The sequence below is a fragment of a genome, unplaced genomic scaffold (genome assembly GCF_019419815.1).
Source record: "Pyrus x bretschneideri cultivar Hongxiangsu unplaced genomic scaffold, Pyrus_bretschneideri_v1 Contig33, whole genome shotgun sequence".
In the NCBI taxonomy this organism is placed as follows: Eukaryota; Viridiplantae; Streptophyta; class Magnoliopsida; order Rosales; family Rosaceae; genus Pyrus; species Pyrus x bretschneideri.
This window is the reverse complement of record NW_025999646.1, coordinates 1,035,321-1,151,449: the sequence shown is the minus strand read 5'-3', so window position 1 is coordinate 1,151,449 and position 116,129 is coordinate 1,035,321. Positions and strand designations below refer to the sequence as shown.

The 116,129-nt window shown below is 36.5% G+C and overlaps 12 protein-coding genes, 1 long non-coding RNA gene and 2 pseudogenes across 34 annotated transcripts; 8 read left to right on the top strand and 7 right to left on the bottom strand.

Moving 5' to 3' along the window:
- The first annotated feature begins 6,016 nt into the window (after nt 1-6,016).
- Nucleotides 6,017-9,984, top strand: LOC103944079 (nucleobase-ascorbate transporter 2). Its single transcript, XM_048591178.1, has 13 exons — nt 6,017-6,464; nt 6,566-6,663; nt 6,906-7,082; nt 7,459-7,559; nt 7,649-7,724; nt 7,849-7,908; nt 8,080-8,264; nt 8,520-8,616; nt 8,691-8,836; nt 8,906-8,997; nt 9,090-9,167; nt 9,271-9,431; nt 9,582-9,984. Exons 1-13 carry the CDS (start codon nt 6,374-6,376, stop codon nt 9,792-9,794), a joined length of 1,575 nt encoding a protein of 524 aa, XP_048447135.1. The 5' UTR covers nt 6,017-6,373; the 3' UTR covers nt 9,795-9,984.
- A 156-nt stretch (nt 9,985-10,140) lies between these two features.
- On the bottom strand, nt 10,141-21,361 carry LOC103944076 (O-fucosyltransferase 8). Of its 5 annotated transcripts, none has more exons than XM_048591174.1 (17): nt 21,035-21,361; nt 20,857-20,928; nt 20,687-20,758; nt 20,231-20,590; nt 17,419-19,169; nt 16,968-17,327; nt 16,798-16,853; nt 12,577-13,220; nt 12,393-12,482; nt 12,199-12,298; nt 12,039-12,109; nt 11,845-11,933; nt 11,587-11,707; nt 11,369-11,512; nt 10,954-11,288; nt 10,611-10,851; nt 10,141-10,539 (listed from the first exon to the last, which is right to left on the bottom strand). In XM_048591174.1, the coding sequence occupies exons 8-17, from the start codon at nt 12,964-12,966 to the stop codon at nt 10,234-10,236; spliced, it is 1,887 nt and encodes a 628-aa protein (XP_048447131.1). In that variant the 5' UTR covers nt 12,967-13,220; nt 16,798-16,853; nt 16,968-17,327; nt 17,419-19,169; nt 20,231-20,590; nt 20,687-20,758; nt 20,857-20,928; nt 21,035-21,361; the 3' UTR covers nt 10,141-10,233. The 5 variants fall into 5 exon arrangements, with proteins under 5 accessions (XP_048447131.1, XP_048447132.1, XP_048447133.1 ...); XM_048591175.1 differs by having other exon boundaries at nt 17,419-19,025; XM_048591176.1 differs by having other exon boundaries at nt 17,419-20,437; nt 20,538-20,590.
- On the bottom strand, nt 16,969-23,349 carry LOC103944078 (leucine-rich repeat receptor-like serine/threonine-protein kinase BAM2). Its single transcript, XM_048591321.1, has 9 exons — nt 23,280-23,349; nt 21,035-21,178; nt 20,857-20,928; nt 20,687-20,758; nt 20,231-20,590; nt 18,187-18,823; nt 17,984-18,077; nt 17,419-17,545; nt 16,969-17,327 (listed from the first exon to the last, which is right to left on the bottom strand). The coding sequence occupies exons 1-9, from the start codon at nt 23,347-23,349 to the stop codon at nt 16,969-16,971; spliced, it is 1,935 nt and encodes a 644-aa protein (XP_048447278.1).
- Nucleotides 23,350-29,540: 6,191 nt separating this feature from the next.
- Nucleotides 29,541-33,130, top strand: LOC103944075 (shaggy-related protein kinase eta). 2 transcript variants are annotated; one of them, XM_009354466.3, is made up of 11 exons: nt 29,541-29,730; nt 30,207-30,296; nt 30,482-30,541; nt 30,628-30,900; nt 30,977-31,108; nt 31,198-31,338; nt 31,445-31,495; nt 31,572-31,667; nt 31,893-31,976; nt 32,264-32,365; nt 32,514-33,130. In XM_009354466.3, the coding sequence occupies exons 1-11, from the start codon at nt 29,716-29,718 to the stop codon at nt 32,607-32,609; spliced, it is 1,140 nt and encodes a 379-aa protein (XP_009352741.2). In that variant the 5' UTR covers nt 29,541-29,715; the 3' UTR covers nt 32,610-33,130. The 2 variants fall into 2 exon arrangements, with proteins under 2 accessions (XP_009352741.2, XP_048447183.1); XM_048591226.1 differs by lacking the exon at nt 29,541-29,730 and adding an exon at nt 29,848-29,869.
- Nucleotides 33,131-34,086: 956 nt separating this feature from the next.
- On the top strand, nt 34,087-38,804 carry LOC103944074 (probable LRR receptor-like serine/threonine-protein kinase At5g45780). Its single transcript, XM_018646700.2, is given in 13 exon segments — nt 34,087-34,472; nt 34,586-34,624; nt 34,627-34,717; nt 35,235-35,306; nt 35,868-36,011; nt 36,139-36,210; nt 36,299-36,358; nt 36,514-36,596; nt 36,677-36,823; nt 36,909-37,178; nt 37,181-37,246; nt 37,607-37,998; nt 38,230-38,804. Coding segments are annotated over 13 exon segments (1,872 nt in total). The 5' UTR covers nt 34,087-34,357; the 3' UTR covers nt 38,551-38,804.
- Nucleotides 38,805-42,121: 3,317 nt separating this feature from the next.
- LOC103944072 lies at nt 42,122-44,832 on the top strand. Its single transcript, XM_048591170.1, has 2 exons — nt 42,122-43,637; nt 44,279-44,832. Exons 1-2 carry the CDS (start codon nt 42,925-42,927, stop codon nt 44,496-44,498), a joined length of 933 nt encoding a protein of 310 aa, XP_048447127.1. The 5' UTR covers nt 42,122-42,924; the 3' UTR covers nt 44,499-44,832.
- An 840-nt stretch (nt 44,833-45,672) lies between these two features.
- On the top strand, nt 45,673-47,528 carry LOC103944071 (60S ribosomal protein L11-1). Its single transcript, XM_009354463.3, has 5 exons — nt 45,673-45,829; nt 45,940-46,047; nt 46,156-46,198; nt 46,280-46,475; nt 47,138-47,528. The coding sequence occupies exons 1-5, from the start codon at nt 45,722-45,724 to the stop codon at nt 47,334-47,336; spliced, it is 654 nt and encodes a 217-aa protein (XP_009352738.2). The 5' UTR covers nt 45,673-45,721; the 3' UTR covers nt 47,337-47,528.
- A 113-nt stretch (nt 47,529-47,641) lies between these two features.
- LOC103944234 lies at nt 47,642-48,536 on the bottom strand. The gene is made up of 4 exons (XM_048591320.1): nt 48,518-48,536; nt 48,087-48,458; nt 47,987-48,050; nt 47,642-47,885 (listed from the first exon to the last, which is right to left on the bottom strand). Exons 1-4 carry the CDS (start codon nt 48,534-48,536, stop codon nt 47,642-47,644), a joined length of 699 nt encoding a protein of 232 aa, XP_048447277.1.
- Nucleotides 48,537-48,827: 291 nt separating this feature from the next.
- On the top strand, nt 48,828-51,901 carry LOC103944070 (pentatricopeptide repeat-containing protein DOT4, chloroplastic). The gene has a single exon (XM_009354462.3). The coding sequence runs from the start codon at nt 48,899-48,901 to the stop codon at nt 51,536-51,538; it is 2,640 nt and encodes an 879-aa protein (XP_009352737.2). The 5' UTR covers nt 48,828-48,898; the 3' UTR covers nt 51,539-51,901.
- A 1,427-nt stretch (nt 51,902-53,328) lies between these two features.
- LOC103944069 (receptor-like protein 51) lies at nt 53,329-55,039 on the bottom strand. Its single transcript, XM_009354461.3, is given in 3 exon segments — nt 53,329-54,277; nt 54,279-54,547; nt 54,550-55,039. Coding segments are annotated over 3 exon segments (1,305 nt in total). The 5' UTR covers nt 54,803-55,039; the 3' UTR covers nt 53,329-53,494.
- A 912-nt stretch (nt 55,040-55,951) lies between these two features.
- LOC103944068 (cellulose synthase A catalytic subunit 8 [UDP-forming]) lies at nt 55,952-61,746 on the bottom strand. The gene is given in 15 exon segments (XM_009354460.3): nt 55,952-56,793; nt 56,974-57,327; nt 57,465-57,479; nt 57,481-57,665; nt 57,759-58,023; nt 58,136-58,348; nt 58,439-58,564; nt 58,820-58,957; nt 59,104-59,449; nt 59,561-59,633; nt 59,636-59,826; nt 60,454-60,613; nt 60,702-60,756; nt 60,838-60,914; nt 61,434-61,746. Coding segments are annotated over 15 exon segments (2,964 nt in total). The 5' UTR covers nt 61,612-61,746; the 3' UTR covers nt 55,952-56,205.
- A 1,782-nt stretch (nt 61,747-63,528) lies between these two features.
- Nucleotides 63,529-64,038, bottom strand: LOC103944233 (annotated as a pseudogene).
- A 13,178-nt stretch (nt 64,039-77,216) lies between these two features.
- Nucleotides 77,217-78,116, bottom strand: LOC103944066. Its single transcript, XM_009354458.3, has one exon. The coding sequence runs from the start codon at nt 78,050-78,052 to the stop codon at nt 77,375-77,377; it is 678 nt and encodes a 225-aa protein (XP_009352733.2). The 5' UTR covers nt 78,053-78,116; the 3' UTR covers nt 77,217-77,374.
- An 11,558-nt stretch (nt 78,117-89,674) lies between these two features.
- LOC103941167 lies at nt 89,675-100,883 on the top strand. Of its 17 annotated transcripts, XR_007260763.1 has the most exons (14): nt 89,675-90,043; nt 90,146-90,786; nt 90,908-91,012; nt 91,408-92,037; nt 93,069-93,135; nt 93,278-93,346; nt 94,554-94,599; nt 94,782-94,879; nt 95,431-95,499; nt 97,174-97,219; nt 98,900-99,151; nt 99,373-99,442; nt 99,703-99,767; nt 100,443-100,883. It is a non-coding gene; the product is annotated as an uncharacterized LOC103941167 (long non-coding RNA). The 17 variants fall into 17 exon arrangements; XR_007260776.1 differs by lacking the exons at nt 89,675-90,043; nt 90,146-90,786; nt 90,908-91,012; nt 91,408-92,037 and adding an exon at nt 95,733-95,793 and having other exon boundaries at nt 92,451-93,135; nt 99,017-99,151; XR_007260764.1 differs by lacking the exons at nt 89,675-90,043; nt 90,146-90,786; nt 90,908-91,012; nt 91,408-92,037 and adding an exon at nt 93,924-94,029 and having other exon boundaries at nt 92,451-93,135.
- Nucleotides 100,884-103,374: 2,491 nt separating this feature from the next.
- On the top strand, nt 103,375-106,421 carry LOC103944064 (annotated as a pseudogene).
- The last annotated feature ends 9,708 nt before the right edge of the window (nt 106,422-116,129 follow it).

The window sequence follows — 116,129 nt, the reverse complement described above, 5'->3', positions numbered from 1 at the left end:
TAATTTGGTCAATAAATGCTATTACTCATCCTAATTATGATGAGCAATTAAATCCATATGGATATTTTACCTTTCTTGTATCATAAATATTAGCAACATATATAAATTAATTTACCAAATTTAAAAGAGAAAGACAATCTTGTACCGAAAAAATAATATTGTTTGAATTATGTAATTACTTACATACAAATTAATTTACCTACTTATAAAATATTATACTAATAAACCTGCATTTTGAATCATGTAATTACTTACATATAAATATTATACTAATTTACCAACATTTAAATTAATTTACCTACTTATAAAATATTATACCAATTTACCTACATTTAAATTAATTTACCTACTTATTAATATTATACTAATTTACCTACATTTAAATTAATTTACCTATTCCAAAAAAAAAAATAAAAAATTAGTGATATTAGATAATGTTCGAATGTTGTGGGTTTGTGCTTGTAGCAATTAAATAAACTTTTAATCTAATGCACATAAATCATGTAGGTAAATTAGACCATTTTGAAAGTAAACTAGACCCTTTAAATTTTGGTTTGATGTAATAGGTAAATTAGACTATTTTGTAGGTAAGAATTGTGCGGAACATATAGCTTTTGTTTTGTGTATTAGGGAATGGAATATTAATTATTTTGTAAAATATATAAAATTAATTAAATGGATATAACAAGTAACTGATTCAAAAACCCCATCTAAGTATTAATAGGGGTAGTTTAGGCATTCGAAAAATACACAATTTGAAAAGTCAAACTTAATTAAAGAATTTGTTTAATTGAAGGTTAGTCAATGGGCTTTATTCAAGAAAATAAAAGGAGATAGGTTTTAGTAGAGGAAAATATAGTTTCAAGGGGTAATATCAAATTTTCAGTAAATAGTTTATCTTTGTAGCTTATAATGTTGTTTGTACAAAATTATGATGAAATGTTGATAGTTTACTGTTTAAATTTTCAATATTATTTTCATAAGAGCTTTATATTGGGATCACTCAATAGTAGAATCCTGAATTCGTCAACGCGTTTAAAGTGAAACACTTATGTACGTACTTAACACATTGGAAGCATATGCATGGATGTTAAATCAAACCGATAATGTTACAGTTTGTCCTCGTGCATTAAAGTGAAATACGCATGTACGTACTTAATACATTGGAATCATATGCATGGACGTTATGTAGAAGCATGCATTTTAATTGCAGAGTGAAGAGTATCTATCTTTATAATTAAATGTAACATCTAACATGAAGTGCAGTGCATGCATTAAGACTAATAAGTTAATGGTTTGAACCTTATGATCCCCAAAAGAAAAAGAAAGTAGATTAAAGTTAGCTTTCTGGTGATATGCAACTTGAATGGATATATATGTCCAGGCGCCCAGCTATGAGGCCAATCGCATGGAGAGGAAGAATATCTTAATGGAAATTCTGTTTTTCTTTTCGGCCACCGCCTGGCCTTTATCCTGGTATTTGGTTACTATCCTGAGCTAATGGAGAGGATCATCCTGATTTATTATCGTAGATCGTTGATTTTTTATCCAACGATTACAATTATTATAAATTTAAAGGACCTCCCTGTTTGTAGCCGTTAGATAAAAATTTAATAATCCACGATGATAGATCAAAAGGATCATCTCTATTAGCTCAAGAGGATCCAAATCCCTTATCCTGCAGCAATGGTAGTGGGATGGACTTGGGGTAGATTCTAGTTTTCACTTTTTATATATATTTACATGATTTACGTCATGGTCTCTGGATTCATGTTCCCTATACATATATATATATATATATATATATAATATAGTGGGATGGGTTTGGGTAGATTCTAGTTTTCACTTTATATATATATATATATATGTATGTATGTATAGTGGGATGGGTTTGGGTAGATTCTAGTTTTCACTTTTTATATATATTTATTTACATGATTTATGTCATAGTCTCTGGATTCATGTTTCCTATGTGTATATATAAGAGTTAGTACATCCATGACGAAGGTAATATAATTATATATCCTTTAGATAATTCCTCGGAAGTGATGATTAAACATAAAGCTTTTGCTCTCCGTTTTGCTTTTGGAACAAATGGTTTTAACACAAAGTAATACATTACGTTGTGTAAATTATAAGATATGTATGCCAAAAAGTTAATAATTTAAAAAATATAATTTTTTACCATTTATATAAAACATATTATGTACTATTCATATTCCGGTTATAATGAAAAACTCCTCGTTTTACTGTTGGATTACTAGGCACGTGTTTGCAAATTACAATCTGCGCAAAGAAATTAGAGCAATTATTTTGACATTTGGATTGTAAAAATTGTAAAAAGAGAGTTTTAACGAAACACTTGCGGTACTGTTCACTTTTAATGAAAAACCAATTTTTTACCTTTTCCTGGTACTATTTATTACACTTTTATTTGTTATTTTTCATTAAAACTAAAGTTTTTTTTTTTTTTACTTTTCGTTAGTTTTTCTTTGTAAAAATTCGCTAGTAACTGCCATATGTTGATTTTATATCCACGATACGGTATAATGACGACTGATCATTTCCACAACAAAATTTCAAAATATATTTTTTAATTGTTGCTAGTTTCCCAAGAAAATATGTTCTACAATCTTCACCCTTAACCATAAGGTTTTTATGGGGCGTTTGTTTGTCCTCACTAAAGAGTACTGGACTAGACTGGACCAGTCCCATATTTGTTCCTAATAGGGACTAAGTTTAATGAGATTAAGTCTCACTCGCTTCGACAAAAACGCTAGCTAGGGGGTCTCGCTAAGACCCCCCAAAAAGGAGCAAACCGCTAGTCCCTACTTCGCCCCATCTCTGCTTCGCTTCACCCTCCCCGCTTCCCCCCATCTGTGCTTCGCTTCACCCCTCCCTGCTTCGTCGTCCTTCCCTTCCCAGAAATCCCAATTGAGCTTCGCCGTATTTCCTCTCCCAGAAAAGTTAGAAACGTCTATCAGAGAGATAAAAAGAGAGAACAATGGAGTCGCCATGGCTTTGCAACGAGAGGAGCATCAAAAATCGGGTACGAGATTTCGGTTCTGTCTCTGTCCCACGAATCTAACCCCAATTAAAGGCTGTTCTTATCCAGAAATTTGTAGGAAAAACAAAATCAAAATCAGTGATAAACCCAGAAAATATCAAAATTTGTGATAAACCCAAATATATATTACTTTGGGTTGCAATGCTCTTCTCCAAAAATTTGTAGGAAAAAACGAAATCAAATTTGGAGTTGTAAAACATAAATTATAGTAGAAATTTGATATGTGATTTCGAATTTACAGTGCTCTCTCTCCTTTGAGGAACAAAATGCACAAATCCTCCTTTGAGGAAGAAAACTAGGAGAAATGGGGGAGAAAAAGAGAGAGAGAAGGGAGATGGTCGGCCGGAGAAAAAAAGGAAGAAAATGAAGGAGAGGGGAGTGAGAGAGTGGGAAGAAAGAAGAAAACGATGGGCTGGAGAAAAAAAAAGGAAGAAAATGAGGGAGAGGGGAGTGAGAGAGTGGGAAGGAAGAAGAAAAAAATGGTAGAAGTTTAGGAAGAGATTTCCAAAAAGAAAAAGATAAATTAATAATATAATATAAATTTTATGAATTAAACAAATATAATATTAAAATTTATTAATTATTTTTCTTCTTAATCCGACAATGCACCAAACGCTTCACTAAATTAGTCTAACTTAGTTTAGTGTCAGCCAGTCCAGCTTAGTCCCTAAAGCTAGTTCAGTCTGAGATAGTCCAATGCAACAAACGCATCATTATATTATTGAACAAAAAAGGTAAAACGGTGCTTGTGCTTGCAGTTATCCATGACGCCCATACCATAAAGTGTAAAACTTATGAGAAAACTCAGTGTTTTGTTGTACAGTCCATGCTAATTTTTTAGAGATGCATGCTATTGCTTATGACAATCGTTCACGTATGTAGATAATTGTCATTAATTTATATGTTGTGGGATTCAAGTAAATATTCTTATAACACTATGAAGTGAAGAATGTCACACGTCAGAAATCTTATAAAGAGTTGAACTTTTCTCTTTTTTTTATCAAATCTTTTTTGGTGACGTCTCAAATTTTTTCATGATATAAGACTAAATTTGCTCAACTTCACACGTGAGGAGGTGAAACCGTGTAAGTATGTCTTATATTTTCATGTATTTTATAGGGTCCTTTCCTTTTCCTTCTGAAAGTTCATTAATGGTTGGTAGGGTTTTGGTCTGTGGAGGTGGGGAGAGATTGGTATAAACAATGAAACTTTGCTGTGCGCTACAGCAGGATAAAAGGGAAAACTCGAGCAATTCGTACAGGATATGTCGTACGTGCATCATGCACACACTGTATTATCAACACGAGATCGAGAGAGAGAGAGATGACAGATTAATCAAATGGGGCTCCTATTTCCAAGCTGCTTGTCTTTCTTGTTACTTAGCGTGGTGAAATATAGACGTTGGAGATTCGAACGGAGTACTGCTCTTCGCACGTTGAGGTCTAGTCAGATTACTTATTTTTCTTTTAACACAAAAAACTAGCCAACTGCATCTTTTTTTTTTTCTTTTTTTTTTCTTTCAATAAGGATAGCTGTTGTATAGTAGGTTAAGTTGTTAGTTGTTAAGAAGAGATGAGTTGGTGGAAATTAAATCTATACCAAAGTGTATAAACATAATTATTTTTCGTACTAAAGTAAAGCGTCATTTGCTGCCAACTGCATCTTCACGTACAATCGTTTTGTAACCGACTATTTCTAAAAGCACCCCAAAAGGATTCAATAAAACAAAAATGCTTTTAAGGGATTTGTTTACAGTTAACAAGAATATTCATATGAACTTTTATTATTACTTAGATATGTGTAGCACTTATTTCCCCTATTGTTTGGAATAATAATATATATCAACAACGATTTCTTATTTAATTAGATTCTACAATCTATTGAAAACTTTACTTCTTTAAATATTTCCAAGGCCTTCACTACACGAGACTTAAATATAATTGTTGTTCATGTATGTGTCATCACGTACTTATAACATAAATAATGAGAAATGTAGATACAATGAAATATTTTTTGGTTACATGTTTGGTTAAATATTCTAAGAACATGCAATCCTATACATATAGAAAATTTCTACAACTATATGCGTGATAATCCGATAAGTCATGTGTCTTACGCTTACTATTAAGTATCACACATTATACACCATATATCTACACAAAATGAGTGAGGAAAATATGTTATAACTTACCTAACAAATAAAATTGACAACATTGATAAGGAATTAACTAGAGAAACACTAAGAGTACTTGTACATGTACTCATGTACGAATTGACAACTCTTAACAATTGAGCTAAACATTATATATAGACGATTGACTGAACTCAAAAAGTCATAGTGTGACTTCTATAGTCCATAGTGTGCACTCAAAAGAAAAAGTTATCTGTTTCGCACTTGTAGGTTAATTTATGACACCATTCCCTGAGATTGAGTTCAGAACTCCTAAGCTTATCTACACTTTTTCTCCTTTTAAGGATAAAAATTAGATTTGCAAGGATAGGATTAAGAAATTTCATTTATTAAAATAATTTAATTCTTTACCTTTTTAGGTTCAATAGGATTCTCTATAGATTCTTTTGGTGAGGATCCAAGAGATTCGTGAAATCGTGTCCGTCCATCGTATATTATGTGGTTAATTTTTGTCAAGTAATGTTTATGTTTATTTTTAAATAAAAATATTTAAAATAATTTTTGACCATATAATGTACAATAAACAGACACGATTCACAGATTTCGGCAGACTCTTTTTAGGTAATTTAGAATTCAGAGCAATTAATAAATTAGGTTGTAAATTGTAGTGGTAACTTGGAACAGTGTGGCAGGCAACGGTAACATCCAGTTTTGGAAGTTCGCTAAAGGGTAATCTCGGAATATGAAAACTTTAACGGAAACTTGTTAAAGACCTACCAAAGAGAGGAGTAATATGAACTCAAAAGGCCAAGGCGAACTCACTAGTGGGCGCCAAGTGCACAATTTTTCCTCTTCACTGCTTTCCAAATCTCACACCTCAGCAAGTGAACTGAACTCTCTATCTCCTCTCTCTCTCTCTCTCTCTCTCTCTCTCTCTAGCCTTTTGCCCTCAGTCCTCCTTTGCCTCCATCATCCACTAGCTCTGTGCTTTTTTCATTGTCATTGACTCTAATCTCTCTCTCTCTCTCTAAACTGGTACAAGTGAAATCCATTTCTGCATTCATTGAACAAAACCCAGAGAGGATTTCTCTCTCAAATCAGTGTTCTTTGATTCATTTGGTGAAAACCCTTTTGGGTTTAGAGGCAAATTAAGGGTCTTGAACTGGGCAGAAGCCATGGAAGCTCCAAAACCAGAAGAGATAAGCCATCCAGCAATGGACCAACTCCAAGGCTTAGAGTACTGCATTGACTCAAATCCCTCTTGGGGTATGTTTATTTTTCATCTTTTCTCAAACCCAAGTCTCGACTTTTTTGTTGGGTTTTAAAATTTTCCCAACTTTGGTTCTCATTTTTTGTCTTGAAAACAGCGGAAGCAATTGCTTTGGGTTTTCAGCACTACATTTTGGCCTTGGGAACTGCTGTGATGATCCCCACATTCCTTGTTCCTTTCATGGGTGGTGATGATGTGAGTTGATTTGTACACCACTTTCATTCAGTTCTTATATCTTTGTGGCCTTTGTTTTAATTGGAGATTAAATTCAACTAGATTTTGTGTATTTTTAAATCTTGCTAATTTCGTAAGAAATAATTAATTGTCAATTTCACATAGCAAAAATGGTCAAGATCGAATTTTTTTTCAATGTTCGTGTACTTTATATGGACTGATATGGGTGATGAATGTGCTCCTTACTTGACTTAATTGACCAGAGTGACAAAGTGAGAGTAGTGCAGACTCTCCTTTTTATTCAAGGAATCAACACACTTCTACAAACATTGTTTGGAACCCGATTGCCAACCGTGATTGGAGGGTCTTACGCATTCATGGTCCCGATAATATCCATAATTCATGATTCACGCTTGATGAAGATTGAGGACAATCATGCGGTAAGTTCAATTTTTATCTCATTTTATGCATTTAATTTGGTTTTTTGCAACTTGAAATGTGTTCTTTTGTTGACACTTGATAGAAACCAAGCTGAGTCTATTCTTTCCCCTGCACGAATGCGGAATAAAATGTTTTAGATTTGAATCATCGTGACTGCGAGCGAGCTTCTGCATAGATGATTTACTTATGAATTTCTTATAGTTACTATGTAAATCCTTGCCCAAATTTCATTTAGATGCCAATTACTTAGCTTGAATTCCTTCATGATATTGTAGAAGAAAATTTCTCAAACCACTTTAACAATCTACCATACTACTAATCTGGTGGTTTATGAAACCTTTGGAAAAAAACTAATGGCATTTCAAGCATCTCTAGAGATTCCTTGACACCATGAGAGCAGTCCAAGGGGCTCTGATAGTAGCTTCAAGCATACAAATTATTCTGGGATATAGTCAAATTTGGGCCATCTGTTCCAGGTACAAATTTTATGACCAAATCAACAAGCAAGTTTCGATAATCTTCTTTATTTCATATTTAATGAGGAAATCTACATTTCTCCGTATAGGTTCTTCAGCCCTCTCGGAATGGTTCCAGTTATTTCCTTGGTGGGTTTTGGTCTGTTTGATAGAGGCTTCCCCCTGGTATAGTAAAAACTATCATTGCCATACTTCTCAATTATTAATTTTCTCGAGTTTTGAAAGATGAAAGCAATTCTCTTCCCGTCTCACTTATTTCAGTTCCCTGACTTCACTCAATGCCTTTCAGGTTGGAAAGTGTGTGGAAATTGGCATTCCTATGCTTATTCTTTTTGTAGCTTTCTCTCAGGTATTACTTATGTTCCTTATGTACTAACATATGATATACTATGTTTAGCGTTTACGGAGAAAGGAAGGGCAGATGTTAGGAAAGTATCTTTGTGTAAAATCTTATAGTATGCTGGTTGAAATTAATACGATCTTCTTATCTGTGTTGTGTTTGTCCTGTTGGTGTAAACAGTACCTAAAGAACTTCCATGCAAGGCAGCTACCAGTATTGGAACGATTTGCTTTTCTTATATCAGTCACAGTGATATGGGCATATGCACACCTCTTGACCGCCAGTGGTGCATACAGACACCGCCCCGACATAACCCAAGTCAATTGCCGAACTGATAGGGCCCACCTCATTTCTTCTGCTCCATGGTTGGTACCAAAACTAGCTTTTAATTGGTTGCACAGTCTGCATTAACTTGAAAAGAAATGGTTGAGATATATTCACCCCACCCAAATGTTTCTGTAAAGTGCACTTGAAAAACTAAAAATAACGGCACCAGCGTGGCTCAACTTTTAAAAGCGTCTTTGTTTTACCTTCATTGTTCAAATTTCTTGTGCATTGAAATGTAGCATTGTCATTAAGGCACATTCAATTTGCGAATATTTACAACTCCTTCTAAACAGGATAAAAATACCTTATCCTCTTCAATGGGGTGCCCCAACCTTTGATGTTGGTCATGCTTTTGGAATGATGGCTGCCGTTTTTGTTTCATTGATCGAGGTATAACCCATACGGACTATACCACTCAAGAATAGATGATATAAGTGAACGTAAACTAATGCTTACTTTGACAGTCAACTGGAGCATACAAGGCTGCATCGCGTCTAGCAAGTGCCACAATACCTCCAGCTCATGTTCTCAGCCGTGGAATTGGCTGGCAGGGAATAGGAATCCTACTAAGTGGACTCTTTGGGACGTTATCAGGCTCAACAGTCTCTATGTAAGTATTTACGAGTCTTGCTCTTGAATACTTCGTGGAACTGGACTAATTTTTTCGGAAACAATACAGAGAAAATGTGGGGCTTCTTGGGAGCACTCGTGTTGGAAGCCGTAGGGTCATTCAAATCTCAGCCGGTTTTATGATATTCTTCTCCATGTTAGGTTAGTTCTGGAAAAACATATGATTTTTTTGTTGCCTAATCCCGCACTTCCAACCCGTCTTCCACTTTTTAACTCAAATCATAGCCTTGCAGGTAAATTTGGAGCTCTGTTCGCATCAATACCCTTCACCATATTTGCTGCTGCATATTGTGTATTATTTGGTCTTGTTGGTAAGGATCCAATTTTACTTTCACATTAATTTATAGATTTTATTGAGCAACTCATCTCGACCGTTTATCTGCATCTAATTGCCAATCTATTATGTGCTCTCAGCTTCGGTGGGGTTATCCTTTTTGCAATTCACGAACATGAACTCAACGAGGAACCTCTTTATTGTTGGTGTAGCTTTCTTCTTGGGTTTGTCTGTTCCCGAGTACTTCAGGGGTTACACTTTGAAGGCTTTCCATGGTCCTGCTCATACCAATGCCGGATGGGTGAGTTACCCTTCTTTAACCTCAAGAGTCTTTCTTATACGATGAAAATTTATGATATACCATGTCAAAAAGAGAAGAATAATTCAAAATCGTTATTCAGTTTTGAGCCATATTTAAGGGTGGCTAACATTCTATTTCTTTGATGTGCAGTTCAATGATTTTCTGAATACCATCTTCTCCTCATCTCCAACTGTGGCATTGATTGTCGCCGTTTTCCTGGATAACACACTTGAGTACAAGGACAGTGCAAGAGACAGAGGAATGCCGTGGTGGGTCAAATTTCGGCAATTCAAAGGGGACAGCCGCAACGAGGAGTTTTACACTCTCCCTTTCAACCTGAACCGATTCTTCCCTCCATCTTAAAGTAGCACAGTGATCAGTCCATGGTCCAAAAAGATGTTTAGAGGAAAAAGATCATTTCCAGATAGGGATTAGAACATACATGTTCTCTTAAATGCAGGGAAATGATGACAGTGCTTCTGCTGCCCTATGTTTTCGTATTATACTTTGACTCGGATTATACGGGTTTAATCCAATAAGTTTAATTAGTCCAGTTTTGTTCATCCTTTCTCGGTGTAATTTTTGAAAGTCGTTAGTTTAACTTGCAGCTATGAAAACATATGGTTAATGTTTGCAGAAGCATGTTATTTAAGGAGAACCCTTAGAACTAATGCATGCAGCTGCCACACTTTATATACCATCGCCGGGAAGAAGATAAAATATAAAATGTTATATATGACACCAAAAAATACAGTTATCACTGACTGATAAACATCGAACGGGGTTGTCAGATCGAGCGCAGTTAGTGAGATTTGCACATGCACTCCGGGCATCTTGGCTGCCGATAGATACTTCGACCGGACCTCCTCACATGCACCCTTTGACCTTCGTCAATCATCTTTTTTACTCTATCTTCAAAGCTGTTCCACCCTATACTATTCTCAGACAAAATTGCTGCTAGCCTCTTCTTGTTTGGCCGCAAAGTAGGAGCACGGCCAGCACCGTAGTAGGTCCGAAATCCAGACACTAGGGAGGATAGTTGGCTCCCAGAGTCAGTCATAGCAAACACATCGGCGGTTGCACAGGCAATGAAGTCTAATGCTGCTAACTGCACCCGAAATCACATTGTTATAATATGAAGGGTTTATTACAATTTACTAGTGAAAGTAACTCATTTACCTTAGAAGAGAAATTTTGAAAAGGTGCAAGTTCGCTCGGCGTGAGGAGAGTTTCCTTGGTGACCAAGTTAGGGTAGAGGCTGGTGAAGGAATTCATCTGGGAGCTTCCACCGTATATTTGAGAACCAGCTAGATAAATGTAGGTTCCATGCTTGAAACCTAAACCAGCAAGAACTAGTCCTGCTTCTTCTGGTGTCAATGGGCACCTCCCCAACTTTCTCAACTGTCTTGGAGAAACTGCCCTGCAAGTTTGGGCCGCACACAGAAAAAACATTGTTTAAACAAAAAATTGTCCATCAAACAAATTAGAAAAGTTGATCAAAAAGGCAATTGAAGAGAAATACTTTGAGTTCTTCAAGCGCTTAATGAGCAGCGGAAAATGGATTTCCCTGTAGGCTTGGAGTTCCTTTCTCTCACTTTCTCCACCTCCGAATTCACACAGGGAGTAGGCCACCATGTCAATCTCAAATCTCAAGTGTAGAGCGAGATATTTAGATGGGCCTCTTGCAGAACCATGTACTCTTGAGGGAGCTTTTTGCATGAAATTTCCAAGCAATTGTTTGTCCAACACACTCAAAGCAGCATCATATTTTCTTATCCTTCTAACCAACAGAGAACCGACTTGTTGGATTTCGGGCAAAAATTTCAAAGCATGAAAGTTACATTTGCATCTTAATCTCTGCAACAGATTGGAAAATATGTTATCGTTAGCCAACAATAATATCTATTTGGATCTATTTACTAGAAGTCAAGTATAACCTGAAGTTCAGAAGGCAACGGATCAAAGCCTAGTCGATTTCCATATCCGAGGAAGTGAACAACTTGATTTCTCAAGAGAAGAGGAAGTACAGTTCTGATATAATCAACTGGTTTTGCCTCCTTCACAAGATCTGCATCCGTAATCTGCAAGGAGAAATAGGAAATTGGTTACCAGATCGTTTTGGAAATGAATGTAATCATATAGGAGAACGACGTACAAGGCTACCGATTGCTTCAAGGTCCAGTGTTTTCAAATGAGGAGGAAGTTCTTTGATAATGTTAACTTCATCCTTCAGTACATCTATAAAATAATTTTCTTGGTAAATATCGCCGAATTGACTGCAGTGACAAGGAACAAAACGAACTCAATACTCCAAACAAATCAACAAATCTACGCATCAATAACCATTTTAAATTGCACCATCAAATATAAGTTTTTAATCATATTTAAAGATGACCAGATAATTATCTCAAACCTCGGATCGTTCCATACATTGCTGTAAAGAAATCTTGGAAGAACAAGAGTAGCATTAAGAAGAGATGCCACAGCAACAGCATTGCAAATCTGTAATCATCATAAGAAGAATTCGTACCGATAAGTTCGACAGAAGCACTCATCTGATGAATGAACAACCACCTTATTAATTTTATACACGCATAGAAGACTTACAGCAACTCGTTGTTGATTGAGACCTCCATTTGCACTGACTATTATGTAGCCATTACTTTTGTTGTATTTCCCTGAGAGGGAAGATCACAAACTAATGACTAACAGGAAAAGGGTTTTTATCATAGAAAACGAACTTGCAATAAATAAAATAAAAAAATACCTAGGCTCGTCAAAACTTTCCTGTCTGCACAAGGCTTCCATGCAGCAGCCTGCTTATATGGTTCTTCCCATAAAGTCGACGACTCTGGCTTTAACTCTTTCTAAAGCAAAAGATTTACGTGAGTAAAAAGAAAGGTTCGGTAAGAAAATCTAACAAGCTTATCCGAGTCAAACATCGCAAGTTATGAAGAAAACCTCAGCAATGGCACCTTTCGCCAACTTTAGAAGCCGGTCATACATGTGTGCTGGTGATTTTTCTTTCATAACGTAGGGGACCCTGTCCTCCTTTGGAAAAGAATTGAGTATATATTACAGACGTTATGAACAATAATAAGGGAAGACTTAGAAAATTATGGCAAGAATTATGTAAGATCTTTACCTTAAACCCCGGTGGATTACTTACATAAGTTGAACTATTCTGAAGAACCATTGAATCGAAAATAGACACTATAAAAGAATCAAGCAGGAGAAGGAAACCCATTAACGCAAACACAATGACGATTGATCGCACATCTTTTCGAAGCCACAAATGCTTTTTCCCCACGAAGCTCCCTTTACAAGTACTATATTTTACAGAATCACTTCTCACAACATGAAGATGGTCATTTTTCAGACCATGAAGGAACAACATTTTGGAATTCAAATGGTTATCTCCTCCTGGCATTCTCCTCCCAATATTAGAAGGATCATAGTCTTTCGTCCCTGACGATAAGTCATCGTCAACCTGCGGCTCGGGGCGTGGACTTCTTGGAGACCCTTGTTTTCCCATTAGACTCTGATCTTTCAGCAATGCTTCAACATATGTAGTACATAATTTTCTTCACCATCTCTAGTTTCCGAAACGGACAAGAAGTTTTGGCAAATAAAACCAAGAGGGAAAAACACTCGTAGCAACCCACACAGGAAACAACTGTATAAACTTGCATTTGCACCAGCACCCTCTAAATCTATGATATTTTTGTTCTCCAAAATGGATCCACCAACCAATTAGACCATGTAACGAAAATACAGGTTTGGTGGCACCTATTGACATCAAAGGATGAGAAAAATATATAGTCGGAGCACCATTGAAGGTATGAATTCCAAGTGAAGCTAAGAAGTAGTTGAAAGTGGAACACATAAGCAAGAGTGAAATGCAAGCGAAAAATGAAAACTCAGCAACACCATATTTAACAAACCAAACCTGAAGGCCAAGAATTTTGTAGTTATATACATATTTTGCATACATATAAATTATAAATATTATGTCGTATATTAGCAGGGGCCTTTCTGTTGAGAGTTGTCCCACATCGGTGAGGGACAAGGTTGGTTATGTGCTTATATGGTATTGAACTGCTCTCCATATTACCAATTGATTTTATGGTGGAACCCCAATTTCATTATGGTATCAGAGCGGGTTGTCCTCGTGTGAAGTCAAACGGCCACACGTGCTCCACGTCTTCTAGTTATTGTCCACGTGTAGGCTTGAAAATTCGCCACACGTGCAGGGGCGTGCTTATATGGTCTTGAACTACTCTCCATATTACCAATTGGTTTTATAATGGAACCCCAATTTCATCATTTTCAACCAACAAAGCTCAAATTACAGTTTGGAGTATGATCCTCCACTAGAATATAATTTGCTGATTTGGGCTTATTTATGATTGTGATTAGAGTGGTCCTTTATAAACTTTATTGTTTTTGGGTAATATTAAGGGAACTAAATTTGTAGAAAAATTTACAAGAATGAACACGTTTATGTTAGGGAGAACAAATTTTTAAACAAAAATTTGCAAACCAAATGATGTAGTTGTAGATGATTGAGTTATAATTTAAGCGTTGATTAACGTGCTTATTTTCTATTGGTGACATATAATTCAATTTGCAAATTTGGTTTAAAATTTTAGTCTCTCTAACATTACATTTTTTTTTTACATCCACAATTAAATTTGCATAAACCTCTAGACACCTATATTTATAATATTCCTAAACTGCTTAAAAATAGAGAGAGAAAAAAAATTGGCACAACCATCTCAATCGTGAATCCAACTCACCCCCTGCAAACCCTTTCTTCTTCTTCTTCCCCACCATTCCTCATTCGTCTCCAAAAACAACAAATCTTAGTCCCCATCCAATCCAGTGACTTCTTCTTCTTCTTCTTCCCCACCATTCCTCGTTCTTCTCCAAAAACAACAAATCTTAGTCCCCATCCAATCCAGAGCCCATCACTCTCATCTGTACTGTCAAAATTGATGGCGAAAGCTATGGACACCCGTTGCACAGAGAAATTAGGGAAACAATGGCTTTTCTTCTTTTATTGTAAGCTACAGCACCACTCAAGGTGGCTAGAAAATGGTTGTTCGCGTATCCACTAATTTGTAGGTGGGAGGAGGAGGATCAGTCACCATTAGTTTGGTGAGGATTTAAACAAGTGAGAAGAGAGCGGATACAGGGTATGGGTGGTTGGGGAAATTTGAAAAAATAATAAAAATTTAGACCTTATAACCACAACTTTAATTTTATAATAATTATATGAAATTCCTGATATACCCTTAATAACTACATACTTCCTCTTTTTTCCTAAACCCACCTGAATAGTCGTTGTACCGGATCTCCATCCGATTTAGCTCTGAAAGGAAGTTGTGATTGAAAAGATGAGCATTTGATCATTCACTTCACATGGGTGTTTTTACCTTTTTCTCTCCTTTCTAAATTCAATGATTGTTGAGTTATATTGGGTTTTCTTCCAAGTTTTTCAAATTTTTCCATCTGGGTTTTATCTCTAATTATCACTTCTGGTATTGGATAGCTGTTGTACTTACATGTTCATCATCATTTTCTTCCTTTTGTCTTCAAGATTTTCAATCTTTTATTAATATATAATTTTGGGGGGAGGCAGCTAATCTGTGTTGGAGAAAAAATAGATGAAGGTGGGGAGACAGAATGATCGAGCTTGCAGAACCTACATGGTGGTCATGCCAGGTAGAAAGCTTAACGTCGGCGAGGTAGCAGGGAGGAAGAACTGCGAGATTTAGGTAGACGGAGGCTTGCGGGTGGACGTCGCCGACGAGTTTTTTCACGGTTAAAGAGGAAAAGAGGAAATTTCTTTAGTCATTAAGGGTAAATTAGTAATTGTGCACCAATTTTTAGTTATAATTATCATGAATTTAGAAAAATGACTATTATGGTTGTGCACAACCATCCAAAACCTAACCATTTGAATTATCTCTAAAATTTAGTTCGGTGGTTTAGTAACTTTAACAATGGGATACAATGGTCACTAAAATTTTTAAAAAAAAAATTTGATTTTTTGATATAGGCGCCTCAGTTTTGAATTTTCTAGATCAAACATTCAAGTCTTTTAGTGATTTGATTAAGTTTTTTGTCATAATTTTGGTGCTACATGCACATTATATTGTAACAAATTTCCTATAATCTAACCTTTTGATTACACTCTCCTCCGTTAGAGATAATTGTTAAAAAAAAGTTGGTTAGATTCAATTTATTTTCACAATAATGCTACAATTTAGCAATAATTATCTACGATTTAAGATATTTTCTTTCCAAAATAGTTTAAAATATTTTTAAATCCCCCCAAATCAAACGTACCGAAATAAGTTTTTCTTTTAGTACGTTAAGAGAAAATAGGATTGAGAATAATATAAACGTACCAATACACAATGTGTACAAAATGAAACATACCAAAATAAAAATAATGTACCAATATTAACAATATGTATCAAAATAGGATTGAAAATAATATAAACGTACCAATACACAATGTGTACAAAATAAAACATACCAAAATAAAAATAATATACCAATATTAACAATATGTATCAGATCAATCATACCAAAATTGTAAATAAACATATCAATTAATGATTTTCATAAATTCAAAAGTATCTGTAGATAATATATACGTAATGTATTGTACCTAATAATAATTCATCAACAACTATACCTAAAAAAACAGCAGAAAAAAAAAATTTCACAAAAAAATTGAAAAAATTACACGGAGCTTTTATGTTGATCACCAACTATTTGAAAAAGAAAAAACCATTTGGAAAAAGAAATAATATTAAATGTTTGCATAACACCAAAAAAAAAAAAACAAAAAAAAAACTGTGATCGAAAAAACATATCTAGAAGAAGAGAAAATATAGTTTAATTACTAATATCTCCACTAAATAAGGAAAAGTGCATCATGCATATAAAAGGATAAATTCAAAATTTATTTTAATTTTAAAAAATAGAGGTGACTATGGGTCAAAGCACTTTAATCAAATTTTAAAAAGGCACATATGTTTAATCGAAATGATATAGAAAAACTGTAGGAAATTCTAATTTTCCCAAAAAAAATATTTGTGACTGTCCAAAGATAAAAAAATGGGTGAATAATGAACCACTCTTACCAAAAAAATTTAAGAGAAAATAAAATATAATTAAGAAGTAAATTCTTTTCGAACATTTTTTTAATTTATTATTATTAAGGGAAGGGAGGAATGTTCGAAATTATTATAATAATTTAGAAAATGACGAGTTTCGAACCTGAAACCCATGAGTCCATCAAAACTATACTAGCAGCCTCAATAAAAATAAAAATAAAAATAGATCATACATATACACAACTGCATTTTACTTCAATCGGTTGAAAAGTTTGGCTTCCCTGTCCCCCTACACAACAACATTAGTAACAGTCAGTAATTTAATGATGATAGTAATGTAAAACAAGATAATCTTCATATATAAGAATAGACACCTCCAACAGTATGCAATACTGCAAACTACCTCATGCAACAGCCTTCAAAAGCTTTATCTTGATTTTTTTGAGGGTGACAACAACATCTTGCATGTTTATCCTCCCTTGCGGTGACTCCGCAGAACATGCTAAGGCCAATCTCGTAAGGGATGACAAACAATGTCTCTTGACCACAAATTTATCATCATCATCCTCTATACCAAGTAAAGTGGCATCCAGAACTTCTATTATTCCATCTTCTAGTAATGAATTTGCAATCCATTCCTTTAAATTAATTTCCCCAGCAAACATTTCATCCGTCGGCTTCCTTTTCGTGAATGTTTCCATCATTACAATACCAAAACCGTACACATCCCCTCTTGTCGAAACAATTCCTTCCATTCCGTACTCTGGAAGCAAAATTACAAGTTAAACTTCATCATACACATACATGCAACAAATATAAAATTGAAAGATAAATTATGTAGTTAGCAAGATCACCTGGAGCCATATACCCAATTGTGGCTAGGGTCAACGTCTGAGGCACAGAATCTCCTCCCAAAAGTTTTGCGATTCCAAAATCAGCAACATGTGCAACCATGTCATCATCTAGGAGTATGTTGCTTGGCTTCAAATCACAATGAACAATAGGTAATTGATAGCCATGGTGAAGGTATTCCAATGCCGATGCAACATGTATCATTATATTCAACCTCTCAAGGACATTCAAAGAACATGTTGAAGAGAACAACCACTTCTCTAAGCTCCCATTAGGCATGTATTCCAGTACCACGGCTTTGAAATCAATTTGGGAGCAACAACTAATGATTTTGAGAAGATTTCGATGACGTGTATTGCTTAGCATTTCACATTCCTTGTCAAAACTCTTGAAACCCCCTTCTACTTGTAAATTGAAGACCTTTACAGCAACACCTATCCCATCTGAAAGTGCCCCTCTATATAATGTGCTAAAACCCCCTGTACCAAGTAAGTTGTTTGCACTAAATCCATTTGTCGCCCTTAGAAGTTCTAGGTATGAAACTCTTCTGCAGAGAAGTAGAGTTACCAACGCAGTATTTGTTGCAACTACAGCATTCCCCTTTTCCTCCGTAGTATCAACATCGATATAAAGGCCACTAGGAGTATTGCTGATATGATCCCTGGAATTATATATTTCAGGGTGGATATTCTAGCTTTCCTTGAATGTGGTTGAGACGCTGTACTATTTTTGCAGGGCCTTGGAGTGTGTTGAAAGACAAATTCAGATACTTGAGATGAATGAGTGCTTCAAGAGACTTTGGAACTACTCCGGAAAGATTGTTTTTGGATAGATCCAAGAGTTCCAGGCTTAGCAAGTTTCCAAATGAACTGGGGATATGACCTTCTAAATTATTATTTTCCAAGGACAGACTAACCAAATCCTGGAGTCCACTCATACTGCTTGGTATAGCACCATATAAATGGTTATTTGATAAATTCACTTCTATCACAACTTTCAGTTTTCCAACATCTTCTGAGAGAGGACCAACGAGTAAATTGGATGACAAGTCTAGGATCAATATATATGTAACCTTCCATAAGGTAGATGGTATTGTGGAAGTTAACAAATTGGACTCTAATGATATCTTTCTAAGTTTTGCAGTTAAATTACCTAGGCAGGAAGGTACGGAACCAGAGAGTTGATTACCCCTGATATTCAATTCAACTAGGTTGTCCAGTAGACAAAGTTCATCTGGGATGTATCCTTGCAACTTGTTATCATACAAATAGAGACCCTGGAGATTCCTTAGTCTTCCCACAGAAGTTGGAATTGACCCACTCAATAGATTGGATACAATCCCTAAGGATATCAAGCTAGTGAAGTTTCCAATATCATTGGGAATGCTACCCCTCAAATTGCAAAAGACTAAATGACGATATTCAAGCGACGTAGACAAATGAGATAAAGTTGGGAATAAACCCAGAAAATGAGTTTGAAGACACGTCTAGCCTCGTGAGCTTAGAGCCATTGGAGATAAAGTTGGGGATTAGTCCACTGAGATTATTCATTGCAACAGACATGAATTCTAGGTTTGGAACTCCAATGCCTATGTCTGTTGGAAGACTTCCTGAGAGTTGATTATCAACTAGTGAAATTTGTCTCAACATGGACATATTGAAGATTTTGCATGGAATGGGACCATTAAAATTATTAAAATCGAGTGTTAAAATCTGTAAATTTTGAAGATCACGAGTCTCATCTGGTATCGTATCTGCCATAATTAACGTACCACCCAAGTTAGTTTAATGGCCTTAGCATTCTTAAATACTTCATATTATTCAATAGTTTCACTGAATTGTTAAAGAGAAAATAAAAATTAAAAGAGGATTGAAAACTTTTTGAGGAAATGGGCTGCAAAGATGGAAGGATACGGCCAGTAAGCTAAGCAAAACATTTCGTTTGTATTATTTAGTTGCTGTGAGAATATCTTTTAATTTTCTAACTAAGATATCAATTTGTTCTTTAGACTATAGCCCATTTGATAATCATTTCATATTTTTTTGTTTTATTTTTATATGTGTCAGAGTCTAGAAAAATATATATACATGTGAGAAATGAGATATAAAGAAGAGTGGATGGTATGAGAGGTGCACAAGACTATTCAAGATTTTCTTTTCATTTATTCTTTTATTATATTTCTACTCTCCCACCAACCTTCATTTGTCATCTCCCTCATATTTTTCTCTTATCTCAAGCACAAAAAATAAAAAACAAAAAGCGAACGATTATAGAACGGATCCTTATTGAACATGTTGACTTCAATATATAGAAAGCTTTACAATAATCTCCTCAAGTTATGTCAGCAATTTCTATTTTTAACAAGAATTGGTGAGACTTCAAAATTAAGTACTTAGTTTTATCTGTTAATTATAGCATGTTAATATTTTGAACGATTCATTTACCTATCAAGCCACATTTAAATTAAGAAATAATCATGACAGGAACAACATAATACATAAGAAATGTTATTAGCACTCTAAAAATCTCATTTTACACTTCTCACAAGTGTATTTTTTTTTTCTAATTATAAGAAGTTTTGAGCGTAAAATGAGATATTTGGAGTGCTAATAGCAATCCTCAACTCAATAAAAAGGGGTCGAGTTTTGATAAAAGTGAGTCAAAAAACAAGGCTCGCTCTCTACTTCTGTCATTGGCAACAACTGAGGCTAAGCCTGAAGCCAAACTAGAACTAAAATAAATTGAAAAGAGTTATGAACCTCTTCTCAAATACAAGGTAATATATAAGTAGAGTTGGAATGAGTTGGCAGGTACCTGTCAAGTTGTTGCCGCTTATACTGATCTCTATTAACTGGGTCGAGTTCCCGATACTTTTCGGTATGTTTCCACCGAAGTTGTTATAGCCTAATAAGAACTCAAGAAGCTCCTTGCATTGCCATAATTTGGATGGAAGTGGACCATCAAATTTTTTGCTTATCAAACTCAAGATCTGAATACTTGGAAGATGTTGACATAAATTGTCTGGAATACTACCAGTCATGTTGTTAGCTGTTAGAGCCAAAATTTTCAAAGACGACATATTGAAGACAGACAACGGAAGAGGCCCTTTTAGGGCATTAACCTGCACATACAACTTCTCCACCTGATCTTTAGTGCCAATCAAGTTTGGGATTTCTGAAAAATCAACAAATACGTGTTAAAATCATCATCTGGCCACTCTGATAGGGATTTTGTTAACGTAGAGGAAGGATAAACCCGAGCTTGTCCTACCTTCGAACATGTTATAGTCAAGATATAGCGTCTTGAGCATAGTTAGGTTCCCGATTTCTCTTGGTATGATACCTGTTAATTAGATAAATATGTGCATCCCCGTAGTTAGGAACCAATAGAGTAATTAAGATAAATATTCAGTGCAACGAGTTCAGCGGATTGAATCATACCTTTGAAATTGTTTTGTCCAAGTAATATCTCTTTCAGCATTGTTAACTTCTCGATATCTTTTGGTATGCTACCTATAAAAATTTTGGAATTGTATAAAATTAAAAGACCAGATAGATAACATGGTACTAAAAATTAAGTAATGATCACCAGTTTGGTAATTGGTAAGTATGTACGTACCGGATAGCTGGTTGTTTCTTAGATCAAGTACTTGCAGTGCAGATAAGTTGAATATATCATTGGGTATGGAACCTGAAAATTGATTACCATACAAATCGAAGGTTTGAAGTTCAGATAAGGACCCGAACCATGATGGAATGGTTCCTGCAAAGTTGTTAAAGTTGAAGCTAATCAACTTCAACCTGCGAAGATGAGACAATTCCGAGGGCAACGTACCACCAAAACTGTTGTTTCTGAATTCCAGCTAAACAAATTACAAAGATTCCGCAGGTGAAAGCAAGAAATAAAAACAGCCCCAAAAAAAAAGGTCAGTACAGACAAGACGCCACATATGCACATAATGCATGAATAAAGGTTCATATCCATACCTAAAGCAAAAATTACATAGGAGTCCAAAAACTAAGCCCAATTGTAGAGGCCCGAAAGTGACCACACCAAAAACCTAATAACCCTAAACAGAGCTTCACCAACCGTGTACGCAGCCGAATCGGTGAAGACGACCAGTGGACAAAAATCCAAGAAAAACCATTGCATGGAGCACAGCTCAAACCCATCATAGTCACAATGTCGGGGAAAAAGTGCCAAATATGCATATCCAATGAAACCACACCAATATCGATCGCCACGTTTCTGGTCCTCAGCCGATACCAAGCATACAATGGGCAACTAAATGCCCAAATGCAAGTAGTAACAAAAAAGGTCAGGTGGTGTAAACACCATTCTGAAGAGATACCGGACCTTTATAGGGGTGACAACATATAGTTGTCTTTGACCGGAGAGAAGCACAAAAGAAGCTCTTGAGAACCAAACCCCTAACTTTCCCTAAGAACCAAAACCCTATCCTTCCCTATTAACCCAAAACCCTAACATTATTGAGTAATAAATTATGTTTTTTTGGAGGATAGATCACAAGGAAATCGATAATTGTAAAAAGTTGAAAGAGGCTTTTGAAAATTGTGTTGTTTAAAAGAAAAATCGAAAGTATATAATGATAGAGAATAAGGCAAGTCAGACTATTCCAATTGATAATAGTAATAATTAATTGTTACTGCTTGTTCTTATGATTTGAGCATGGTATGAAGAAATTGGAAGAAATAGTTTAAAATAAGTAAACCACAACTTAAGGAATATTATTTTAATTTGTTGGAAGAAATCGTTTAAAAAAGTAAACAACGACTTAAGGAATATTAATTTAAAGGTAATGCTAAGAAACTATAAGACATTGCCGTAAACTTTAAAAACCTAACCTTTGTTTTGTTGAGTGTGACGACAACATCCTGCATGTTAATCCTCGACCTCTGGTGATTATGCAGAACAGTTATAGAGCTAATTTCATAATGGATATAAGCAATCTATCATGCACAAATAAAAAGAGAGTACTGAGGTCATTTTAAAAGCACTTTGAATCCTTTTAAATACACATTCAGACGAGCCAATATTCTATGAATTCATAGACTGAGTACAAATTTCTAGAAGCTCGATGCGTGAATAATAAACTTCAATATTGAGGTCATCAATCGGAATGAAGTTAAAACTGTTGAATATATGTAGGAAAGTTGAACTTGGAGGAGAAGCCAGCGTAAAAACAAAAGTTCTGAAGTGTAATAGTTTAATTTCCAGGGAAACTTCAAGTAAATTTTTCTTTTTAATGAAAAGTTTTGAGAACACCAGTATTTCTCAAGGCTCCCATTAGGCATGTAGTTCAATACCAATGCTTTGAAATCAATTTGGCTACTTAGCTAATGACCTTGATAAAAATTTGGTGTCGAATATTGCTTAGTATTTCAATTTTCCGACAAAAGTTCTTCAAAGTTATTCCACCCTCGCACTATTAGAGCCAGTCCACCCATATTATCTTGGCAAAGCGGATAAGAAGGCTTGGGCAATTACTGTTCATATTAATTAACAATTTTTTATACCTCTTCTTATCCATTTCCAAGGGAATTTACTATTCACAATTCATTTTTTAAGCAAATAAAGATATGAAAGAAATAAATTGTATAGAGTTTTAGCGCAAAGAGTGAACACGATGATTAGGTATTTATAGGAAAAATAAATAAATATTTTCAAGATTTTAGCTTTCATTTTTTTAATTTAGATCTTTTATTATCATTTTAATGGTAGTCACGACCATTGGATTGGAGTAGCGAAATGACCAGATCCGACATGGGGCCGGTAGCCCTAAGGTTTTGCTCACGTGACAATGGTGTTGCCCTTAGAAATCTTAAGAGCTACTCAGACTTACCTTCTCGAGCTGTTGTCGTTCTTAAATTGGCCCACCACTTGCCTAGCAAGCTTACACCAGTGGAGGCCATTTTCTCATCAAGGAGGAGAGAATTTTTGCCCTTTGCCTGGGCAAAACAAGCCTCAAGAAAATACTGTAATCCCTACACCAAATCAACACTTCTTCCTACAAGTTAACAACCTCAGACACAAAAGCCCACGTTGGTCCAATCAATGTTTTATCCTCGACAAGCCTTCCAACCCATCATTTTTACATAGAGCCCAAAAAATGCTGCCACCCTTAAGGGGATAAGTGTTTCTCACATTTCTTTGAGTATTAACAAAGCCCAACGTCCAGCCATCTCCCTATCGCAAGACGTGGTGCTGTCTAGACCGTGAGATGAGTCCACCTTACGGGCACTGCAGTGGGTTCCCCAGTAGCAATAGCATTAGCAGCAGCGGAGGCTCAAGAATTCAGACCACGACGACGAACCAGGCTTCGACCACCACATCTATGAACTCGTTTAAATGTGTTTTTAAAATAACTGAAAGTGTTTTTAGATAAAATATTTTTAGGTTCCAAAAACACTTTAAGTGCTTTTTACAAAAAGCACCTTAAGTACTTTTTCAGAATTTATTAACATTTTTACTAAAAATTGTTTTTAAAAATATTTTCATCAAAAACACTTTTATTTTAAAATCACATTCAAACGAGTTCTATCTTATTCAAGTTTGACCAAAATCAATTAATGGTCCTCCACTAACCACCGACGCTACAAATTTATAATAGTAACTTTTATCCTAGTAATAGTAATAGATACTAAGCCCGGTGATCAGTCAATCTTCCTTTTTGATGAAACGGTAATCTCATAATCAATTGTAGACAATCACATCATTTGAATTAATTATATTTTTTAAATTTAGTTCATTATTTAATAAATTAATAATTAAAAAATAGTTAATTAAATGATAATTGTGGTAGACGAGAAGTATTTCTCCTTAATTTTCTTAAGTTTTGTAAATTTTTCAAATGATGTGGCTGTCCACATCAAATGTCACCTAAGGTAGTATAAAAATATGGTATGAATAGCATTACTCGTTTATAAACGCTTTCTAAATGCCTAAAGCATGAAGCTTTAAAGACAGCCTTTTGGGGTCATTAGACTTTTGCAGCATAACACATTAGAAGCTTGGGAGAGTTTGTTCACACTTTCCTTGTAAAATTCTTGTTCTAGTGTAAGCTAGTTCAACCCTTGATTCGCCATGCCTGTACACATAACAAAACAAGCATAGATAAATTTCAGTAATTTCTCATCAGTACAAATGAACCATAGAAAAGTTGAAAAATAAAACTTTACCGATACGATTCACATCAAATCTTAAAAAAAATACATACCAAAATAAAATTTTTGAATAAAAAAATGGAAAGAATTTCTAAAACTTAAGCCTGATTATGAGCACGTCTTAATGATGCATAACCATCTATAGCAAATTTTCATTTACAATAAATGAGTCGGAAAAAATTAGAGAAATTTTGTAAAGTAGGAATGAGGTATCCGTTAATATGTAAGAACAAAGAACATGTTTGAGTGCTAAATTACTCCAACTAATTAATCTGACGTGTATATGCAAAGTTTGTAGGCTTTAGGTAATTCTCATGATAATTTCAGTAATTTATGATGAAAATCAACATAAAAAATTAATAGCTTTCCAAAAAGAAATTATGCATCGAGTAGTAGAAAATTATTTTCACATGTAATAGTGGTCAAAACAAACAGTGCTTTTAATAGAAAGACATTAGACCAAGGGCAGTCTTCAGACAAAATGATTAGGCACACCCTTTTCACACTGTGGCTAATGACTAGGCTACTAGATGAATTTTGGATGACCCTAATGTTAAAGGTTTAAGTTTTTTTAGATAGAAATAAAACGCGAAGTGTGCACAAATGGTTTTAGTTTATTCACTGGGGCATTTCGTCGAAGACTTGATGAGTGATATTGAAGAATTTGTTGAGTGTTGTCCACGCAACTTGTCGATATATGCCTAACATGTATTACATCAAACATTTAGTAGGTACAAAGGAACCCATTCAAAACATTCTAAGGATCCAGAAAACTTTCACATGTATATTTTCAGAATCTCATGTGGTCCTGGTACCACCTAGATCCCCTTGTGCATCTGGCTCTGATAATGCATGCTCTAAAATCACGATAGTTATTATATGAGTTTAAACTTTGAGATTTATGTAATAGATGGATTCAATTGCATGTATTTAACGACAATCAAATAGTGCTAAGCTCGTCGCTATTTCAAAGTATAATGACGGTGAGTAAAAATTCACCGACTATATAAGTGGCGGTAGTAAGTTAGGTTTGAATCTCTTTTCCAGCAATCCTCATTAATATGCAATCTGTAAATTCTTATATAAATTCATAGTTGACAACTGCAGTTAGGTGTAACACGTAATTCCTTTCGGCTCCAGATTGTGCTTATATCTGACGTTGATGCTGAGAGTAACCAATCTCTTCATATATTTTTATTGATAAAATAAAATAAAATAAATCTAATGGTTCCATGAGCAATTAATTAATATGAAGCGATATTTTATATTAACTTTAGAGCTTTTTCTTTCGGCTAATCAAGAAGTAAATATTTGTATGATTGTGTAATGCTTTAGTGGTGTTGAATTGGGATAGAGATATGGTAGGTTGATCGATGGGGTCAAAGAATAATAAAATATGGAGGTTTACAAAGTCTTTGAAGACTGCGAAAAAGACAATCTAACCTTCAAAATATTAAGACATGTATTATTGAGGTTTCCACTTTCTGACTCACTCTTCTCGTTTAATTATTCGTTCCTTAATTTTATATTTGGTTGAAGTTTTATATTAGTTAAACTAATTAAACCAGAACGAGGATCTATCCAGATCCTCCTTGTGATACTCATATTGTATATATTCATCGTACATTGTACATTATACAGTCAGAAATTATTTTAAATAATTTTATTTAAAATTAAACATGAACAATATCTGGCGAAAGCTGATCGTATGATATATGATGAACGAGCACAATTTGAGGATTCCTGAGATCCTCACAAAGAGGATTCGGAGAATCCTCATTCATTAAACCATCAACTGCCTAATCCATGTACCAGAGTTGATCGAGGGCATAAATGCAATTCAACTCAACTTCATAAACCCTACTCCTTTGTGGCCATTGGACCACAAGGCTTGCAGTACTAGGAGTGAGCAATCCTGCAATTCTTATTGTCTGATCAAACATAAACTTAGCTACTTTATAATTTCATGGATGAAGCAATGTACATTTAAAGTGTTTGATTATCATGCATACATGGGTGTAGCTAAATTAGCTAAAACAAAATGTGTTTGTTCTTCTAAACCAAAGTTTGGATCTTTCGCTATTTCCGCAATTTAATTAGTTTAAAGTAAAATATCATGTTGGATTCAAGCAGTCATCACATGACTGGATGTTTTGATCGTGGCTGTTGGAAGACTTGGGATCGGTCGGCGGCACGATGAGAATGGTGGCAGGAGGAGCAGAGTGAAACCCATCAACAAATTTGTATAGACTTTGGCCAATGAGAAACGGCTTCATCTGTCAAAGCCATTGAGCTTTCTTCATCGAGTTTGAGGAAGCTTGCAGTGCTAGGGTTAGAGAAGTGGGTGGGGGTGACGGATGAGGAGGACGAGGAAGAAGAAAGAGAGGAGGAAGAATCGGTGGCCATGAGAAAGACTAGAGACAGGAGGAGACAGGAGGATCGACTAGGGTTTCAGAAAGGCTTGGAGTACACTCCAAGAGTAGACCTATAAAACTTACTAAACCTCACCCAATCTAGAATATTATGGCAAGATATTAGAGGAAGAGATAATACCATTTCTTTGTTTCGATTAAACAAAAATATAGGTTCTAAAAAACGCTAGACGTTAGTTGGGTTGCTGGCTGGGGCCTAACGCCTAGGCGCCTAGGCGAATTAAACGGATTTAATTAAATCTATTATATTTCATGTAAATAAATATCTATTGATACTTAAAATATAAACGATTTCATCATAAAATACAAAATGGAATGACATATATATTATGAGCTATTGTAACATAATGAAAACATGGAGGACAAGTATATAACGTGTGTTCCTTTAAGTATTCAACAAGTCTCTTACAATTTATTAAAAAAGTAAAATGCAAAATGAAAGTTATCTATTTTCTATCTAAATGAGTCGCAATCTAGGCAGGTGTTTGGGTGAGTCTGGGCGGGCTAAGCAGGTGCCTCAGTAAGTTTAGGCGCCATTTCTTAATTTTCAAACGTCTAGGCATTTATCGGGACGGTGGCCAACCGCCTAACACCTAGGCAACGCTAGGCGGAGATTTTTAGAACAGTTATATAGGTAAGGAAAACACGTTCACATATCTCTAATTGTAGGAGAAAACTCAATGTAGTTGTTGTATACATAGGTACATAATATAACCAAATTATTTTTTAATAGAAGATTATAACCAATTGTCTAATCACGTGACGAGAGAGACAACAATAATTACAGTTGAGCTATCTAAGTTTAGCAGCGATGAGTGAACGTATCCTATCATGTCTAGCAATTGTATATGTTGGTGAATATAACCGAAGTATTGAAGTATTCTCCGACGTCTAACAGAAAAACAAAAAACACCTCAAAACTAATTGAAAAACTCATCATAACTAATTATTTAGTCACATGACGTGAGATGGGAATAACATTCGGTACGTACAATCGGGGATATCTAAATCTGACAGTGATAAGTGAATGCCCCATGCCATGTCTTTTCAATTTTCGTTGCTAATGGTGTGTTGGGGAAATTGTAGGCAATTCAATTAATATCTTGATGATGATTCTCTGTGGCTGGGAAAAAACCTAGGCAAAAGAGAAACAAAAGACAAGACAAAGGGTGATTTTCCGATCCATTAAAATTCTTATACAACGGTATATTTATATTGGACGTGAATATTGAGTGTGTTAGTCGGGTTGGACTTTAACTCATTGAACAACTTAATAGGTTTGGATTGATATTATTTAAGAGGTGTGCATCCTTTCAATTTTTGATCGTCGAATTAAATGAATTGAAGAAAATCAAATGATATAAATTGATAAAGATGTGTGTGAAGTAAAAAGGGTATATGGATAGCAGTTACACCCCTTATTTAAACTCACCTTCACTCAAGAAATTGGGCAAACTAAGCCATCCAAACTATTATAAGGCGAGCCATCCAAACTATTCTAAGGCGGGTTGAGTTGGACGATTTCACAGATTATGATTATTTACTATGTTTCTTATTTGTTAAGTGCATGTAATGTAAGTGCCAACTAATTTAAAATATATGTCATATTTAAATTTAATTACTGAAATCAAGTATAAATAGACAAGTGTGCTTAACAACTATTACATTATATGTACCATACATGTATGTCTAAGATTGTTGATATTCAGGTTGGTCGATTTCAATCTGATTAATAATACTTCAAATCCAACTCAACCCACCTAATGGACGAGCAATTAGATTTTTCCGAATGTAAATCTTTAAAGTGTATAACCTAACTCAACGCAATCAATTTTGAATGGGTTGGTCAGTAAACTAGCTAAAGTGTTCACCCTAATTTACGTTAGATAAATGCTAAGGAGACTTTCAAATTGAAACATTCTATGGATTCTCTGACACTTCACAGTTTACAGTCAATTTCCATACTAACAGTATAAAATATTGTGTAAAAAACTTGAAGTGACAAATAGTTTACAAAAAGCCATATTCTTAACAGAATCTTGGTAACATTTCTCTTTACGTTTAGATATGAATATATAATAACAACATTACGTGACGTTACAAAAACTCTACTATTTCTCACGATAGAGATATAAAGACAGATAACTAGTCTAACCGTTGAAAAAAAACCCGCAGAAAGATGGAATTAAATAATCGAAAAGGAAATTGCATAATTGTAGGGGGAGGAGATTAGAAAAAGTGAAAGAAACACAAAGGTTGTGAGAAATCGGGCAATTGACGACGTCGGCGAACGAGAGAAAGGAAAAGGCGGGGCAAAGTCGTAATTGGAGGCAAGGAATAGACCAGGGGGCCCACTCCATTGGGTAGAGAGAGAAAGAGAGGAGAGAGAGAAGCAAAAACTGAAAAGGAAGAGCTGGAGTCACATGGGAGTTGTTTGTACCGGACACCTCTAATTCTTCTCTCTTCTTCTTCTTCTTCTTCTTCTTCTTCCTCTTCATCCCTCTCTCTCTCTCTCGCTACCTCTTCCTCTTCTCTCTCATCCACCACCGCCACCACTACTACCGCCACAGCCATGGTCTTCTCCTTCCTCCCCACAAAATTTACAGTCTGATTCTCTCTCTCTCTCCCCTCTTCCTCTTTCTCTCTTTCGCTCTTTCTCTCTCCTCTTCCTTCCCATCTGAGCATGGCTGAGGATAAGGTACTCTCTCAGTCCCTCATTACTTTCCCTAATTTTTTGATGTTTGGTTGCGGAAGGTAGAAACTTTCTCAGCTGAGCAGTTCTGTTTCTTTTTCTCTGATCTGGATTTTGGCATGAGCTTGGGTTCTTCAAATTCAAGGTTTTTATTGGGGTACTTCCAGTTTTAGTTCAGATCACAGTGATGTGAATCAACTGGGTTCGATTAAAGTCGGAAGGTTTTATGTAATTTGGGTTAAATTTGGAAGTTTTCAATCTGCATCGCACTTGCATCACGTGCTACCGATCTGTGAAAAAATAGCAAAATATTTGTTTATGTTTTCGGTGATCTTTTAAGGATTTCGTTTCATGAAGCTTTTGGGTTTTTTTTGGTGATCCGCGGTTGTGTTTTGCGTGTTTCTGGTGGCTCTAATGGTGAATTCCATATATTTTGTGGTAAATTTGTTTACTTCAAAGTCGTAACTTTACGTGTTGTGCAGGAAATTTCTGCTCCCGTTGTAGACGGTAGCGATCCGACCGGTCACATCATATCCACAACCATTGGAGGCAAAAATGGAGAACCAAAACAGGTACCATCCTTGGAATTTGCTCTATTACCTGCGTGTCGTTGTTTAAATTTGCTTCTTGATTGATTTGAATGGTTAAAATATGATTGTCAATCCAATTTTTGATATCTAGATGTTTTTATCGCTGATCGGGTTGGTTATCCTCTCTTCGGAAGTTGATTTGTTTGGGTGTTATGCTTTTTTTGCAGACCATTAGTTACATGGCGGAGCGCGTTGTGGGAACCGGTTCATTTGGAATTGTCTTCCAGGTATGTCAAAATATCATCTTTGTAGGTTTTGTGACTTGGTACCAGTTCATTTGTTGTGATTGAAGCTGATAATTCTTTTCGATCAGGCGAAATGCTTGGAAAGTGGCGAGACTGTGGCTATAAAGAAGGTTTTGCAGGACAGAAGATACAAGAATCGGGAACTTCAATTGATGCGTGTGATGGACCATCCAAATGTGGTTTCTTTGAAGCACTGTTTCTTTTCCACTACCAGTAAAAATGAACTCTTTCTCAATCTGGTTATGGAATATGTCCCGGAGACTATGTACCGCGTTTTGAAGCATTACAGCAATGCAAACCAGAGAATGCCACTGATCTATGTCAAGCTTTACATGTACCAGGTAATACATGATGAACCTTCCGGATGTTGGCTTCGTGTTTTATGTTCTGTGGCACTAATTTGGCGATGCATTCCAGATTTTTAGAGGGCTGGCTTACATACACAGCGTTCCTGGAGTTTGCCATAGGGATTTGAAACCTCCAAATCTTCTGGTTGATCCTCTTACTCACCAAGTTAAGCTTTGTGATTTTGGAAGTGCAAAAGTGCTGGTATGTTACCTTCAGGCTTTAAATGTTTTTTTGTATTTCAGTCTCTTGATGTAGGGTTTCATTCACTTGTCGTAAATTTTCTTGTGTAGGTGAAAGGAGAAGGAAACATATCATACATATGTTCACGTTTCTATCGGGCTCCTGAACTTATATTTGGTGCCACGGATTATACAACTTCAATCGATATCTGGTCAGCAGGTTGTGTCCTAGCAGAGCTTCTTTTGGGCCAGGTTAGCAGTTCTTTATAACGTTCTAAGATGTCAGTTGATTCTGTTTCCACAATTGATTTAGTTCCTACTATAGATGTACTCATATATAGTCTACTGTTTTTTGAAGACATTGTTCCCGGGAGAAAATGCAGTTGACCAGCTTGTGGAGATCATCAAGGTAAGTAGTGATAGTCAATTCTTAAATTATGGAGTTCTTGTAATCATGAGTCAGCATCTTACAATATATCTTGCAGGTTCTTGGCACTCCAACACGTGAAGAAATTCGTTGCATGAATCCAAATTATACTGATTTTCGGTTTCCACAGATAAAAGCTCATCCTTGGCACAAGGTATTTAGATTTGCTTCCTTGCAATATTGCACTGATCACATTAATGTATAATCTATTGGGTACGCTAGGCATTTTCTGTAGGTGTTTGTAATGTAAGCATATTTTCTCTTTTGTCGAAATAATATTGATAAATAAAAGACACTTGGTAGGATTTATAAAGTTCAGTTCCTCTGTTTCTTTAACGTGGTAGTGGTAGGTTGTATTAACCCGGGCTCCTTAATTTAGGTTTTCCACAAACGGATGCCTCCAGAAGCAATTGATCTGGCTTCAAGACTGCTGCAATACTCACCAAGTCTTCGCTGCACAGCTGTAAGTTCAATGCAATTAATTTAATACTGATGTCATTATTTATTGTTTGAGGATCCAATTTTGTTTGATAGTCGCTTATCAATACTCGTGAGTTAAGATTAGGGTGTGAAGCATTTGTTTTCTCTATCTATTTGTGAGAGAGTGTGATTCTCGGTGCTCATGAGTTAAGTTTTGTTCACTGGTGAAAAATGAATTTCCTGGCTCAACAATTTTACCTTTGGAATTCTGTTTCAATATATGAGATTCTCTTTTTCACTATTGTTGCACGTCCCTTTTTGTCTTTGCAGCTAGAAGCATGTGCACATTCTTTCTTTGATGACCTTCGTGAGCCCAATGCTCGTCTTCCAAACGGTCGCCCATTTCCACCTCTCTTTAATTTCAAGCAGGAGGTATGTTGTTTTCTTCTAAATCTGGTTATGGAGCCTTAACGTGCCTGTCGGTAGCTAGAAAAAAAAAAAAAAAAAAAAAAGCATGAATTGTATTACAAGGTCTTTATAATCATTTACCTAAATACAAATACTTAATTCCTCCTTGCAGTTGTCCGGCACCACCCCAGAACTTATCAATAGGTTGATACCTGATCATGTGAAACGCCAGATGGGTCTGAACTTCTCGCATCCGGCTGGCACATAAGTGTGGAGAAGTTAAAATCCAAGTTGCTATCTTCTAGTTGATGTGTGACACAAAGGTTTTACTTTCTTTGTGGGTAAATCACGACAGATTGAAGCCTGACGATTGTCATTTTGTTGCTCTACCAAGAAGAGTACAAACTGCGGCGGAATGGATGGCTTTATGTAATGTGGTCTCTCCTCTATGATTTCCTCCCTTTTCCCGAAATTCCTTTTTGTTCATGTACATGTTTGATAGTAAAAGATAGCCGGAGTCGGACTGGTAAGGAAGCTGCTGCTAGACGAGGAAAAGCTAGGAAACCCGAAAACCTGGAAACGTGTATTTATATAGCTAGGAAGAGGGGCTCTCATAATAGAGAATGTTGTTGGTTGCTGCTGGATGGGTTTCCTCTACTTAAATGTTGTTTCGTATTTAGTCGTGCGGTGGTTTGTGGTGGCTCGCTGACTTGAAATTCCGAACAAATATTGTTACTTGGCTACTGTTTGTTCAAACTTTCTAGTGTAATGCATTGTCTCGTTAATGTACTGCTTCGTCTCCTCCCCCACCCCTCGCTTTCGTGGTTTATGCCCCTTGTTATGTTGCATTTCCATCATTTAACGAGTTGTGTATTCACCCTCCATGGTTGGGACACAACATATTGTTACAGGGAGGATCAAGAAAGCGCTAGAGAGACTTGCATCAAAGAAACTTATAATGCGTCGTCAAGTGCTTTAACTTTGTGGATTCGTAACTTTTCTCACGTGGATTCGTAGATTAGGTTTTGATTTCGTCATTTTGGCGTCCTTGCTTCATGTATTACTTCCTAAGATTCAAACTCGAGGGATCACATTTTCCATCAGTTCAGCTCGTGGAGTTTGAGTCTTCAACTTCATTTGGTTCCCGTTTACCGTTACAACGACATTCTGTTCTCATATGTTTTTATTTCATTCGAATGGAACCGCGTGGCGGTGAATTTGTGCCACCAAGCCGGATTGAAATATTTTGAGTGAGCATGTCCTTTACGCTCCGGAAAAGTCCAAAGCACCGGCAGCATTCAACTTGGCGCCACTAGCGAGAGCTTTGCACTTGTCCTGTCAAATTTGAGTACGACTACGAGTTTATTACATTTTTCACGCAGTTGTAAATTGTAATTGTACTTGTTACAAATAAATGTAATTATTCTACGCATCCTACTCTAATATGTTAATTTTCTTAATTAAAATTTGAAGTTTATGTTCGTGAAAAATCAATTCATTTGGACAGTTTTTTATGAGAATTTTGATTGAGGTCGACACCGTCAATTTGTTCAATAAACAAATATCATCAAATTGTAATTCACGAAATGAACAATTTTGATTACGATATGTACACAATATTCGTTACTTACAACTAAAGTACTCTGGTGGATAAGGGAAAAAAAAACTTTGAGGTAAAGAGTGAATGACAAGGAAGTCAACAAATCCAACCATCAGAATACAATTTGGCAGACAATGTGTGTCACTTTCCTAATCTCGAGTTTCCCCTCCGTCCTGGTCTTACGATCGTAAACAAAATTGTATCTTTTTCCTTTTTTAATCATTTCATTCGCAATGGTTTTCGAGGAAAACAGTAAACATAGATTCCAAACCGAGAAGAAACTAAAGAAAAGAAGAGAGAGAAAAGCAGAAGTTGGTGGTGGTGGTGGTGCTCAAGTTCAGTCAACACAATCTTTCACTCCCTGCATTTTGCTGTAGTAAAAAGTTGCTTTTGTCTTCCTCTCTTTTCCTGTTAAAATGGAAAACAACTGTGTCAAAAAGCTGCTTTTTGGCTTCTGCTTCGTCTGCTTCTGTATGCCCTTGCCCACTGCTTCTGACAGCCTTCTCTCTCCCAAAGGTGTCAACTTTGAAGGTACGACCCCTCGAGATTCAAAACCCAAGTTCCATTTTTTCGACTTTTCGACTTTTTTTAATTTCTATGGTGAAATTGTTTGTGTGATGTTCTTGTTTTTGGTGGGGCTTTAGTGGCTGCATTGATGTCGGTGAAGAGAGAGATGAAGGATGAATGAGTGTGATGGACGGGTGGGATATAAACTCTGTCGATCCTTGCACTTGGAACATGGTCGGTTGCTCCACTGAGGGCTTTGTCATCTCCCTGTGAGTGTCCCTGTTATTCTCCGTTGTGTGTTAGTTTCTGTTTGTTTCTCGAGAAAATGCTGTGGGAAAATATTGGTGCAAAGTATTGGATCGTGCATTACATTTGGTTAAAATCAAAGGAACTTTAATGAAAAGCTTGGATCGTGCATTACATTTGGTTAAAATCAAGAGAGCTTTATCGAAAAAGCTCCAGTACTGTTCATTTTAATAAAAAATCATATTTTTTACACTAAAAAGTCAATCATGATACTATTTACTTGATCCTTTATTTTGTCTTTATCGTATAAAACTCAAAGTTTTCAAACATTTTTCATTATTTTCCTTAAAGTCAATGAAACAGTTCCAAAATAAAAAAAATATATCAATGGAACAAGAAAAAAATGAATGTTTTCTTTAGTGAGCATCTGTTGAAACCAGTGTTATCTTCTGTCTGTTGGAAGCTATGAATTTTATACAGTTAGTAGCATGCATGTGTGGCTAGACTCGAAATGGGGTTTAATGTTCTTTCTTTTGCCAGGGCAATGGTCAGCACGGATTTATCCGGGATGCTTTCGCCGAGTATTGGGAACTTGAGTCACATTCGAACACTGTAAGCCACAATTTGATCTGTATTCAATATGTAGCAAGCAACTTGTTAATTGTGTCATTCAGTACATAGATGTGGAAAAATGAAAAGTTATGCGCTGTTTCAATTGATCGAACGAAATATCCAAGTATTATTTCAGGCAGGGGAAGTAGATAATTGCTTAGCAAGCGTTTGCGCTTCTGTGAGTTAACATGAGTAGAAGACAATAAATTTGTTCAAACATGTTTTCTTGCAATGCAGGGTACTTTCTGATCAAGAACTATTGGAACGCTAGGATAATCCTAAGTGTGTTAGGAGGCCTTGTTGTAGGAACTCATTTCTTTGTCTTTGTAACTGTGTACATGCATCGGAATATGATATTCTCCGCACCCTGTTTGTCTCACAAGGATAAAGATTATGATTACTTAATGCGTTCTGCTGTATAAACATGAAGTATGCGTAATCAGCATCAAAATCGAATAAATGAGAAACATACCAAAGGTCTACCGGTGAATGTAACTTGTGCTTGTAGTTATGAAAAGTAGTTACAACTTGTTGATTCATATTTCAGTTCATATATTTCAGGTTGTTACAAAACAATCTGTTATCTGGTCCCATCCCAGCCAAGATAGGGACACTTTCAAAGCTTCAAACTCTTGACCTCTCGGGTAACCAGTTTTCTGGAGACATTCCGAGTTCTTTGGGGTTTCTGACTCATCTAAGTTACTTGTGAGTAGGGCTTAAAATAGATGGTGCACTCGTATTTCTATCGATTCTAGTTACATTTTTTTCCAATAATTATTATTTTAGTGATATTTATTTGTGTTTGAAACCTTTCCCATGTCAAGCATTTCAGGAGACTTAATAGAAATAAGTTGAGTGGTCAAATTCCCAAACTTGTTGCCGATCTCACTGGTCTTTCATTCTTGTATGTGTTCCTTTCATTTGTAACCGTGCATTCTTATTTCTGTACTGATTAGAGCGGCTCTAATTTTGTTTTCCGACTAATGTGACAGAGATTTATCGTTTAACAATCTTAGTGGTCCTACTCCAAAAATACAGGCAAAAGGCTACAGGTGAGACCATCAGCAGAAATATTGTTTGAGAGGGAAATAAAATTTTAGTTAAAAAAAAAAAAGGAATGAGGGTGGGATGGTAATAAAAATTCAATCAGTACGAGCTTTGTTTGAACACCTTAACTTCAACTGAGAGTTTACTCGTTTTACTGCAGTGTTACAGGGAACAGCTTTCTTTGCAATCCTTCATCAACAGACTCGGCACAAATCTGCGTTGGTGCCTCCAAACCAACAAATGGTAATTCAACCTTTCAAATCCGATTTTTTATTGTACTGTTTCTTGGATATGGTTTCCTGTTCACGAAAATTTACCTGCAGAGACAGGTTCACCACAGAAAGTCAGCAGCCACCGCCGATGGGTGCTTTCTGTTGCTCTAGGCATTAGTTGTACATTTGTCATTTCTATAATGCTGCTTGTGTTTTGGGTGCATTGGTACAGATCTCGTCTTCTCTTTACGTCTTATGGTACTTCCTGATCTACCCTAACTTATTTTATTGAGCACAATATATGGCAGTATATATAATGATATACTCTGGTTCATATTTGCAGTGCAGCAAGATTATGAATTTGATATTAGTCAGTTGAAGAGGTTCTCCTTTCGAGAATTGCAAATTGCTACCAGCAATTTTAGTTCCAAAAACATCCTAGGGCAAGGTGGATATGGAGTCGTATATAAAGGATGTCTTCCAAATAGGACAATGATAGCAGTTAAGAGACTGAGAGATCCAAATTTCACTGGAGAAGTGCAGTTTCAAACTGAAGTTGAAATGATTGGCTTGGCTTTGCATAGGAACCTTTTACGTTTATATGGCTTTTGTATGACCCAAACGAGAGGTTGCTTATTTATCCTTTTATGCCAAATGGAAGTGTTGCAGACCGTTTGAGAGGTCCGTCTTCATTTCATTTCGTTGCTTATTTCTTCCCTATGATAAAATCATTCTGTTGCTTTCCAATTTTGGGGTTTAATTACAGAACAATGATGCATTGCTATATGTCTTTACTTTCTTTCCTATCAAATAAGTTAAGCTGGGTGCTAATAAATTTAATTCATTTGTTATCTTCGTGAAGGAAATTGATATTCCTCATAATTTCACATGCCTATATTTTGACTAGTAATGCATTCTAAAAGTCTTCCTTGGTCCAAGCAGATTAACAATTTGTTCATCTACCATTCGTCTTTTACACTAAGTAGCTTGTCTTTTTTATTTCTTTGCTGGTTGTTCTTACGATTTGAGTTTTACTAACAGAGACTGGTCGAGAAAAACCATCATTGGATTGGAACAGAAGATTGTGTATCGCCCTTGGGGCTGCCCGTGGACTCCTGTACTTGCATGAGCAGTTAAATCCAAAAATTATTCATAGGGACGTCAAAGCTGCAAACATTTTACTTGATGCAAGTTATGAAGCCGTAGTTGGGGATTTTGGTCTAGCCAAGCTGTTAGATCGGAGGGAATCACATGTTACTACTGCAGTGCGGGGGACTGTAGGGCACATGGCACCAGAGTATCTCTCAACCGGACAGTCTTCTGAAAAAACTGATGTTTTTGGATTCGGTATACTGCTTCTGGAACTCATAACAGGGCAGAAAGCATTGGATGCTGGAAATGGTCAAGTTCAGAAGGGGATGATTCTTGATTTGGTAAGTAGTGTTAGTTTCACATGTTTTCTCCTGTTGTTTATCTCATGTAAAATTGTCTGTCTCATTATTCGCGGGAATGCTTTTCAGTTTATAATTCATCCTTGTCTGTCTCATACATCTAAGCTGTGTAAAAGAAGAGTTAATCTTTCACAATTCCTAGTTTGCACTCTTTTATTTTTGTCTCCGTTTTCGTGCCATTTCAAACATTTCACAGAATCTTGAATTGTGCAGGTTAGAACCCTACATGAGGAGAAAAGGCTTGAAGTGCTAGTAGACCGAGATCTTAAAGGATGTTTCGATGCAATAGAACTAGAACAATGTGTCGAGTTAGCTCTCCAGTGTACTCAATCCAGCCCCATCCTCCGGCCAAAGATGTCAGACGTCTTGAAGATTTTGGAAGGCCTTGTTGGGCAATCAGGACATACAGAGGGATCACAAGGCGGAACCAACCTCTTTGAGGCCAGGGCTCATGATTTCTCCAGGACTTGTAGTAATGTGCATCAAGAGTCTTCTTTCATCATTGAAGCCATGGAGCTTTCAGGACCTCGTTGACAAGAAAATATCGAGTTGTATTGTAGTATTAAAGAGAAATTGTAATGGCAGACGTGGTTTAGGCCAGGTGGCTAGGGCTGTCGGTCTGCCCTTTCGCAGGCTTGCAGGCAAGTTCAAAAGGAAAGTGCAACTGTAAATGAATCTTACGTTCTGTTGTTTGGATTGGGTTGCTAATTCACTATATAGAGTTCTTTCCTAATTAAACTAACATGTTTACTTACAACTGAGAATAAAAATGATTTCGATTATTTCAATTCTCGACTTTTCTGCTTTTACTAAAACATCGGTATTGGAATCACTTCAATTCCCAATTTTTCATGTGGTTAGTAACAATATGGAATTGGGAAAGTGCGGATTCCACTGTAAACTTCATAATCTAATACCTGAAATTTTAGGAATTGGATCAAGCAGAGAAGACTAATTGATCTCAGTTTTTATTTTTTCTTCATGATTCGTGACTTCTCTCGTTCTGTAAGTGATCAAAATAGTGACACAACATACCGTAGATAGATAGAACAAACCCATGATTGAGACCCTTTTTGGATAAGAATCTTGATTCCCTTTTGTAAGTTGCAACCACATCAGATTGGTTGTGGATTGGCAAATCACTATGACTACATGCTAATGCCAAAGTGCCAGCCTTGGTTTCTTTCTCAAGTTCATAGTCTTTGCTTTTAATTAGGGTTCGTGATGTGTACACAACCTTATTGGTGGTTGACTGGCCGTGGGACTAGACCTTCTTTATCCATCATTTGGTTTTGGAAGAACGATTTATATGGGTCGGATTCATTGGACCAGATCTTTTTACATATGATATCATATTATTGAATAAGAAAATAACGTGATGATGAACTTGTTCATGTAAATTGTTTTTTTTATCTTAGGGTATGCATGCATGTGTCGGATTTACACAGGTCGCATAATTGACCCGCAGAATTTCCATGCCCTAGGTCGACATGTACCTGGTGTACCATAATCTTCCACAGTACATTTCATTTCATGGATTTGAATTGCACCTTCCACCATGATATTCTATTCTAAATTAATAACTCAATGGTGTGACATGCATACCATTTTTGTGACAGGTATGTTACAGAACTCTTGGTTGCATTGGTTTATTGTGATAGCCGTACAATTATTGCGAATAATCTACAATCAACAAATTGATAATTGGAGCAAATGCACTCACATGAAACCTCTTGTATTTGATTAATCTTAAAAATGAAACACCATTACTTTTATAAAAAAATACATGGGCAAGTTAAACACATAATTAAAAAGTGTTATTAATTTAAAATATCGTCATGCATGGAATCCCAAATATAAATAAGTTATTCCCAAATTGTTTGAGTTATAATATTTTTTTTTGGTACATACAAAGTTAACTGAGTTATGTTTGCATTTTTTGCAGGGGCCTTGTATATCTTAATCAGATAATGCCTGTTGAAACAAATAGTATTATTGCTATCAGGACAAAAGAAGATAATTATATTGACGCTTATTGTTGACCCTACAAGGTCTGATTATCTTAACCCTAATTAAGCTAATGATAATACTAATTATTGTCAATTAGTTGGGTAACTGTACCATCCAAGAAAAAACAAACCCTACTTAATTTCTTTCCTACAAAACAACTCCCCCTTATATCTCATCAAACTACCTTATGTTCAAGTATTTTAAGCTTAAACCTCCCTGAGTTAAGGATATATATTTCGTATTATACCTTTATAAGAGAGTTGCTGTGTGCCATCCAAGTAAAGTCAGCTCCACCCAACTGGTTAATCGACATTCAACATACTATAACTTGAATGCATTTTGTATGTCATTGATTGGTAAGTGTAATCAGAGCCAGCCTGACCCGGAAGGTGCATATTTATTTCTTATATAAATTAATTAAAGACTAGAAAATATGATTATTTTTTTAGTCTCGTATTGACAAGGTTAGTAAATAAAAACAAACACCTCACGATTTATATAAAGATACTTCAATAATTTAGATAGAGGGGTAAGAAAACTCATCATCTATCTACTTATAAGCTTGGGTTTTCGGTCCCTTCTCTCAAATACAAAATAAATTGATTTTTTCTATCTTTCTAAATTATTGAGTTTGAAGTGTTTTTGTTACAAAATTAGCAACCTAAATATTAAGCTACTAATTACACGTTCTTAACGGGTCCTCATTAACAATCTAATGGGTTGATTTACCACCTCTATATGTCTTGTAATTTATGTTTGCTTTTGAATCGTTCTTCAATCTTATTTAAAATTCCGTTGTATAAGGAATTTTTCAAAGAAGTTAAATATTAGGTCTGCAATTATAATTCTTAGACCGATCAACAAAATGTTCCTCGTACCACCAACCTCATACAATGTATATACACTTAAATTTCATGAAAATGCACCATATCTTATTAATTTTATATGCATTATTTTAACCTAATTTTAGGCAGGAGATACCTTTATAGCCAAGTTTGATCCAATGACAAATTTAAGAATTAATCCAACTCTTGTTATATTTTTAAATAGAGAAATAAAGCCCTCTACCACTCAAGTTAGACGCTTTGCAGCATCAACATGTTCTTGCCAACAGGGTTGGTGCACCATTTTTAGTCTTTTTTTTTTTTTTCTGAATCCAACCAGACATCACGAAACATGAGTCTGATTAACTTGTAAACCAAAGAAAGAAAACGGGAAAACTTTACATATATACACTACAAGTTTTCATCAAGAAGTAGAAGTCGGGAGGCACTAAGGCCATCTCCAACTAACCCGACCAAAAGGCCATAGGGCTAAAAATAGCTCGGAATGACACGAAAACCGTCTCTAACCGAGGGCTAGGCCAAAGGGCTTGTGGACCCCTCCGGGCCAAACCCCCCAAATCAGGCCAGCGGGCTGACCATTTCCAGCTAGACAGCCAACCCTCTAACTTAGCCCATTTGAATGTCAACGGCTATCTGACGTAAGACCCTTCAATTAAAATAACCATATTAATTCAATTAAAATAATAAATTATGTTTGACCTATGACCTTTTGGGCCTCTCGATTGGAGACGGTATAAAATATGGTATGACACTGTTCGTTAAAATATAATTTCTTGCAGGACTATAGGGCTAAAGAGAATCCTCTGGCCCTCCTTCAATTGGACATAGCCTAAATAAAACGGGAGCCCTTTGACCCTCACTGCAAAACTCTACCTCGAGAGTTATCCGCAATGCTTATTACCAGTATATCCCAAAGAAAACGGAAAATTTTGACCTAGATCCAATAGAAGGCGAGAGGCACAGAGACCTCACTACAGAATTCTACGTCAAGAGTTATACACGTCTTATTTTCGATTAGTACCACTCTAAGTCTCTAACAACTCGGAGTCATACGCGGCTCATTGACGGTATATCCTGAAGGACAAATGACATGGCGAGGAGTACTTGGTTTTTGCCAATAGGAAGAAACATCACATCTAACCAAACCTTGAAAGTAAATCCGCAAACAGTTGAATCTATCCGAAGACTTCCTTCCCACCTTGTAAACTTCTCCTCTGGTTCCTCAAGTCGCGGCAAAAACACTCCAACACACACACAAAACGCCACTCGCACAAAAGTTTACCCATTCAAAACGCAACCCCGAACAATCTCTGCCCAATCGAATTCCTGTCCAAATAAAATTACATTAAATTCCCCCAGCTAGCAAATCAAAAGAAATCTTTTTAATCAATTTCTTTGCACCTTCACCTTCCAAAAGAAAAAAAGAAATAAATATCTGCACTCCTCATCCAATCCAAAATTCAAGTTTCCTTGTCTTCTTCTTATTATTTTTCATTCCCTTGACCTTTCTATATTCTTTTGTCCAGTTTTTATCTTTTGTTTGCATTCTTCACCAACTTCCTACTCTTTCCTCCGTGCACGTTATATAAATTTATCAAAAACCCAATTTCTAGTATTTGAAAGCACATACTTGGTGTAGTTGAAATCGTATAAAATTAAAATCCCAGATCTGAAATTTCCCATGTTTTAGTTTCTGAGGATTTAAAGTTCTATTTTTTGCAGCTCCTTTTCTGGGATTGATCAGGCCTGTACGGATGAAGGTTTGGTTTTTAGTTCTTGGGATTTTTCTATTTTTTTAGTAGTTTATTCGTCGATTATTTGATGATTGGATATTATATATACACACACGCATGGAGTGGTTTTTGATCACAATGCTTATGGTTTAGAGAGATAAGAATGTTATGTGCATGTTGGTTGTGTAATTGGATTTGTGTGTGAACTATTGGAGTTGGTGTTTTTCTGTGAAGTTTTAGAATTGGGTGTGTATTTTATTGCTGGGTGTGTGAGAAAGTTGGTGTCTTTTGGAGGTTAGAGAGAGAGTTTTTGTTTAGAAATGGATGCCGGGGCATGTGATTTGCAGGATAGGAGGGAGGTGTTGGGTGGAGTTGATCAAAAGGGGAGTGAAAAGTCGAAATGTTCTGTTGTTTGGTCGGTTGTCGAGACTGTTATTGTGATTGAATCCGAAGAGGATGTTCGTGTCACCGGAAAAAATGAAGATTTGGAAGCATTGGGGAGTGAGTTGGGGTCTGATAAAGCAGAGGTAGAAGGGCTTGAGAAGCCGAATGATAAGGAGGCATGCGGCCAGCGTGGTAGTGATGAGGTACCTAGTCAAGTTGAGCAAGGAGCTAATAAGAATTCGAACAGTTCGGTTGATGGGAATGTATCTGAGACCGTGGTTGTCATTAATTCAAGTGAGTCTACGAGTGCAGTTGGAGATAACAGAAGATTGGTTCCGAAGGTTGAGGAATTAGGGTCGAGTAAGGTATTAATGGAAGAGTCAAAGAAGAAGGTGCCTCAAGCAGAAAAGGATTCATATGTGATTGATATGAAGTGTGGGAGTGGTAAAGGGTTTGGTAATAAATGGGACGGGGAAAGGGTCTGTAGGATTTGCCATCTAAATTCTGATATCTCACCGCCGAGAAAAATGGGAACTGCTAATAGTTCTATCACAGCAGATTTAATTCAACTCGGTTGTGGGTGTAAAGATGAGCTTGGCGTTGCTCATGGTCATTGTGCCGAAGCATGGTTTAGGGTAAAAGGAAACAGGTAACTCTTTCTTCATATCTTTATAACAATACATGTATTTCGACGATATTCTTTAAGCTCTGTGCGTTTGGAACTTCATTTTGTATTCGGCTATACTATCTGTAGTTTCTATGTTTTTCTTGTCTTGTATCTCGTGTTTGATGTTTCTGAGCTCATAATGTTGGGTAACTAGATCGTAATTCTTATTTATACCTGTTGAAATCTAGACCTAAGACAAAGGTTCCCAATAGACTTCTTTCTTCAACTTGTTGCTAAATTGTTCAACTTCGTTGCTTGCTGGAAAATCGATGGTCTTTTCCTTTTCGGAATGTGGAAACCAACTGAGTTACTGAACCTCCAAGAATTGTTAAGTGAAAACTTATCAGATTTAGTTTTGTAAAATAGATTGCACAGGTGATTAGGTCTTTGTTCCATTTTATTAACTGTAGTCTAGTTTTTCGTTCATAATTTGGTTCTTTTTCTGTTTCGAATCCTGGATCAATGTCATAGTGAACACGCTATAAAATAGCAACAGGACAACTGGCGAGGTAGCAGAAGAGAAAGAGAGATTCTTCATTTCCAATAACTAAGCAATGCTATGGCTGCTTTTAAACTTTTTTGTTAGAGTTTATGCCGACTCCTTTCTCATTTTATTCATACAGGACGTGTGAAATATGTGGAGAGACCGCGCAAAACATTACTGGTCATGGGAATAACAGATTTATGGAGGAGTGGCATGAAGCAACGCTTGCTGATATCGGTAATAACTCATCGGAGAGGAATGTATCCTGTTGGCGGGGCCAACCATTTTGCAACTTCATAATAGCATGTTTGGTGATAGCTTTTGTACTTCCATGGTTTTTTCGTGTGAATCTGTTCTAGGCTCCAGCAAACGGATGTGAATAAAATCTCAAGCTTCTTCTGTTGCATTATGTTTCAAGGCTGCATGTGCAGCGTGCATCACGTGGAGTATTGCGACATCTTGCCTTAAATTGGATTTTTCCGGTCTTCCATTCACTTGCAAAGCACTCTGTCAAATTCTGCGTAAGCCCTCTGGCATAGATTTTCGCCTTTGTAGCTCAAAAAAAAAAAAGAAAAGAAAAGAAAACGAAAAGCTAGGACATGAAATTAGAAAGGGAAAAGGTTTTAATTCTTTCTTTGTTGTAGACTCCATTTTTAAGTGAGAAATTGAATAGACATTTCCATGAATTCTGCACTTTCATCTGTTCAAATGTAGGTTACGGAGACTTATGATGCATGATGCAGCATGACTTTTGTGTATATCCTTGGAAGAACAAGCATACCGGAACATAGAGCGACCATTTTCTTTCTGTTTTCCGGTATGTTTGCCTCCACGCCAAGAAATCATTAGCACTAAAATCATGAACTCTAGTGCGTACGTCAGTTTTAAGTAAACCTGCAAACACAAACGGGTGAGAGGGAGAGAGGGGAAGGAAGCCGCCATGGATGAGACGTGGGAAGAAACAGCCAGACTACTGTATGTGAGCATTAAGATCAAAGAAATAGATGGATCATTTTCGTTAACTCCGTTAAATATTTCGTCCGGACTGCAGTGGATCATAATGAGCTTGAATCCATAGATTTCCACTTAAGCCCTCAAGATTTTCACTTAACATCTTAACTTTACTCTCTCAACAAAAACCCACCGCTCCTCCCCTGTCATTCTTTCCTTATTTGCCCTTTAATTTGGATGAAATACCTAACGGAATTGACGAAAATGATCATTGTTCCACATTTTAACAAGTTCATGGACCAGTGATCACATATTTTTTAGTTTATGAACCAAAGCTCTCGTTGTGTTAAAGTTCAAGGACTATTTCTCCAAATTCCTGTTCAATAAATATAAACGTTGGTCAAGTAGTATTGTTATTCATTTATAAGTAAGAGGTTTTAAGTTTGAATATTATGAAGGACCAGTTCAATACTAATTTACATCGTTGTATATATGTGTATATATATAAACGTTATCTTCCGTTGCTGTGCCAGAAAACCCACGAGCCCAGCCAAAGTGTTGGGTTAGATATTCACTTCCGGCCCGAAATACTCTCGGATTGAAGTCAAATGAGGGTTTCGACGCAGCCCAAATGAGAAATATAAACCCTAGCTTCCTCACTTCCCCTCCTATTTGTATTCCATCTTCTCAACTTCCGCTGCTTCTCCACCTTCTCTGCAACACAACTCATCCCACAATGGTCTCTCTCTCCTCCCTCCCTCCCTCTCTCTCTCTCTCTAACTCTCTTCTTCTCTCACATGGTTGTTTGGATTTCTGATGAATTTGTTGCTTTGGTGTTTTGAATTTCAGGCGTCGGAGAGCAAGATGGCGAATCCCATGAGGGAAATCAAGGTTCAGAAGCTCGTCCTCAACATCTCCGTCGGAGAAAGCGGCGATCGTCTCACCAGAGCCGCCAAGGTTCCTCCTTTCTACTTACTTCTCAACCCCCCTCCCCCCAAAACCCAAAAAAGTCATCCAAAATCGTAGATACTGATATTTCATTTCCGATTTTGCCCTTTTCTCTAGGTCTTGGAGCAGCTCAGTGGGCAGACCCCTGTCTTCTCCAAAGGTGATTGGATTAGGTTATATATATATATATTTTGCGTACTATTTATTCATGTATTTATTTGTGAGTTGTGATTCTGTGCAGCTCGATACACTGTGAGGTCTTTTGGGATCAGGCGTAACGAGAAGATTGCCTGCTACGTGACTGTCCGCGGCGAAAAGGCAATGCAGCTTTTGGAGAGTGGACTGAAGGTCAAGGAATACGAGCTGTTGCGCAGGAACTTCAGTGACACCGGATGCTTTGGTTTCGGTATTCAGGAACACATTGATCTCGGAATCAAGTTAGTGCTTCTCTATGTTTTATTTTGACATTTACCCTCATGGAATTTTTCCTTTGTTGAATAATTGTGTTTAATGATTTTGCGAAAATGACATGTATGTTGATTGGTTTTGTGTTTGCGGTTTAGATTATATCTTATATGAGATTGCGAAAGTTATGTAACGTATATATCGGAGTTGGATATGATCATTAACTTATTTGTAAAATGAGTTCTAACTTTTAACTACTATCGGATTAGAATTAAGCCGCCGCTATTTAGTTTACATTTCCGAATAGCATGGGCCGGAAAAATGTTTGCAGATTAGCATAAAAATAGAGTTAGATCCCTGTGTGAACTTCGATTGCATTGTTCCGTCACTAATAAGCTACTGTTAGGTATAATTTGGATTATGTTCGGATTCTGAAAATTTCAGTTTTGCGTGAGAATGATATGTGTACCTTACCCTTCCTGTGATTATCTCGGATTCCCTTAGAACATCCTTATGTCGTATTTATCTTCTCTCAATCATGTGTATATCTTTCTAAGGTGTTAAATTTCTAGAAATCGAATATGCTTACTTTGTATTACAAGCAATATTTTTAGGATTCATTTTTACCATCTGTTTATCTTCTGATATTTTTTTACGTACCCCATCCCTTACCAGTTTGTTCTTCTTTCATCAGGTATGACCCTTCCACTGGTATCTATGGTATGGACTTCTATGTTGTCCTAGAGCGCCCAGGGTACCGTGTGGGACGTCGCCGCAGATGCAAGTCGCGCGTTGGTATTCAGCACAGGGTTACCAAGGAGGACTCGATGAAGTGGTTCCAGGTCAAATATGAAGGAGTCATCCTCAACAAGTCCCAAAATATTACCGGCTAGACAGATCAACCACAATCTCTCATATTTTGTTTTAGGTTTAGCAAGTTGTTGCTACTGTTTACCGATTTCCAAGTAAGAGCTAGTATTTTCTTTAAGACGATGTGCGAGTATTTTTGATCTTAAGAGCTATCTGACGCTCTCATGTTTCAACTCTTTTTTCTTATATGGGAGCATGTTTTATGTCTTGTTTCATTGCTTACTTTACAACCGCTTTGGCTAAACTTGTGATTGCTGTTTTCGGGTTAGAAAACAACCCCGATGGTTTGCTATTGCCGGATTTATCACTGCAATGCTTGTTCGTTTGGCTATCTACGACTGAGTTTTGAGTAACCTTTAATTCCTCTCGACTTCGCGAGTTCTTTCAGCTCGGGGAGTTTCATTTCTTCCTCTCTTACCAAATCTAATTCCTCGGTTCCGGACCTTCTGGTCGCTGAAGGTGTTGCTCTGTTATCCAGCTCAAGAAACTTCGACCTTGGGATTGATTGAGGTGGAAATGGGGACCGTTTCACAAAATTTTGACGGCGGTTCTCCTTGTAAAAACCTTCTGCCCTTCTTTCTCAGCAGCTTTGCCTGCAGTAATTATAATTTGATCAAGAAATAGTATGTGAAATATGAGAAATCTAATCATCGTAATCATCGATATTCTATACTGCTCTAATCTATGAGGACGGAACTCCGAACATGGATGCAAGGAGGTTGGCACACTGCCATCAACTGACCTAACCACGAAAAATGAGCATGTCTAGTTGCAAAAGTTGCGCACGAAGGAATCAAACAAGATGTTCATATCATCTACATTACCTTTTGGATTCCTTAAACCGTGAAGAGCCCGAAGAATCGAATCAGAATGCGGCCTATCTTCACAGTCATCGGAGCTAATCTTCTCATCCTCCACAGCCTCTTCTTTTGAGATCGAAGTTTGTATCCGTCTGAGCAGAGTAATGATCTCTTCCTGGCTCGATGCATTCGATTTTCTGGATCCCCGCTTCTTACTTCCATCCTTGTTGCTCCCCCTTTCTGATCGTCTCCGAGGAGGTTGGTGCCTTCCATTCCCTTGAGACGCAACGCTGCAGGAGACAGCCAAGTGAAGCTCCTTTCGCGGCTCAAAAGGTGAAGGCACATCTGCAATCTCAAGCCAAATTTAACAAGCTGCATCAAAAAATGATCCCTCAGTCTATTGCCACTAAACAACAAATTCATTTTCCGATATCAAATATCCAAACTTCTATTTGTTTCAAGTTAGTCAGCGGAGTTGACGTGTACGCTCCTTTACACTCAAGTTTGAATCTATTTCTCCATAAACGAGAGTAGTTTAAATTGTCGCACTTAAATTTGAATCCCTCTCTGAAAAGACTAACAATCCTAGACAATAAAATACTCAAACCGGGCCACCATTTATTTTATTTTATTTATTTAAATTGTCCACAACTTCTTGAGGCGTTTGTAAACCACGCGCCGCTATTTATTTTATTTATTTAAAAATTTATCTTCCAGGTTCCGACTAGTTGAAATTTTCGCGCGGCTTTGTTCGGTGTTCACACTTCACAGAGAAACAGAGAGCTATGTTGATGGTGGCCACAACCGCACCGCCAAACTTGTTGTCGATGTCTGCTCTTCCCCGCCACGAAAACAAATCAAAATCTTTCAGACCCTCAAATGGTTACATCTTCCTCAAACCCTCGTTAAAAACCCCTATGTTATCTCCAAATTCGGGCCTTTCTCGTGCCCGATTTCGCGTCTCCGACTCTCTCGCCGCACCCTCCATCACCAGAGTTGCAGACAAGAACGCCAAGATTAACAAGTACTGTGAAATGGGTAATCTGAAATCCGCCATGGAAATGGTGTCCGGGGCTCAAATATTCGAGCTTGACTTGGAGGCTTACTGCTCCGTTGTGGAGCTATGTGCTGGAATGATGTCGCTTCAAGACGGAAAAAAGGTTCACTCAGTTATCTGTGACAATGGTGTGGAAGCTGATGGGCAACTAGGTGCAAAACTTGTGTTTATGTATGTAAAATGTGGGGATTTAAGAGAAGCGAGGCGGGTTTTCGATAAGTTATCGAATGGGAAGGTATTTGTTTGGAATCTTATGATTAATGAGTATGCGAAGGTTCGTAATTTCAGGGAAGGTGTGTACTTGTTTGGGAAGATGCAGGAGCTTGGCATCCAAGCAAACTCGTATACGTTTTCATGTGTTTTGAAGTGTTTTTCGGCACTTGGATGTGTGCGGGAAGGCGAATGGATTCATGGATATCTGTATAAATTGGGTTTCGGTTCTGATAACACGGTTGGAAATTCGCTGATGGCTTTCTATTTTAAGAATCGAAGAATTGAGAGTGCATGTAAGGTGTTCGATGAATTGTGCGATCGAGATGTTATATCATGGAATTCGATGATAAGTGCGTATGTGTCTAATGGTCTTGCAGAGAAGGGGGTTGAGATTTTCAGACAGATGGTTTCTTTAGGGATAGATGTGGATTTGGCTACAATTATCAATGTTCTAATGGCTTGTGTAGCCGGTGGGAATCTTTCGCTGGGCAGGGCGCTTCATGCATATGCAATAAAAGCTTCTTTTGACGAGGATGTCATGTTCTGTAATAATGTTCTAGATATGTATTCGAAATGCGGGGATCTGAGTAGTGCAATCCAGGTTTTTAAGAAGATGGGTGAGAGAAGTGTTGTGTCATGGACTTCAATGATAGCAGGGCACATTCGAGAAGGGCTTTCAGATGAGGCAATCGGATTGTTCTCTGAAATGGAAAGGGACGGTGTTAATCCAGATGCTTATACAATCACGAGCATACTTCATGCATGTGCTAGTAGTGGCTCATTGAAGAAAGGCAGGGATATTCACAACTACATTAAGGAACATGGCATGGACTCTAGTTTATATGTCTGTAATACTCTCATGGATATGTATGCAAAATGCGGAAGCATGGAAGATGCTCACTCAGTTTTTTCTCGTATGCCTGCGAAGGACATTGTCTCATGGAATACCATGATAGGAGGTTACTCAAAAAATTGTCTTCCAAATGAAGCTCTTAAACTCTTTTCTGAGATGATGCAGAAATCAAAACCTGACAGCATGACAATTGCCAGTATTCTTCCGGCTTGTGCCAGCCTAGCAGCTCTAAATAGAGGTCAAGAGATCCATGGTCATATATTGAGAAATGGATACTTTTCTGAACGGCATGTTGCCAATGCACTTGTCGACATGTATGTCAAGTGTGGGGTACTAGTTCTTGCACGATTACTTTTTGATATGTTTCCCGTAAAAGATCTGATCTCTTGGACTGTGATCGTTGCTGGATATGGCATGCATGGATTTGGAAGGGAAGCTATTGCTGCCTTTAATGAGATGAGAAAAGCAGGAACAGAACCCGACGGCGTTTCCTTCGTTTCAATACTCTATGCTTGCAGTCATTCGGGATTACGCGATGAAGCATGGAGATTCTTCGATACTATGAGAAATGATTACGGCATTGTTCCCAAGTTAGAGCACTATGCTTGTATGGTGGATCTCCTTTCCCGCACGGGGAATCTAACCAAGGCTTATAAGTTTATCAAGACGATGCCGATTGAGCCAGATGCAACAATCTGGGGTTCCTTGCTCTGTGGTTGTAGGATCCACCATGACGTGAAACTAGCGGAGAAAGTCGCCGAACATGTTTTTGAACTAGAGCCCGAAAACACAGGGTACTATGTACTTCTGGCGAACATATATGCAGAGGCAGAAAAGTGGGAAGAAGTGAAAAAATTGAGGGAGAGGATCACTCGGCGAGGCTTGAAAAAGAATCCAGGCTGTAGTTGGATAGAGATCAAAGGCAAAGTTAAAATCTTTGTTGCTGGAGACAGTTCGCACCCACAAGCTGCAAAGATAGAGTCCTTATTGAAGAGATTACGATTAAAGATGAAGGAAGAAGGCCAGTCTCCGAAAATGCAGTATGCTTTGATTAATGCAGATGAGGCGGAGAAAGAGGTGGCCCTCTGTGGGCACAGTGAGAAGTTAGCCATAGCATTTGGGATGCTGAACTTGCAACCAGGGAAAACCATACGGGTGACGAAGAATCTACGAGTATGCGGTGACTGTCATGAGATGGCCAAGTTCATCTCCAGGACATCTAGGAGAGAGATTGTTTTAAGAGACTCGAACCGCTTTCACCATATGAAGGACGGGAATTGTTCTTGCAGGGGTTTCTGGTAATCTGAAGTTGGAGTTGAAGTGTAAATCACCTCCCCTTCACTCCGTTGATTGTCCTGTGCATGATTTGGTTTAGTTTGAAGGCATGCTATGCTTGTTCCCCAGTTTTGACGTGACTGAGATTGGAAGGGTGAATCAAGCGTGGATATCAGCTATTTTACGGCAGTTAATCGGCCGTCGAGATGCAGGGTTTTTTGTAATTTGAAACATCGTCTTGTAAATTCACAGCTAGATCATAGAGCAAAGGGAAAAGTTGGTAAGCTCTATGGAAATTAGTAAATTTCCCTTTCGAAAAAGGAAAGGTTTGTGTTTTTATTACAAGATTGTTTAAATTTTGCCTAATTTATCATTTGAAATTAGTGGGGATTTGTCATGCATCGGTGCTATTTTTCCAATTTCAGAGTTCGGGGCGTGACAGTATTTTAGTTCTGAGATTGTATGAACTTAGAATAGTCCTCACAAGGTAATTAGGGTGTTTTTGAAGTCATTCTATATAAATATTACTTTTCTTCCGAGTGTCCCAAAATGGAAATTCACCGTTTTAATATCATGATATTAGTTTGGTGTTGCTGTGCTTTTTTTTAAAAAAAAATTTGATGTGTTGTAAGAATAACAGTTGTAAAATAAAGTTATTGACAGTTTGGTAATTTTATTTATGTATTTTTTTTTTGTAAAAGTGTTTTTAACCAAAAAAAAAAAAAAAGGAGTTTTAACGAAACACTCATGGTACTGTTCATTTTTAACGAAAAATCATATTTTTACTTTTTTCTGATACTATTCACTACACATTTATTTGTCATTTTTTTTTTTATTAAAACTAAAGTTTTTTTTGAACTTTTCGTTAGTTTTTCTAAAAAAATATAATGCCTGATTGTTTGGTAAACTGTTATATAAATTGCTGTGAATATGTTAAATAACTAAAAATGATATGGTATTTATTGTGATATAATAATTGTCAAAGAGAATAATACAGAGACAATGATTGTAATTTTGTAAACTATGTGGGATTATACTTCTCATTTAAAAATTTCACTAAATAGGCAACGATTACAATGCTTTAAAAAAAACAAAAAACACTTTTTTAGAAGCATGTTGCTTTTTTTAGAAGCACCATATTCCCGAACCAACCCTATTTCATTCTAATGTGGAATTTGTATTTGATTTTTGGGCGAGCGCGTATACTATTATGGCCAACTTTTTTTTATTATTTTATTTTATTTTTTTAAGGAGGACAACTGATGACGAACCATGGTCATCCACCCCTTTTGGGCTCGTAAGAGGTTATTTGAGAATTGCACCATACCCACGGCCACAATCAAGCAGGTTCACAACTTACAAAATATTGAACCCAAGACTTCCCCTTCTTTTGCTTTAAGAAATTGTTGTTCATACTTTTTCATTGAACCACTTACCGTGGTTATTGTTCTGGCCAACTACCCAAACCCACATTGCAGTACCACCATTATTTGAATTCCAAAAGAGGCATATAAGGACCCAATTTTACCAAAACAAACGTACATTTAATCAAATCAGGTCCAAATTTATCATTAATGAATGTGCTACAAATATATACAACCAAAAAAAGAAAGTAAACTTAGAGAAAGCGAAATTAATGAAAGAGTAATGTTAGGGAAATTAAATTTGCAAATTAAATGATGTGTCATCAATAAGAATAAGCATGTTTATCAACGTTTAAGTAATAAATTAATCATCAACTTTCATATTCTTTAATTTTTAAAACTTTGTTTATAAATTTAATAAAAAGTAAGAATAAGTAAATGCTTGTGGCTGAAGGAAGGAAAATTACATACAAAATATATTAGCCGACCGTTGGATTGACCAAATCAAATGAAAATCCAGAGAGAAACAAAGGAGTCTCGCAGAAGGAGAAACAATGTATGCGGAAAATATGTCCCTAAAATTAAATCAACAAAGTGCAGTTTCAAGCTTGATCAACTTTCAACGACAGCATTTCGAGAGAAGAACCAAGAAAATAACGAGGAAGACAAGAGAAGAAAGCGCAATGGCTACACCAAGAACAACCTTATTTGGCCCATGTTGTCGATGCTGCTTCTGATCATCCTCATCACTGTCGTCATATTCCGAATTAGTGCTGCCATCCGCCGCCGAATCATCGCCTTTCGCCGGCGGTGGCGACATGGGCAGTCCATGTTTGTCGCAGGGAGAAATCCCCAGCTTTAGTTTTGACAACAGAACAGAGTGGTTGTAGCAGAGGTTGCTGTTCCCGCTAATCTTGAACACTTGCAGTCTGCTAATGAACGACGCATTGAACGGCACGACCCCGTGAAACTCGTTGTTTGCGAGATTTAAGTGCTTCAAGCCCTTCATGTCGGAGAGGAATTTCGGGATTGTTCCGTTGAGCTGATTCGAGCTCAGATCGAGATGAACTAAGTCCGGGATTGCTGAAATCGACTCCGGGATGGCGCCGGATAAAGAATTTGAGGACAAAGACACGTTCTTTAGCGAAATCAGGTCCCCGAACGAAGTGGGTATTTCGCCATTGATGGAATTGGAGGAAAGGTTTAAGGTTTCGAGGTTTTCGAGGAGTGTGAGGGAACTGGGTATCTTCCCCCGAAGCTTATTGCCGGAAAAATCGATGTGGGTAAGGTTTAAATTCATGTGTTTCGGAATGCTGCCGGTTAAATTGGCGTGGGAGATGGTGACTGACCTGAGCTTCTTCAAGTTTCCGAGGATGACGAAGGGTCCGGAGGCATTGACTTTGGACGTTGGAGACGGTGAGATCGGTGAGGTTTTGGAGGCGGGCAAGCCAGACGCCGGTGAGGTGGCGGAGGGAGTTGATGCAGGTGAAGGAGTGGAGGGAAGCGACAAGGTCGGCGGGGAAGCGGATTGGAGCAATGGGGCAGTTGAGGAACTGGAGTGACTGGAGGGTGGAGAGGGATTTGAGGGCGGTGAAGGAGAGGGCGACGTCGTCGGAGCAGTTGACGAGGCGGAGGGAAAGGAGGTGGCGGAAGGGCTTGGAGGAGTCGCAGCGGTGGTGTTTGGGGGGAGGATGGAGGGGTTTGTGCAGGGGTCTTTGGAGGTGGGAATGTTGAGGGATTGGAGGGCTCTGAGTTGCTTAGGGTCGAGTGTGCTTGAAGATGGTGCGGATGTTGAGGTGGTGGAGTTTGGTGGGGTGGGGGAGGAGTTGGGAGATGGGGTTGGGGGGAGTGGTGCTGTGGCTGAGAGGGTGGTGGTGGAGAGGAGGAGGTGGAGAAGTAGAGTGAGAAGCAACGGTGGTGGTTCCATTTTAGAGAGACACAGAAATAGAGAGGGAGAGAGAGAGAGATCTTGCGCGATGGGGAAGAGTGGGAGTGTGTATTTGTGCGAGGAATTCAGTGTGTGTACTAATGGAAGAACTTGGGTTTTATAAAAAGAAAAAAAAAATGAAAGAGGTTGGAAGCGAGAGATTTTTCAGTGTATTTAAAACTTAAATTAATATGCCATATGCCTTTTTACTTACATATAATATATGTTTATGTTCCGAGCATGATGATGAAAAATCACTTCTCGAGAACAATGAAATGAGAACTTAAACCAGCAGCCACCAACACCCTTGCAGGCAAAGAAAATAATAATAATCTACCAACTTTCTTCACTTTTATTCTTTTTGCAACAATGATTATGAAAAATAAGAGTGGTTGCTTGTATGAAAAGGATAACCCGGTTGAGTAAATATATAAAAAGAGGATTATATTCACACATCCTAAATTACTTCCTTTACATTTTTTTAATTTTTTTTTAATATTTATTTACCAAGTGCCAGTGGTGGGTAGAAAATATTAAAAAATTAAAAGAATGTGGGAGAAGTAATTTGGGTTGTGTGAATATAATCTCTCTATATAAAGCCGGTAGGCTTTTGAATAATGATTTTTGGTGTCACAAGTTTCACAAAAAATAATTGGATAGAAATACCCTTCAAACAAAAAATTTAAAAACAACTCAAAATCATACATCAAATGTGCTCATGTTAAAATTTAAATACAAGAACATGTTAATGCAGTAATTAATCAAATAGTAACCAGTAAGTAAATGGCTTATTAATCTGACAATATCCTTTTAAAAATTTAGTTTTCCGTTAAAAGGCAGAGGCCAAATAGCTCGTATGGCTGCCGCAGCACGTTTATGGGATCGAGTAACTCCTACTCAGTCCACACCATTGTGAGTTTGTGGAGCAACTGTACCCTAAGTTCATAATAACTTAGGAGGAAAACTTCGATAGAGCTGCTTAATTAAGATAGCTCTTGTACGAAGTGTAACTAAATGTCTAAAATATATAACGTCCTCTAATTTTGTAAAAATTGCTCTACAGATGACGTGGTCAAAGTTTTAAGTGCCAAACAAAAATTTTCCTCCACATCGTCAAGGAGTTTAGAAAAGAAATACTTACAAATGCAATGGACAAAGTACCTTACATATGTGTCAATTCATTACAATTACAACATCTTTTTACACTGATATTGTAGGGCAGCAATGCTTAAATCTTTACACACTGATTGTCAAAATCCAAAAGAAAAAGGAAACAAAAATCATTACAAATCTTTCTAAACTACAAAGAGAGGAGAACTCGTTTGTGATTCCCAGAAATCAAGTTTTTCCTCGCATTCAAACTATAGCGAATGCAACATCGTGGAAAACTTTGTCGTAATTTCTCAGCAGTCTATGGAAATGCAGCTTTGAGCAAGCGTTGAGCTGTCCACTTTGCTCACAAATGGATTTATCTTCACCCAAACAAGGGAGAAGACAGAGGCCAAGAGCACTGACCACAAAACAACGATGGTTGGAGTCCGGTTTTGGCGTCCCATGAGACCTTTGAGGAAGGGATATAGATGAAGAATCACCCAGAAGGCAAAGAAAACCTTCCCGAAAAGTGGCCCCCAAGCTTCGTATCCCTTGTTAAGGGCGTCCGAAAATCCTGCTACAACACCAACCATGTTTATAATGAGGAGTGTAGTTGGGGGAATCAAAAGTGTGGTCCATTTGATCAGATAGAGCTCTCCGAATTCTGTGTCTTCGGCTGATTTGGTTGTGACGGTGAAGTTGGTGTCAATTCCGGCCAACATCTTTAAGAAACCTTGGAAGACGGCAAAGAGATGGGCTGAAACACCTCCGATCACCCAGAACTGCTCGTTACGCCATAAGTCCTCAATGCGGACTCCACTCCACCTCAACTCAAGCACACTTGTAGCAATGATGGAGATAAAGAGGCCAAGAAACAGGGCACTTGCCAGGTTTGTAAGCTGAATCAAAGATCAAAGGAATTATATTTAACTCGATTAATGCAGTGGCCAAGTTTCTTGATATCAAGAAACACATTCAACGATTCAACAGTTTAAAACTACTGATGTGTTAGCCCTTCCACAAGCGCGGGAGGCGTTTTATTATGTCAGTCTAAGACAATGAATGTAGAAAAAACTTACTGTTGGGATGATGAATTTTCCTGTGAGAAGGCATATTGCAGGGAGTGTGCAGTAAGCGACGAGAGGGAGGGATGTGAAGGGGTAAACAATAGTGTTGATATATGCCATTCTCTGAAGCAATTTGAGGCGGCCTCCTGCAAAGCCGTACCAGAGAGGACAATGTCTACTGAGGAAAATTTCCACCGAACCCAGTGCCCACCGAAGAACTTGGTGCAGTCGATCAGAAAGGTTAATGGGAGCTGACCCTTTGAATGCAGGCCTCAAGGGCATGCAGTAAATTGACCTCCATCCGCGGCAATGCATCTTGAAACCGGTTAAGATATCCTCAGTGATTGATCCATATATCCAACCAATCTGTGGATTCAAAAGAACATAAATCAGTTTAAATAGTAGAACACTGCTTACTGAGTAGCAGCCAAAATTCATGAACAAGCTTCTAAAACTTCACATTCCGATCAAGTAGTTCTACAAAAAGTTGAATAGTACCCTACCTCTTTTCCCCACGCAGGTCTTCTCTTCATAACCACAGCTAATGACGTGAATTGCCTCCTTGATCAATGTTGAAGGGTTGGAAGATTCAGCCACTCCTCCATTCTCCATTAGCGTAGATTCGATGAATACAGATGATAAGCCAAAAGTTTTCTCAAAGCTCGTCTGCGAGATCAGCATTGACCTCTCAAGCTCATCATAATCTGCATAAGAAAGCACAATATCTTTTATATACTGAAAGCACAACTGCAGGCCATTTGTCTAAATCCAGTTTCAATGAAGGTCTAGTGACATACTGTCAATATCGCGGAGGTTAAAAATGGCAGCATCAAGCTCCTCCTGTTTTGCATCTCGATAAGCCTCTGACACATCTTTAGAGGGCTTCTTAGAGGGACAGCAACAAGAGCAGCAGCCACACCATGAGCAGGAGGATGAAGAAGCAGCCTTGGATAAGGTGGGCATAGTAGGAGGACCATAGCCGTAAAGTGCTTGCCTGTTGAAACAGCATCCTGTCCCCACATATACTGGACCTTGAATGCCATCCAGTCCTTTCATGTTAACCTGAAATTAGAGATTTGTATATTTTCAAAACTTCAATAGTTATTTACAATTGTGCAGGAAATGTAAGGTTACTGTCAAAATGTCGGGATATGTATGATAGCTTTGAACTCACATCAAAGAAAACTGTGTTGCGATTAGCATATCGATCACTGCGATCAATACCATCAAACCTCTGAGGAAACTGCACATAGCATACTTCTCGACCGACTTGAGGGTCCATCAAGAAACACATTGCCTCACGAATTGCCTGGCTGTTGTTAACGTAGTGATCACAGTCAAGGTTGAGGATGTATGGGGCATTTGTGAGAACCGCAGACACTCTTACCTGTATCAAGCCAATCAATCAAGCAAGTTAAAAATGAAATTTTAGAGCACTCGGATGGGGTACTATCACTCTTATAGCATGTATATATACCAAAGCATTTTCAGCACCAGCTTTCTTGTGATGTGGGTAGCCGGGTCTCTTCTCTCTCGAGACATAAACCAATCGAGGAAGTTCATTTCCCTCGATGTCATAGGCACCGCTATGTCCAAGGAACACCTGAGAAGGGTAAAAGGAGGCGTTACATTTCAAAACGCTTTTCAAAATATAAGGTATCACTACTGTCACTTTAAAATCATGGTTTTCCCAAATGAACAGACTTTTTAATCATATATTCCAGTTATTTTATAGCTCAATTGATCTGTACTTGACTTGGACAGATTTTGTTTAGATCATAAAAGAATAAAGGGCTCGTTAGAGAAGTATAACATTTTCAAAAACTTCAACTAAATAAACCATAGGGGATCTGTCTACCTGGATCATCCCAGGATGGTCACGCGAGTTATTTCCTGGCCATGGAGTTCCATCTTGCATAGTCCATCCTTCTTCTGGTGTTTTTTGAGCCTTTGCTACTAAAGCATTCATTCGCACTTTGAACTCTTCGTAATCTCTCTGTAAAAAGTTATAAAGTTATAATTAACAAAAGCTTTTTGATATTTAGACAACAACTAGTACGATTGCTTCCATTTGATTTCGATATCATATTATCATGAGTATTCAGTTGCAATTAGAAGAAGCTTCGGCCATTAGGTACTTACTTTCATCGCTCTGCGCTCCTTCACAAAAGATGGTTGCACTTTATCCTTCAAGTAGTCAATCTTTTGTGAGAAGTAAAACTCAGGTGCACGTGGTTCAATTGAAAATTTCTTGCAGAAAGGAACCCACTTTGTTGCAAATTCAGATGTTTCGGCAAGGGATTCAAATGTAAGCATGGCAGCACCATCATCAGACACATAGCAGGAAACTTTGTCCACAGGGTAGTCTACAGCAAGGATAGAAAGCACAGTATTGGCAGTAATCAAGGGTGGTTCTTTCAACGGATCAACTGTACTCACGAAGAAATCCACAGCAGCAAGCTCAGAGAGTTCACCCTCTCTTTCAAACCTGGCATGGAAGTTTGTACAACCATTCAATGTACATCCAATGGGAAAACATCAGTTAACCTACCTTGGTAACCAGGTTAAAGCATAAGAAAAATCAGTTGAAGATATATACCTGGCAGATAACCGGTCAGTAAATGTAGTCCGATTAACTGGAGACCACTTAGGAAACTGATCCAACACCCAGAAAAAGCGAACCAGATCTCACATATGATCGAAGTGAACCATAGACCGTAAGCACTATCAACAGGATTTGTTACTCGATAATGGAAGAAAAGGGCGAGAATGATCAATCGCATAATTATAACAGTTCGGTATGGTGTGATTCTGTTAGATGGAAGTGGTACGACAGCTGAAAGTGGTTCCGCAGCCTCTGATGAACTGCAAAGAAGGCCATAATCAACAGACTAGTTCAAAATAAATAAAGCATCAAATGTTACATATTGGATATGATCCAAAGTCGAAACACATCCAAGTTCATACATGCATATTTGTTCTTTTGCTTTCTTTCGAAATTAGACTCCGAAACTTCCCAAAATATTAACATGTTTTTAACCTTTTCATTAACTGTGTCTATGAAGAATCGTTAGGATACTGAGACGAAAGATAGGAAACTGAATACCATGAGTAAAACCTACTTATGTTTCGATATGTAAAGCTCAGAATACCTATGTGAGACATTTTTATCTCAACCTAACTCAAAGAGATGCATAGTATAGTGTGAATGCTTTTTTCTTCTCTTTCGTATCTAATATTTGGAATCGCAGGATTATTACGAACATGAAATAACAGCATACGAGTCAAACTCATCTTGTCTAAGCCAAAAACAACAGATTTTCCTTTCATGAACACCTGAACTTTTGCATGACATAGACAACAGTGTTATGGAAAAGAATCGAAAACACGAAGCCTAAATAAAAAAAACTAGCACCGTATAGTTTTGAAACTGCTTTATCATTTTTGTTTTGTAGTGTCCTATATATAAACCCAAGATTTGATTGTACTTACTATTCCTCTGTCATCTGCTTCTCAGGTGGAATTTGAGCCTCTTTTTCCCCCTTAGGTGTATCCTTTTTCTTCTTGATCTTTTTATCCTTCTTATCCTTCTTATCCTTCCAACTTTCCACTCTATTCTTCCAAATCGGATTGCCAGATTCATCGTTTAATTCTTCAAGGATGACAAACAGAAAAGAACGTAAATTAGTACAAATGAGACAAGGGGGCTAAAATCATTCACGAAAAGAATTATGACTGACCACTATCCAACGTAGACACACTGCTGATATGCCTAGCATGAATTCCTGTATCCTGCTGAAACAGGTATAAAGAATAAACATTAGCAAGCTGTCAGAGTACTTAAAAATTACAGCGTTGTAGATACACTGTTCGTACCTGTGAATTATTCAGGTGAGCTTCCATTGTGGATCGAGTGCCTGACACCTTTGTTTCATACTCCGCCAATGGGTTATCTGAAGAACTTAAGAGTCAATATATAGCTTACGAATCATGAGAATGAAAATCACGAGTTTGATTATGTAACAACCCGTATAAAACATAGATATCACAATTATCAATCAAGACCAAAAAATGAGCCCATTTTTCAATCTTCTTCCGAAAACTCAAAAGGATGCAATTTTAAAACGATTTTTCACCTCTATGCACATTTGGGTTTCAATTCAAAAATCCAAATAGCACATAGTGGAACCAAACTTTGCAGTTGCAGTACACAAGATTAACTTGCCTAAATCGGCCAAAGAGAGAAAAAGTTTGATCTTAATCCACCATCAAGAGTGTGGGAACTTGATCACTATCCTAGAAGGTTGTTCCAATGTGATCAACCAAACTATTTCTACAACTTGAAGGTACATAACTTCATGTACAAGTATCACAAAACGTTGCCAATCTAATCGAATAATAAACGTAGAGACATATATCAAAGCATCTTAAAATACATACATAGATCAGAGAAATACAAGAACTTGACATACCGTCATAGGGAATACCACACTGCAAGCAAACTTTACGCCCGGCCTTGACATCATCATCGAAACAAGCCTTGCAAATGGGGAAATTACACTCGTGGCACGCCACGAAAACCTCCCCATTGGCACCAAGCCCCACCTGGTCGCCGCAGACATTGCACACAGGAGCCACGGACTGCATCATTTTGGACAAATTCGAAGCCTTTCCTCAATTTCCAGAGAAACCCAAAATTCCAAATGATCCTTGGAAAAAGGGGTCACACTCCAATTGCCAATCTGAGACCTGTTGCTGGTTTTAATGGCGAGAAGGAAGAGGTGGATGGAGTGTGGTGGTTGGAAGGGTGTGTAAGTTGGGGTGTTGGTGTCATTGTTTTTGCAGAGAGAGGTGGGAAGCTTAAGCTATGTATTGTTTTTCTTTTGTTTTTGCCCGAAGGAATGAGATTTGAAATTTTTGCGGGAAGTCTAAGGAAGGTTTCGGTTGGGCAAGTTACATCCTTGAACCAACCGACCTCTGTCAACCTGTTGATATTTGCCCACCAAAAACCTCGGATGGACTGGAGTTGGGTGTCTTTTACCTTACTTTGCAAAATAAAGGCCCTACAAGCATGCCTTATAAAATGGCTTTGGTAATTAACACTAGCAAATGCCCACACATACTGTGTGAACAATTCATTTCATTTTGTTTTTTATTAGGAGGTGTGATTAGTTTTTTAAATTTTTAAGAAAATCAATTATGAAAATTGGGATAATGCTGAGCAGTTTTTTTATTGTATTTTTATTTTATTTTTAATTCTTAAATAGAGCATGCTATACTAACTTGGTTGTGATGTTTTGCGATAAAAAGCAGCAAAACTTATGTTTATGTAATTACTAAATTGTTTATATATTTTTATTTTTGTTCAGTTTTAATAAGGGGTGATAAAGTAGTAATTAGAGTTTTAGTTGACAAACAAGTTCTATTAATAGGTAGTTTAGATAAGATTAATTAGGGTTTTTACCTTGCCTAATCTTTAAGGATTTAGCAGTTAAATTTGTACTTGTAGTAATCACAAGCGTCCAAATTTGTGTTATTTCAAACATTTGAACCACATTATCATGTGAGGCTTAACCCACTTCCTCACCCAATTAATGTTAATATTATCATTTATTAAAAAAAAAAAAAAGCATTTGAATTTTGTCACACAGCTAGGAACATTACTCCACTTTGGATGAGATAAGAAAACAAAAAGTTGGTTTTACGCACACTTTTTTATCTTCTATACACTCCTTATTAGTTTATGTCTTTTGATACTCTTCAAGTTATTTGATGTTTATGTCTTTTGATACTCTTCAAGTTATTTGATCCGAGAACCGAAAATTGAGAGGTGTGTAAAAGATAAAAATGAGTGTGTAGATAACGCCTCTCCAAACAAAATTGAGAAATGTTGAGGAGACTCTTTCAAAGTGGGACTCTCCATAGACTCTTCGTCACTTTACAGTTTAACGTTAATTCTCGTACCAACATTATAAAATATTGTGCCAAAAACATAAAAAGATAGATAATCCAGAGAGAGTTCCACTTTTGGGAATCTCCCTATCATTTCTCAACAAAATTACCATAAATCGGATATAAACATACAACTTCCAATTCGGTGACAATTTCACGATTAATTCATTGCATAGATGGTCTTGAACTTGCAGGTTTATTGGGTAAAGGTTCTCAAGTATGAATGAGGATCCTTACCGGATTCTCTTTGTGAGGATCCTAGAAATTCTTAAATTGTGTCCGTTCATCGTACATCGTACGGTCAAAAATCATTTTAAATACTTTTATTTAAAATTAAATATAAATAATACTTGATGAAAACTGACCACGCGATGTACGATGAATGAACACGATTTGAAGATCAATCCTCATAAAAGGGATTTGGAGAGGATCCTCATTCCTCAAGTATATCCTCCTCTTTTCTAATTATGAGGCGTGTAAGAATTTTCCTCCACTTTGACGCCCGTAAAATCCTCTCCACATTCTTATATTAAGCATTTTACGTCAAAACAGTGAACAAGTTTTCAGATATATATCCAGGAACGAGTTTGCCAGTCATTGATTTGCAGCTTTAATCTAAGCAACAGAATAGACCTTTACCACCTTCGTTGTATCACAAACAACTATGTTTTCCGTATCAGCCGGAGTGGTGCAGAGCCAGTTGACCTGCCAAGGCAATCTTCCTCTATCTCCAGATAACGAAAATGCCCTGAATAACATGTACTAGTCAATACGTGAATGAAGTTTCCCTTGAACTGCATTTAAGTCTATTACTTACACGCATGAGACGGCAGCCGTGCGACCGCTGCATGAGTAATCCAAATGCAACCTTTTCCTTCCGTTTTGATCTGGGATTTCTAGATCAGTATCTTTCGATCTTGATTGAGATCCTTTCTAAGGTTTTTTTAGAACCTTTTGACCTCAGGGGTGCAAGTTCAGCTTCTATATTAATCACATCAACTGCACCGTCACCCCTACGCAAACCTTGTCTGATTTGTCTAACATATCAATGTCAGGAACTGCTATTGAGTGGACAAAAGCAGGATTAAAACACTGTTCCTTGGCATCACCATTATTTGTGTCCATTAAGCCTGCAGTGAAAAATAGCAAGCAAGAGTTGTACAAGAAAATCAATCCAACCACTGAACCGATTTTTTTTCTTCTGTTCTTAAACTTCTTATAAAAATAAAATTATCAGAATAATCATCCTATTGGGAGGGAAATAAAGTTCATCAACGTGTTGAGAGGGCTAGTGACAAGGCACGAGTATGAAATAAGCATGAAAAAAGAATCATGTTTTGAACAAATTTTCTGCAGTCGAATATATTCAATTGCAACAACATTTTATGCATGTGAACCCTTTTTCATTTTGTAAGCACACGTGAACTGAATAGGTACCTGCATAAAATTGACAAGACCTATTGAACAGAAATTTCCCTGGGTGTTGGCTACGTTGAATTTTTAGTATGGTGTTTCCCAGAAGTGCTTCTCTGCTTCTAAGTCATATATAAGCAAAAACTTAGGCAGGCATTGAACAGTGGAATCTAACTCCCAATGTTGCTACCTTGCTAAAAAAGCATCGTTTCACAAGAAATGGACGACTCATTTGATGCATATGTGGAGGCTGATTACAACAGTTGGGATAAAATAAGACCCAGTTGAATGGAAAATTTGCACACGTGTTAAATTGTGATGACTATGACTATTTTCAAGGAAGAAGCCAACTATGTTCCTTGTAAGGAGAAATTTTTAGTTGTGATGGGAACACAGATGGTACATCACGTGTTTTTATGTAAGTGGTGGAAAATTTTAATTTTTAAGTTGTTAACCTTTTAACACACATATCTCACCATTTATATATATAAAGACACGTGGTGTACTACCTCGTGTGATGGTCACACTAAAAAATCTCTCATTGATAAGCTGGCATCCATAGTGTAACGTCGCTAATAAAACTTTTTCACATGTTATCAATACATTATCAGTCATATCTTATTCAATATTGACAACGTTCGTTCTTTAGTGTCCTCGCACAGGATTTCTTCTATTGAGTATTTTCATCTTCTTCCGTGCGGACCTAGACACAAAAGAGTTTCCCTACCCCGCCCTCTCTGATTTTTCCATGTTCACCCAGCCCCACTTTTTTTATGAAGCTAATGCTGTCCACTAATAATCCCACTAGCTGCTGTACAACCTGGACAACAGAAGGAATACTCCCAGCCAGACAATCACATGGCTTCTGACGCTTTTATTGTTGTTTAGTTTCTGCCACCTTTATTGTTGTTTATTGCATGCGTGTATATGCAAACTGTATATAAACCATGCTGCCATTGCAGCATCGGTAAGCAAAATATAAGTCATCAAAGACAATATTCTTTATGGTATCCAGAGCCATTTGTCTAACGACAAAACCTCCTGCATCTGTTTCCTCCTTCCTCTAACCCAGCAAGCTCGCGACTGTATTTTTTTTTCTTTCTTCTTGTTTTTTTTTTTTCTGCCTTCTCTTCTTCTCAAATTTTCTTCCGCTTCCATGGCTGCTTCTTCTTCTCTTCTTACCAGCTCCCTTCCTAATATTTCCTATCTGGTTTCCATCAAACTTGATCGAACCAATTACATGTTGTGGCTTGCCCAGTTTAATCCCTTACTTAAAAGTAATGATCTTGTTGCTTATGTTGATGGTACAAAAACATGTCCAACCAAGTTTCTTGAGAATACTACTACTCTTAATCCCGAGTACGTAACTTGGCAGCGACAAAACCAACAATTGTTGAGTTGGATTAACTCAACTTTGACACCCAATGTGCTTTCCATCGTCGCAACCTGTGACACATCCCGAGCTGCTTGGGATACTCTGAAAACACGTTTTGCTTCTCAATCTCGCACCCGTGTTCTTCAACTTAAGCACCAGATGCAGTCCACTAAAAGAGGTAACATGTCCATCACAGACTATGTTGATAAATTAACTAACTTTGCTGATCAATTGGCTCTTGCGGGAAAACCTGTTGATGACGATGATCTTATGGAGCTGATTTTGAATGGTGTTGGTCCTGCTTTCGAAAGTATAGTTACTTCGGTTCAAGCAAGAGAAAATCCTATGAGTCTTGACGATATGGTTGCTTTGCTCTTGAGCGCTGAAAGCCGTATGGACGACTATAGCACTACTTTCAGTCCTGATCACACCACTACAGCTCTCTTTGCCCCTTCTGGCTCCACTCCCAATCCTGGTCGTGGAACCACACTTCACCGAGGAAATGGTCGTACATCCTCATTCCGTCGTGGTGGTTTTCAAGGTCGTGGCTTTTTTCAAGGTCGCGGTGCTGGTAATCCTTTTGTTGGTCGTCGTGGTGGTTCAAACAGTGGTTTGTTTCATGGTGGATCCGGTCGTGGCTCGTTTCAGAATCGAGGACTTCTTCCTACACCAAATGCTGGTCTTCGTCGCTCTTCCTATCTTCCCAACCATGCTGCGGATGCTCCCTCTTCCTCTAATATTTGTAACTATTGTGGTGATCATCGTCATTCTACCGCAAATTGTTTCAAGTCTCCTTTTTCCGAAGGCCGCTATCCACAACCTCATGCTATGATGGCTGCCTCTCCTGTGGTTAATGCACGATCCCCTACATGGTATACCGACAGTGGCGCATCGTCACACATCACCAATGATTTAGCTAATTTGAGCCTCTCCACATAATATATTGGCCAAGACCAAGTCGCGGTTGGTAATGGTGCAGGTTTGTCTATAAAGCATATTGGTTCCGGTTTCGTGTCTCAATTTCCTTTAAATTCTGTGTTGCATTGTCTTTCTGCTTCTGCTAATCTACTGAGCGTTCATCGCTTTTGTTATGATAATCATTGCTACTTCATTTTCACTCCTACTGATTTCTTTGTGAATGATCTATCCACGGGGAAGACGCTTTTCCACGGCAAAAGTGAGAATGGATTGTATCCGTTTCGTGTGGGTTTGTCGAAGTTTCCTTTCAAGAACGTGGCATTATTTGGACAACGAACCTCTTCATTTATGTGGCATCAGCGTTTCGGTCATCCATCTCCTGCAATTTTTAAAAAAATTATGTCCTCTATTCCTATTAAGGATTCTAAGTTCCCTAGTTTTTGCTCTACTTGCCCATTGGGCAAAAGCACTAAATTACCATATGCTTTGTCTTCATCAGTTTCAGTTTGTCCTCTTCAATTGATTCGTTGTGATGTTTGGACTTCACCAACTGTCTCTGTTAAGGGTTCCAAGTATTTTATAATATTTCTTGATGATTACTCTCGTTATACTTGGATATTTCCTATGAGATTTAAACATGAAGCTTTTTCTTATTTTCAAAAATTTAAATTGCTTGTTGAAAATCTTCTATCTATCCATACTGTTTATAAGATAAAATCTTTCCAAACTGATGGCGGGGGTGAATTTATGAGTAAGGAATTTCAACAATTTTTAATTAATAATGGTATTGAGCACCGGTTAACATGCCCTCATACTCATGAACAAAATGGTGCTGCTGAACGGAAACAATGCCATATTGTTGACATGGGTCTTACTTTACTTGCCACTGCTAAAATGCCTTCTTCTTTTTGGGTGGATGCTTTCAACACCTCAGTTTATTTAATTAACCGTCTTCCAGCACGCCAATTGAATTATGTTTCGCCTTATGAAAAATTGTATAGTCGCAAGCCCTCTTATTTATGTCTTCGTGTTTTCGGTTGTGCTTGCTTTCCCTATTTACGCCCTTATAATAAAAATAAATTGGAATTTCGTTCAAAAAAATGTGTTTTCATTGGTTACTCACTTCATCATCAGGGCTATCGCTGTTATGATATGTCAAATGGACGAGTTTATTTGTCACGTCATGTGGTTTTTGATGAGGAAACTTTTCCATTCGACAACCCTACACAATTCTCCTCAGTCTTGCCGTCAGAAGCTTACTTTCCCGTGGTTATCACTCATTCTCCCTTACCACCTCTCCCTCAGGTACCTTCATCATCTCATATTTCTATTCCTCATACTCTAACATCCTCTTCTAGTGCAGCATCTCTCTTCCCCTTGAAACCTTCCTCAAGTTCACCATTGTCTACACCTTCACTTTCCTCGCCACCTCATTCTCAACCTGCTCCTGATAGCTCTGACAGTTTGATTTCCATTAATGAGGCTCCTCCACCTTCCTCCGCTTCTACTCCCCATCCCATGCCCACTCGGTCTAAATCTGGCATTCGAAAACCAAACCCCAAATATGCTTTATTGACATCATTACAAGCTCCTGATTCTGAACCAACCTCGTTTCGCGAGGCAAATCAATTATCTCATTGGCGTGATGCAATGACATTGGAGTTTAAGGCCTTGAAAGCTGCTGGTACATGGGAGTTGGTACCTTCTTCAACTGCTACTCATGTTCTTCCTTGCAAGTGGGTCTATCGCACAAAGCGGAAATCTGACGGTACAGTGGAGCGATATAAAGCTCGTCTTGTTGCCAATGGATTTCATCAAACGATGGGTGTTGATTACACGGAGACATTTAGTCCGGTGGTTAAGCATGTCACCATTCGTCTGGTTCTTGCCCTTGCAATTTCTTAGAGCAACTCCACCCCTATCCACTTTGCGCCAGCACCCAGCCCATTTATCCACTTAATTGAACAGTAACAGACTCAATGAACAGTAATAGGCCAAAGCATCTCCACCCCAAAAAAAAATGTGCTGGCACCTAGTCTAAAAATGCGCTGGCACAAACGATCTCCACCCTTACAAAATGCGCTGGCACCCAGTCCATTTAAAATATTAAATAATTTTTTTATAAAATAATAAAAAAAATAGTTTTAATTTCGGATAGGATTTTTAACCAATCTCGTCACGCCACGTGTCATTATCCGAACGTACTATTTTTTGAATAGATTTCCGCTAAGATTTTCAACCAATCCCGACAACCCACGTGTCACTTCCTGTTTACAATAATTTAGGCAAGATTTCGATAAGATTTTTAACCAATCCCGTCACGCCACGTGTCATTATCCGAATGTACTATTTTTTGAATAGATTTCCGCTAAGATTTTCAACCAATCACGTAGTGCCACGTGGCATTGTCCAGAACCTCATCTTTTTTTTTTGTCCATATAAACCCTACATCCCTACATCCATCCTCACACTAAACTCAATCATTTTTTTAGCTCAGAATTCTTCTTTGTCGTTTTCAAATCTTGAGTTCTTACAATGTCTTCTTCAAGGAGAGCATATAAACAGTTGCAAGAGCAGCAGCAAAGGTTGTTGGCACAACACGAAGAATTGGTCAATCTTGACCAAGGTGGAGGTGGAGATGAGGCCTTCGCAATGGAGGAAGATGAGGATGATCACCATAGAAGGCGAGGGCCTCACATTCCCGCCGTATCATGGAAGCTATGGGTCAGATAGCCAAACCCGGACGTGCGGCAAACATCGATAGAAGAAGGGAAAGACGAGGTAAAGATCTCTTGGAAGATTATTTTATTCCCAACAGCGTTTACCCTGATCATGTTTTTAGACGTCGTTTTAGAATGCAACGAAGTTTGTTCGCTAAAATCATGAGTGATGTTTGCAACCATGATCCATATTTTGTGCAAAAAGAGGATGTTTTTCATGTTCTAGGTCTTCTTCCTGAGCAAAAAATTACGACTGCCTTGCGAATGCTTGCATATGGAGCATCTGCAGATCAAGTGGATGAGATCGCAAGGATAGGAAAAACAACAGTTCTGGAGTCCCTGATGCGGTTTTGCTCTGCAATTGAAGCCCTCTACACCAATGAGTACCTTCGGCAACCCACGACAAGTGACATGCGAAGGCTTCTGAGGAAGGGTGAGATGCGAGGCTTCCCTGGCATGATTGGAAGCATCGACTACATGCACTGGACATGGAAAAACTGTCCAAGTGCATGACAAGGAGCTTATGGCGACAGAAAATGAGCCAAAAGCATCATTCTGGAAGCGGTGGCTTCTTTTGATACATGGATTTGACATGCTTTTTTTGGTGTTCCAGGAGCTCAGAATGACCTAAATGTCCTTGCCCAATCTCCAGTGTTTGACGAACTGCTACAAGGGCGTGGGCCGAGATGCACATATTGGGTTAATGGTAATAAATACGAGGGACCATACTACCTTGCAGATGGTATTTACCCAAGGTGGTCAACATTTGTCAAAACAGTGCCACACCCGCAGAGTGAAAAAGAGAAACACTTCGCAAAGTGTCAAGAAGGGTGTAGGAAGGATGTCGAGCGTTGTTTTGGTATCCTGCAAGCTCGTTGGGCCATTGTCAGGGCTGCAGCTAGAATGTTTGATGTCGAGGCTCTTCGATCCATCATGATGACGTGTATTATTCTCCACAACATGATTGTTGAAGACGAGTATGATTATGATGCCGTCGATGAATACGAGCCGGATCCGATGAACAACTCAAGAACACAAATCTACTATGCTCATGACCGGACCGAAGATCCCGTGCAACACGAGCCGTTGGAACGGGATGGACGTTACAATGAATTGATCGTTCAACGATACACTTCATTGCAAGAGCCATACTGGCACATAGCCCGCCAGAATGACTTGATTGAGCATCAGTGGAGCTTGCACGAAGGCGAAGATAATTAAAATAAGGCTTGTGGTTGAAGAATAAAGTGTATTGTTTTTTAAGTAATCTTATTTAGTGTGTTTGCTTTTTTTTTTTAAGTTTAAATGGTGAGGTTATGTAATTTTATTTGGTGTTTTAAGTTTAAATGGTGAGGTTATGTAATTTAAGTTAATGGTGTTTAAGTTTAAATGGTGTTTTATGTAATTTTATTTGGTGTTTTAAGTTTACATAAGAAATTAAATAAAGTTCTAAAAATAAATAAGAAATTACATAAGAAATTAAATAAAGTTCTAAAACTAAATAAGAAATTACATAAGAAATTAAATAAAGTTCTAAAAACAAATAAGAAATTACATAAGAAATTAAATAAAGTTCTAAAACTAAATAAGAAATTACATAAGAAATTAAATAAAGTTCTAAAAATAAATAAGAAATTACATAAGAAATTAAATAAAGTTCTAAAACTAAATAAGAAATTACATAAGAAATTAAATAAAGTTCTAAAAACAAATAAGAAATTACATAAGAAATTAAATAAAGTTCTAAAACTAAATAAGAAATTACATAAGAAATTAAATAAAGTTCTAAAAACAAATAAGAAATTACATAAGAAATTAAATAAAGTTCTAAAACTAAATAAGAAATTACATAAGAAATTAAATAAAGTTCTAAAAATAAAAAAGAAATTACATAAGAAATTAAATAAAGTCTGTGGAGTAAGGATATGTGGTGCTAGGATCTTGGTTGCTAGGATTTCTGTAGCTGGAACCCCCTTGACTTGTTTCGGCATCTCTTGCACGCCTCCTCCGCACGACATCTCTTTTTTCTGATGTCCAAAAATATTTTGAATTCGGAGACAGTCCTACTAGAGACTTGTTCATAGTGTCACGATCTGTTTGAGCCATCCTTTCTTCTCTAAGCATCTCATTCTCTTGATGAAGTGCTTCTCTAATCATCTCGTTCTCTCGATTAACTATTTCTCTTTGTCTCTCAGTCGCCTCATCACGAGCCTCAGTAGCTGCAATAATTGCTGCCAGGGCAGCAGCTTTTTCCTCATCTCTAGTCTTTTCTCATGCCATGTTCAGTTCACCTTGACGAGTAAGTTCCTCCATATATTTAGTGTAGTCATTTTTGGAAGAACTACCTTTTTTCTTTGATGCCTTTTTACCTTGAGGCCTGAGGGACTGACGAGTCGGTTGGGTCTCTGGCACTTGTTCAGGCATCCCTTCCGTGTCTTCAAATGTGTTGGCTTCTTGTTCGGCTGTGTCTGCTTCTGGCGAACTGTGTAGACCCATACCGTGCATGACAACTTCTGGACCGGTTGCCACAATTTTGTATCTAGGGCAATCTTTGACAATTTGCCAACATTCCCATTTGTTGAATGATTTGTTATGGTTCTTTGCATTGTAGAATGCTTGTGCTTGTAGTGTCTATAAAAATTACATAAAAATTACATAAGAATTGTGGAATGCATAAAAATTATATAAAAATTACATAAAAATTACATAAGTATTGTGGAATGCATATTACATAAAAATTACATAAGAAATTAAATAAATTAAAATATTGATGTGGGTGGAATGCATATAAATAAATAAAAATATTGTTACCTCATCCGCTAAACTTGTCCCACTACGCAAATTACCAGAAGCATGAAAGAGGGCGTTTTTCCAACAAGTAAAGGATGCGTTGAGTTTTTTCCAACGACCTTGAAGACCTTGACTAGATCTGGCATCTTTTCCATGTACATCGTTGAACGATTTCGTAATTTTACTCCACATTTCTCGCTTATCCATTTCATTACCCGTAATCGGGTCATGAGTAGTGCGAACCCAACATTCACACAACGTAACATCTTCACTGAGCTTCCACGAAGTCATTTTTTTCTCTCAAAGTGTACAAAATATTCAAATGTAGAAAGTGTAGAAAGTGTAGAAAATATTGAAATGTGGTGTAAGGTGGAAGATGAGGGTTAGGTATTTATAGAAAAAAAAATTAATTTTTTAAAAATTTTCTGTATTTTTTAAAAAAAATTTGACATTTTTTAATTAATTTTTAATAAATTTTAATGTTGTAATTAATCTGGACCGTTGGATTTGAAAAATAATCAAATCCAACAGCCAACACGATGCCACGTGGCCAACGGTCAAATTTCTGACCGTTGGGCCTTTTTTTTTTTTTTTTTTTAATTTTTGGTGAAATAAACGTGGATCGTTGATCTATGATCGGACGGTCCAATTTTAAATTTAAATTTAAATTTTTTTTACCGTTGGAAATCCAACGGCCTACAAAAACTAGCCGTTGGAAATCCAACGGCTCTTATAAGGCCACGTAGCCCTCACCCGGATGTCTGCAAGTGGACCTGCACGCGGGCCCCAACGCCTGCAAAGCCTGTCGGCTACTCGCCTGAGCACCCGCGTGTGTTGCACGCGCCAACAAACAGACCGGCTCCTGGGTCTGTCCATTTTGGGCTGGGCTGTTGACTGGCACGGGCTGGGTGCCAGTCAATTGTGCGGACTGGAGCTCATTCCTTGCAGGCCGGGCTATTTTCTTCTCTGGGTGCCAGTCAATTGTGCTGGGCTGGAGTTGCTCTTATAATTGGCCTATACGCCAACTTGATGTCCAAAATGCGTTTTTGCACGGGAATCTCTCTGAAGAAGTTTTCATGAAACAACCACGTGGTTTTGAAGACCCCGAGTATCCTCATCATGTTTGTCGTTTACGCAAGTCCTTATATGGCTTGAAACAAGCCCCAAGAGCATGGTTTCATCGCTTTTCTGAATATCTTCTTGATTTGGGTTTTGTGGCATCACAAGCAGATCATTCTCTCTTCATTTTTAATAATCATGGAGTATATTTGATTCTTCTAATCTATGTTGACGACATCCTTATCACAGGCAATCAATGCTCTCATGTTGACTCCCTTATCCATGCACTTGGTCAGAGTTTTTCTATGAAAGATTTGGGACCCCTCCATTTTTTCTTGGGTCTTGAAGCAACTCGTGGAGCTGATGGGTTACATCTAAAGCAGACAAAATATGTTCTCGATTTGTTGCAGCGTGTAGATATGTTGGACGCCAAGCCTTGTGCTACTCCAGCTCAATCTAGCTCCCCACTTCATTCTCTTGATGGTGTTCCTTTGCCTAATCCTACCAGCTACCGCAGTGTGGTCGGCGCTCTGCAATACTTAACCATCACCAGACCTGACATCACGTATGCAGTAAATCAGGTATGTCAGCATATGCACCAGCCCACCTCAGTTCATTGGATTGCAATAAAACGCATCCTTCGTTACTTAAAAGGCACACCTGAGGACGGGCTTCAGTTTAGTCGCGGTGGTACTGATTTGGTCGGATTTTCAGACTCGGACTATGCCAGGGATCTAGACACTAGACGTTCCACTGGTGGTTTTTGCATATATTTTGGTCCAAATTTAATATCTTGGAGCTCCAAAAAGCAACGCACAATTGCTCGTTCAAGTACCGAATCCGAATATCGGCAGTTGGCCATCACGGCAACTGAACTTGTTTGGATCCAACAACTGCTGCAGGAGCTTTGCATCCGTATTTCGACTCCTTTAATTTGGTGTGATAACACAAGCTCCATTGCATTGGCATCTAATCCCGTGTTCCATGCTCGAACAAAACATGTTGCTGTGGATTATCATTTTGTGCGTGAGCTTGTAGTGGCAAAGTCATTAAATGTCTATCATGTGTCTACTACTTTTCAGATTGCAGACATATTCACCAAGGGCTTATCTGCTGATCGTTTTCATTTCTTAAAGTCCAAGCTCGTTCGTCGTCCGCTCATGAGCTTGCGGGGGGATGATGAAGCTAATGCTATCCACTAATAATCCCATGCTGTCCACTAATAATCCCACTAGCTGCTGTACAACCTGGACAACAGAAGGAATACTTCCAGCCAGACAATCACATGGCTTCTGACGCTTTTATTGTTGTTTAGTTTCTGCCACCTTTATTGTTGTTTATTGCATGCGTGTATATGCAAACTGTATATAAACCATGCTGCCATTGCAGCATCGGTAAGCAAAATATAAGTCATCAAAGACAATATTCTTTATTTTTGCCTTCGCTCACCTCGTCTCATGATCTCACACAAGAACCTCTCAACAAACTAACACAAAACTAATGTCTATTTTAATCAAAGAATGACAGAAACAACAATAAAATTCTTAATGCAATTGGAATCAAATTAGTACAACCTTAATCACATATCAGAATCAATACATTGTCAAAGGAAAGCCCAAATCAAACAGTTTAATTAGTCACATACGAGATAAATGTTAAAATGTGCTATTAGACCGTCCTAAAAGGCTAAAAACAAAATGGTTATCAATCAACATCGTAAGCGATGACAGTGCAAGCAACAGCGTAAGCCCATGACTTGAGATACTCTTTCATAGCCATTTTATCACTGATTGAAGGCATCCCATAATTTGCACTCAGATACTTTCCAAACCTCTGATTGTTAAACCCACAATTCCCATCCACCGTCCGATTAGATGACCAAAAATTTCCATAAGTAACCTCCTCCGCATGATCATCGAAACCCAACATTTCAAGCTCTCCAAGAATCTTCCTCTTATTTCTCTGCAGGCCCTTCTTCCTCTTCCTCCTCCTCCTCCTCCTCTTTGCCTTCACCGTTGACCTTTGACTCTGAGAATCATAATATTCCACCACCAACTGCACGGAACCTGGCTCCACAGTGTCTGGTTCATCACCTTTGGGGCCCATTGGGATAGACATTTCAGCCACTGGCGGCGGCTCTGTTTGCTGATTTTGAACAATTGGCGACATGGGTTTGGACGAGAAGACGTTGCCGAAGAACCAGAGCGAGTCAAATCTCTCCGCGACTCGCGAAGAGTCCATGAGGAATGACACTGAGTCAAAGCCCGAGCACAGAGACTGCAAAGGTTTGTGTTTGGGCGACACTTGCACTTTCTAGTTGGACGTTGGACTGACCTCAAATATTCTCATTGTACGTTTTTTGATTGACCAAACTGACTTTCCCCACCTGAGGCAATCTGTGAGCGTATTTTGGTCATTTGGGATGTAAACAGTGGGCGGCGACTTTACGTTGTCCGACGGTTTAAAATTACGTGGGAAACGATATGATTCCATTAATAATGGTTAGTTTGGAAGATTTATATATTTCGGGAAATGGTAAAAGTGTATTGGAACTTTAATCTAAGATTTTGTTTATTAGAATGTTGAGAAACTCTCACAATTTTTTGTTATTTTACAATTTTACGTAAATTTTCATACTAGCATTATAAGATATTATTAAAAAAAATAAAGTCGTGGAGAATTCATTAAAACTTTCATTTTTGAGATATTCTTCTTAGCATTTGACTTTGTTTATTGTTCTTGACCTTTGGGTTTTCACAACGTAGACTAACCATTCCCTACTTTCAAGAAAAACTTATCTATAAATTAATAATCTTGAGATTAAGTAAAATTTATTAATGTAGCAAACATTAAGTTATTAAGTAATTAAGTAATTTATTATTAATTAATAAGTTATTAATTTATCAAGGTATAAATATATGTTTCGGAAGTTGGAAGTCTTTATAAACACATAGAATCATAGATAGACTTTCCTTCTTTGTTACAGACTTAGCCCTTGGAATTGAGTCTTCCTTTAAATTTGGTTTGTTTTACATTTATTTTATTCGAATTAGATAGTTAATAAAATAAGAACACAGGTCAAGTAGATGCTGTATTTAATTAATTAATTCGTATAGGGCGTGGGGCTGCTGAGAAAGATAAAGTGAATCCATTTTTTTTTTTTTTTTCTATTGGAAAAGATTTTTTTATTTAGAAATATTGATTATATTTGGCATCTTTTTGTATGTGTGATTATATTAAGATGTGATTAAACCTACATGACTGGGTCTCAGGGTCAAGTAGTCACACCCTAAATGCATCATATATTCAATAATATTTTACCTAATTTCCACAAGCTCATTGTTTCACCGTTCACACCATACTTTTTTTTGTGTGTTTTTTTGTTGGATTTTATCTGCATGCTCAATCTTTAAGGGATTTCATGCGCATTCTGCAGGGCCGGTCCATTGATTTCGAAGATCCTGTGCAGCCAAACAAGGCTACGCACTTCTTCTTCCTTGCACCTGCACAGCCTCTCACTCCCCTTGCAATTTGTGGCAGTTGGATACCCTGAGTTCATTAGGGCCCTGTGCAGTCGCAACAAGGATCGTCGCCGGATCGTTTCCATGCAAAATCTCGAATCAAATGATCTCAATCGTGCAGATGAGATCACTCTTCCTTTCTAACCTTCCCTCTGTAAACCCTATATCGTGGGGTTTAGGGTTTTGTTGTTTGACACGACACTAACTCATTGATTCATTTGCCTTCGTTGACATTTTCCTCCTGTGACATTGTCATACTGAATCCATCCAATAACTCAGCCCACGTGAATTAGCTGTTAATAAAATATAAATTTTTTATTGCAAATTATTGGCAGTCATTTTTTAATTTTGAACCGTGATTGACCGTGATTTTCATATTAAACTAAATGAATAATGTTAACAATGATGCGGAGGAAGTTAAGCACAAACCAGAAACCAATTTCTTCCGAGATTGAATCTTGCAATTCTGCAGAATGCAGAGGAAGTTAAGCACAAATATTTATAATCTGATCATGAAATGTTTCTACTTTTTATTCACATTTACAAGTTGTAGAACAATATTGATTGACTTGGTAAATCTACGGTATACATAAAGTGTCAAAAAAACTGAAGCAAAATCCAAACCAGAAATAAAGTACAAAAAAATCTTAGAACCAGAATGTTGATCATCTAACTGCAGAAGCAACAGTATGAGCCCACCATTTGAGATTGTCTTTCATGTCAATTTCATTTTCCAACGCAGGAAACCTCCAATTCATCAATGGCTTCTCTCTCTTCCTCTTCTCCCTAACCTCCCAAACTTCAGAAAGGTACGGCCTTGAAATTGCAGACTCGTCAATCCTCTCCTCTCTGCTATCATCCTTCTTTCCCAATCTTTGCAGCCCAGGAATGATTGAAACCAAGTTTGAATCTTTATCTTCCTCTGAGAAAACAAAACCAAGATCCATAAACCCTTTTAGCTCTTCAAACTGAAGGTCCGTCAAGCTCTTGCTCCCACTCTTCTTCTTTCTTCTCCTCCTCCTTTCAACTTTCTTCTGTGGTTCTTCTTCTGAATATATCTGTTTCGGGTTTTCGATTTCCCCGGCTTCTTTTCCGGAAAGAATTGTGGAGAGCTTAGGTCTGTGGAGGACAGAGTCCGGCGAGAGAGTGCTTAAGTTGAAGCTCGTATTGGAGCTCAACTCGTCGCTCATGGACCTGGTGTGCCTAGTTGGAATCCGTAAAAACTCTGGCTTTGATGGGTTTTCTTCAAAATTTGATGGGTTCGATGAAACCGGTTGTTTCTTGAAGATCGGGAACTCGAACCAGAAAGAATCGTATAGCTCTATTACTTCGTCTGCTTCCATCAATGGCGAGGCGGCTGAAGAAAACAAGTACAATTTTTGTATTTGTTAGTTTTTTAAGTGTTTTGCCCTGGAGGCCTGATAAATACATAGACTTTACTTTTAATTTACGTAATTGCCCTCGGTCTTTCCCCGATATTACTGAAGTAATTCAACATGTCATTACACGTTTTCCATTTGAGTCTTTCTTTAATAATTAGTTTTGATTGATTTTACTTTTCATTTGCCAAGTGTCTAGTGTACATTCAAAAGCCATATGAACGATTTCGGAAAAGAAAAAAATAAATAAAAAAAAAACGCTGAGAACATGATGATTTGCGGCTTTAAGAAAAGAATAAGTGAACTTTAATGAAAAGTTCTTGGTACTATTTATTTTAACTAAAAATCATATTTTTACTTTAAAAAATTAATTTTGGTACCATTTACTTACAACATTTTTTTGTCATTTTCGTTAAAACTCAAAGTTTTTAAACCATTTTCATTAGTCTTCCTAAAGAGTAATGCTTTAATTTTTTAGAATAAATTTGTAAACTATGTAATATATTACTAAATAAGTGTGTCTTTCTTGGGCGCAACCAACTGTTGAGGGGTCTATCGGTACAAGTCAGCTGAACACTATTTTCAATCAAGTTCTAGCGGCAATATTGCTTTCTCTTGAGTCCAAGGGCGGAGCCAAAAAATTTATGGCTGGTGGGCTAGCTAAGAAGTATAAAAAAAAAAGGGATAATTAGATATAGATCCAATTTTGTGAGCCATTACTATAATTAGTCCACTGCATTGAAATAGGTCCAATAATTGATATTCCACGTAAGCTTATTTATAATTTGTACCATATTTATCCCTTAGACTTATAAATTGTAGGAAATATTTAAAATTTCTTAATTATATGATTATTTGTGGTTTAACTAATCCCTTAATTGTAGGATTAGTTATAGCAATAAAATCTCAACCCCCAGTCTGTTTTATCCCTCCTTTTTTTTCCTTCTTCTAAACAATTCCCTTTGTTAGATCATGGAATCAATCATCCTCTTCTCTCATCTTTCATGGGTGATATTTTGTGTTCCTCCCTCCAAATCCCTTCATGACAATTTCAGTTTTTACATAGCTTTCACAATTTTTTTACATATTCGTTCGGCAATACAGTATCAATTGCAAGCAATAATACAGTATCATGCATTTATATTTGCTTTATTATATTTTTGTGCGTATCATAAAGGTAAACTGAAACTTGGTATTTGTTCCTTTTTTTTGTTTAGTATTTGTTCCTTTAATGGAGGTATATTATATCATATTTCTATTCTAATGTTCTGCCATGGAGGTTCAACATTTTTCTTCCTATACAATAGGTAGTTTATTTTTGTTTTGCAGTAGATTACATATGTTTTGTTGGTATAAAGTATTTTTCTTCCTATACAATAGGTAGTTACTAAATTATATCGGTTTTGTAGGTAAACATCATTAGGTGGTTACTAGATAATATTTTAGTTAGTATTTAAATATTCAAAATTAAAAACTGAATAAATGATACAAAAATTAAAGAATTTAAATATTTTTATCTAAAAGGGCAAAATTGGTATAAAAATATGTAATTGGATAACTGGACTTAGTTAAAAAACTACCTATGTTTTTGGACTTAGATTGAAAAGCCCCAAAAAAAAATTGGTTTTAAAAAAAATGACTATACGTTAATCTTATAAGCAAAGCTCGTCCAATTATTCTATGTTCATCAACCTTTAATATGGCAAATATATACATAAATAAACAGAAAAAGGTTAACACATTGTAAAAAAAAAAAAAAATTAATTGATAAAAGTCATGCATAAAATAATTCAAGAACTGAAACATGCAACGAGTTGCTTTTGAAAAGAATTAAAAGCACTATTAGAGTGAGTAATTATTGTCATGATTAAACATAAATGGATAGTATATGAAGTGTAAAATAGATTTTGTTAGAAAATAAATAGTATTGATTAATGAAGTAAATAAACAAATAAAAAAAAAATACATGGGCTATTAGTGAGATGAATATATGTAACATCCCACATCGCCCAGGGAATGATCCTTAAATGTATATTCTCATCTCTACCTAGCACGAGGCCTTTTGGAAGCTCACTGGCTTCGGGTTCTGTAGGAACTCCGAAGTTAAGCGAGAAGGGGGCTAGAGCAATCCCATGATGGGTGACCCACTGGGAAGTTGCTCGTGAGTTCCCAAAAACAAAAACCGTGAGGGAATGGTAAGCCCAAAGCGGACAATATCGTGCTACGGTGGTGGAGCGGACCCGGGAAGTGATCCGCCACGGGCCGGGATGTGACAATATAAAAATAAATTAAATATAGGAAACAATTGGTTTGTATCTACAAGAGCTATCTAGGTTATAGCTCAGGATAGCCTTTTACTTGGCTCCATCCTTGCTTGAATCCCTTTTGAATGAAAAGGAACACCAAGCGAGATCAAAGCAACTAATGGACTGATCCCTCAACAAATACTTCGTATAATTTACAAAATTTAATTTAAATAATTAATATCTCTAATACTACTTTTTAAGAAAAGCCAAATCAAAGCATAAATGCATATGGTTAAACTTTTATCTCTAATACTACTTTTTAACAAAACCATGTCAACGTAGTTTTATGGCTTTACTCGTTCTCTCTACTTGGCTGAAGGGAATTTTAAGTTAGACTCACATATATTTCTATTCGATACCTAATTGTAATGTATAACTTATTATATATGCATTATTCTATGTAATGATGGAGTCATAAATTATTCGATGAGTGAACTAAATTAAAATTATTAATATAAAATTTATAATTATATAGTTGTAAACATGAAAGTAATAATTTAAAGTAAGAAATTTATAGCTTTACGTAAATAAATTTTCAAATAGATTTAACAAAAGAAAACATTTAAAGTTGCAACTGGTAATAGAAAAAAACATATATCATCAATCTTGTTCATAACAACTTAACAAGTGAAAAAAAAAAAAAAAAAAAAAAAAAAAACCTCTTCAAGCTGTGCCATTCAATTCTTAATGGAATTAATCCTTTGTTTATTTCATCAGAGTGTCTCATAGCGTGAGGCGTGGGCTACTGTTTTTTAGACTTCAAAAATGTCTAGTCTTGTCTGGTAATTGTGTATAGAATTGACAAACAACTTTCATGAGTCATGAGTGAGTAAATTGAGTAGTGAAAGGCTATAATGTATTAAGAGTCATGTATGACAATAATAACATTGAAGTTTTTAATTTAATACTATAAATTACTAGTGGTGGTTTAATACTATAAAGGAGTGTTACTTCTCTCACATCATTTTAATTTCGACCGTCGGATTAGATGAATTGAAGAATATCAAATAATAGAAATTAACAAGGGGTATGGGAGAAATAAAAAGGGGTGTGTGGATAATTGGGATGCAACTCGGACGGGTTAGAAGGTCAACCCAACCCTAACCCAACTTTTACATTTCGGGTTCGGATTCAGGTTGGGTTTTAATTGGGTTCAGGTTTAATTGGGTTGGTTTCGGGTTGTCCAACTTTTGCAAGTTTTAATCGGGTTCATGCAAAGATTGAATTAAAATACAAGAAATATCAAAGCTAGTACCAAAAGAAAGGAAAAAAAAAAAAAAAAAAAAGGAACACTTCATTGTCCAAAGCTAGTACCCAACTCAAGTCTTGTCTTTTGAAGCTCCTGCATAAAAACAAAGCTAGTACCAAACTCAAGTATTGTCCTTCGAAGCTCCATAAGAAAAATCAAAGTGTGGCTACCAGAAAAACAATTACTTTCTGCAACTCCATGCACTTTTCTATCATAATCCATCAAAAGTCACTAGTGAATCCTCCACGAAGGTGCAAAGGTCATTGAGAAGCATGTTGCACAGCTCAACCCAATCGAGTTTGGTTAATTGAGTTGGGTCGAGTTGGGTTGGGTTGGACAAATGATCAACCCAACCCAACACAATCAATGAACGGGTTGAAATCGGGTTGGGTTCAGGCGGGTTATAACTAAAAAAAACCCGCTTGTTAGGGTTTAAAGTCGGGTTGAACATAAGCGGTTCAGGTTAACCCAACCCAAGTTGCACCCCTAGTGGATAGCATACCCCTACTATAAATTAGTAGTGGTGGTTAAAGAGATCCTTTTTTTTCTTTTTTTTTTTTTTTTTTTTTTTGCCAATGACCCTTTATTACAATGGTGAAAAACTGTTGAGCCTTTGCATAACGACAAGATTCAAATCCTGTTGGTAACTAATCTATCATCTAATCTAACAAAATCCATTGTATGACACAAAAAAAGTGATCAATTTTTTAGTATTTAAAATACTTTTGTTGTTTTGTATTTTCTTAAAACAAATTTAGGTCATTTAGTATTACGATCTAGTGAAATTTCTCTTTACTTGGAAGTGCGAGATTTTATGTTTGATTCTCATCAAAGATGAATTTAAACCACATTATTACTAATTCATTATAAGACTAAACTTATCTCACCCCCTTAGTGTAAATATATTGTTTCTTAAAAAAACAAAAAAACAAACAAATAAGGTTCAGACTTTTCATAGTCGGGTGGGCTAGGACAATAAACATTTATATAATAGCCCAATTAATTACTATATTTAATGTAAAAGAACTCAAATCCTCCTGATGCTATGGAACCAAATCCCCTCATGAGCTTAGTATACTTAGCTTCTTGAGCAAAGGATTCGCGCCATTGAAATTTGATCCGATAGCTACGAACAGGAGGTTCCTCTAAAAGTTATATTTGTAGTCCTTAAATCAAACTTCTACGATCCAAATCCCTTGCTCAAGAAGCTCAGTATGCCAAGCTCAGTAGGGGATCTGGTTCCCTATGCTATAACCCACCATTGCTATGTACTTGGCTCGCCAGCAAACTATTGTAAAATTATATCTTTGAAAGAGTCTTAACAAAACACTTTAAGCATTGTTTACTTTTAATGTTAAAGATATTTTTACTCTAAAAAATCACTTATTGTACTATTCACTTACAACATTTTTTTATTTTTATTTTTTTGTTAAAATTCAAAATTTCATATCATTTTTATTAGCTTTCCTTTAAAAATAAGCCATAAAAATGTTGAGATATATATATCTGTTGGTGGCACGTCTAATCATGTTAGATGACTCAGGTGCCCACGTAACAATTATGACTCTATGATATAACTATAGCAAATCATAGTTGCTTATGAATTACTCAAATCCAAAGGCTTTCACAAATAGGTTTCATGCAATTGCTTGGGGAGGAAAATTCTCTGCTCTTTCACTTCCCGTGCATTTATATTTTATGTGATCACAGTTAAACCACGTAAATATTTTATGTTATTTTTTTATAGAGATAATAAGACAAATAAAATAGTAATATAAAATGTTGACGTAGCTTAATCGTGATCACATAAACATAAAGACACGGAAGTAGGAGGGTAGAGAATCTTTCTTAATTGCATGGGGCAACATTTTGACATGCACTTGCAACCTAACAATTTGGTACAAGATTGTGTGCACCGATAAAGTTGTCTGTCTGTATAGGGACTGTTTGTCGGAGCTTGAAGGAAAGTATGGTTCTGTTGGGCCAAAGAAAAAGGAAACACATGGTCACGAGATTAACCACTCTTGGCACCATCTTTTTGGGGGATCCACGCTGCTTATGATCCTGCTGATCATGTGCCTGAAGCTTGATCTTCTCAGTACAATAATGTGATATGTGTTATTCGTAAGTCATGTTCTAATTAATTTTTAATTACGACAAAGTTTTGGTACATTTCCTCATTGTAAAGTCCACAATATTATAAATAAAAAAAGTTCGAAGAGTTATAATTTTTAAGTGCAATGCCATCGAGGTCATATATGTGAAAATCCAATATATTTGTCTTATCGATTGATTGGATTTTAGCGAGCAAATTTCAATCATGGAAAATAACTTATTAATTATTAAAGGCATACTTTAATCCACTTCATTGGTACATTACACCTCATTTGTAATTAAAGTATATTAGCCGTAGAAATGTCCTGATTGAAAATGTTCATTTTCTCATTCAAAATGTATATGTAATAATTTAATCAAATTAAAAGTCGTTTAGTTACCTATGTGTATCTAACGAACTCAAATGCTTGTAACTACTACTTGAAAATGAACCATTATTGGATACATAGTATTATTTATCATATGTTTAATAAAAGTATGTATAGTATGTCCATGTTAGAGACAGACAAATCCTTACTTTGAGACCCGTGTATGCATTTTTTGTTCCGAACAAGAATTGAGGACAACAACCGCCATCTCCTTATTGTGAAGACTTGATACAATTACTTCTTAAGTTGTACACACTCAAGGGGCGAATGTTATGAATAGTATTTCATAACTAGTGTGACTATGTAAACTAAGAGTAATATTCCCAATAGGATTAGAGATCAAATATTAATAGGCTTTGTATTACTTGTTAGGCACCATGATTAGCATAAATAAATTCATTAGGCATGAAGACTAATACACATTATTCGTTTATGTCCTTCTCTCTTTCTCTCTTTTCTAGCCAGCCTTCTCTTTATTTTCTCTCAATAATTGGTTTCACAACAATGTGAGTTTTTTTGTTTAAATACAATGATATATTTATATGGATAATACTTGGGTTCCCTCCTTGGGCTGACGTCATTTCTCCACTTGCAAACAACGTATCTTCATCGTAAAAATTTCATAATCATAATGGTTGAATTTCTTAACCTTCATGTGAAGATTATCCTTACCAAAAATCATTTGAATCAAATATCATTTAGTCATCTGAATGTATCAAATAAATGAACGGTTCATCATTAATATGTTACTTGATATCTTCTTTGTTGATTTATTTGATACATCTGGATTACTAAATAATCTTCGATTCAAATGTCTTTTGTAGGGATGATATTTAAATGAAGATTAAAAAATTGAACAGTTTGAATTATAAAATTTCTACGGTGAAAATATGTTATTTTTAAGTGGGGGCATGAGCTCATCTCACAAGAGAAAATGCAAGTATTATTCTATTTACTTTAAGGGTAGGGAATAAATAAATCTCACTTAAAAATAATAAAAAAAATCACTCTATCTATCGTAATGCTAAATGGCGAATTTACAGTTAGTTGGGCCATCTTTTATTATGGTGAATTAATTTTAAAGATAAAACTCAAAAAAAAAAAAATTTATGCTGTCACAGCATATTGACCTATGTATGTAACCCAACAATTAAATATATTTCGTATCATTTAATATGATTATTTACGTGTTTGACATGAATCTCATTACACATTAGCAGACCAATTAGTTGGAGAGTGTAAACTGAATTTCGAAGGAGGATTCTCTCCGGATATTCAAATCGTGTTCGTTCATCATATATCGTGTGGCCAGAAATTATTTTCAATACTTTTATTTAACATTAAATATGAATAGTATCTGATAAAAATTGACCGTACGATATACGATGAACAAACACGATTTGAAAATTTTTAAAATCCTCACAAATAGAATCCTCAAAATCCTCATCGAAACCTTTACTAATAGTATTTAAATCACCATGAGAAGTACATGAGCAGATTTTAAAAGAATATTTCTCATCCTGTGATGATGGTCTACCGTGCCCACACTAAACTGAGGTGTTGTTGGAGAGGTTTAGGGTGACATATTGTTAGTAATTGTGTCGGCCTTTAACCCTGAACCACTCAGTTGTTTGTAATCTTTTTGGTTTTTTTTTTCAGCTTGGTTTGTCCTCTGTTCCTGTCGTCTTTTTGGCTCTGCCCTGGTGTATTTCCAGATTACCAGGAAAAAAAAAAAAAAAAAAAAACACCCAGCTGACTGGGTCACGTTTTGACTGGATAATCCAAGTTTACACGTGCATCTTCCTCTCAACCAATTGGTCGTTCCCAAATGGGCAGTACTGATCCAGAGTTCACACTACACGTACTCCTAACCAGAGGCTCTTCCTCCTCCCTCTTCTTTCTTCTTGTCTTTTTCTTGTTTCTTGGAAATATTAGGTCTAACTAACTTTTTCCAAGGAACTGTATATTGAAGGCAGGCACAGACCCAGCCTTGGTTGGGTTGGGTTGCGCTGCAGCCCACCCGAGGAGATGTTAACAGTACGTTCAGCCATCTTTGCTATACTTGATACATCTACTGCCCACCCGATATCGATCTGACATACCAGCTCGTCTCCTACTCTTCAATCATTGTTTTATATAAATAACTTTACATACGCCCGAATATATATATATATATATATATATATATATATATATAGGATGTTGTAGTTGAAGATGAAGAAATAAATAAGACAAGGTTTCACAGGCTGTATAAATTGAAAAAATTCATAAAAACATATGAGACTTTGTCAAAAGTTTAGACGAGGAAAAATTAACTAAAGGTTCAACTCACCCTATTTTTTAATCTTGGATTCGTGCCTGATTGAAGGTTACACTCACACTGAACTGTTTGTATAGATGTGTACATATTTATTTCCTTTGACTGATCGATGCTTAATTATTGATAATATATAAGTTTTCTTCTAAAATACTGAAGAACGTGGCAACATCAAAGCTGGTCAAACCCCTGTTGTGATCATCATGCACCTAAATGAGTCATACAATAGCTTGGGAGTAAATTTTAGTAATGAAAAGCTTCCGGTATTGTTTATTTTAACGAAAAATCATATTTTTACACTAAAAAATCAATTTTGATACTATGTACTTTACCTTTTATTTTATCCTTATCGTTAGAACTCAAAGTTTTCAAGCCATTTTCATTAGTTTTCATTAAATTTGACTGAAAATATGACTTTAGCCTTTGGAACTCAATTTTCTCCACATAAAACCCGACGTAAATTTTTTGCTCAAATAAAACACATTGACTAGACTCCACATAAGCAAATTCATTAATTATGTTTGACTTTACCCATTTAAAATTTTTCGGATGCCTAAAACACCCTTATTGAATGTTTAATGTACACAATTAATTCTATGCAAATTATAAGGGAGAATTAATGATTTTACAAAAATAATATTTTGCATATAAATGTAGGGATTTGTTGGTTAGTTTGGCTCTCGAATTCCAATTTACCATTACAACGTGTCCATATTATATATAGGTAAATTATTGTACTTTAAAAAATATAAAAAAATTTGTTGTTTATGTAAAAATATATAAATTAAAGGAGATAAAAATTGCAGGTAAATTAATTTTAGGACAAAGAAAAAAAAAAGAACCAACTATAGGTAAATTATTTACATATACAGTCTAGATATTTGATTCACATAAAACATGTAGGTAAATCACGTGTGCATAATTTACCTACTATTATTGACATTTACCTACTTGCATAATTTAGGAAAAATGCCAACAAAACATGAGAATATTATCTGCATATATCATAGGTAAATTGCCAAAAGAAATATGAGAATATTTTGTTTATATACTGTAGGTAAATTACAGACTATAGGGCGATATTATTTATGTCACATCCCGGCCCGGGCAAGACCACTTCCCGGGGCCCGACTCCACCGTAACACGATATTGTCCGCTTTGGGCCCCAACCACGCCCTCACGGTTTTGTTTTTGGGAACTCACACGAGAACTTCTCGATGGATCACCCATCCTGGGAATGCTCTCGCGCGCTACTCGCTTAACTTCGGAGTTCCCATAGAACCCGAAGCCAGTAAGCTCCCAAAAGGCCTCGTGCTAGGTAGAGATGAGAATATATAAGGCTCACTCCCCTGGGCGATGTGGGATGTCACAATCCACCCCCCTTAGGGGCCCGATGTCCTTGTCGGCACACCACGACCAAGGTTAGGCTCTGATACCAAATTGTCACATCCTGGCTCGAGCGAGACCACTTCCCGGGCCCAACTCCACCGTAACACGATATTGTACGATATTGTTTGCTTTAGGCCCCGACCACGCCCTCACGGTTTTGTTTCTAGGAACTCACATGAGAACTTCCCAATGGGTCACCCATCATGGGAGTGCTCTCGTGCGCTACTCTCTTAACTTCGGAGTTCCCATGGAACCCGAAGCCAGTGAGCTCCCAAAAGGCCCCGTGCTAGGTAGAGATGAGAATATACATATAAGGCTCACTCCCTTGGGCGATGTGGGATGTCACAATTTATATAGGTAAATTACAGACTATAGGGCAATATTATTTATATAGGTAAATTAGGGACGTTTAACTATTATATATAAAGAGAACAATTACACCGAATAATAATGTAGTCATTATTTAAAGTAATGCACTAGATTGTTGTAGAAATTAAAAATAAATAAATAGAGAAAACATCAGGATGATTAATTAGATTTTAAGGCCCTTGATTGAAGCTAATTTTCAAGTGTGGGTTGTGGCAAAAATTGTAAATAATTTGTATTAGTAGGTTACTTATATTCTTATGTGGCAGTTTATTTGACTTTTGGATTTTTGTTGGATGTTTAATTATATGTGAGTTTATGTTTAGAAATCATGATTTTTCAGGACCAATATCTAATGAACCTGAAATTTTATGCCACATGTACATTATTATAGTGACATCATGAAGGCAGAATTTCTAGGCTACGTAACCTATTAAAAACCTTATAGTATTGTTTCTCATGTCTTCGACTAAAATATACATTGGGCATAAATGAAACCTTTGTAAAAAAATAAAATAAAAAACTCGACGGCACAAATAAATTTCATTAATAAATAACAAATATGTACCTAGTTAGACGGACATAACTGAGCATCTTCAAAATGCATACAAAAACATACAACAAATGCAAGAAACAAACATGCAATGCAAATATGTACAACATACTAAGTAAAATCTTAATAAAATGAGAATTCTTCAAAATACTCAACAATTGACAAAAAAAGTTCAACAAACATAAACAACACAGTAATCCTAATCACATAACCTAAATTAAGTGAAGCATCTAACTTGGGCTGAGTTGTTCTAAATCATTAAAACTACAACTAATATTTTTATTTTCAAAATCTCACATGGGTTGCAGCCCAAGGCTACCCTCAAAGGGTTTCGTCCCTATGTTATATGCAAGTTTTTCTTTGTATAATGACATTTTGCACAAAACGATACATTAAATGTGAACTCGTGTGAGTGTCATTCAAGCCTTCTCACAAAGTTAGGTGATCAATCAAAACCCATGTGGTGCAACCAAACGCTTTTATTGATTTTTCTTTCAGGCTAGTTGATCAATTAAATTAAACACATGTGGTGCAATAAGAATATGAGCTAAGCCCTATATTTATACCAAGAACATAAAGAAAGTCTTGTTTATATTAATCTCTTCAATGTTTATGAGCTATATATATATATATATATATCTATATACATATATGTGCCAATCCACCAGTGACGCATGCATATACATAAGGTATTGGCCTAGCGGGAGTTCTATATCCATACCTGTTGCTGTTGGGACGTCTTGTAGGAGTTGGAGACGACTCATGATCACATATGCATATATGACTGGGTTGGATATGAATTTACTTTGCACAGCTGATGAATTGCAGGACAAATCTCCTTTGGCAGTGAGCACAGACGACGTACGATTACTACAATCATACAAATATACACACACACACACACACACACACACACACACACACACACACATTACTTTAGTCTAAAGAAGCTGGCAAAATTGCACTGTAGAAATGAACAGTGTTTTGCACCACATTTCAGTTTATTTACAAGATTGCCACTGCCTCTTCAGTTTCAGATTGAAAATTTCAATTTATTTACGAAATTGCCACCCTTCAGCGTGTACGTGTCGACCATCGTAGAAAGGGTGGGGGATGGAAGCAAACCCGATGTTGTTCCAGAGATCTCTTCGACGACAAGCCCATTTTGCTCCAGAGCTCTTCAACGACAAAGTCAATTCAGCGCCTCACCGTCGCACACCTCGCCTTCCCCTCGCCTTCGCACACCTCGCCTTACCTCGCCGCCGCACTCCTTACCAGAACTCGAATCAATGGTAACGTGCCAATTGGATATATTTTTGTCGATTTTTATCATTATTCTAGAAATTAGGGTTTGATCTAAATTTGGTGTGGGAGGATTTGTGGACGGATTTCAGGGAGAGAGGCGTGGGATGGCAGGGAGGGGAAGGGAGAGGGAGGAGTGAGGCTGCCAAAAAGGGGGTTAGGGTTGATTTTTTATCCCCAAATCAATTGTTGTTGTCGGTGATTGAACGAGCATTGGTTAGAGGGGAACTTTCATTTCCTTTGTTTCTGAACCAGAATGGGGTCGATGGGACCATGCTCTGTTGCACGTTCAGATGAGTGATTTGAGGGATTTGATTTCAGGGATTGGTAATCCCATCCCGTGTTTTCCCCTCATCTCTGTCACACTCAACCTCTCTCTAATCCTTTATGTTTCTCTCTCTTTTAGACTCTTCCTTTCTCTCAATTGTCCATCGCTCTCAACTTTAGTGCTAACCCTAATTTGTTCTTTCATTCCTTAATTTTCTCCATCCGAGCAATGAAAAATCGAACTGGGTTTTCAGATTATTGATGCTTCACGGACAGAGAATGGAGAGAGTTGATTAAGGGAGTTGGTGAGTATGGGCTTGCACAGAGGGAAAAACGCAGAAAGAGAGAGAGAGAGAGAGGGAGAGGGAGGGAACGATTGCACAGAGACAAGGAGAGAGACAGAGAGAGATCGCAGAAAGAGGAGGATGACAAAAATTGAGGAGGAACCCGTGTCTGCAGAGAATGAGTAAGTTCTGAACCAAAGCCTATTTTCTCTAATTTTTGGCTATGCGACAACAAATTTCTGAAGCAGAAGAATCAAGGAACCTTGCGTTTAGAATTTAATCCTAATTTTTTTCTCTTTGCAGGACAAAAAACTACCAAGGAAGGAGGAGACTGCCAGGAATGTAAAACCCAGGCAGGAGAAGACAAGCAATGGCGGAGGAACCAAGGCTGTAGATCTTTGATAAAAGGTATAAATCCTTTTCGTTTCTGGTAGTTTACCCTCGCCTAAAAATGTGAAATTTAATATGGTGTTGATGAGTGTGTTTGAAGGCGGAAGAGCTGATCCTGTAATTTGATTGCATTGTCATGCTCGAAATCATTTATCAATTTTATTAAGTAATGTTTATATCTGCACCATCTTCTAACTTTTTTATAAATGTTTTAACCTTGATCTATTGTTTGATGATCGTTTTGTAGCAATGACAATATCATCGCTCTTTCCATTCCTTTATTTTTTGGTGAGTGCTCACTTATTAATATTGTTGTTGCTTTTAGTTTTTAAATTTTATGAAAAATGCAACCTTCAAACCCTGTTGAAGTCGATTTGGTATCTCAAGATTCCAAATTATTGTTTGCAGATTAGGGATTTGCATATTGCTAAAAGAGAGGAAGACATTGGCTATTGTGCTGGATATGTAGCTGAGTTGATGATTGTCGCTACTTACCTTTTGTATTCTTCACCGTTTTGTTCCTTAACAAGTGTCTTTCTTTGAAGGGGCTTCATAGATGCTTGGCAGAGTCCTGACATCAATTTTTTAGGGAATGGTGGCTGATATTGACTCAGATGAAGCCCCTATTTATATATCCTGATCATTTTTATGATCTATCTTTTCTGACTTGGATGATATTGATCAAATGAATGAGTTAGAAACTGAAAGTTACATTTGTTCCATCAATATGTTGATCAAATGGATGAGTTAGAAGCTGAAAATTACATTTGTTTCTTGCTACTTTTTATACTGAACAGATTTTGTGTATGTATAGTGCTTTATTTTCAAGGTTATTTCTCTCAACACCATGTGAATGTACAAATAGTTCTTTCCCAATTCAACCAATTTAAAAATTGGGATTTTAACTGATGTTCGTCCATGGTTCCTTACTTTCCAGATATTGAAACATGCATAAATTCACCTGGAAATTATTCATGTCAATGTCCCAAAGGATACAAACATGAAGGCATGGATGAAAAGAGTTGTATCAAAGACAACAAATGGTCAAAGGCCATTCTCCTCATTATTTCATTAGGGATGCATGTTTTTTTTCTCATGTTAATATATTGCATATACAAGCCTAAATTTATTTTATTGGAGCCACTTTTGGATCCAAAATTCTCATAAAGTATGTCATTGATGAAAGTTATATTCTGGTGTCTTTTAGTGATCTTCATGTTTTTCGTACAAAATAAGATTGTTAGCTTCTATGGTAAGCAGTATTAACTATCAGGTATTTGTTTTCATATTGCATGAAATTTCCACTTTTTTCATCTTTGAATAGTCTCAAGCACGGTAAATATAATAGCACTAGAAAGTGAGGAAATCCACTTTCTTTGGTCAGGTTGGATTCTCTACTATGACTACCATTTTTATCTCTAAACAAATTTTTAATGGTATGTATGATATAAAAGGGTAGATTTAACTTTTTTGGTTTCTTTGTTCTCACACTTTGGTGCCTGGAGTTTTAATTTTTCATAGTTGTGTCTGAGTTGTTTTCCAGTTACAATTCGGGTGCCATTGGCAACTTCTAGAGGACCAAAATTGTTTTCAGGTCAAAATACATGAACCAAATTGTAACTAGACTAGGAGATTACATTACCAAAGTAGGAAAGTTCGGTCTTGATTCATAGTTTGGCAACATAATATGTATGTAGGATGTTGTTTTGGAACCACTTGGTAAGTGTTAAATACATCCTATAACATGACTGACTAACAAGCATGGTCGTTCAGATATACATGCAATTGAGATCACTGATTAAATCAGATTTCTTTTAAATGGAAGCAAATCTTGCCTATTAGGTGTTTGTGAAAATTCCCCAGAGAGTTAGAAACAAGGATATGATGCAAATCTGAATGTAGGTTGTTTTGGTATGTGTGTGTACGTATAGGGGTGTTATATTGATATGAAATGACATAGAAAAGGATACACATCATTCGAATATCTCTATGTTCCTAGGTTGTTTTTCCATTTCTTGGTTGCTTCTGTATTTTTGGGATGCACTTATAAATTTTATTTTTCATATGCATGTAGATCCAGCAAAAGCATACACATCAAACCCCTCATTCACACAACAGCCACCAAAGAGACCATTACTGAGGTATTTCTCAATCCATTTAAAAATTTTTTGTTAACTTTTGTTAACTTTTATACAAACTAATTTCTAATATAATTCTCCTTACTGTGTTTGGATACAAACTCTTTTTCCCTCTAATTTTTTGCCATGTCATGTATCCTTGCAGCTCAACCACCTGCAAGTTTTTGAGAAACAAAGAGCCTCATCCACAGGAATCTGTAATTCATAGCAGCAGGTATATCCTAAACCTTTCGTTATCATCTCCTTATTCATGAAAACTTTTTCCTTCTATTTTTTTGTTGATACAGTATATAGTGTCCTTTTTCTAACTTGGAGAGAATCATTTCGTATTATTTGGATTTGAGAACACCAGCATACACATGTCCTGGTTTTTTGGCATGCAACTAAAAGTGTGAAACATCAATTTGAGAAGAGTAAGACTAATTTCCTGGCTTTATTTATGTATTTATTTTATTTTAAAACCAAGCCTACATTCTTTAAAGCCACTATTAGTATTTAACTATGATTTGAATTAATTGATCTGTGGGGTGTTTCAATTGCTCATCTGCAAATAAATATACAGTTCTTTAGTGGTACCAAAGGGTTGACAGTGGGAGTTCTTAGTCATCCAAATCTATTTCAACGCTGGACGAAGAGTTCAAACATATGTTATTCTCTTATATGTTTGTATTTGAATGGTAACAATGTTGTTCTTCTGCTGCAAAAATCATCCTTTTAATCCATTTCAACTTAGGCTCAACTTTACTTTCGTTTCAGCTTCATTTTCATGTTAATCATGTCCTTGGTTGCAGAGAGAAGGTGACGATGGGTGCACGATTAGGGGGACAGAGAGAGTTGATTGGGTACAAGATTTGAGGGTAGGGTTGAGGGAATAAGTGTGTTGGCTGTAAAGAGATGGTGGGTTTGAGTTAGTATCTCCCTCTCTATCGCTTCTCTCTTCCTCCATATATGACATCTTCGTTTTGGGGTCAAAATATGTTTGCTTTTACATAGAAATTTGAGTGTTTTATTTATTTATTTGGGTTTTTGTAGCTGATACATATTATGTTTTGTGTTTCTGGGTTTTATCACGTTGCTGATGCATAAACCCCTCAGTTCCTCTGTAATTCGTTCCGGTTTTCATTATTCTTTTTCCATTTCTTTTGTCAAAATTGAAATGGAATTTGTTGGCTTGATTTTGTATTAGGTTTCCAGAGGGTTCTGTTTTTAGGGTTCTCTCCGTCCCACTCACTCTCCCTCTCCCTCTCTGTTTCTCTTCTTCAATCAGTCTGACGTAGTTTTGCAATTTAGGGTTCAGTGCATTTACTGGAATATACATATAAATGTTTAAATTTGTTCAATTTTTCTATACACAGGCTGGGTTAATTTGATTCTTGACCAATGATTGGTTATTATATTACAATTGTGGGTTCTGTTTTTAGGGCTGGATGAAAAGAAACACCAGTCAGAGCTTTCAACAACTCGAAGGTCAGTGATTTCTTCCTTCTCTCTAATTCTGTTTCTGCTATTTCAATTTGTAGGATTTAATTTAGGGTTTTAAGTTGGAAAATTTAATTAAACATTTTCAGTTGGAGAGCTTGGTGTATTCAACAATTAGGGTTGTTAATTTTGATTGCTGGTCTACTAAATGTTTTAGAACATGTAAACAGGGAGTACATACTTTGTATGCCATGGATAGGGAATGGATACGTAATTGGATCAATTGATGGGTGCCGCTGTTTTGGATATCTACATCCAGCAATACCTGGTATTCTGTGTTGTTGTAATGGATTGGAATTTCTACTAGAATCATTATTATTATTATATATTTAGGGGTTGGGTAAATTGATTTTGGAGATTTTGTATATGGTTTGGGTTCTTTGATTTTGTTTAGATAGATGGTGCTTAAGTTTTTTTAGTATATTCCCTGCACATTGCAAAATTTTGGTACTATTTGGGTGTTTTGGTGTTGAAAGCTTAGGGTTTAGGGTTTAGCGTTTAGCATTTAGGGGAATGCAAAGAAGGCATGTCTGCGTTTTTGAACTCTTATGCAAATCTAATTTGAAATCATGAAACACATTTCCTATGTTTCTCAAATCTCAGCAATAGGTTTTAGAATCCTGAAATCTAAGTAAAGTTACATCATTCCTGTTTTCGTATTTTTTTAACTCCTATCATCCTGGCCACGATTAAACGTGAATATGCAAGCCAACCTTGCATACTCAGTGATTAATTTCTGGATGAATTTTTCTTTAGACGAGGGTTTGTAGATATGAATACTTGAGGGGCAGATGCTCACCATGTCATGTATCCTTGCAGCTCAACCACCTGCAAGTTTTTGAGAAACAAAGAGCCTCATCCACAGGAATCTATAATTCATAGCAGCAGGTATATCCTAAACCTTTCGTTATCATCTCCTTATTCATGAAAACTTTTTCCTTCTATTTTTTTGTTGATACAGTATATAGTGTCCTTTTTCTAACTTGGAGAGAATCATTTCGTATTATTTGGATTTGAGAACACCAGCATACACATGTCCTGGTTTTTTGGCATGCAACTAAAAGTGTGAAACATCAACTTGGAGAGAATCATTTCGTATTATTTGGATTTGAGAACACCAGCATACACATGTCCTGGTTTTTTGGCATGCAACTAAAAGTGTGAAACATCAATTTGAGAAGAGTAAGACTAATTTCCTGGCTTTATTTATTTATTTATTTTATTTTAAAACCAAACCTACATTCTTCAAAGCCACTATTAGTATTTAACTATGATTTGAATTAATTGATCTGTGGGGTGTTTCAATTGATCATCTGCAAATAAATATACAGTTCTTTAGTGGTACCAAAGGGTTGACAGTGGGAGTTCTTAGTCATCCAAATCTATTTCAACGCTGAACAAAGAGTTCAAACATATGTTATTCTCTTATATGTTTGTATTTGAATGGTAACAATGTTGTTCTTCAGCTGCAAAAATCATCCTTTTAATCCATTTCAACTTAGGCTCAACTTTACTTTCGTTTCAGCTTCATTTTCATGTTAATCATGTCCTGTTTGTGTGTGTTTTCTGTTGGCATTGGAGGGTGGTGCTTAAACTGAAAGCTCTGGGTTTATTTATTTATTTATTTTATTTTAAAACCAAGCCTACATTCTTTAAAGCCACTATTAGTATTTAACTACGATTTGAATTAATTGATCTGTGAGAGGACTGATTCCAAAATACATCCTAACAGCTTTATCCGGCTGATAATTCAGAACATTATCAAGTCTAAATGATTGGTCGTCAGTTAAACCCTTCTGAGATATACCCTTTGTTTGTTGCACTCTCACAAATTTAATCCGTTCCACCATCACAGTTTTTTTAGCTTTTACAGGTTTCCCACGGTTTCTGGAATGCTTTTTCGATCTTAATACTATCTGCTCTGTTGCTTGCTGTTATCAAATTTTAAAAATTGAAACAACGTTATAGTTCTAACCAAAATTTGTGAAGGCCAAGGATGTAACCATCTTTGGTTTCACATTGTTAATTTGAATTATGAAGTTATGAGTGAATAAATTGGGAGTCTGAAATGTGTGTCTGCCACATGGGTTGGGTTGGGTTGGGTTGTATTAGCGACTCTGTGTGAGTGTAGAGGTGGGTGTGGAGGTGGAGGTGGAGGTGGAGGTGGTGGGATGGTGGTTTTGTTTTTGCGCCATCCCAAGACCAAGGAGAATGCATGTGAGAAAATGTGATGAGTTTTAAACTCATCACTCACTTATTAGTCAAGTCAACCATTTTCCACTCAACTCTGATCTGCCAATTTGCCAATTGGCATATGGTTTTAATTTGAATAGGTTTAAGGATTAGGTTTGGTTGGATTTCAACCATTAGATTTCGGATTAAACGCATTAGGTTGAACGATTAGATTTGGTTGGATTTCAACCATTACATTTCCTAGATTTGAAATCTGTTTACTATCTCATTTAATTGTTGTATGTTACCTCATTTAACTCAAATTTAATGATATTTGCTCCTCCAATTTCTCGGATTTCCTAACGGATTTACTTTCTTTGGAAATTTCAGGAACCCTGATTCTGGGAGGAAGAATACACTGCATTGCCATCTTTAGGTATACAATTCTGCACACTGATTACATGTTCAAAAGCCTAATTAGTTATACACCATTTTTTTTTATTACCTTTGCAAAGCTTTTGTACTTAGATTTTAAATATGTGATTAGTTTGTAAAGAATAAACGAGACAACTAATCATGGGTACATACTTCTTTTTCGATTTTATCCTCTGCATTGTTTCTTGAATGAAATTGGATTCATAGATGTAGGGATACAGCAACAACTGAGGTGTGAATAAAAGGTCTAGCCGTAACGATTTTAGGGTTTAGAATTGATTCGAAAATATGAGAAAATGCTGCATTCTCTGTTTTTTTTTATTTTTTTATTTTTTTGCTGTAGTGATTCCAACTTAGTATATACCCATTTTTATAGTACCATGAATAAAGAATATGCAATTGCTAGGATCTCAATTTGATAATCCGATTATAAATGGATCTATATAAATCAAGGCTAATTCAGTCCAACTTGATATAGTATGACTTAATATAACATATCCTTTGATCTTTATATTACTTATGGTTTTCTGTAGTGGTAGTTTAATTAAAATCGAAAAATATAATAATAATGAGGTTACTCATTCATTATATTTTAATATTTTCTAGGTTTTAAATTAACTCTGATCTATCCAAATATGTTGTTAATCGATTCTGAATCAATAAATAAGATTTGGTGATCCAAATAGGATTCAAAACTGTTAATTCGATTTCAAATATGATGTTACATGTACTGTAGATTGGTCACAGCCTAATAAGAAGACTAACTGGAAGTGATTTAGCCCTTCATTCTCATTTTTTTTGTTCAGTCCAGTGGCAAGAAAAAATAAGGGTGCCTGAAAATCATTTACCTAAGCATATATGTTTAACAGCTTCCTTCACTGTAGATTAATATCCAACGATTCTAACCTATATTATATCGTTTATATACTTTTGGAAGTATGTTATGCTCTATTTGATCCCGAATAAGAAATGACATAGGTTTGTGGCTTCCATTGTTATTAAGTTGTATCCTTTTCTACTTGGGTTCCAAGAAACCATTATAATGAATTAATCAATTTTTTTATTCAAGTATGTATTCATCATTGTTTTTTTTTTTGAACAATTTCAATTAATATAACTATGACCATTTGTCTACTATTTTATATCTTCTGTTCTTTTTCCTTTTTGTAGACTCCCATTGCCATGTTGTTCTCTTGCTGCTAACTGATTTAGTTGGGGTATCTTAACAAGAGTGTTGTCTTTACGAAGCCTTTTTTGTTTTTTTTTTTTTTTTTTTTTTTGTGGTGTTACTTTTTACGGTGGGGATATTCCTTAATTTTTGCTTTAAAGTGAGGAAGATTTAACAACGCGTTTTTTTGTTTGTTTTGGTGGTGTTACTTTATGAATTTTTAGTTAGGAAGATTTAACAATGCCTTTTTTTGTTTGCTTTACTTTGTTATGTCTTGATAAACGCAAGTTCAGCAACAGGTTGCTGAAATGATCACTTATATAGCCTCTACTGCAAAACAATTTCCTAAGAAATGTGTATTACTTTGTCTTCTGGGTGAGCGTTCTCTAATTTAGATTAGACATCGGGACTCGAAGCTTGGTTTGTTTTCTGTGTCTCCTTCACTGTATCTGTTCTGTGGATGAACAGGTAGATGTCAACTCTAGCATTTAATGGTGTTGTGCACTTTGACAGGTATATGTGAATGGCTCACAGAGTTTTTCTGAATCTGTAGATCCAGTGGGCCCTCATGACACTGTTATATCCAAACCAAAGTTTGGCGAATTTGATATATGTTGGATACAATGGCAGTTCTGCTTCAGCTATCCATGTTACTAGAAGATCAGAAGATCATAAAAGGCAAAAAACAGAAAGAAATGTTAGCTGCTTCGTTTTTTGTCCTAAAAATGCAGAAAAATCCCCTCTTTTAAATTCATTCATAGGAAGGTATGGCTTTCCCCCTTCACTATACTCAACATAGTTATTGCTCCTGAAACTACCCAATTTTCTTTTCTTTTTTCTTTTCAAACTGAGACAAAGCTCACCGTGTCTGCTATCCCTTTCCTGTTTGACTCTGGTCTATCTTCCATTTTAGAAAATATTTGTGGTGACTAGATTTAATCTTTCATTTTGCTTTGTTAATTTGTTGTTGCCAATTTTGACCTCAGGCCTTTCTTAAAGAGCGAGACTATACCTACTGGTGAGCGTTATGCAGTGAATGTCATTAACCAGATTGGGGTGAGTACTATCATATATAACACTTTTTGCTTTGAGAAAGGTAACGGGTAAGGGAGGTATGGGTATGGGTTTTTAGGGCCGGTTTCTAGGGAGGTGGTCTGGTGTCAGTGCCTTCACGGGGTGGGGGTGTGTGATATGGGGGAGAGAGGAGAGGGTGTTGGTTCTGAAAAAACAAAGCAACATGTGGATTTCTGTCTTTCTATATCATGCTTATGTTGAAATGTTGGATAGGTAAACGTTTTTTGTTGTTCTGGTTTTAGGACTTCATTAATCGTTTAGAAGCGCAGCCAACGATGTGAGAGCAGAAGGGGAGCAAGCATGTGAGGTAATTTTTTGTGTTGAATTAAGTGGTTCTGAATTCAGTCGAACATTTGTGTGCAAGTTTGGTTTCTATATCTATCGCAATTCATGCTTGCAGTGATATTATTGTAACATCAAATCCTAAAATGTATTGTGTCAAAAACCAATAAAAGGAATGTAATGTGTAAGTGAGTTTGATTATTCAATTGCAAAATTTTTAATTTTTAGAATGAGAGTTGCAATTAAAATTAACGGAGTGCTGAGCAGAAGTTTAATTAATTCAGTTTTGATAAATGATTGAAGGTTGCTCTATGATTCTTTTGCTGTTTTGATAACGAAAGGGATAGAACGAAAATGAAAGCTTAGAATCTGGTGAATAATATGTTGGCATGTGTGTGTGTTCTCTTCAGGAGGATCGGTTGATGTTTTTAATTGTATAATTTATTTTCATTGGTCTAAATGCACGTCCGATTGCTTGCCTTCCCAGAGATGGGTTAAGTTGGACATCCAGAAGAATTTGTTTGCATAGGAACTTTTTTGCTTCTTTTCGATGTGATCTGTTTTGTTAAAGGTGATGATAAAGATTTATCAACATTGTTTGTTCGGAGTTAGGTGGAAATTGGGAGGGAGTAAATTGTGATTCTAAACAGGACCATCGTGAGATATTCTTTTAAACTATGATTTATATTCTTTGCTATAGTGCGGAAGACTTAGCTGCTTAAACAAGAACGACTGCTGCAGGGCGTTCTACATGTTTTTGGCTTTCAACATTTTTGCTTCGAGACTTTGCTGCTTGAACAAGAACGAAACACCATCTTAACTGCAAGGCAAAATACGTGTGGACTGAATGTTACTTCCGTTTCTTACTGAAACAGGCGTCTTGCATGTTTTTTGCTTTGCACGTTTGTGCTTGAAAACTTTGATGCTAGAATAAGAACGAAACAGTTTTTATGTTGCCTAACCTATAGGATATATATTTTGCCACATTGACTACAGGGGCAAGATTTGTGTGAACTGTATGTTACTTCTGTTTATTAGGGAACCAAAACGTTCAGTTTCGTCCTGTTCATTATACAATGTCTTTTCATGTCAACTCAGTTGAATGTATATAAAAACGAAGCTGCATATCGTACTGACCTCATTCACTCATCTATCCCTTTCTTCATTTATGATTGTGTTGAATTTATTCAAGTAAAATGTATCTTATTCATGTAGTTCAAGGTGATGCATTTAAGTCCCGCAGCAACGCGCGGGCACATTTTCTAGTATATCACTAAAGTATACATGCATATAGTAGTTCACTACCAAAGGAGTAATTGTCCAGTAATGCATCCATATGCATATTTGACTACTGAATAGCTTGCTCTCTCTCTCTTTCTCTAACTCACTATTTTTTTCCCTTTTTGTTTTGCCTCTTCCATCTCCTATGTGGATTATCTCACCCTAAATATTTAGGGGGAAGACATGATTTGACGATGAACAGATTGAGGATTCAATATGATTATATAAACAGTCATATGGACTAGGAGAAGGAGAGTCTGAAACCGGCCATGCATAATAGCATATTCTGAGCATATCCAATTTACTAGACAGTTAGATAAGTTTGTTGAATAGTGCACTGAAGAGAATATGTGGTCCTGTAGCTTTTATTCCATCGCCACCACAACCTTATAGTTTGCCTTTAGTTCTCAGTATACTAGCTAATATGCACACACGTTCGAATAATAAGAAAAGATACATATGTGTGTGTGTGTGTGTGTGTGTGTGTGTGTGGGTATATGTATGTGTATGTGTGTATATATGGATATATGTATGTAGTTTCAGTAATTTAATTAGACTCCTAACTCTTTCCTATTGGCATTGTTTGACTTGAATATCGCCAATTTACAAGCCAGTTAGATAAGTTTGCTGAATAGTGCAGTGAAGAGAATATGTGATCCTGTAGCTTTTATTCCATCGCCACCACAACCTTATAGTTTGCCTTTAATTCCCAGTATAATAGCTAATATGCACACACGTTTAATAATAAGAAAATATCACTACTAGAAAATGTGCTATAGAGTACCGTTTTGAGGACACCGTTCTTCATCAGTGGCTTTGTAAACACCACTCATTAGTGTCAAACTATAAAATTTTTGAGGTAAATCTTGGTTTATTACCCTCAAGTTTCGTGGTTTTTAACATTTGGAACATGAAGTTTTTTTGGTCCCAGAGTCATACCTAAAGTGTTAATTTTGGGACAGTCTCATACATCCGTTAGTCTGGCTGTTAAGTCTCCCGTTAATTGATGACGTGGTGCCTATGCGGACAATGATTGGGCGCCACTTGTCATTAATGGGTCCATGTGGAAATTAAAAATTCAAAAAAAATAATTATTTAAAGAAAAGTAAAAATAAATAATAAAATAATAAAATAATAAAAACCAAATCCCCTTCGTCTTCCCCAGAATCCCCACCCGTGCCCACCTCCCACCCCCCATCACTCGTAACCAGTTCCCTCCATACTGCACCTCCATCCCACCCGAGCCCACCCCCTTCTCCCATCCCAAAAATCCCGTCGTCGCTCTCCTCCTCCCCACTCCACCACCCCTCGTGGTCCCCTCCTCTCCAGATCCCCCCTTAGCTCCTTCATCACTGCCTTCGACCTCCTGAACTCCCACATCAGAACCCCACGCTCTTCCTGATCTGCCTGATCTTCGCCACAACTGTTTGCTGCAACCTCGCCGTCGATACCATGAACGACTCCTCCTCCGGTCAGCAGAACACCAGCTCGTACAGTAGGATCATTAGCAGTAGCAAGCTCACGTTCCTCATTGCGTACAAGACTCCCCTGAACCCATTAAACCCATTAAGTTTCGATTCAATAGAGACCTTTTCGTCGAATTTGAGTGATAGCAGCTGGATTCTCTTCTCCATCAGCCCCCTGTTTTGTTAAGTGGGGAGAGGGAAGTGGTTGTCGGTGATGGAGGATGGGGGAAGGGGTGGGTGATGAGGGGTGAGAGGGTGGGCACGGGTGGGGATTCTGGGGAAGACGAAGAGGATCTGGGTTTTTTTTTTCTTTTTTTTCTTTCTTTCATTTAAATAATTATTTTTTTTTAATTTTTAATTTCCATGTGGACCCCTTAATGACACGTGACGCCCAATCATTGTCTACATGGGTGCCACGTCATTAGTTAGCGGAATATTTAACAGCCAAACTAACAGATGTACGAGACTGTCCCAAAATTAACACTTTAGGTATGACTCTAGGACGAAAAAAATTTCATGTACCAAATATTAAAAACCACGAAATTTAAGAGTAGTAAACTGAAATTTATCCTGACACCAAAGTTTTTTTTACATGTTTTTTCAACTTTGGTAAAAGTTTTTTTAATTTCTCTTTCAGTCTTCTTCTCCTGTTTTTTTCCGCATCTCTCTCTATCTCAATCGATCCGTCTCTCCCTCTCTTTGCATCTCACGCTCAGATCCCAACTGTCTGTCGTTCGAGAAAGAAGTTGAAGAAATGCAAGAGAAGCTTCAGGCAACGAGTCTTTAGAAGGAGAAACCGAAAAGCTCCTGAAGAAGAAGGAAGAGATCTCGAAGATCAAGAAGAAAGAGCTCCAAACAAAGGGCCAAGAGCAAGACAAGCTTCAGATGGAGTTGAAGAAGCTGCAGGAGTTCAAAGTCGTCGAGTCGGTGAAGTCCGAGACCGGATCTGAGATTCTGAGGAAGCACCGTCGTCTTCACTGTTCCTCAGATCAGTGCTCTAAGGAGGTAGTTGTTTTATATTTTTCCTAATTCGCAATGAAATTTTCCCTTTTTTTTTTTTTTTTTTTTTTTGTGTGTGTTTAATTTCTCAGATTTATTGTAATTTTTTGGGATTCCACAGTATTTTATTATGACTTTTGAGCAAATTGTGTAAAATTTGTAGTTTAGGGATTTTTGGAGGCAGAAGGGTTTAGATGGTTTAGGGGTTTGTTTTTAACCTTTGATGCCTTGTGGTCGATCAACTGGAATTTCAAAATTGGATCGTCTGTATTTTTGTTAGCTAGCTGTAGGGTTGTATGATAAGCTTGGAGGTATTTGAGCTGATCTCAGTTAAATTTATGCTTAATTATGTCCTCTAATTTTTTTAGTGTTGAAAACCTGAGAGAGACAGAGTTCGTACCTCTGGGTTATTTTTACTTTTGTCTTTAATTGTGGTAGGAACTGGACATGGTGTGGGAGCTGCATTAAAGGTTTTAGCCTTTGATTTGGAAATATGACTCCGTTGCAGAAGGACATGATTGTTAGATGAACCTGGCTATTAGGAAGACCATACCTTTGGTAGCTTCCTGCTGTGCTTAACTTCTTTTGAAAAAATATTGAAAGAAAATCCATATGATTAGTTTGTAGTTAGGGAAACTTTTCTCTTGAAGCTAGAGAACTTACTCGTATATATGTGTATCTAAGACTCCGTAGATATGTCTGTGACCTTTGATTCGCTTCTCGCTTTAGTTGTCTAGAATATGGGACGTCTAAAAATATATTGAGATCTTGAGACTTGTAACTAATGACAGATATTATAAAAGGTGCGATTTTTTCCTAGTTAATACAAGCACTCTATGCAGACACATTTGACCGTTGGATTTCATCAGTTTCTTAGTTTAAGCCATTGGATCAAATCGAACAGTTAATTAAATAGGTGTAGGCATTGAGTACCTATAAGTACTCATTGCACAAGGTGAAGATATTACATGTGGTTCAAATCCCATATATGAAGAAGGAGATAGAGAAAAATTAAGTGTCATCATCAAGTGATTATTTGTCAGGTAAACTGTAAACATTTTGTCAAGAATCCAACTAAATAAAGAATATAATGTTCTCTTCTAAATGGAAGAAAATAACTGTGTATTCTTTGACTGCGTTCACCATTTCCATATATGTAATCTGTATGATAGACTGTCATCCAAACTGTCTCTGTTGGTCATTTTCACTTGTTTGGAAAGTTTATGTATGAAGTTTCTTCTCGATCCACCAGACATACTTATAAGCTTTAATGGTTCATGGAGTTTGACTAATATTCCTGGCTAGGCTGTATATTATCTTCCTTATAACATTCCTCTCTTCTGATCCTGTGGCATGCTTGATCAGCTAGTACTAGTGGTGGCAATTTTGTTGGACTAGGTAGATCTCCAGAAGAGGCTAATGCAATCAATGACATAGATCCTCAAGCTGAAGATAGAGAGAACTCAAAGTTCAGCTTTTGCACAAATACAGTGGATATTTGGGCACTCTGAAGGAGGAGTTTATGAAGAAGAAAAAGAATGGAAAATTGCCAAAGGAAGCACGGCACCAGTTGCTTGACTGGTGGTGCAGACATTACAAGTGGCCCTACCCATCGGTATATTTTTCATACTCATCTATATCCTTGTTCATTTAGATCCTTACATTCTAGATGTACTGCAAATCCGGAACATTAATCGTGTGGATTTTTGTTGTAGTAGTTCCTATCCAGTCTAACAACATAATCAAACGTAGACATACATCATGTTGATTGTTGTCTTAGTTCATACTGATTCTAACAACATAAGCAAACATTATACCACGAATATTTGGTTTCTTGTTGTGGTAGCGCGATATATTATAAAGGGACCTTGTTTATTAAATGCAGGAGGCTCAGAAGCTAGCACTGGCAGAATAAACTGGTTTGGAACTTAAACAGATAAATAATTGGTTCATCAACCAAAGGAAACGCCATTGGAAACCTTCAGAAGACATGCAATTTGTTTTGATGGACCCAACTCTTCATCAACACCATCACTATCCCCACTTCTGTATGGACAATGCAATCTGCAATTCCTTCTCCATAGATATACTCTCCTTTGATCATCACATTTGCATGCTAATTATTACTATCAATCATATAAGATAAAGGGCTTCTGTATGCATATGTATTATGTACGCATTTTGAAGACTTCGGTGTTAATTTACATATCTAACTAGTTAACTTTTTAATTCGCCAACTAAATTATGTTGCAGAACCAACTTCTACTTTAGTCCTGCCTCTAGCTTCTCACAATTTCAAAAAGAGAAATGATTTACACACTTGTCTTAACCTGTTTTTTCTTTCATCGCGTCTCTTAACCTGTTTTTTCATGTGGAATGTTATAGAGACTCATACTTGCAAGTATATGCCTTTTATGCAGGTTGTAGGAAACAATAAAACTGTAAAGGCATACTTTTGTGTATATTTTAGTCATTTGATCCATGTGCTTATGTGTTTGCAGGTAGAGATAGCAATTACTGAGGCTCAAGCATTACGAGGAGAATGTCACTCTTAAAAAACATGTTTGGAGGTGTTCAAGAAACTGTGAAGTCTTTTAAGCGGCAATTTCCTTCAAATTTGGTGCCTGTTAAATTATATAATATTTCAAAGGTGTAACTATTCATTGTGCCACCGTTATCTAATTGGTGGTGATTGTAACAATAGAGACTTCTATATAGGCCATGGCCTTCTATTTAGTGGCTGTTTGGTGACAAGTGAGGTTTGCCACCAATGACGGTGCCCGTTCTGTATTATAGATACCAATGAAAATGGTGTTCTTTAGCCAAAATTCTAGTAGTGGATACATATGTGTGTGTGTTGTATGCGTATGTGTGTATATATGGATATATGTATGTAGTTTCAGTAATTTAATTAGACTCCTAACTCTTTCCTATTTGCATTGTTTGATTTGAATATCGCCACAAGTGAGGATTAATTTGGAGAATTGTTCGTTGACAACAGAAAGTTTGACCCGTTGAAACTGAGTATTCATACACGCTGTCCTGATATGCTTGATTACTTGTTTCGCAAACGAATTAAAAGAAGGAAAAAAAGGTCGAGCAAGAAAACTCGAAAGGACTCTGATGGAGGAAGATTCCGTAATGAAGGATGTAATATGTACAGATATTCGTATATAGATTTTTGCAGTTTAACGTGCATATGAACTGAAGGAGAGACTGATAACCAAACCTCAAAGCGCAATGACGGCCAAAAATATTGAGATGGACGGGAGAGGATATTGGTTTGGACCACGATCACATGATGGAGAAAGGCAGCCTGTTGCTAGCTCCAGGAGGAATATTTATTGACCCGTACGCAGCATATCCGACTGTTTACTTCAGCATATCCGATAGATTTTCATTTGTACCTATTTCTGATTTTGTTGTTTTCTTTCTATCATTAGAGAAATTTTTCATTGTGTTGGAAACACGTACACCGGGTGCTTTTATGTAAGTGGTGGAAATTTTTATTTTTTAAATTATTAACTTTTTAACACACAAATCCCATCATTTGTATAATGACATGTGATACACTACCTCGTGTGCCGGTCACACTGAAAAATCTCTCCTATTATTGACATATTGTCCGAGAATATATAGAGAAAGGTCAATCGTTACAACAGGTGTGAAGTTTAGAGGCATAATATATTTGCTAAGTTAATAAATTTGATCGATACAAAACACCTATATATTCTAAATCCTATACATAACTTTATTGTTAACATATACAGAAATGATAAACCCTAAACCTATTTTACGTACGTGGTATAATTTAGGCAGAAGCAAGAGGACTGGACAATATTAGTTAATCAAGACAGATGACTGCAAACATAATGTGTATAGATATTTGAATTAAACATATATAATGTTTGTATACATATGTACGGGAAGAAATTACACAACAGCTTGGTTAAGGGAAGGGGGAGGGGGAGGGGACCATGATAGCATTATATAGCAAGAAAAAAGACTCAGTAGAGAATGATGCCTCGCATATGCTGATCGATCTCCGCAGAATATCCATGTCTAATGTGCGAATCACACGATTCATGCCCTAATAAAAACCATGGCAAGCAATTCAACTTCCTGCAGCAACTCACCTTAACAAGTACATATGCATGCATATGCATGGTGCACAATTAATTAAAGGACTGTGCTGAGGGTAGGGATGAATAACAGTGCAAATCTCCTTTGGCAGAAATGATTCTGGTGCATTTACTCTTGAGTACTACCACTGGATATGCTTTCTGCCAAAGGAGAATTGCCCTGCAATTCAATAACTCTACCAATGAATATCCATATATGTGTGTGTGTGTGTGTGTGTGTGTGTCCGCACCACTTGGTATTCATGCACTTCCATCTATCGGTTTCAAATACAGTAAGCTAGCTAGCACATGTTTTTTTTTATCTTTATCTGTTGCTAACTGTAGCTGTTAATTAATATTTTATTGCTTTGGTATGAAGATGATGATTGTTTTGGCAACAAAAGTACTAGTAAATGAATAATGCTCTGAGAAAAATATACATATTCGTGCCGTTGAAGCTCAGAGGGCTAGCTGCAATTAGGAAGGCTGATCTTGTAGTTAACTTGAAAAGGTAGAGATTAGATTGTGTGAAAGACAGATATGCCTTAATTACGTTATTCAACTTCAACTTGAGAAACTCGTCTGCATTACCATGTCACAACAATGCCGATGAAAGCCTGATACAGATTGATAACTGCAAATTTGCAGTTTGATTTGTACTAAATTTTGTGCAGAGCTCAAGAACCCTAACTAGTCTTGTTTCTTGGAAAGCTAGTGCTTTCAGATGATCTTGATACAAACGTTTGAAAAGTGATTACCAGATGATTCAAAGCAACAACCACAACGGATGAAAGAGAAGTACCACTACACTAGCATTGACATAGTTAAGTCTTTGATAGTTTGTATACGTTGTGGTGCTCTGAAAGCCTGAGGTTTAAAGAAAGAAGGAATTTTTTGGTTTCAATATTTATAGATGAAACTTTACCCAAGAAATTGTGAACAGTTTTGAACTTTTCAGAGGATTAATTTCCTTCTCCACTTTCTGTTATTTTCCCTATAGTTTTGCCACAGTTGTATGAAAACTAGCTAATCCACTTTGGTTTCTAAGTGGGCTACTAATCCACATTGGTTTCTGTGATAGAATACAAACCTAATTAGAATTTCTTCTTCCACAAAACTTGTAATTTACATACTCTTTAAACAATCCTATTCCTTCTAGCCTAAGTGCTTGTGATGTATATATTTTAAAGGGGTTCACCTCAATCACTACAAGAAAAGCACCCACTAGTTACATGATTTGCAATTGTCTCTATTTGTGTTTATGAGGACAACATATGATTGTGGCCAAAATCTATAGAACAATATCGCCACAATTTGGTGATCAGATAGTTCTATTGGTGATCTAAGTGTTCTATTGGTGTTATTATTGATGTTTGACAATAAGGTATATCACCCAAATTTTCTATAAGCATGGTCACTACTCTCATTGATGAATAAAGCATCAAAATCCAATATATACATCCTATTTTTTTTATTATTGAAATCTGACTAAAATTTTGTGTGCCTAATTTTCCCCAAAAGTGCAATGGCGTGACTCAAGTCTTTAAAGTTTAAAATAAATTAACGATAAAGTTACCTATAGGTATATATTGCAAGAGGTTTTTAGTTCAATTAGTTAAAAACATTTTCTTTTGCACTTTGCACCCAAAGTCCTGAGTTAGATTTCTGCCTCTCTCGATACCACTTGTATATAAAACCCTACAAGGTTCCGTTTGTGTGCATGCGTGGATTTTTTTATCCTTAATCATAAACTGCTGAATTTACTCTCAATTTTCAATGGCATGTCACAAGCTATAGTATATTTTTTATATGTCCATACTTATCTTCATTGCTAATAACTATCTTTAGTATTTTTATGATCTTGTGAAACATCTAATAACTATCTTATTTACTCTAAAAGTTTGTTACTCCATACACATATAGACTAATTGACTTTGCCATTTTTGTAATAGAAAATTGAATGACTCCACTGATCAAAACATCTATATCCGAGCTAATTATTAACAACATAATTTTTTTGTGAAACAAAGCGGCAGGAGAATTGCTGGGTAAATATCCTTTGGCAGGAATGCATGAAGCCAACACATGCATCTCATAATTGCTGCCTGCTAATGGAGAACTGCCCTGTAATGCAACTGCAGCCAGCTGATCTTCATTCACTTCTGCAGAATGATGCCATGGAGTCCAGTACAATTTATACTGTCCAAGATGAGCATATACAATAAAACAAAGCTTTCTTCTCTTGACTCTTGACCCTTGAGTGACTTGGAACGCTTTTCATCACTTGATTTCATAAGTACTAATTCCTCTTAATTTACATTGAAAAGGATTCTGTTTCACAAATTATATATATTACAGGTTATTGATCCAAATTTTTTCTTTTGTTACAAATGACAGTTTCGATCCTTGGATTTCTAACCTGGCTAGTACCCATCACCTTACCCAGAATTGAGATTACTAGGGTTTCTGACACTTGTATTCCGTCATGCCATAAAACCATATGCTATATATCACATCAATTTAGTCAACAATTTATTACAAGGGTTTTAATTTTGTATCAATGCATATAATTATCATGTCTCTACCTCAACCTGAAAGGTCACATATAGCTTTCACACAATAGAATCAAATTAACAATGCTTGATAGGGTTATCGAGAAAATGGGGAAAAGATGAAAAAAGAGAAAGAGAACAGATTTTTTGTGGATGCTTCGTTATGCAAGATCCATATTCCATAGGCATCTTCTCCAAAATCTTTATCTTTTAGGTACGTGTAAAGTTGCAATCTCAGTTCTCATGGCTGTCATCAACAGCCAGCAGATGGACCCGAAAGTCATACTTGTGTGCAGAAACTCGAGCAAGGACGCACATATTAGCATAATGGATATTGACCACTCGGGCATGAATGATGTATGTATTAAGGATTTTCTACGGTGGTCAAAGTATAGGATACTCCGGGCTTTTTAACCGTTAGATTTTTGGTCAAAAATACAAAAATCAATAGTTAAGTAGCTAATTGTTATTAAGTTTAGAAATATCCTATATTCTGGAGTACTGTAGAATTTACGGTATGTATTAAGATATCACACTTCCATTTGTGTAACATGCATGTTCGTACACGTATGAATTTCCATACAAGAAATAGTACGTGTGCCAGATTGATGGTCCATACTCTCTTAGTGCCGAGAAGAAGACAAAGCAGAGGAAACCCTAGATGAACAAGTTGAAAATTTACATCCTTACGGACAAACTCAACTTAAGCTAACATTAGAAGACAAAGAAGAGGAAACCCTAGAAGAACAAGTTGAAAAGTTTGCATCCGTACGGACAAACTCAACTTAAATAAGCTTAGAAAACTAAAGCTAAAGCTTAAAACAGTTTAAAGGATCTGCATGTCAACAGTAGTACGCATTGTAGCATGGTGCTGATTTTTTGTTCATCAGTTGCTTCGAATTGAACTCCAAACGAGTTCAAATATTAAATGTCTTAAGAATGATGCCACAAATTCTCTTCTGTCAAATATAGATTTTATTACAACAAATTTGTATGAATATCATATTAGTTGAAGAACATCGATGAACAAAAGTCCCTTGAGATTTAGCACTTAATTGGTCAACAGGCCGCAGTGCAAATGATATATTCTCTCCAAATTTTCTTGCGTCTCCATGCGTTTGAATATTCATTAAGCTTCTGTACATAAATTCAGAGTAGTATCCCATTAGTAGAACTTGTCAACGTATATTGATTTGCTACTCTGTAAGGAGCTATTACTTAAAAAATGCATGTATTTCACGGCCAAACCAAACAATCCTAATTGTTTCAGAGTGTGAATCCAATATTGAGGAGTTAAGGGATCTTGCATTTGCTTATAAAAAGTTGCTACTCGCTATATTGACAATTGATTTTATGGTAAAACCTCAACTTTCTTCACTGATGTTCAAATTCAGATTCACCTTGAAGAGCCAATCTGCAATGATCCAGTAGCCTGTGGCAAACTACCTGTAATCATATGTACAAGTAGCCACTAGCACACATAATGAATGTGTATAGATTGGATATTAAGAAGAGATTAACTTTACAGCATAAATATGAAATATCTACAAAAACCAAGTAGAACGAATTCAAAGTCAAGTAACGGCGTTAATAATCGTATCTTGTTTCTATTCATGTATAAGTACATTAGGAGTACGGTATGTTCATGAAAAATAGAAACTGCAGTAGAATTGCTGAGCAGATCTCCTTTGGCGGACAGCGTTTCTCAATTCTTATGTAGAAGATATAGGCAGTTTGCCAAGAGGAGGCTGCTCGGTAATTCACCTGCAGTGCTTTAAAATGCTGCGGATTTTTATGACCAATAACCATGGAATTTATAGATACAAGGAAATTAATTTATGCTATTGATTTTTAATAGCCAAAAACCTTGGTATGGCACGAACTTTATTCCCTTATCTGCAATGCATATACAATTATTTCATCATGATCTCCAGCACTTGAACGAAAATTTGAGATCAAGTTGCTGACTGTGCAGAGACTAATGAGGTAGCGTTTCATTTTCAAATGTTATCACTATACTTCTACTTATATGAGGCATGCTCACTATACTTCTACTTATGAGGATTACATATTTTTTGTATCATATTTACTGATCAACTAATTACGCACACTACACGTACACAAATTCCTTGTGTATGTGAATAAATCAATCTCTTTTATAGAATGAGAGAGAGAGAAAGACGCATTTCTTCGTCTGCCGTATACTATTGTAAGACAGTGGTCCAACATATGTGGATGTCCATCGTTGGAAAGCCCAACACATCCGAATATATATGTGGTCATTCTACAAATATCAGAGCAAATATTTTGCTTTTACCTAAAGAAAAAAAAACAAATAGTACAACATATAGAAGAAGATAATGTTCATACAGTACAGAGAATGTGAAGAGAAAAAAAAACGGCTATCCATTTTCTCTCTTTCTTAAGGTTTCTCTTGTTCGAGAATCGATCATATGACAAAATAATATACAATTAATATATAAGAATTTTTATCCTTAATATATTGGTGATATTAATGGTGGATCATGCTGGATAGGTTTGAGTTAATTACTAGGCTTGAACATGCTTCCTGAAGTTGGGATTTAGTAGAGGAATGATCCTCAGCACCTGACAATTCTTCTAGTTATGGATATGCTTAGCTATTCCGAACATGTAAACCGTGTCGAATTGAAGTAGCAAATGCTACTGCTTTTTCGACACAAGCACGTACCAACCTTAAGGGTTTGACAGACCGTTGCTTAGGGTTTACAACTACAATGAGATCGAAGAGAAAATCAGACTCCAAAATTGAGAGACATAAGGCAACATTTTAGATTAAGGCTTTTCTTTATGTCTGTCTCACTACAAAGGACCTAGAAGTTGAATTCATCTGCACGGTACTGCAGACAATTTTTACGGTATACAGGATCCAAGTGTGCAACTGTATGGTATTATTCGTGTCAAATGTGGACTACTCAATACTCACACATGACAGATGCATGAGATTTAGGATAATATCATTCATTGATGAATTGAAGGAGATGAGTTTATATATAACATTTCTTCTAAAAGAAGTCATATTGAGAATGAAATGCAGCTCTATACATTGGTTGTTAAATTGTAATCTTGTTTTGGCCCAAAGATAATTGATCCAACCCATACACAAAGAAAGATCCATGCACATGCTAGAGAATTCTAGCAAAGTTCAAGTTGGTGGAAGAGTCTAGAAGAATGGTGAGGATTCCACCAACATACAAGATTAGTGTAGATAATTCTAGCTTAGGAAGGTAGTGGAATTATCTAGATATCTCTAGCATGATGCTTCCATGCTTCTCCAAGGTTCCATCCATGCCTATAAAAGGAGAAGGCATCCACACCATTTGTAACAACCAAGAGAGCAATTAGTGAGAAGTGAGAGTGTTAAGTGAGAAGTGAGAAGAAGCAACAAAGCTTCTAAGAGTGTTTGAGTGTTTCCTCTTGTACTAAGTTTGCGAGTGAATAAAAATCTTGTGTAATACTTTGAGTATTCTTTCTTTCTCTTGCCTATCAAATTCCGCTACATTACATTCTCCTTTGTGAGATAAACATCTCCAAAGTAGTGAAGCATTTTTAAACCCCAACATTGGTATCAATGAAATGGTCCTTCAATACTGATTATCTTTAAACCCTATATTAAAATTTATTGCAACAATTAATTATGTATAACTTTAGAATTCACATGACCTCAATCATCGTATACAAAGGGTTTAGATTCAGAAAATTTTCAAGTGTGACGGAGCTTCAGGCTTCAGACAGCTCCTAAATTCACAGGCAGCTGCTTGCACTTTCTGCCGATTCCCTTATTGAGGCTGTAGTACTCCAGAAACACGGATCATCACTGAGAAGTTAAACGAGAAAGGAAAAAAAATGAGAAAGAAAATCATCATGCTCAATCAGTTTTCGAATCAATGTTAATACCAAGGTGAGAAAACAACTGGTACCTGACCTGAGGCATGCATGCAGAGTTTAATTCTCCTTAGAGACATTAGTAATTGCTAAATAATCAAAAATTCAGGTTTTAGGTTTAATTTGCACTAACTCTAATGTATACATATACCGACATCAATTATCATGGTATAGTACATTGTAAAAAATTAACACACTGCTGTTGGGAAATGATGAATGAATGAATTTCAACTGCATGCCAATCCTAACAGAAAAGTGAAATATAGCTGGATCAGGGTTTGAACAATTGTGATTGTCTCACATCTCCTTATTCTCCAATAGAGCATGCAAAAGAGTGCAGAAGAATTGCCGAGCAAATCTCCTTTGGCATAAAGCACACTGCAAAAGTAATGCAAGGCTGGCCAGCTTGCTCAGCCAGAATTAAGCATTTGTAATTGTAAGTGGCTACATGCCAGAGGAGACTTTGCCCTGTAATTTATGCATCTGCATAACCGAAGGTTTAAGTTGCAGAGTGATGAAGTGGAGACGGTTATTTATGGCAACCGAGAGAGCATATGCCAGGGATCCTAAAAAACTATTCTTTCATTTTGTTTGTTGAAAAGTACAAGCTTCAAAGACTTTAATTATCCAGAAATGCCTCCGACTTTTAAATGGTAGGAAAACTTTAGCTGCACAGAATACTACTCTCTTTTTTTGTTACTTGCTGTAAAGACTTCATGAAGCTGATTATTCTGAATTGAATCGTGATGTTAAGTGGATTAAGTAATATGTTGCTGCACTAGAAGAGAAAAATTAACTCTGATGAATCAACTTCACAGTACTAATATTCAGTGTCATATACACATGAGAGATTAATAGTCTAATGCTTTTTATAGAGGGTTCTTATACTTAATGATACATCCCCTAATAATTTAGTCGCCGTCGTATCAACAGGTCATTTTACAAGCTTGCTAGGACGTGGAACATCAAAAGGTCAGAGTTGAAAATCGTGAAAAAGAAAATTTATGAGAAGGAAGATTCAGAGCATGTTCTCAATATATCTTTTTCTTCTACTTGTAGTCTTGTAATGTCACCTTCATTGCTTGCAGGACCAGCCAAATGGACCTAACAAAATCTGACCGTTGAGCAAAAACTGGAGGGTGCATTCACTCATGTGGTGCATATATGCATTCGAACATACGGATTCATTTCCAGGTCCAAAAACTAGAGTGTTTTTAGGAGTGAGTCCAATTATCAAATTATATGTTTTTATTTCTTTTATACTCATTTTATATTTTCTAAAAATATTAAAAATCAATTAAAATCTTCTAATATTATGCATTTTCCAACTCCAAAAGAATATATTTAATATCTTATAACAAAAAAAAAACTAATATACTAACATAAATTTATCTGCAAAACATTCTACCCTAACTCAAGTAACAAATATATGAATGTATATAATACCTATACGTGAGATATGAAATCTAATTAAAAGGTAAAAAAACATAACATACCTACAAGCAAGACACATTAATCTGTGACAGGTTGATTATAAAAAAAGAATCTATCATATAGGTAGATAAAATAATTAACCTGTGATATAGGTTGATTATAAAAATTAAAAATAAAATCTATAAATGGGGTTTAAAGCAGGAGGAAGAACGAGAAATAACAAAAAGATAAATAAAAAGAAATAAGCAAAGAGATAATTGGGAAGAAATTTGATTTTTATAATAAATCTTATCATTGAACAGATAACTATTGATAATTAAATAATTAAATATAACAAATTGGACTTATTTTAATAAACTAGACTATTCCTACTATTAGCTCAAAAAATTGGACTTATATCAAGTTTCCCGAATTTTCTTTTTTCATTATATATATTTCTAGAGGACTATGTTGGCATGATCAGTTACCCTATTTCAGGGGATTTTATTTATTTCTTATTATATATAGCAGTCCCACTGTACTTAGCTAGGTTTTGCCTATTGTATTTTAATTGCTTGTAAATTCCTATATATCTCTAACTTAGAGGGATAATAATTACATTAATTCCCCT

What these genes read in the sequence shown, in the direction of transcription:
- LOC103944234 (XM_048591320.1), bottom strand. An exon ending in TTCCTTCGTGCGCAACTTTT is followed by an intron (nt 48,051 to 48,086) that starts GCAACTAGACAT and finishes TGGTTAGGTCAG; the next exon opens with TTGATGGCAGTGTGCCAACC. An exon ending in CGTCCTCATAGATTAGAGCA is followed by an intron (nt 47,886 to 47,986) that starts GTATAGAATATC and finishes CTGAGAAAGAAG; the next exon opens with GGCAGAAGGTTTTTACAAGG.
- LOC103944072 (XM_048591170.1), top strand. Translation starts at nt 42,925, where the DNA reads ATGGATGCCGGGGCATGTGATTTGCAGGATAGGAGGGAGGTGTTGGGT. An exon ending in TTTAGGGTAAAAGGAAACAG is followed by an intron (nt 43,638 to 44,278) that starts GTAACTCTTTCT and finishes TTATTCATACAG; the next exon opens with GACGTGTGAAATATGTGGAG.
- LOC103944071 (XM_009354463.3), top strand. Translation starts at nt 45,722, where the DNA reads ATGAGAAATATAAACCCTAGCTTCCTCACTTCCCCTCCTATTTGTATT. An exon ending in ACACAACTCATCCCACAATG is followed by an intron (nt 45,830 to 45,939) that starts GTCTCTCTCTCC and finishes TTTGAATTTCAG; the next exon opens with GCGTCGGAGAGCAAGATGGC. An exon ending in CACATTGATCTCGGAATCAA is followed by an intron (nt 46,476 to 47,137) that starts GTTAGTGCTTCT and finishes TTCTTTCATCAG; the next exon opens with GTATGACCCTTCCACTGGTA.
- LOC103944076 (XM_009354468.3), bottom strand. Translation starts at nt 12,966, where the DNA reads ATGGGAAAACAAGGGTCTCCAAGAAGTCCACGCCCCGAGCCGCAGGTT. An exon ending in GTAATCCACCGGGGTTTAAG is followed by an intron (nt 12,483 to 12,576) that starts GTAAAGATCTTA and finishes TCTTTTCCAAAG; the next exon opens with GAGGACAGGGTCCCCTACGT. An exon ending in GAAAGTTTTGACGAGCCTAG is followed by an intron (nt 12,110 to 12,198) that starts GTATTTTTTTAT and finishes CTTCCCTCTCAG; the next exon opens with GGAAATACAACAAAAGTAAT.
- LOC103944070 (XM_009354462.3), top strand. Translation starts at nt 48,899, where the DNA reads ATGTTGATGGTGGCCACAACCGCACCGCCAAACTTGTTGTCGATGTCT.
- LOC103944075 (XM_009354466.3), top strand. An exon ending in TCAAGCTTTACATGTACCAG is followed by an intron (nt 30,901 to 30,976) that starts GTAATACATGAT and finishes GATGCATTCCAG; the next exon opens with ATTTTTAGAGGGCTGGCTTA. An exon ending in TCTTTAATTTCAAGCAGGAG is followed by an intron (nt 32,366 to 32,513) that starts GTATGTTGTTTT and finishes TCCTCCTTGCAG; the next exon opens with TTGTCCGGCACCACCCCAGA.
- LOC103944078 (XM_048591321.1), bottom strand. Translation starts at nt 23,349, where the DNA reads ATGGCCTCCACTGGTGTAAGCTTGCTAGGCAAGTGGTGGGCCAATTTA. An exon ending in AAGAAACAACCAGCTATCCG is followed by an intron (nt 20,929 to 21,034) that starts GTACGTACATAC and finishes AAATTTTTATAG; the next exon opens with GTAGCATACCAAAAGATATC. An exon ending in TTGCAACAAATACTGCGTTG is followed by an intron (nt 17,546 to 17,983) that starts GTAACTCTACTT and finishes TGTGATTTGAAG; the next exon opens with CCAAGCAACATACTCCTAGA.
- LOC103944066 (XM_009354458.3), bottom strand. Translation starts at nt 78,052, where the DNA reads ATGGAAGCAGACGAAGTAATAGAGCTATACGATTCTTTCTGGTTCGAG.
- LOC103944079 (XM_048591178.1), top strand. Translation starts at nt 6,374, where the DNA reads ATGGAAGCTCCAAAACCAGAAGAGATAAGCCATCCAGCAATGGACCAA. An exon ending in TGACTCAAATCCCTCTTGGG is followed by an intron (nt 6,465 to 6,565) that starts GTATGTTTATTT and finishes TCTTGAAAACAG; the next exon opens with CGGAAGCAATTGCTTTGGGT. An exon ending in TTGATAGAGGCTTCCCCCTG is followed by an intron (nt 7,725 to 7,848) that starts GTATAGTAAAAA and finishes AATGCCTTTCAG; the next exon opens with GTTGGAAAGTGTGTGGAAAT.